This window comes from Ruditapes philippinarum, unplaced genomic scaffold (assembly GCF_026571515.1).
Source record: "Ruditapes philippinarum isolate M1 unplaced genomic scaffold, ASM2657151v2 ctg5982_1_1_1_1, whole genome shotgun sequence".
NCBI lineage: Eukaryota > Metazoa > Mollusca > Bivalvia > Venerida > Veneridae > Ruditapes > Ruditapes philippinarum.
The window spans coordinates 18,986-138,535 of NW_026860148.1; the positions used below are offsets into that span (position 1 = coordinate 18,986).

The window sequence follows — 119,550 nt, forward strand, 5'->3', positions numbered from 1 at the left end:
GTATAATTATGTTCTATGTAAATATTATGTATGTAGTAAATATTATGTATGTAGTAGTCATTATGTTTTAAGATGTATTTTGATGGAATTAGTTTAAGTGCATTCAATTTTTACCACTCCCCACCCACTTTTTATATAAGTTAATTAATGACCCCCGTATATTTTGTGTACATGCATATTTTTATCAATATGATACAGAATACGATTCTGTTATTACTGTTGAATTGTTTTCTGTCATTGTTTTTACATTATATAACTTTAATAACATATGGGCATTGTATTCACATTAATATTTGTGTAAATATATTTTTCTTGTCAGTGAATTTATTATTTCAGGGACAGATATTTCACTTATTATATGCTTTCGTGTTTAAAATATCATATATATATATATCAATATACTTACCTTGGATGCTTGAATTTCCATCACTGTAATTCTTCAAGATGTTTTTCAGATGATGTTATTAATGAAATAATAATAATTTTTCATTTACTTCCGTGTTTTGGCAGCCATTTTGGCGCATCATCTACTTAGAATTGTGACGTCATCGCTGACGTAATCTTTTCGCGAGATATTGTTTTTATCTGCACTGTATTCATTTGGTGAAGGGCTAGCACCCAGAACAGTACTTTAAAATGATTTAAAGTCAATCTAACTTAATATTTGCCAAGATATCCCAACCAGAGGTAATAAAAAGTACCTAAATATTGTGTTTGGGTGTTAAAATTAGCCCATCTCCAGTGTTACGAAATGTGTATCTAAAGTTTAAAGCAGTATGCCTCCAGATTCATGCTAAGTTTCATGAAAATTTTGAAAATGTATTTAAAAGTAAACTATTGTAAAGTGAACAAAGAAAGTAATTTACACATTGCAAAGGGCACTTACAATCCACGTAAATTACCAAAAAGTGGTCAAAATATACATAAATACCTCTTACTGCATCAGTAACGCAGTAGAATTATAGTGATTGGCACGACAAAATCTGTCACTCATCGCACATATAGTGTAAATAATGAATTAAAAATCGAACTTTTTTAATTTTCGCATTTTTCTAAAGATTGAAATTTATGAAATATTTTGCCTCATCTGAAGGTGTGCAGCTTTAAGTTTAACTCGGTAGTGTAAGAGTGTGAAATGCTCTAAGAACCTAAAGGTAGTTTAACCGTGAAAACTTTCTAAGTTCCTAAACTTTAATATTTCTGATGTGGGTGAAAATGATGTTTATCGCGAGGAAGTGTCCAAGTTTACCAATGTAATTGTTCATGTGTTAATTTAAGTAAATACCTAGATCCGATTAAATTATCCAAATGTATGCAAGTGTTAAAGCTGCTTGAATCTCTATAGGTTAACCGCGTATACTGTACATGTTTAAATAATGTGCCTTCCCGGAACTATACTGTTTATACTATATAACGCTTTTAAGTGATGTTAAATTATCGTAAGCTTTGTAAATAAATTAATGAGTGCCTTGGAGTGTGACTGTATTATTGTTTAATGTAGCTTGTGTTTTTAAGTGCCTTAATTTCCTTGTGATGTGTTAAAACGTATGATTTGTAAAAACGTATATCTGATGAAACAGTGCGTGTGAGATGAACAATTAAATTTTTTAAATATTACGTTGATTAATAAACTCAGTAAAGTAAGAGATATAGCTCTATAGAACAGCTCTGTGAATCTAAGTGTTTAAGAACGTTAATTATTATACTTCAGTTTACAGTGATATTTACTGACAATTTATATTAAATCTACGTAATACATGTTTTTGTAATGTTATATTTTGCTAAATGTTAGTTACTTAAATCTTCTTGTCTTGTATATATTACTCTATGTGGTTATAAACAGTTAATTGTAATTTAACCCTAGCCAAAGCCGGGCCCAGACGAACTCGCGTAGAAAACAGGCCAACATTACACAAGAAGGACGTCACATTGGCTATGTTAAAGGATCGAGACCCCAGACGCTTGAAAAGAATTGTCACACGGGTTAAAACGTAGCATTATTTCTTTTAGCCCGGCAACAAATTTCTAGTTGTTGCTCGACGTAGCTGAAAGCGCTAATAGACTCATATACCCTTTTTTAATTATTAGGTAATTGCTGATACCGAATCTAATTGTTATCTTTCAGCCTTGCTTCAGAAACCATTTAAGATTAGTAGTCATGCCAGTCATCAATTAAATTTCTACTGGTATTTCTAGTATGTTATACTGGAAAGCCAATGCAAACACAAAAAAGTAAACAAGAACCGGTTGAACCGCGTGATGCTCTCCGAATAGGTTAGACACAAGCAAGTATACCTCTTGCAGTGTTAGAATTATGTCACAATGAAAAACTGAACAAAGGGCAATAACTGCAAAATTTAGCAAGGCAGACTTAAGGTTCTTTAGCACTGCACTTCTATTTAAAGAGATCAATCTACCTACAAAGGTCATGATGATACCTCTTATGGATTCAGAGTTATGTCCCTTACAAAGTTCAAAGTGTAAAAATGAACGGAGTGCAATAACTCCAAAATTAGGCTAGATCAAGTTATGGTTCTTTTTCAATGCAATTTTACACTATGAGATCTATCTACCTACAAAGTTTCATGTTGATATCTCTTATACTTTTTGAGTTATGTCCCTGACAAAGTTCAAAGTGTAAAACACGAGCAAAGGACAATAACTCCGAAATTAGGCAAGACCGAACTATGGTTTTTTTACACTGCACTGCTACTAAATGAGATCTATCTACCTACAAAGTTTCATGTTAATATCTCTTATAATTTAAGAGTAATGTCCCTGACAAAGTTCAAAGTGTAAAAACTAACAAAGGGCAAGACTGAGTTATATTTTTTGCACTGTACTTGTACTCAATGACATCTATCTTCCTACAAAGTTTCATGTTGATACCTCTTGTTGTTTAAGAGTTATGTCCCGGACAAGAATAGCGGACGAACGGACGAACAAAGAAGCGACTATATGCTCACCCTTCGGGGCCCATACTTAAGAAAATATCCAAATTTATTGTCATATATTGCTTCAAAAATGGTGCAAACTGGATGATAGGCGATCTTAATATTGCCTGGTAAAATATGCCATGCATCTGTTTGCAATAACATTTGTAAAATAAAAATATAGGATAACAAGATATGTTTGTAAAACATGTATGCCCCCTATCAGCAGCCAATTAGTCATGTGATAATGTTATTATGCATGACTTCTGACCCAGTGATCAAACAATAAATAAGGGTTATCAAGTATCTACTGGTCATGACCTTAACTTTTGACCCCTTGACCCAAAACTCAATAGGGGTCATTTGCTGGTCACGACCAATCATCATACAAAGTTTGAAGTTCCTAGGCCTAAGCGTTTTTAGTTAATTGATCGGAAAACGTTTTTACCTACAAGTTCAATGTTATCTTGACCTTTGACCCCTTGACCCCAAAATCAATAGGTCATATGCTGGTCATGACCAAACACCATACCAAGTTTGAAGCTCCTAGGCCTAAGGGTTCTTAAGTTATTGATTGGAAAACATTTTTACCTACAAGGTCAATGTGACCTTGCCCTTTGACCCCTTAACCCCAATATCAATAGGGGTCATCTGCTGGTCATGACCAATCACCATACCAAGTTTGAAGTTCCTAGGCCTAAGGGTTCTTTAGTTATTGATCGGAAAACCGTTTTTACCTAAGAGCCCAATGTGACCTTGACCTTTGACCTCTTGACCCCAAAATCAATAGGGGTCATCTACTGATCATGACCAATCACCATATCAAGTTTGAAGTCCCTAGGCCTAAGGGTTCTTTCGTTTTTGATCGGAAACCGTTTTTACCTAAAAGGTCAATGTGACCTTGACTTTTGATCCCTTAACCCAAAAATCAATAGGGGTCATCTGCTGGTCATAACCAATCACCATACCAAGTTTGAAGTTCCTAGGCCTAAGGGTTCTTTTGTTATTGATCAGAAACCGTTTTTACCCAAGAGGTCAATGTGACATTGACCTTTGACCCCTTGACCCCAAAATCAATAGGGGTTATCTACTGAGCATGACCAATCACCATACCAAGTTTAAAGTTCCTAGGCCTTAAATTTCTTTCGTTATTGATCAGAAACCGTTTTTGCTAACAGGGTCAATGTGACCTTGACCTTTGACCCCCTTGACCCCAAAATCATTAGGGGTCATCTACTGATCATGACCAATCACCATACCACGTTTGAAGTTCCTAGGCCTTAAATTTCTTTAGTTATTGATCGGAAACCGTTTTTGCTTACAAGGTCAATGTGACCTTGACGTTTGACCCGTTGACCCCAAAATCAATAGGGGTCATCTACTGGTCATGACCAATCACCATACCAAGTTTGAAGTTCCTAGGCCTTAGGGTTCTTTAGTTATCACTCGGAAACCATTTGGTCTACGGACCGACGGACCGACGGACCGACATGTGCAAAGCAATATACCCCCTTTTCTTCGAAATGGGGGCATAATTATGGTAAAAAACAAGAACACAAGTTGAATCCTAAACCAAGTTTATTACACATAAATGCAAAAATTAAGAATAACATTCCTTAACAAAAACAGCAAGGACAAATCTGAAGTGTTTATTTTCATTAATAGTAAAAAAGCACACCATATCGATAATTAAAAAGGAAAGAAAGAGAAGTAATAAAAACATTATGGTGATTAAATGGAAAAAAAATATATAGAAGGTTTGCATGGTTTTTTCAATTTTAAGGGCATTAATCGTGAACTCTTGGTATTAAGTGGAGCTCCTATAAGCACTTAACAGATATGGGTATGGTCATAAGAGTTATATTGTCCATTCTCAAATAAAAATATTGATTTTTTAAAAAGCAAACTCTTATATGATGAAAATCAAAAATCTAGTTTTGAACTTAAATAACTTAGATCAATGAATGTATGTTAAATGAAGTTAAAATCTTATGTAGTAAACATATATCAAATTATTATGACCTACCTAAACTCGTGGCCAATTATTATATCATATTTTGTCTTTATATATCTTATAATTGTTAGTTATATACACTAATAGCTAAATATAACATCATAGCATGGACCATTCTGTGGAAGAAAAGATCAATGTTGGTGTTAATGGTAAAATGGTCTTTGCTGTAAAATCTATTTATTCCAATGCAACAGCTTGTGTACGGGTAAACAATTTACATACAAACTGGTTTAATGTAAACAACGGCCTTCAATTTCTATGTTAACGATCTTGCTGTGAGACTAAAGGCATTAGACTTAGGTGTTGACATTGGAAATGAAGAAAAGATATGAAATCTTCTTTATGATCATGACATTATTTGCATTGCTGAAACTGAGGAAGATTTATAAAATATGTTGAATGTTCTGTTCGAATGGGCATGCGCCTCTCATATGAAAATAATCAGACAAAGAGCAATGTAATGCTTTGAGACCAAACATTGAAAATAGAACCAATTTTATCTTTAAATGTGGACCAGATAATCTTGAATGTGTTGCAAAATATGTATACTTAGGTTAAACACCCCAAGCCTATTTGTACTACTCTGTCACAGCAAAGTTACTTGCTCAGTCACCCAACCGAGCTTTAGGTCTCTTAATAGCTAAATACAAGTCTCTAGGGGAATGCCTTACAATGTCTTTACTAAGTTATTTGACTCGTTGTTTTGGTCTGTGGTAGCATATGGAGCAGCTATACGTGGAAACAAATCGTTTTCCTGTATTCACTCAATTCAACACCATGCTAAATGTCTTTTCCTAGGGACATCCCGATTCTCGCAACGGTGATAGGCGATATGGACTGGCAACCAACTTTAGGTAGACAGATGATAAATGTTTCTAATTTTTGGCATAGACTGTGTATGATACCTAGGTCCAGAACAAATTACTTTTTTGTATGCTAATTCAGGTGGTAATACAAGATGTAAAAACTGATGTTTCTGAACAAAACAATTTTTTCATAATCTTTAATGACTGTACAGAATTTTGTAACGTTGATAATGTGGTATCAAAAAAGCTATGTTAGAAAAGATAAATCTAGAAAACGCAAAGTTTTATCGCAAAGTGGAATGTTAATGTTACATATGAAAGAAGCAGAAGCTGCCACAGGTCCGCTTTTGCTAAGTTCATATGTGGAACTGCACTTTCAAGCATAGAGACAGGCAGATATGAACGCCTATCAGTTAATGAAAGGCTTTGTCATTTTTTGTAATGACAAGGTAAACGTGAATTTAACGCTGTAATGGAAAGTTTTTGTATGAAGATATTTGTGTAGATTTATGTCAAAAACCAACAATTTCACACAATGACAACTATGAAGAAGTTTATTTTTATATTCTCAAAAACGAGTTGCGTACGGTATATATTCAAAACCTACTTTGATACACTTAAGTGAAGGGTAACTTTTCTATACCAATAAATTACACAAACTGCTACTTTTTACGGTTTGTCTTATGTCTATAATATATAAATATATTTTATCTTACTTTAAAATATGTACATTGTATATAAAAGAATAAAAGATAAATGTTTTTACTGGAATAAAGGTTTTAAGATAAATGTTTTATCTACAATAAGACTGTGGTCTCTAGCATATATCAAACATTGTTATTAATGTTTCAAATAGAGAATATTATTTTTTATACTTTATTCAGTCTTAAAAAATTTAATTGCACAGTAAATAAAACTATAATGAAAACAGTTTTAGGAAATTTTATTTGACAGAATGTGGCATTATAAATGTAATTTATTTGCAATCTCCTTTCCATTTGCACTTAAACATTTTAGTATTGTTTTATTCATTGTGTCCCATTTTATACCACAATGTAAACTTCTGTAAGAAAAACATGCAATCTGGTGAATTTATCGTTGTTATGTTTTTAAAATATAAAATTACCTTTGATGAATAATAATGCTCATTATGAAATCTGTGTAGCTAGGGGGACAATTCCTAATTGTATAAAACAGTGTAAAACTGTTGTGATATGGTTTGTGGATATGTCTCCCTGACAGGCAAAATAAAAATAAAATATAGTCTCTTGTAATTCTGTTTAGAATGGCTTCCCATGTATTTTATGTTTGTGTTTTATGATTTATATATAATTTTATGTATACATGTAAAGATGAGACTAAAATTAAAAAACTTTGTAGTTGTGAAATATCTACATGTGTATTTATTTATACCTACCTACTTACACTGGTCACCCATACTACCTATAATTGCATACTATCTAGTCTTGAAATATCTAATAATTAGAACCTAGAAACCTACACAGGTGGTTCACTATTAGATCCTATTTAGTATTAATATATCTTATTATTATTACCTACCTACACTGGTGGGCGTTTATTATATCTTATAATGTCTTAATATATCCAATTAACAAGAGCCACCGCCGGGCTGGGGGCAACGCTCGACATTTTACTTTTTCTAAAAGCAAAGGAACGTTTGAACAAATCTTAACGTTTCCTTTTTATAACTTTAAAAGGTCTGTCTTATCACACTATTTTTGTCAAAGTATGACTCTTTTCCTTAAATAAATGACAATAGAAGAAAATATAGCAAAATTCAGAAGAAAATATATATACATATAATATTACAATTGAAACGTTGGGATTAGCATTTGCTTAAACACAGTTTTCTTATCTAAAAATTGGAATAATTTATATTTTTCAAAAGTCAATTTTAGAAATAGACGATCAGGCTATTTTGTTTAACATGTGTGCGTGTGCGTGTTTTAAGGACAGCTGATGCTTAATATGATTTTTATGTGATTTTTATTCGTGTTTTCTTTCTATATAATTTTCTTTTTATGTTTGATAAGACCACAAGTGGGCATGTGGTGCAGAACGGGCCATGGGGTCGTAAGCGCAAGTCTTATTTGCAAAGAACAGTTCTGGTATTATACATCATCCAATTGTTATGCATTTCTTAACAATTTTGAAAACAAATACGCCTTATACTACAAACAAACTACACTGTCCCTGAAAGTAATGTTTTGGGATAGTAATCTGAAGAAAATTATACTTTGATTCAATATGCATTAATCATCGCTGTTTATAACCAATAATGCAGGTTTGTTAAACTGTGCAAAATGTTGGGTAGAATTGTGCAAATTTATGACGAAAACTTGTATTATAATTATGAAGCTATAGTATTTTAAAAAAAATAAGGTTACCAGTATTATGAAGAAACCCTATTATAACATGTGCGCCGTTGTACTTATTCAAATTGGCGAAATACAACATTCTACTCGAGGACGGGAAACAGGTGGTTTTTGTCACAAATAATCTAAAAAAACTAATACTTTTATGAAAATATTCATGAGAGTTAAAATTTAATGTCCAAACAGCCGTATGCCTAACTCATTTCTTTTAATATGATGAGCATGCACTTGAAGATATATATCGTTTTGTTTTTTTGCTTTTTTTATTGTTTTTTTGGTTTGTCAGCTCACCTAACCACGAAGTATAGTGATGGGGTTATGTCCGGCGTCCATCGTCGTGCGTCGTTCGTCGACAACAATTGTGTTGTTAACATTCTAGCAGTCACAGTTTTGATTGGATAATTGTCAAACTTTGTCAGAATGTTTGTCTCAATGAAATACAGATAGAGTTTGAAGATGGGTTATCTCGAGTCAAAAACTAGGTCACAGGAGCTAAAAATAGAGAAAGCTTGTTAACATTCTAGTGGCTGCAGTTTTGATCCAAATGATCTGGAAATTTGTCAGGAAGGTAATTTTTATGATTTCTAGGTCAAGTTCGAAGATGGGTCATCTCCGGTCAAAAACTAGGTCACAGGAGCTAAAAATAGAAAAAAAACTCGTTAACACACTAGTGGCTGCTGTTTTGATACAAATATTCTGGAAATTTGTCAGGAAGGTTGTTTTGATGATTTCTAGGTCAAGTTTGAAGATGGATCATCTCCAGTCAAAAACTAGGTCATAGGAGTTAAAAATAGAAAAAGCTTATAAACACTCTAGTGGCTGCAGTTTTGTTCCAAATATTCTGGAAATTTGTCAGGAAGGTTGTTTTCATGAGTTCTAGGTAAGGTTCGAAGATGGGTCAAAAACTAGGTCACAGAACCTTAAAATAGAAAAATCTTTTTAACACTCTAGTGGCTGCAGTTTTGATCAGAAAATCCTGGAAATTTGTCAGGAAGGTTGTTTTGATGATTTCTAGGTCAAGTTTGAATATGGGTTGTCTCCAGTCAAAAATTAAGTCACATTGCTCAAATATAGAAAACCTTTTTGACACACTAGAGGTCACATTTTTGACTCAATTTTCATCAAACTTGGCCAGGATGCTTGTCTAAGACATTGCATGGATGCGGTTGATGGTTTAGGGGAGCGATCCAGGGCCATCATGGCCCTCTTGTTTTTTTACTATTAATTGTAGTCGGTTTCTTCATTAATTCAACATTCCTGCGTAACGAGATATATATGGATATCACTTTGTAATGCTTATCTTATGCGTTTCACAACTTTGTAGAAAGAACAATAAAACAAAAACATGTCGGTCTGTTAAGCCGTCGGTATTGTCCAACAACATTGACCTGGCACTTTTGCATTGACCTTGTAGTCGATATATTCCGTAAACTTTACGATCTACTTGTAAATCGTTTTTAATTTAAATATCCAATTGTCAAAATAATGTAAATTAAAAATTCATATAAGCGCAATTGGCAAAGTGGTTTCACTTGCGGTACACGTGGTACACGTAAACTGGTAGGTTCGAAACGTTTATATGAGCGGGGTTTTTTTCTTTTGTTTTTTTTTAATTTTGAAATTGCCATTCTCTTAAAACTATTGCAAATCTTTTTGTTGTGTATACTATCAGTGTAATAAAAACAGTTATTTAATAACTGCCTTTATAGCGTGTATGCGCTTATGCAAATACGATTGCATAATGTCGCAAAGAGATCCGCTGAAAGATACTGTAACGAAATAAAAATATAAATGTGTATGAAAACCACTTCATTAAAAGGTTTTCTAAAACCAGGTGAAGTAAAACGATTTCAAATTAATTCTTGCATGTTAATTAAAAAGTCACAATGTTGTTGGTAAAGAATCGAACCAGAGACCTCCATATCGGTAGTCCGACAACTATACCAATGCACAACACCTCACTGACTAGTGAAGTTAGCAAATCTATAGATATTCGATAGATACTGGACTATGTTTATTCAAATGACCTTTACGAAAGTTAATGAAGTGCCAGGCCAATATTGTTGGACAATAAGTGATTTATTAGACAACTTTTAACAAAAAGTCGGTTGGAAAATGAAGGTTATCAGGTATAAATACATATTAGCTCTATATTTATACCACATGACAATCCGTTATCTTTAAATGTTTGTATGGACTCTTATAAATTGTCTTATCGTATACTGTAATAGTGTTTGGAGGGTCAGAGTATGCCATTGATTTACTATCTTATATTTATAGTCGTCTCTTGATGTGTGAAGATTTGTTTTTATGAAATCTTCTGTATATAGACAAAATTAAATGCTTTTTATCAGTTATTCGTTGGTTTAATAAAAGCAAACAAAAAAGTAGTAAAAATAAATTTATCTATATTATTATAAGTAAGCTGTTTTCAAATTTTAGAAATGGGTGAATAGAAAAAGGAGAGTAACGTTGGTGCATAGCAAAAAATTAATTTTACTCTATTATTATGGACTTTAATAGCTTGTTTTAACAAGATTGTGTCAGACGCACTATTTTTTATTATTGGAATGGATGTTTCGGGGTATAAACAATCTTCAGATGCTACATGTATTTCATTATGCCAGCCATGCAAAGGTGACGATGATACTGTACAAGCAGAGGGTTATTGTGAAAACTGTAATGAGTTTATATGTTGTATCAAGGCACACCAGAAGTTGGCCGTAACAATGAATCACGTGGTCAAACCTAAAAAATGAAATGCCGACAGCCATGTCCACTCAAAGTGCTCCGTGCACTGAACTATGTGATGTTCATAAAAACGAAATAGTAAAGTTTTATTGCCAGAAGCACAATAGCGTTGGATGTGGAAAATGTATGATACATGAACATAACTCCTGCAAGATTCAACTTGTTTTAGACGTATCCCGTGACTATGACGACAGTGACGAATTTGTCCGAATCAAACATAGAATTGATCACCTTAAGAAATACCTGAATTCTTGTAAACAAGAAATAAAATTCAGTCTTATAGCAGCGGATGAAATTTAGATCAATATCTTGAGACAAATCAAGACATTTCGTAAAAAGATGGACAATTATCTCGATAAGGTAGAAAATGACCTTATACAAGAAGTTGAAAAGATCAGTGCAGACGACATTGCATAACAACAAAAACTTCAATGTCGATGCGAGGCTTTAAGCAATGAAATAGAACGATTTCAAAATAAACAAGAACAGTGTAAAGATAATATCAATATGTTATTTGTTACATCAAAACAAATACAAAAGAAACTGCAAATATGTCATGAAATAAATGAGGAAATTTCATCTCAAAGTCAAATTAACACTTTAAAATATACTCCTTCTGAAGAACTGAAGGATATGAAAATGCACAACATATGCCTAGGAAACCTAGATAGACAAGTGAAGAAATTCTCGGGACGATTCATTAAATGTATCATTGACATGAAGTCTAATTTTGTGAAGAAAATCGACGTACATACAAAAGCAGAAAAAGGTTGTTATATAACGGGAATGGCAATCATTTCTGAAGCTGAAATTCTATTCGCAGATAACTTTAATGTATCATTAAAAGTATTAAATCATAAAGAGTGTAAAATCACATCTTTTTTGAAAACGTCAAGTCCTCCTGCTGATGTTTCTACAATAAATTACTCGTCTGCTGCAACAACTTTGCCTGTTGAGGGCAAAATCATGTTTATAAATACTCAAAATGGATTGTCGGTAAGTCACAGTCTGCAAGTCGGGAAAAGATGCTATGGCATAGATCATCAAAACGGTATAATGTCAGTGGTGTTTGCTTATCCTCCTGCTGTCCAAGTATTAGATATGGAAGGTCATATTCTTCATCAAGTCAGTGATACAAGCATACTGAAGGATCCAATATATGTTTCATTGGGTAACGATAATGAGAGTATGTACGTGTCTGACTGGAAGAACAATGCCGTGTATGAATTTACGCTGACAGGACATCTGAAAACAACAATTACAAATAAGAGGATGAACTGTCCTGTTGGCCTGACAGTCACCAACTGCGAAAATGTTTCTGTTTGTGATCCAAATAAAAGTGACTATGTTAGTGTTATTTTACTTGATACAAGAGAATGTTTTCCTCTCTGTGTGCAAAATGTGCTGACGTCATGTACTCTTCTCCGAACATTTAAAATCAAAAGATCGCAACTACATTAAAGAATACGACTTAATAATGCAGTAGCGACTACCATTGGGACAATTTTATATATCTTAGCATGGATTTTTTTCTCCTTATTTTGTAAACGTTACTGCTGGTAGCAGCTAAAGACGCGTGTTGTTTACAAAATATTTGAAGTTCCTTTGCAGCAATCAAGGAGAATAGTTGTAATATGTATTCAGATTTTTGCATATATTAATGAAAAACAAAATTGCAATTTATAAAAAACAATTTATAAGCAGCAATGTTTTTTGTCTGTTTGTTTGTTTATTTTTCTTCTACGTATTTTTTTCCTGTGAATGTGTTTGATTGTATTCGAAATTGCATGTATGTTTTAATTTTAAGACGTTTTCAATATACAGTAGCACATGATGATATGTACAATTTTATTTACAGAAATATTTATTTTATATCCAAAACTGTACTTTGTATGGAGGTAGAAACTTGTTTTGTTTTCGGCAGTGTGGTGCGTCCAAGATTTATTCTTGATTTAATGTTCATTGTTTTGACAATAGCTTTAAAATAGTGTTGCATTGCTTTGAGGAAATTTTTAGGAAATTTACTTCGTGCTAAACGCCACACTCAAATATTTCATGAATGTAAGTCTTTATCAACTCAAGCAATTATGTCTATTTATGAAAATTCTAAATCGACACTAATTGACGTTTGTTTTGGCTCCATTACATTTGCTAAGGTTCTTTCACATTACCGATGGCGCAAGCACCTTGTCGATGGCTCGATCACATTTGAATAAATGCAAGTATTTTTTTAACAAGCTCTTTGCAATATTTTTTGTTGAGCCAAAGGTGAGTCACAATTAACTTTATGGTAGAGAAATCACCCAAGATGTGCCTCCTTACGAAAGAAAACACACGAGTTGATATTTGGTAAAAGCTCTAGCAACGTCATTTTGGGATATTTAGTATCAAAATTGTATCCCAACTGATGAGAAAAAATGTTCTACATGGCATAGCATTCTTCGAGTTTTAAAAAACAAGCTTGTTCTTTTAAATCGAATATTTTTAGAAACTATGTTTAGTTTTTTTCAGCAGCTTTTTTTTGGTCGATGACTCTACATCAAAAGTGTAGAGGGCACTAATTAAAACAGATCACCAAAACGTGATAGTAGGCGTAAAATGCTGGAGACATATATTAACTGGGAAAGATGATGGCTTGTAAGCAACTACATTGTGACATGTGAGCTGCTATTCCGAGGACTTCAATACCAGTCTTTAAAGTCATAAGTTCTATATCTATTGCTCTCTATGCATACTGCATAACAAATCAAAGGCCATAACTCTGTTGAAGGGTCTGACCGGAACAAGGCGACGATATGCGCATCTCCTCTTCGTGAAAATCTAGTTAGTAATCGCAGAGAAGTAGCACGGAAACGCATATGCATACAGCATAAATAGTCAAGGACCATTTCCTGCCCGAACAAGGCGACGATGGTCGTATCTCCTCTTGGTATTGAGGGTTTCCATAAAGTTTCGCTGAACTGACATTACGCCAGAGAAGGGATCGCTCAGCCCACCTACCCCGTGAACCGATCAGTAAGAACCTTAGACAAAATACGGTACCAATGTGTTCGCAAAACTGTTATGCCATTAATGTAACCAATGAATTTACCTTATGTAATTGTTGTATACTGATCCTTTTAATGGATTTATTGAATAGTATTATTTAATTTATAAATGTATTATGGTATTTTTTAAATAGATATACATCTGCGATGTTAATGTACGAGAAATAGTGAAACAAGAATAGTAAAATCATATAATTTAGTGACTATTAAATCTAAAATCATTTTTTCGGGTTTTATGTGCGAAATTCAGTGTTAGATAATACATTAATTTGCTCATGAATTGTTAAAATTGATTGAGAAAATTGCATGGCTTTACGTTACTTTTTATGTTTGTTTTGTTTGTTTGTTTCATTTTACGCCTTTTCCAAACAGTATTTCAGTCATATAGGCGGGTAGTTTCCTAACCATCGTTCCTGGAGAGTTACACAAGTACTAGACTACCTTACTCCGCGCTAAACTACCAAAGCATCTCCCGGGGATCGAACCCACGCCAGAGAGGTTACTGTGATATGAGATGTATTGTTTGATATGATTCACGACAAAACACAACGTTATTTTCTTCAAAATAAGCTTTACATACATCAAACATGATGTTATTGGTATAAGTGTCGTATTAAACAGATATATTTGAATATTTAATTATTAAGGTAAGTTTCATCCATATATATTGTATTTACTCATTACATTTGCATTTTACGGCTGCGTTTTTATTGACGCTATACGTTGTAAACGAACAAAATGTCATGTCTTCTAAATATTCTCGAACCTTATTATATATAATGAGATTATAAATAGATAAAATGGTAATGAAAAAAGTGGATTAGTTTAAACCCTTTTTCTCTCTCGATGCATTGTGCTATAACTATTATGAATGTTTCGTACCTGCTACATAACTACATTATTTCCATATGTAGAAATTTATTGACTTTTGTATAATAAACTAACTTGTTAATATATCAGTATATTTGGTACCTTAATTAATATACGATTAAATAGCTTTAAATTGACAGAAAATTTAAAAAGAAAATCAATCTTTATTACTTCAGCGCATTTGTCTTAGACAAGTAGCTGGTCTAAGGAAAATGGTGGACTTCTAAGGCATCTAAGCGTGAAAATGATAACGATCGCTGTCTGGCTTATCTCTGTGACACCTGCCAGCTTGAGTGACAGGCGGCATAATGTCAATTCCAGCCAGTAGTTGCAGAGAAATAGCGGGTCGGATGGACGGACGGACAACGCCAAATCGTTATTCCCTTCCCAATTTCATCGGCGGGCGATAATTATAACTTAGATATGTTAAATATTTACATATGTATGTGCGTTAAGAATGATACTTTTATCAAAAATATTCGCTTCTTCATAAGTCAGTGTGAGATCATTCAAAAAGATTTAAATGGATGTTTCGTTAATAATAAATGGCACGTTTGTAACGTCGCTTAACGTTCTTTCATCTGATAATCGTGACGTTTATATTATTAGTAATAAAGGTTTTGACAGGTTATATGGCCCTATATAAACGGTTGTTTGTAAATATAACCCGAGCCGCAAGTCGAAGGTTATATTGCAAACAGCCGTTTATATACATGATATACGGCAATATAACCTATCAACAATCTTTATAACGAATTTATAATACAGCAAACATCATTTTAGAGAAAAAAGTAAAATTTCTTCATAAATCGACAACAGCCGTGTATATAAAACTATATAGACGTCACTATTATCCAATGAAAAGCGACGTTACAAACGTGCAGTATTATAAAGTTTTATATACATGGCTGCTCAAGGTATGAAGAAATCTCACTATTTTCTCCAGCAAAGGAATTTTGATGTATCATGAATTTGTTATAAACCTTCCTAAAACGTTATATGGCCATATATAAACGGTTGTTTGTAAGATAACAATAGCAATGGTTATATATCCAAACACACGTATAGGGTTCTATAACCTGTCAAAGATCTGTATAACTTATAATATGCAGGTCTTAGGTCATTTTCTAGGGCAAACTATAATATCTTTGACGTAACAGTGTTCGCAAAGTAGTTTTAGACAGGTTTTTCTGTTTTCATTTTTGCTTTTATTGCTTTTATTGCTTCCAAGGGATCAGTCTTTTTTCAGGTTTTAGTACATAAAGATAAAAAAAAACAGTAACCTCTTTTATAAGTGTTATGAACTATTCACTTTTATTTTAAACAAATATATCTTTACCTAAACAATATACATGTATATCAGTATCAAAAAGTCGATGTCTGTTGCGATATCTTATATTTGATATCGTACATTCGTATTTTGTCAATAAAATAATTTTCTACAGCATCATGAATGATACCAATCGGAACATCCTCGTCTATTATTCATAATAACCTCGGACTTAATACGAATGGAAAGCAGTATTACCACGTGGTTTTAGATGTAAACAAAAACAGAGGTAATGTTTTACAATTGTATATACATTGTACATGTTTTTGACATCCAAAGACAAAATAAAGTCTATTTCGATAAACTCATGATTGGACACATGTCTGTAAATCATAATCAATTTAAAAATACTCACTGATGTTCATTTATAACCAAATTCGAATAAGAAGAAATTTTGTACTTTCGGTTTCTACAACCATTATAATAATTATAAATTGTGAACTAAATTTTGTGTTCAACTCCTAGCATTGAATGACTGTTTGTTTACATGTTTGGTTCCTTAACATGGGCAGGACCAAAATACCGTATCCAGTCTGTGTATTCTTACTGTTGTCTTCGATGTCCTTATCCGAAGACTGACGGAAAGGGCAGAAAAGTTGCGAGTGAAATGATACTAACGGAGTTTTGAAACTGTTGAAAGGATTACTAAGATTTTGCTCTGTGATTCTCTGCATTTTTTAAAGTTTTAATTGGTATGTCATCAACGTTTTGTAGAAAATATAGGGTACAATGTGCACCAAAATGATGATTATTTACTAACAGTTACTACATACATATTGTCTTAAGATCTATACATTCTATGTTCATTATTTGACATTATATATTTGTATCACTTTTACAGAAAAGTACACAAAAAGTATAAGAAAACTACAAGCAGCGAAAACCTTAGAAAGAAAACACAATACAATAGTATGATTATAGTGAAAACGAATGTTTAAAAAGGGCATCATCGTTGGAGTTTCAAGTCAATAAGCCTCTAATTAACAGTTAAACATTATATACACAACTTTTTTACGACTTTTTTTCTCTATTTTGGTGTCTCCTTTATCACATTTTCATACGAAGGTGGAGGCATAGGTGGAAACTGGACTTGTTGTTGATCGTACCCATAATGGTTCGGGTTCGTCTGCTGGGCTGCAGGCATTGTCCTTGCATTAGGATTTGGTTGGTGGATTGTTGGAATTCGTCGCTGATCGTATCCGGCATGGTTCGTATTTGTTGTTACCACAACACTTCCTGTAAATAACACAATAAATGTTATATACGTGGCAAGCATAGAATGACATGATTTATCTGAATAATTACACCAAAATATGAAGAAATAAAACAAGATCAACAAGGAAGGGCGCCGGACAATAAACGCAAATCCACCCACATTGGACCAATTTTAACATAGGAAAAAAACCTCAGTTTAGCTAAATAGCATTCAGCATTACAACAGTGAGAATTAACTAAATGCGATTATGTCTTCTGAGTACAACCGAGATACATTGCTACCCTTACGAACTAGTAGAGAATGTTTATCAGATGGTATTGAATACTTAAAATAACTTAGGGAATGTTTATAATTAGATATAGAATGTCAATAATAAAGTATAGAACGGTTGTAATAATAACAAATGTATATATTTAAATATATATATTAAAATGCATTATAAACTTACTTGGAACAGTAACAGTTCGTGTTACAACAGTTGTTCGTCTCCGTACCCTCGTGCAAATACAACATACTTTCAGAGCAAGTACTACTATTACTGCTATAACAATCCCGGCGACTGCACCTCCAGATCTGAAGTGTAAGAAATGTCATTATCACAATTGCTGCAACTGCAGTGTTGTCAATAGGAGCTGCAATCACAATGTATAAGAAAGGTAATGATCACGATTATTGCAACGACAATCATGGTTATTCACCCTGACATTGCGTGTCAAATTAAACAGAGGTGCCTTGCAATACTATTTAAAATGTTTCAAAATGCTAGATTTGAGTAACCCTGCCATTGCTTATTTTGTTTAAAGTGACATTATGCTCATATTTTCATAGTCAAGTTGAGTTGAACTGACTATATATTTCAAACCAACAGTTCATATTGGAAAATATTTAGGATAAAATTTTAATCTGCCTGAATTATAAAAAGACTGCCCACTCTTTTTATGAAGTGAACGTTACAGGTAATGGATATTTACAAAAAAATCATTTGAATCCATGCTTTGTTTATTGTTAATGTGAAATTAATGATAATAAATTTATATATTAAAAGGAATTATGGCAAAATGAAAACTTATTTTGACATTTACTTGTTCACTCATTTATACCCTTGGATGGACATAATGTCACTTAAACGGAGGTGTCTTGCCATGAACTTGATATTATTATCATTATCTTCATAATATCAAATTTTAGTATCGAACTGAAATCACCCGAATAGGTGGGGCAAGATGGTCCAATTTGATAAAGGTGGCTTTAGAAAGTCATTTTCACCTCTGGCATTCAAAATTTGAAACCAAAAGATCAACAAGGAAGGGTGGAATGCACTGAACGCAATATTTCAAATATTTGATGACGAATTGCAGTACCTGGGACAGAGGGGCCAAATAATGGGAAACTGAAGTCTTGTTATATAAAGGCGATTGCGACTAATTCAAAATTTCACAATTTTTTGTGTTTCAATGTTGAATTCTGCTTAAGCCGGTGTTAGGGGCGTGGACGGTAACTTGCACTTCCAGTACCGTCCATGAACAAACTCAATCAAACCGAGCCTGCAACATTTTCCATTTGGTCGTTTTGGGTGTTATTTAGGGATTCCTTTTTACAGTTTTCAAAAAGTAACTCGTTGACCATGTTCCTTTTTTGCATTTTGTCAGAAAGTACTGTAACTGTTAATGATTCAGCATTGTGTATGGAAGTCAAAATACTAATTTGTTGACAATTTTATACCTTTTTCACATTTTATCTTTATTTCACGTTCAACACTTTTTTCTCAAGATGATTATCATCTGCATTAAGTGTTTTAAATCCAAACTACAACAATATTATAAAATAAAAAGTTTGCCATTTCTACAGCAGGGAAAAAAATTATGTCTGAGGCGAGATGTGCCTTTATGTTTTGTTCATGAGATAGCAAAAACTAAAATGACAGTTAAAATATAAGTTAAATATTACATAGAAGCAAAAAATGAACATTAAATTTTGTATTAAATTTGACGAGGAAAGAAAAGGAAGGTGATAGTAGGCATTTTAAATAGACTGATTTGAATAAAACAGGTATAATGTGTGTAAAATTGTATTATTTTTATCTGAGGGAGGGTTGTATGAGGGACATGAGCTTTAAAGGAACATGTAATATATAATTCGTATACATTCGTCAAATATCGTGTACTTTAATGAAATACTGATAGAATGTGCTGAAGTGCGTGTATTTTTGAACCGATTGAACTTGAAATATTTATTTGCTTTTATTTCTCTCAATAAATAAAAATTTATGCTTTATTTGCCTTTTTCAAGTACTTGAACGCGTTGAGAGGTATAATGATAAAAAAGGTCGCTTCAATGTCGAAATGTACGAAAGTGCGATAAACTTCATAGGTTTATCAAGTGATCATCAACGAATACACGATTTAATCTTCATGAATTCGCGATTTCAATATTCTCAGTTTAGCATCACGAATTCACATGTCAAGCTTTATAATTCCGACTACACGAATTAAACATTTCAAATTCACGAACATGTCAATTCGTGAAGTTTGAATAGTGAATTCGAGAAGTAGAGATCGGTCTCGTTGTAAAATGTCAAAGTACATAATTATAGTCCGTCGCGAAATCATTTCGTATATAAAACGAAGTGCAATTATGAGGTGAAAGACGACTGATTTCTGTTCCATTTGATTAGATGTTTTAAATCGTTTCATTTTATTCATTTTATATTAATATATAATATTATATCAATCAAATCGCAGATAACATCGTATAATTGAAATCAAAGTTAAAACTCGCTTTTTAATGATAATTAAAAAATGTTGGAATTAAATTTGTACTTACAAGCCTGAACCGCCTGAACCGCCATAACCGCCTTCACAACATTCGTATTCACAACATGAGTCACAGTAAAGTGTTCTTCCGTCACTATAGTAACACTCATATTCCCTGAAATATAAAATGAGCCGCGTCACGACAAAACCAACATAGTGCGTTTGCGACCAGCATGGACCCAGACCAGCCTGCGCATCCGTGCAGTCAGATCAGGATCCATGCTGTTCGCTAACAGTCTCTCTACTTGTAATAGGGTTTGAAAGCGAACAGTATGGATCCTGATCAGACTGCGCGGATGCGCAGGCTGGTCTGGATCCATGCTGGTCGCAAACCAATTATGTTGGTTTTGTCGTGACGCGGCTCAAATAGCTTTTCTTGATAGTAAAACTGCCCATTTTGAGTAATGTTAGTTTTGTGAATTTTATGTTTTGTCATTTACTTACATAACAAGAGCTGTTGGTAGGACAGCAACGCTCGACTATTCTTAGTGCTTGATAGTAAAATAGCCTTGATAATGTTAATTTTTCTAAGTTAACAAAAGGGCAAAATGTTTCTTTAAATCCATGTTACAGTTATAGGCCTTGGAGAGATTCCTATTATATAGCCGTTTACTCATATAAAATCATACAACACATACAAACATATACATCAATAATGGATTTATTATTATAATTATTATTATTATTATTATTATTATTATTATTATTATTATTATTATTATTATTATTGTGTTTATTATTTTAGATGATTTACAGTGCAAATTAAGTTTTTGATTTATCAATCTGCAAGAAAGTTTTATATTTGTGTCTGTCACAAGCAGGCTGTTATCAGATATAAAGCCAAATTTGGATAATTGATAATTGATAAAATGGTGGCCCGGTGCAAAGCCGAGTAAACCCAGACACTAACTTGCACGATACACATTATAAAGATGACTCACTCATCTACACCGATCCCTCGAATACTTTTCAACCAATCCGAAGTGTTGTTTAATTTATCTATGGGATCATTGTTTTTTTACAAATTAAAATTGCTCAAGAATAAAGATTATAATATTATAAAAACATCCTTCTCGCTACACATCAAATTCATACAAGTTAACCAGGTTGTGATTTTTGTGATTTAATGGCTGTCTCTTGCCGTGCATTTACAGTTCGGGAACCGTGTACACCATATTGCATAATAAGATCCGGAAACAGAACGGCGTGCAACAGATATAGACCGTCTTGTAAAAACAGTGTCATCATCATCATGTAAACTCAATTGTACTTACGCATGACCTGAAAATAGATATACAAATATAATTAGTATAATAACTGCTCTGGTAATGTGTTGGTAGTTTTTCACACCGGATCAAGGCAGTAAGCCACATTGAATTTATCAGAGCACATTTCAGCCAACGCATCATTCCTTGGTAGTCATTCAGTATACCAGTACTAACTAGCTGCCTCCACTATCGCAATGTACTGTATTTTATGTACATTTCAGGACAGAGGTACAGTGCGAATGACCGTAGAAAGGATTTCATGATCAATCATAACGCAGTTGACCAGCACCGTCCTGGAATCGAACCCGGATCGCCTGATTCACTGTCCAACGCTCTACCTATTGAGCTCACAAGACAGTGCAGAAAAAGTTTAATTAAGTGAAAAAAATATATATAACTAAGTCTTTAGAAAACGTTTTATATTTTCGCAAGTTTTCAGTTTGAACTACACAAAATTTGAAATCAAATGACAAAAATTTAACGGCTCAATGCATGAGATTCACCTGCCGACATTTGATCTGCGGTGAAATGCAGTAGACCGTGACACTGTCGGTGGTATTTCACAAAACCGCAAAATGTTTACATCATAAAAATAAAAATACGTTGTTTCAAGGCTAACCAGCAATTTAAAGCGGCTACCTCTTGATCAGTATCATTAAAGTTACGAAAAGTATGGTCTGAGTTGAAGAAATGCATATTTATTCATAACTGGTTTAAAGTTTTGCATGTTTCACATATTATGACTGATTTCCAACTTATTTTTCACATTTATTTCACTGTCCCGAGCAAAAAAGAACTATTTTTAGTTAAGATACATTTTACTTAATTTGTATGACTTTTAATAGTCTTATTCCATATGTACAAATTGTACAACGATTTTATTGTTAAGAGCACTTCATCGGCATTGGGTTAAGGTCGTTGACTTTAAAGCCACTTGCCCTTTACCGATGTAGGTTCGAATCCCGCCAGACACTTTGGATTCCTTCTTGCGAGGTAGTTATTCATCTGTGTTATGGAACGTCGGTGGTTCTACTCAGGTGCCAATTCGTGCCTTTAATTATGCGCGGAGGGGCACCTGAAGTCTTCCTCCAAATTTAAAGCTGGAAAGTCGCTATTTGTTTTTAACAATGTTAGTGCGACGTAAATCGAACAAATAAAAAACAAACAAAAATAACTTCAGCAGCAAAAGTTTTCATAAAAATAGTAGGTATCTTGAGTTGTGCCGTTTTAAAGGAATAGAGATTCAGGGTTATAATCCGAAAAGGTAAAATGGCGGAGCGGATAGTTTACGGTGGGGTGGCGGATTTTGGCGATTTTTCCGTTAGTTGAAATTTCATGTAATTACATAGTGTAGTTACATAGTAACGGCGGAATGGTCCCATACTGCTTTTCATAACGCAACTTTCTGATCTCAAATTTTAAGACATTTTCACTCATTTAAAAACTAATTTAACGGGAGAAAATTGTAAAGTCAAAGTACTTAAACGTTTCTTTTTCTTTTTATATTTTTTTTCCCTGGTTATTCGCTTTTTTCTGCTTTACCGCCCATTTTCTGATTTCAACTGCCTATTAACTCGGATAAATTGTCAAAGAAAATATTACACATCCAAACATTATTTAACAATATAATAATTAGGTAAAATAAATGAACAAAACACTTACATGTCTTCAAAAGAAGAAGGAATAATCCTGTAAAAATTAACATTTTCAAAGCAGACGTGTTTAAATGTTATCAAAAGTAATATTTTCTTTCTCTCACTTATGCGCCTTCTTTGTTTAAAACTTCCTGTTTGTCACTCCTTTATTTATGGGTAACCAAGCGTTAAATCTCTCTAGATGATGGGATTGTACTGGGGATTTCCCTGTTTGTATATTCAACCTGAACATTTCGGCTATTACTCATCACAAATCTAATTAAAAGTTTGACGCAAAGGGCCGAGAAGATGCAATTTTTTTGCTTATTTTTCAGCATTGCATCATTAATCCGAATATTTGTTATACATCAGTCAACTGCATTCCCCATCCTCGTGGAATAGCGGGGTCTGAATTATATTTTAACAGGGCCCTTCCTGCCAGGATAGTCAGAAAAAACTACTTAATAACCCAGGGCTACAAGATGGACGTGATATTTTGTGCCAAAAGCCAAAACCATCGCAATGGCCCGTCACTGTGAAGACAGACTTAATGTTACAGTCTTAGCGAATTTCGTAAACTGTTGCTACAAATGATTGATCATGGTCAAAATGCACATTGTTTATTCAGTTACATCTGCAGAAGCACGAAGACGCATTCAAATCATGAGCCCGCAGGATGAGTTTTTTTAATAAGTACGACGGCTTCTGCAGGGTTTAATATATGAAAAAGGTGCATTATGAAAGTATATATAGGAAAATTTGATAATCATAAAGAAACCATGTTACCATACTTTCCACGAGCTAGTGCGATGTCATTTGACAGTTTATGTTTTGATAATAATACTTTCAGGGCCGCCATTTTACATTTGGCCCTGAGTTACGCAAATTAAAAACGTGCGGTCACGAGAATCTACCCGATTAATGCGGTAATGGATATCTGAGGGCGGAAGTTACATTATGGATTCATTTTTTTCACCTGTTTTTAGTCTCAAATATAAACATTAAACGTAACATAAGTTTGTTAATAACAGCACGATGATTAAGCAATAAGATTTTGCATGCATGCATAAAAAGTATGTAAAATATTAACTTCCTCCCGGTTTCGGCATTTAATAGATGAAGAGCTTATAAAAATATTGCCGGTTTTATTTACAATACAACTGAAGTGACAGTGAACTTTAAATAACTGATATGTTATCTATCATGATGTATAGCTGAATGATGTCATACAGTTTTATCCAATGAAATTGCAGGACGGTAGCTCGGACTTTACTTTAAATTCTGACTATTGGCGTTAAGATATACTACGTTCATGTCGACTGAATTTTTTTTTTTATTAATATCAATTCTTATTAATAAAAACCGCAATAAGTTGCAATAAATGCAATTAAATGTAATATTTAAAACAATTACGCCATCCCGGATCTTGATTTACAAGTTCAATGCCCACATCTTCCATTTTAAATTTATCACCTTGTTTACGTTAATCGTAATTAGCTGACATGTTCGAAGCCTTTGTATACTTTTACATTGCAGGAATCCGTGCTCTCATATATTGTAAGTGTTTTAGATTTTTCTTGCGGACGCTTTTTTTCAAGTCACAGTACTCCTTTTTTCGTCCGATCAGATGCTGCCTTTTGATGCTGTTTGTATTTTCCATGTATTCGTACAGTCGAAAAGGAATACAACAGTTACAGTTAAATGCGACGATGGCAGTATTACTTTATACAGTTACACGTTCATGTACATAGAGGGTCTGTATAAATAGATGGTGAATATTTTCTGTTTTTTTATTCGAATTATAAATAATAAAAAGCTTCCATAGTCGAACCGTACTTGCAATTTGCATCAATTGAAATAATGAACTCTAAATCTTGGAGTTGCATTAGTAAAAGATCGAGTAAGAAAGCCTTGAAACACCAGCAAACAGAAAATAGTTTATGAGTGTACAAACGATTCCACTGGAAGGAAACCTACTAATTGCCATAGGGTCATAAATATATTCTACCCAGGATATCTGGAAACAAACTCTGGGTGTAAGTTCGGTGATTTTTTCATTTAAAGTAAAATAATGTTAATGATACTATTTATTTCCACAGCGTCTTTACAACAATTAATATATGAATTGATATAAAGTAAAAAAAATTCTGAAAATGTCAATGTAGAAGAGTTAGATAGTATCTTACTAAGCGCCTGACTCATAAGCGAAGACAGTATAGAGTGAGCGAGACAACAGGAAAATCAACCGGAATGAGTTATAAATATTTAAAAGAACAATGCACAGCTTTCTCACATAGAAACATATACAACAGACAAAACAATTGGACAAATGTAGCACAAAAAGAGCAAGTCCCTTTGTTCACGATATTGCACGGCTGAGCTCGACAATGTACATCAATCATTGAAATTGTCGAGTTTGACCGATTCAATACCGGAAGTTAAAAAATACAGGGTAAAAACTAAACATATCCAAATAAATAACGCGCATGATCGTTCCCGTGACCTTGACCTCTGAAGTAAGGACATGGACTTTGAACGCGACATGTCGTCTTGGTGGGGTTGATATATATGCTAGGTTGTTTAAAATCCTTCTATGTATGACAAAGTTACAGTCCGGAAACGAATATGTGTTCCATTTAACACTAACTGTGAGAATGTGAACCTACAAACTGTCAATTTCACCTCGATGCTTGAGGTCTTAGACGCTATACATCTCCTTAATGTGGTAGATATTTTTGCTATTTTGAAATGCTTCAATGCATTGCAATATTACATTGGGAACGCATAAATAGACGGTGCATTTTAATATGCCGCCATTCAAGAACATAAAAACAATTAGACAATTAAATTTGATACCTGTGTAATTCTCTGGCAAGTGCTATAGTCTTTCAAACTCTCGTATTCTCAACCCTGGTGATCCAGCAAAGCAAAGAAGTGATTTTTTCAAAGATTTGTTGAACAGCTCAATATTCTAGGTCTGCGTTCTTTAATCTCTTCAGTACAAAATGGTCATCATCCATGTTTTTGTAGTGAATCTCAGTGTTATACGATATGATTGATCAAATATCGCTGTCACGTGATTCCTGCAATATGTTAATTAAATTTACTCGTTAACAAGTGTTAGTAAGTTACATAATACTAATTAAACTGAAACAATACAGGAAGTTTTACAAAAACAGTAAACACATGAAAGTAACCAGTAACTATGAAAGTAACCAGTAACTTAACATTAAAACATTTCCAAGTTCTTTTAGTTATAAATAATTGATGCTGAAACAAATAATTATAGTAGAAACCCAATACCAGTTAAAGTAAAAAATATAAACAGCAAAGACACACTATAAGTAAAGTAACTATAACTGTTTGACTACGAAAAAAACAAACACAAAAAACCAGTTAAGTGACAACAACAGTTTAATAACAGAACAGAAACTGTAAAAGAACAGTAACAGTAAATATCAGTGACAGAACAGAAACAGTAACTAACTGTAACAGAACAGAAACAGAACAGTAACAGTAAAAAGCTATAACGGAACAGGAACTGTAACATAACATGAACTGTTACAGAACAGAAACAGTAAATAACTATAACAAAACAGGAACAGTAACAGAACAGTAACAATAAATAACGATAACAAAACAGTAACAGAACAGTAACAGGAAAAAACTATAATAAAACAGGAACAGTAACAGAACAGTAACAGTAAATAGCTATAACATAACAGGAACAGTAACAAAACGGCAACTTAACAGAAAAGTAACAGTAAAAAACCAGTAACAGTAAATAAGTATAACAGAACAGGAACAGTAACAGAACAGTAACAGTTAATAACTATAACATTTACATTAAATAACTATAACAGAACAGGAACTGTAACAGAACAGTAACAGTAACTAAAATAACACAACAGGAACTGGAACAGAACAGTATCAGTAAATAACTATAACACAACAGGAACAGTAACAGAGCAGTAACAGTTAATAACTATAACAGAACAGGAACAGTAACAGAACAGTTACAGTAAATAACTATAACAGAACAGGAACTGTAACAGAACAGTAACATTAAATAACTATAACAGAACAGAAACTGTAACAGAACAGTTACAGTAAATAACAAAAATAAAACAGTCACGGTATCAGAAAAGTAACATTAAATAACTATAACACAACAGTAACAGTAAATAACTATAACAGAACAGGAACTGTAACAGAACAGTTACAGTAAATAACTATAACAGAACAGGAACTGTAACAGAACAGTAACATAAAGTATCTATAATAGAACAGAAACTGTTACAGAACAGTAACAGTAAATAACAAAAATAAAACAGTAACGGTAACAGAACAGTAACATTAAATGACTATAACAGAACAGTAACTGTAACAGAACAGTAACAGTAAATGACTATAACAGAACAGTAACAGTAAATAACTTTAACAGAACAGGAACTGTAACAGAACAGTAACAATTAATAACTATACAGACCAAGAACAGTAACAGAACAGTAACAGGTAATAACTATAACACAACAGTAACAGTTAATACCTATAACAGAGCAGGAACTGTTACAGAACATTAACAATAAATAACTATAATAGAACAAGTACAGTAACAGAACAGTAACAGTTAATTACTATAACAGAGCAGGAACTGTAACAGAACAGTAACATTAAATGACTGTAACAGAACAGTAACAATAAATAATTTTAACAGAACAGAAACAGTAACAGAACAGTAACAGTTAATAACTATAACAGAGCAGGAACTGTAACAGAATGGTAACAGTAAATAACTATAACAGAACAGTAACAGTTAATAACTATAACAGAACAGGAACAGTAACAGAACAGTAACAGTTAATAACTATAACAGAGCAGGGACTGTAACAGAACAGTAACAATGCATAACTATAACAGAACAGGAACAGTAACAGAACAGTACGATTAATAACTATAACACAACAGTAACAGTTAATAACTATAACAGAGCAGGAACTGTAACAGAACAGTAACAGTAAATAACTATAACAGAACAGGAACAGTAACAGAACAGGAACAGCTAATAACTATAACAGAGCAGGAACTGTAACAGAACAGTAACAGTAACAGTAAATAACTATAACAGAACAGTAACAGTCAATAACTATAACAGAACAGGAACAGTAACAGAACTGTAACAGTTAATAACTATAACAGAACAGGAACAGTAACAGAACTGTAACAGTTAATAACTATAACAGAACAGGAACAGTAACAGTAAATAACTATAACAGAACAGGTACAGGAACAGAACAGAAACAGGTAATAACTATAACACAACATTAACAGTTAATAACTATAACAGAACAGGAACTGTAACAGAACAGTAACAGTTAATAACTATAACAGAACAGTAACAGTAAATAACAAAAATAAAACAGTAACGGTAACAGAACAGTATATTAAATAACTATAACAGAATAGTAACAGTAAATAACTATAACACAACAGGAACTGAAACAGAACAGGAACAGTAAATAACTATAACAGAACAGGAACTGTAACAAAACAGGAACAATAAATAAGAAAACAGTAACAGAACAGTAACATTAAATAACTATAACAAAACAGGAACTGTAACAGAACAGTAACAGTAAATAACGTTAACAGAACAGTAACAGTAAATAGCTATAACAGAACAAGAATGATAACAGAACTGTAACATTCAATAACTATAACAGAACAGTAACAGTAAATAACAAAAATAACACAGTAACGGTAACAGAACAGTATATTAAATAACTATAACAGAATAGTAACAGTAAATAACTATAACACAACAGGAACTGAAACAGAACAGGAACAGTAAATAACTATAACAGAACAGGAACTGTAAAAAACAGGTACAGTATATAACAAAACAGTAACAGAAGAGTCATATTAGATAACTATAACAAAACAGGAACTGTAACAGATGAGTAACAGTAAATAACTTTAACAGAACAGTAACAGTAAATAGCTATAACAGAACAAGAATGATAACAGAACTGTAACATTTAATAACTATAACAGAACAGGAACAGAAACTATAACAAATGGTAACAGGAACAATAACAGAACGGTATCAGTGAAATAACTATAACAATTAACAGAACAGTAACAATAACAGGGCATTTAAGTCTACAAAGTCTTTTAATTTCAGTAAAATATTAACATTTAAAGAGTATAAATATTCTATTGCAAAACTTGTGTTAAAAATTATAGTTTTGTTCATATTTAACATTACTGTAAATTCATATAATATAAAGTATGAAACTTACATTGTATTGAGGATTTGGTAGAATCATACATTTCCAAGATTTTTTACGTTGTTGACATTTTAAGTTCAATTTTCATACACTACTGTCGAATGTCACTGATTGAATTTAACTGTACATAGTCATGATGTACTAACATAAATTTAAGCCAACTATGATAACAAATCAACTGGGTGAAAATTTGGATTAAGCAGTGTATGCACAAATAATACCATTTATTCGATCTTCTTTAAGGTGTGAAAGCTATTATCTACACTCTGTCTACACTGGTCCATTTAATGGTATACTCGTATATTTAGCCAGTTAAGTCCCAATTTAAAGTCTAATTATTTGTAAAAAGTATTATAAAGTTGATACTATTTCCCGGGAAATTCTTCTAATAATGTTAAATTATTATCTAACATGAAACAGTCTGGTCATTTTTAATTACAAATAAATTAAATATTGAAGTTGCAAATCATTTGTCTGTTTCGTAATTTTTCTATTATAAAGCTATATCTTACGAAATATTTTTTAGTCCCCTACCGGTTTACCGGAGGGGACTTTAGGTTTACCCTCCGTCCGTCTGTCCGTCTGTCTGTCCGTCCGTCAGTCCGTCCGTCCGTCTGTCCGTCCGTCAGTCCGTCCGTCCACAAAACTGGATCCCGCGATTACGCAAAAAGTACTGAAAATATTTTAATGAAACTTGATATATGGATAGATGGCAGTATGGAGATTATGCACGTCTTTTTCTTTTCTTCCTATGTTGAAAATTCTGGTTGCTATGGCAACAAATAGACTGAAAATATGGCAAATTTTACACATAACCTGGATCCCGCGATAACGCAAAAAGTACTGAAAATATTTTTATGAAACTTGATATATGGATAGATGGCAGTATGGAGATTATGCACGTCTTTTTCTTTTCTTCCTATGTTAAAAATTCTGGTTGCTATGGCAACAAATAGACTGAAAATATGGCAAATTTTACACATAACCTGGATCCAGTGATAACACAAAAAGTACTAAAAATATGTTTATGAAACTTGACATATGGGTAGATGGCAGTATGGAAATTATGCACATTCTTTTTTATCTTCCTATGTTGAAAATTCTGGTTGCTATGGCAACAAATAGACTGAATTTCAAGATTTCTGATTCTAGTTTTTAAGTTTTTTCACTATAAGTTCTTTATTTCTTAAGGTATTTTCTTCAAACTTTAAATATAAGTTGCTTGTCATCAACCACATCATATGTGACAAGGTTTACAACTCTAGCACAAAATTTATCAGAATTACCTCCCTTGAACTTAAAATTTTCATGAAAAAAACATTGTTTTTTTTTAATAACTTCTTTTTCTGAATGTATCTACTTCAAACTTCATATAAATGTTTCTTATTGTCACTCAACATTTGTGAGTGTTCAATACTCTAGCAAGACTATTTCCAGAATTATGCCCCTTTTGAACTTAGACTTTTTTTTGAGAAATTGGTAATTTTTACTCCAACTTCTTCAATCATGATAGGATTTTAAAAATGTTATATTTTGATAACAGGGATGTTTAAAAATAACTTTAGAGTGTCCTTCAGTCCGTCTGTCTGTACATAAAAACTGTTTCCTGTGATCACTTTTAAAGAACTTTTTCAACAAATTTACTTAAAATAGGAACCTAAGTGAATGGCCAATGGCCCTTCAGAATGTTGCTTGGGCTCTTACCGGTAGGGGACTTATGGATTGCTTGCAATACTATGAAAATTGCTTGTTTTTAAAGATTTATCAACAGTAAAATTATGTTGCTTCCATTATCTTAAGGTCGATTTTAAAAAGCGTTGTACACGTTGTTACATCGGATGACTCTATTATTAACGCACGAGTCTTGTGCGTAAAGAGAATAAAATGTTCCTGAACAAAATATTCTGCTATTTTAAGTTTAGCAATTATCTCGTGCATGCGCCATTCCGTTTTAAGGCAGTTCATAACCATATTTATTTCATACAAAAGAATGAAAAAAAATCTCTTTTTTTACACTCAAACAGTATGTTTTGTAGCGGATATATAGCTTTAGACACTTCAATAATTTGACAGTTTTGTTAAAGCCTTAAGATATTGATCATAAAATACATAACAAAACATTACAGAATTTCATATTTATGACCATTTATAACATATCCCTCAGTTTGTGTGTCCATAATACCATACACATTGTAAACATATGGTGTATAAGTATCAAATAAATAATGCTCAAAACTTCATTTAACCGCTGTGATTCACTAATCGAAATTTTGCAAGTTTTCTCTGCTTAGCATGTCCTGTCGTTTTGTATGTGGGTCTTGGTAAACTAAGTAAAACAAGCGAATTCGTTGAACTGATATTCCCTCCCCCCCCCCCCACCCCCGCCGCATGATTCTCATCACTTGACTGAAGTTTCTTTGTAGTATGTACCTCAGCTAAGCTATTGATGAAGATAATTTATTATCCTTACTTATGATACAAAACCTCCAGCAAAATTGATCAATCTCAAGCAAAAATGCCTTTTGATGGTTCTGAAATCCAGTGAGCCGATGACGAAAAATAGTACAAAAATGAATATAACTGTATACATACTGCATAACTAATGAGTGGTATTATCTAATACTTACAATTTACTTTCATAACATATTATATTCATAACATCACATGTGTATATTGTTTAGACACATCCTTAGCATGTTTTTTTTTCAGACTTTATTGCGATAGCTGCTAAGAAGTATGTAAATTTTAAGTGAAGCCGTCCATTAAATAACGGCAGCATAGTTTAAGATATAGTGGATATTTGTTCAATACAGTGAAAGATCGTTTGTTATTTCACTTGTGATCATAAAAATCAATATTTTCACTCGTGGCTACTGCTGCCATGAGTGAAATATTGTTTTTTATTATCACAAGTGAAATAACAAACGATCTTTCACTGTATTGAACAAATTTTCTGTTTCTTTTATGCTTTTATGGATGGTTATTGCGTCTTGTTATTTTCATTGTTATTTTCACGGTTGTTATTTCACAGTATAACGTCATATTTCACTTAAATCTAGCCAATAGTTTTTCAAGAAAAAGCCCGGAAACGAAAATACTTTATGTATATTGTTTAACTAATCAGGGGTAATAACTCTGGATTTAATGGTCGGACCCGGTAACCTCAACGATATTCTCATGAATTTTCATTGAAATCTAGCCATTAATTTTCAAGAACAAGCACGGAAACGAAACTCGGACACACAGATGGACGCACACACGGACAATGCCAAAACATTACCCCCTCACGATTTTATCGGCGGGGATAACAATCTACCAGCGATCTAACTTGGTAATATTAACTGTGAATGTGTGAAAAATTTCGTTTGACAATATCTTAACATGTCGCTTCTTATTTTTTCTTTTACGTGTGACGAATTCGTTTCTGCTCCCAGGATGGTAAAGGTGCTGAACGAATAATTCACAAGTGTGTGCCAAATTCGTACGAATTATGACGAGTTCGTTTTTGTGAATTGTTGAGGTTCAACAAACGTACTTATTGTCATATATTCTACCCAGGATATATGGAAACAAACCCTGGGTGTAAGTTTGGTGATTTTTCATTCAAAGTAAAGTAATGATACTATTTATTTCCACATCGTCTTTACAAAAATAATATATGAATTGATACAAAGTAAACTAAAAAATCTGAAAATATCAATGTACAAGAGTTAGATAGTATCTTACTAAGCGCCTGACTCATAAGCGTGAGCAAGACAACAGGAATATAAACCGGAAGCAGTTATAAATATTTAAAAGAACAATGGACATCTTTCTCACAAAGAAACATATACAATAGACAAAACAATTAAACAAATACAGCACAAAAAGAGCGAGTCCCATTGTTCACGATATTGCAAGGCTGAGCTCGACAATGTACATCAATCATTGAAATTGTCAAGTTGAACCGATTCAATACAGGAAGTTAAAAAAATATAGGTTAAAAACTAAATATATCCGAATAAATAACGCTTAAACAAAACTATGGAAAGCGCCAGCTGCCATTAATACCGAATATTTCAATCTGTGACACAATGATTCAATAAAATATAGTATCAGTCTTTCTATATGTTTTACAAAGATCCAGAACTAGATTTTGTCAACGAATTTATTGTGCAAAAATGAAACTCGTATATCTTTCGATTTTAACAGGAATTTAAGTTTCTAAGAGCGTCAAATTTCTTTATATTATTTATTTTATATCAACTTAAAAAGTTTCCATTAACATTCAGCTTAGAAAAAGTTCCATAAATTATTATGTATTTTAAATTAACATTTACTTTTCTTTTCTTATTGCTGCACAAAAACCTCATAAATGTTTTCATTTAACTGTTTTTCATGTTACGATCTGATTTCGTTGTTATCCTTAAATGGCTGTGGACTGTTGATAACGTTATTCAAATTTCGATGACATGCCAATTTAAACTCCAAATTACACTGACATGACAACTTGAACTTCCGAACGAAAGGCACTTTGGAAGCCAGGTTTGCTATATTTTATCTTAGCACTGCTGTTGTCCCATTTGTCTTCTATTTAACTGAACGGTATGATTTTGCGTTCTTTAGTATTACTGAAAATGTGTGGTTATTAACACATGTTGCTATTAAAGGGACGTGATAATATAGTTCACTGTTTTGTTAGTACATGTAGTATGTGTTACCTGTATATTAAAATAAATGAAATACTGTAGATATTTCAATAATATTTACATAATTAATGAGCCGCGTCACGACAAAACCAACATAGTGCGTTTGCGACCAGCATGGATCCAGACCAGCCTGCGCATCCGCGCAGTCTGATCAGGATCCATGCTGTTCGCTATCAGTTTCTCTACTTGTTATAGGGTATGTAAGCGAACAGCATGGATGCTGATCATACTGCGCGGATGCGCAGGCTGGTATGGATTCATGCTGGTCGCAAACCCATTTTGTTGGTTTTGTCATGACGCGGCTCAATTATCTGTCAAACCAGTAATGAAGACCTGCCTCAGTGGCGGTAGAACTGGACTCGGTCCCAATATACTTTCTAAATGCACGATCACAGACAGCAGTATACTTAGTGTGTATATGACAGTATATGCCGCAAATACAGTACTGTACACAACAACAGGAGTATTAAATGATTCAATAACTTACATTCACGGCCTTTAAGTTTGGTTTTATTTGTAAAACGCCTGTTTTATTTAGTTTTACCACTGGAATTAATTTACATGTAATTTAAGCCCGTGGTTTTACGGACTGGTTATTACAAATACTTCCGTAAGCAACTATATATAATGTTAATAAAATATGCACAATTCAGACTTTTCAATTAAATAAAGTCTGAATATGTTTATAGAATTTAGGCATTATATCTTTCTATAAATACCAGCAGATAAACTACAGTCATCAAAATCTAGTCTGTAGCTTTTCTAGGCTTTATTGGTATTACAAATTTGCGGCATTGCATGTAAGCCTTTTACTGGAGGACAGGTCTGAGTTTCCTTGTTCCTTGTGCTTCTACACAAAATTATTGTAAAGAGCCTTGTTGTTTTGGAAGAGAACTAACTATTCAGAAGTATGCGCTGTTTAATTTCAGAGTTACCTCCCGTTGTATCACAGGTCCTTTTTTGTTTTCGTTTGCAAGTAATTTGAAGTTTTTGTGTTTTTAATCAAAGGGTATATTTTTTGTTAAGTTAATTGTGGGAAATAATTTTAAACCAGAAAACGCTCTTTTTGAATGACATGTCTTATCTTATTTGAGGCAGACATAATAATACAAGTATAATATAATTTCATTCACACAAAATGCATTTTACATGGTGTAATGAAAACAGTGGAAATAGACTTTATAAAGCATTTATTTTACTTTTAATTTTAAACTTCACAGAAAAATATCCAGAGCAAATTTTCAAAAATATTCAAAACGATTTATAATTTAACAGTTCGTTTTGATTTTCAAGTTCAAGCTTTTAAAGGTAACAAAAATGAAAAAAACATTTCTATTTAGGTTACATGTTAAATATTCCAAAAAAAGGTCAAAACAAATCCAGGTTTATAGATGATATTTTATACATTTCTCGGACATCCGGGTTTTATTTATAGATGAAACATATCTGACTCCTCAAATTCAAAGACAGCAGGTATTACACGTCGGTTATCTAACGGCTGATCCGGGTCACTCCCGCTTCTGTGCACGCTCCGTGGTACAGTTGGGCGCCGTGGAAAATGCCTGTCTGTTTCTCTTTGGCTAACATCGTTTAGATTGTTCTAAAATATAAGAAGAGAAAGTGAAGGAAAAATTAGACGTAACAAGATCGTATATGTACTGTCAAAATACTGAAATATATACAACACACACCGTCGCACATCACTAATAATTGTTCTGTCATAAATTACTACACACTAAACTGTAAACACCACTAAACACACTGTCATACACTACCGAACACATTTTTAACACAAATGAACACCATGTCATGCACTACCAAAACACACTGTCATACACTACCGAACACATTTTTAACACAAATGAACACCATGTCATGCACTACCAAAACACAATGTCATACACTACCGAACATATTTTTAACACAAATGAACACCATGTCATGCACTACCAAAACATACTGTCATACACAACCGAACACATTTTTAACACAAATGAACACCATGTCATGCACTACTAAAACACACTGTCATACACTACCGAACACATTTTTAACACAAATGAACACCATGTCATGCACTACCAAAACACACTGTCATACACTACCGAACACATTTTTAACACAAATGAACACCATGTCATGCACTACCAAAACACACTGTCATACACTACCGAACACATTTTTAACACAAATGAACACCATGTCACGCACTACTAAAACACACTGTCATACACTACCGAACACATTTTTAACACAAATAAACACCATGTCATACACTACCAAAACACACTGTCATACACTACCGAACACATTTTTAACACAAATGAACACCATGTCATGCACGACCAAAACACACTGTCATACACTACCGAACATATTTTTAACACAAATGAACACCATGTCATACATTACCAAAACACACTGGCATACACTACCGAACACATTTTTAACACAAATGAACACCATGTCATGCACTACCAAAACACACTGTCATACACTACCGAACACAATTTAACACAAATGAACACCATGTCATACACTACCAAAACACAATGTCATACACTACCAAAACACACTGTCATACACTACCAAACACAATTTAACATAAATGAACACCATGTCATACACTACCAAAACACCATGTCATGCACTACCAAAACACACTGTCATACACTACCGAACACAATTTAACACAAATGAACACCATGTCATACACTACCAAAACACCATGTCATGCACTACCAAAACACACTGTCATACACTACCAAACACATTTTTAACACAAATGAACACCATGTCATGCACTACCAAAACACACTGTCATACACTACCGAACACAATTTAACACAAATGAACACCATGTCATGCACTACCAAAACACACTGTCATACACTACTGAACACATTTTTAACACAAATGAACACCATGTCATACATTACCAAAACACACTGTCATACACTACCGAACACAATTTAACACAAATGAACACCATGTCATACATTACCAAAACACACTGTCATACACTACCGAACACAATTTAACACAAATGAACACCATGTCATACATTACCAAAACACACTGTCATACACTACCGAACACAAATTAACACAAATGAACACCATGTCATGCACTACCAAAACACACTGTCAAACACTACCAAACACATTTTTAACACAAATGAACACCATGTCATGCACTACTAAAACACACTGTCATACACTACCGAACACAATTTAACACAAATGAACACCATGTCATACATCACCAAAACACACTGTCATACACTACTGAACACATTTTTAACACAAATGAACACCATGTCATACATTACCAAAACACACTGGCATACACTACCGAACACAATTTAACACAAATGAACACCATGTCATACATTACCAAAACACACTGTCATACACTACCGAACACAATTTAACACAAATGAACACCATGTCATGCATTACCAAAACACACTGTCATACACTACCGAACTCAATTTAACACAAATGAACACCATGTCATGCACTACTAAAACACACTGTCATACACTACCGAACACATTTTTTAACGCAAATAAACACCATGTCATACACTACCAAAACACACTGTCATACACTATCGAACACATTTTTAACACAACTGAACACCATATCATGCACTACCAAAACACACTGTCATACACTATCGAACATTGTTATGCCTAATCAAAAACAACGACAAACACCACCAAACACATTGACATATATCACCAAACACACTGTCATACAATATAAAAAAGTGTTATACACTACAAACACACTGTCATACACAAACAAACTGTTACACACATCCAACCAAACATATTGTTTGGTTTTCTTGTGATTAGGATTATTTCAATACATGTATTAAAATGTTTGTTTTTCTCTTGGTGGTTAGTTCTTTCCTAGATAACTGACCAGTAATTACCAGTTTCCTCGCAAGTGACATTTTAGTAATCCCACAAGACTTTGAATCACCGTTGAGAGACAAATGACAATTGGACTAAATAATCTAGGAAATATATTTCTGGCTTTTGACTAGTTATGGCTTATCTGAGCAACAAAAAAGCCACACCTGGATTACAAATCCGATGTTTGTTTTGTTTTGTTTTGTTTGTTTGTTCGTTTGATGGTTGGTTGTTTGGTTGGTTGGATGGATGGATGGATGGATGGATGGATGGATGGATGGATGGATGGATGATTGATTGATTCATTGATTCATTGGTTGATTCATTGATTGATTCATTGATTGATTCATTGATTGATTGGGTTTTACGTCGCTCTGGCGCCGTCCAGCTTTACTGGTGGGGGAAGACCTCAGGAGCACTTCTGTACATTATTTAAGGCAGGAACGGGCACCTGAGTAGAACCACCGACGTTCCGTAAGCTAGCTGGATAACTTCATCATATGGAAGAATCCAAAGTCCTTGTCGGGATTCGAACCCATAGCGGTTAGGGGAAAAGATTCGAAGTCAACGACCTTAACCACTGGGCAACGGACGCCCCACAAGTCCGATGCTAACGGAACTGCTTGCACAACCACATACTTTCGTACAACACAAAGCACACAGTCATGCATTACCAAATACATTTACATTGCTATCACACACACACTTTCATACAAATTACACCGTAATAATTAAAATAAAAACACCGTCTAACATAAAAACACACTACCTCCTCATTTACTGTCATAAATTTTCCAAACACGCCGTCAAACGAACCAAGTACACTGCCATACATACCAAACACTATCTTACACCCCCAATAACACTGTCATAATGTCATACACTACTAAAACAATGTCATTCACTGCAAAACACAATGCAATACATTTCCAAACACAATGGCATATACTACCAAGCAATACATGCTATGTACTACAAAACATACTCTAATACACCACAAAACTTAATTTCATATACTTCCAAACACCACAAAACACGCTGCCATACACAACAAAACACATTGCCATATAATAATACACATTGACATACATCACCAAACACATTGTCATACGCCACCAAACACATTGTCATTCGCCACCATACACAATGACATTCGCAATTAAACAAACTGTCTTACACCACAACACAGATTGTCATACACAAAAAACACATTTACATATACCGCTAAATACAATGTCATACACCACAAAACACATTGATATTACCACAATACACATTGTCATACACCACAAAACACATTGTCATACACCACAAAACGCATTGTCATACGTCACCAAACGCTATGACATTCGCCGTCAAAGACTGCCAACCACCACAACATACATTGTTATACACAACCAAACACACTGTCATATACCACCAAACACATACGCTACAAAATACACTGTCATATACCAAACACTCTCATACACCACCAAATACACTGTCACACATCACCAAACACCCAAAAACACATTGTCATACGCCACTAAATACATTCTCATAACAACAAAACGCATTGTCATACACAACAAAACATATTGACATACACCAGTACACATATTGTCATACACAGCAAACAAAATCATAAACACCACCAAATATACTGTCATACAGTACAAAAAATATACATAAAGCACCAAACACAATGTCATACACCACCAACACATTGTAATACACAACAAAACATATTTATATAATCACCAAACACATTGTCATATACCGAACACACGTTGTAACAGACCACCAAACACACTGTCGTACACAACAGGACACATTGACATACATCATCAAACACACTGTCTTACAGTATAAAAATTATTACTTACACCACGAAACCACAGAACCAAACATACTGTTAAACACCACAAAACACAGATATACACCACGGAATACAGGATTAACAATTATATGAACACATGTAACATACCGGTAACACATAGTCTGCCGGAACTGGCCCCTGTCGGTATCTGTAGAATCGTTGTTGCTCGCCCAGCTCCCCCATCCTATACGTCATAACATGCATCATGACTCGTAATTCCTCGGGTGTCTGATGTGGCATCATGAACCTTGGGTTTAACCTATTCTCGGCCGCCAAATTATCTCCAATCAAAACTGGTTTAGTTGGCGGTGGGCGGACTAGTCCGTGTTGTCTGTAAAATGAGATTTGAATTAAAACAAATATTTTCTGTGAAATGTTTCTGAATATACAAGTCCGCGTAAACAATAAACGAAATTTGTGGGTAAAGTTCCTTGATTATGATAATTATCTGTTCTCATTTTTTGTTTTTGTTGTTGTTGTTTTTTGTCAGCTAATTTGTCTATTTGCCATATAAAACTCGCATTTAAATATTTACAAAATTATTATTATTCAAAACTTTATTTAAATTACTGTTCTACAGAAATTCAGCATTTGTTTTATAAAATGTAAAATCATAAATAAAGAAGATTTTGATTCCATATATATCTTTTCAAGGTATGTTTATTTTATATGGATTATCAACATTTTCATTTTGATTAAGTCAACGTGAAATATTTACCCTTTTCGCGTAAAGATTGAGCGACGTCTCCTCCGACGTCTCCTAAACTTCTTAAGCAGATGATTTTCAACTTCCGGGTCATAGATATCGATCATCGTTGACACAATACGACTTTGCGATTTTCCACGATGTCTCCTGGGAAGCTCTTGTTTAATTTCGATGGAAACTCGACAGGTGCCGTCAATTTCCAATTCGTTGTTTGGCATGAAGCAGCGATATTTCTCGAATCTGTCTGTCATAGCAAGCTCTCTATTGGTAAATCCGAGGCCGATTTCGATAACCGGGTGATCAAATTTGACAAAGACGACCATCGTTTCTCGTTTGCGTTTCTTGCTGCCGTCTTTGATGATAAAGTTTGTTTTGAGAAGCCCCTCATCATAAAGTGCCATTAAAAACTTTTCTTCCATGTCATCTTTCGGAGGAGGAAATGTTTTCTTGCAGTTACTTCCGGAAGGAATGATGACATTCTCTTGTCGACGTCTTTTCTCTAAATCGTAGCTACCCCGACGATTGCTGTTGGGGAACAGCGAGTACAAGAAGGGGAAATAACTGAAGAGCTTTGCACGCCTTATTCTCCGTTTTTCATCCCGTAAAAGCCACATCTATAGAAGAAAATAACAGGCATAATCCCATGCTGTAGCACTTTTATAAAGGATTAAAGTGACATTAGGCTCATATTTTCATAGTAAAGTTGAGCTGAATTGACTTTATATTTCAAAAGATTGACCGTTAAAATGGTGTTTGACCAACAGAAAATATTGGAAAACATTTAGGATAAAATTATAAATATGTCTGAAATATAAAAAGACTGTCCCACTCTTTTTATAAACTCAGCGTTATAGGTAAATTCTAATAGATATTTACAGAAATTTCATTTGTATCTGCGCATTATTTATTGTTTATGGGAAACAATTTATTCAATTAAAAGTAATTATGGCAAAATGAAATCTTATTATGATATTCACCTGTTCACTCACTATATACCCTTTGATGGGCATAATGTCACTTTAAGTAAATTAACAAAAGATAATACAATGTATATACTTGAGTCACCATTCAGTGCACTATGACATATATGTGTGTAAAGATCTAGTTTGAAAGCTAAAGGTTCTGATAATAAATATTTGTTAACAAAGAAATTCGTGGTATTTGATTTCTGGATGGTGTTTGTTTTGTTCTGGGCTGATTTGGTTTGGTTTTGGTGGTGTTTTTTTTTTTGTTCGTCCGTTCGTTCATTTGTTAGTTCATTCCTTTTTCGGGGCACGATTTACTAAATATTAATCTCCGAACTTATAGATTTAGCATAGGTAAGTTGTAATCAACATTGGGCCATACAGAAATGTCGTTCGTATTGAATATGTATATGTTTTCTTTTTAAATTGTTTATTATAGCTCTGCAGTCAGGGACATTAATGAAAATGAAATTTAGCCAGAAACTATGTTTGATTAAACAGAATAAAAGAGGGACCAGCACATCTGAATATATTGGGAACATATTGATTGATATACAAGATGTTATTTATTGTCTGTGTCATCGGTAGAACTGATCTTTATGTAATAACTCTTAACATATGTGTGTAGTTTGTATTAAAATTTATCAGTGGTTTTCAAGTTAAATTGAGTGTAAAATTATAAATCTAAGTAACAGTTGAAGTTAAATTTAGTTCGTTTACATGTTTGTTTTGTTTTGATTGTCAAATTTTATAATTCATCAAGATAAAATAATTGCTTAATGAAACGACAGCCGTATTTTCAGACCACTTAGTCTAGCATTTCAGTGATAACTCTTACAAAGGACATTTGAAAATGTTATTTTTTACATGAAAATAAATCTGAATATTTAAAAAATAAAACTAAATGAATCTGAACAACTGGTGTTCACGAGTGGGATTCACGATAGTTTGATCTTAAAAAATTTGATCTGAAAATGTTAAAATAATGATCTGGTTCTACTGTTCGAACATGAAATAAATAGAGGATAAATAGAGGATATTCAAGTTTTTTCTATACACACAGTATTTATTTTCATCGAGTGGTATGAAATATGATAATTTTCATACCATACCACTCGATGAAAATAAATCCTTTATTTATAGAAAAAAAAACTTGATTTTTCTGTTTATTATATACATGTACATTTTTCTCTCAATTTTTGACATTACATTTTGAAAGGCTTTCCCTTAACTTTTGTATATTGGTTGAATTTAGAAGAAAGTTTTCCGGCAAGAGACCAGTGAAAATACGTTTCATTCATATGTTTCATTACAGTGAAACGTAAATTTTTACAGTGAAAGTACGGAAAATGCAAATACGCATTTAATTTCATCAATATTTATAAATTACGGAAGCACAGAGGGGACATTCCGATTTTATTTTATTTTCCTATCTCGTGGCCACGAGATATAACTCAAAAAAAAAAAAAAAAAAATTCCCTATCTCGTTCCCACAAGATATAAGTCAGAAAAAAACAAAAAACAAAAATTTGCTATCTCGTGACCACGAGTTATAACTCCGAATAAAACAAAAAAAAAAACAAAAATTCGCTATCTCGTGGCCGCGAGTTATAACTCAGAAAAAAAAATTGCTATCTCGTGGCCACGAGTTATAACTCAGAAAAAACAACAAAAAACAAAAATTGCTATCTCGTGGCCACGAGTTAGCAGACTAATCAGATAAACACATCTAGGTCGTGGTAACGAGTTAGCTGACCAATAAAATCGAAGATGCGCTCGTTGATTTCGGCGCGAGTAGACATACAAGATGGCGGCCTATAGAATGATTTTATTTTAACGAGATAGAATAAAAAGCTGACTGGTCGATTAACTCGCGATAACAAGATAGCGATTTTTTTTTATTTATAACTCGTGGCCACGAGATTGCAAATTTTGTTTTTTGTTGTTGTTTTTTTCTGAGTTATAACTCGTGACCACGAGATAAGGATTTTTTGTTTGTGTTTTTTTTCTTAGTTGTATCTCGTGGGAACGAGATAGCATTTTGTTTTTCGTTTTTTTTCTGAGTTACGTCTCGTGGCCACGAGATAGGGATTGTTTGTTTTTTGTTTTTTTTCTGAGAGATAACTCGTGGCCACGAGATAGGAAATAATATAAAATCGGAATGTCCCCTCTGTGCTTCCGTAATAAATACATAATAAATCAAAAATAATTATATTTTACCTAGCTAGGTAAATGTGCCCTTTACAAATCTCTTTTCTGAAAAATATTTCCCATACACTGCCTTTCTGCTTTCTCCTCAACTGAAACATAAACTTAAAAGTTCAAATCAAATCTGACTGTGTCATATGCACATGGTTACGACGTCAAACAATTACGTCATAATAACGTTACTTGAAACGAGAAAAGCCGCAAAAATCCTTAGTCTTACTCGGTGAGTTAGAAAAAAATTGCTGCAGGAAGTCTTTAATAATTCAAACATTTCACAATTTTCTTCTTTAATAAAATTTATAGAGGATATTGAATGAGTGTAGGTTTAATACTAAATTTATTGAACGAGTTGAATAAAATAATATTATGCGAGCCTCTGGCGAGCATAATATTGTTTTATTCAACGAGTTCAATAAATTTAGTATTGAATCTACACGAATATAATGTTCTATTTATCACATATATAAAATAAGAACGGTAAACTGTTAACAAGAATCATTTTTCTTTAACGCTATGTTTATAGCGCAAATTACGTGACGTCAAAGTGTTATTACACTAGTGTAATATTGACTAGTGTAATATCGTTTTTATTAAATGGCTTTATTACACTCCTGCGCCGCGGTTTATGTGATAAAATGATTTAAAGACGTCATTGCGTCAGAATTGAAAGTTGGAAGTTATAAAGATGTCACAAATTCAATTCAGCAGTCAATGATAGGGCCTATTACACTTTAAAGTAATAGACGTTTTATTTATAGGAACGTCTGTAGTTGTTTGACACTTTTCCATCACATACGTGACACATATATCATATATTAAAGATACTAGATAAAACATATATGCAACCATTCGATAAAAACTATTTGAGAGTATACAAAGTGGTTTGAAAACATACAGGATATTGAATAAGTGTAGGTTTAATACTAAATTTATTGAACGAGTTGCAAAAAAATCATTTTTATTTCATGCTTTCTAGTGTTTTATTGTAATATATCAGATGATTATATTCTGATAAACCACTAGTGAAATTTATAAAATATAATTTTCACTGTAGCCAAACTATATCTGAATGCGGATGAAAAGAAAAGCATAACTAAATGGAATAACAGGCAGAAATAAATGCCGTCATGCGTAAATTTTGCTTCTTTAGGAAAAGAAAGTCGACGTCACCATACATCATGTTAAAAATGTAACAAAATAAGAGAAATTTAACAGAACTATATTTCAAAATTGATGATGTGACGTCATGATGTGATGACGTCAAAAAGGAGAATGCGCGACATAATTATATATAATTATATATTATAAATATTTTCAATTAGGGTGGTATCCATGTGCCCCAGGGTGATATAAGAAATATATCCCGGGAAATATTTTCTATAAAAGTTATATAAGATCAGAATATTTAACAGATGTATTGGAGTTATATTTATAAATGCATAATGCTCATCTTTGAGTAAAATATTTAAATCGAAAAACTTCATTGAATTATATGAAATTGTAACTGAATATGTCAAGTTTGAAAAAATAAGAAAATTCAAACTATATATGGGAAGCCGCATTCCCAGTAAAGTTGGTTCTCTCTTTAAAAACTGCCAGGTTTTTTAAAGACACTATATATTCCAATAGTGTGTAAAGTTTAAAACATAATCAATAGTAAGTTAAGTTTAAAACATAACATATCTACTTTGTGTGAAGTTTAAGCATGTTTATTTTATATCTACAAAGACGCTGTGTAGCAATTATCAATATTTTCAAATATCAACTTTGAGCATAGTATAACTTTAAAGTGTATAAAGCTATGTTGGACGGTCCGACAAAGCTATATTTCTTCTGCAAATATTCATGTTTGATATTTTTTTATTAGATAAAAACTTTCAAAATCCTAATATGAAATAAATGGTAGTATGGTAGAAAAGTGCCTTAAGATCGAAAAGCGCGTACATAGAATTAAAATTATTGTTAAACAGATAAAAACATGACTTAAAGTGGCAGAATAATATTTTGTTCTGTTTACTACGGAAGAGTATACTGATCCCCCTTATATAATTTTATGCCTTCAAGAAAAAAAAAACTTTGTATAATACATATCTTTACAAAATTGACAAGTTATATGATATTTAAAATAGATCTTGCAGAGTTTTATCTGTTATTATACACCATAAATCACAAATATGCATTGTTTCTTCGATGATATTTGGAAATTTAAGAGAACAGAATGTTCTTCTTAACATACAGTAGTTGTGCACTTAAGCTTTTATCATATTAATCTCATAAAAAAAGATGTATGAATTTATAAATTAAATTAGATTCTCTTGGTATAATAAGTCGCATCTATTATTATAATATTAAATGGCCCTTTTCTCGTTTTGATATAAAAAGAATATATATATATTATATGAAAAAAAAAAAAAAAAAAAAAAAAAAAAAATATTTTTATGATTTGGAATGATTCTTTGGAAACGCTAAACTTTTTTATAGATTCCTTAAATAGTTTCCACCCGACTATTAAATTCACTTACAATATTTCTAAAAGTTCGGTACCTTTTCTTGATGTTTCTGTATCTAAAGACGTAACAGGAAAAATTGTTACCGATATATTTTGCAAACCTACAAATATGCATTTGTATTTAGATTTTACATCCTCTCATCCTTTATCATGTAAGCGTGGTATCCCGTTTAGTCAAGCTAAACGTTATAGACGTGTCATTTCCGATGACGGAACTTTTAAGCAGTCTTTAGATACGTTAAATAGATATTTTTCTGATAGAAATTATCCTAAATCTATTATTGAGAAAGCGTTTTCTAAAATTGAAGGCATGTCCCAAAATGATGCTCTAAGTCCTGTCGTTAAAAATACTAGTTCAATAATACCTTTTACTGTATGTTTTAATACATCTCTGCCTAATATTGGTGAAATCTTAAATAAATATTGGGATCTATTACTTTTGTCTGATAAGGTAAGCGTTAAAAATATACATACCAAGTTCAAACCTATTTTAGCATATAGACGTCCTAAAAACATTCGAGATTATCTTATGAGAAGTGCTTTACTTGACCGCACATTTTTATCTAGCCAATGTTTACGAAGTAGATGTTCACATTGTAACAATATAATTGTTGGTTCCCAATTTAATAGCAGCATAACAGGTAGTTCTTTTGATTTACACAATGATGTTAATTGTACTACGCGTAATGTAATTTACCTCATTACATGTAAAGGCTGTAAAAAGCAATACGTAGGTCAGACTAATCAAAATGTATCATGCAGAATGAATAAACATAGATTTGATATAAGAAATTGTGACGTTAATCCAGTTTCACATGTTGCGATCCATTTCGGATCAAACGATAATAAGTGTTCATTGTCAGATTTTTCATTTTTACCTATAGAAATTATAGACAACAACATGGACCGGTTATGTAAAGAATCTATTTGGATCCATAAATTAAATACTTTGATTCCAAATGGACTAAATAATAAAGTATTGTTTGATTTATAATAGGTTACATGAATATTAATATGTTTGTCTATTATCTTATTTTTATTAACACTGTCTAATAGACATAGATCTGTATCACTGTTGATCCATTTTAATTCATGTACCAGCTTTATTTATAGCATAAATATTTGTTTCTACATGTTATCATAGTTTTGCCGCTAAACGCCATAACGTTTTTCGCGCGTTTAACGCGTGTTCCGTTATGACGTCGCTTCCGGTAATTTTATTATGTTTTGCACTGATGAAGGCATATAGCCGAAACGTTTGCAATTAAATTAAATTACTAAATGTTCGTGTTTGTGTGGCTTGTCTGATTATTATATATTATATGATTATATCATCTCTATATCTGTCAAACAAATAGTGCCTCGAAAACATAGTTTTCAAATAAATAAAAGCGTTTACTCCAAGAAAACGTCTGCTTCTTGAGGTAGAATTTCAATGAAAAGAAGAAAAACATATTTATTATAAATAAAAGTAAGGTCTTAAGAAAGACTTAAGTTTATAATACGTATCTTTAACAGTATAGTAGCCAAAAACAGAAAAGTTCAATATGAAGTATATATATAATTTTTAAAAAACCATTACGAACTATGTTGTTATCATGTATCGTCGTATTTTAAACAGGCATATAAAATATATAAGGGGGGTCATTATACTCTTCCGTAGTTTACGTATAAACATATGCGTGTTAAATAACACAGACATTTTATGTTACAACTCTTTCGAGTAACGACAATAAGATTATGGAAACATAACAATTTTACTGTTGATAAATTTTATAAAAATTCATTTCATAAGATTTAAACCCTTTTATTAGAATTGTGGTATTCAAATGAATCATTACACATTTACTTTGATAAATCGGCTAAATTTATAATCAGTCTAGTAAATTGAAAGTTTTATAAAAAAAAAATAATAACAGCACACATCACATATATACCACAAAGAAAAAAGAGTGTTCTAGTTTGGTCTAAAATGTAATGAAGAACTTTCATTTATAAGATAAAGTTAATAACAATTCATACATTAATATAAAGTCTGATCCCCTAGTTTCAGTGTGTGAACCGCTTTTTATCTTACATATTTATCACAGCAGTAAACCGCGGTTTAAGTTCTTACATTTATATAACTTTTCTTCCATAAAAAAGTCTATTTCCGCTACACTTTATTATTATTTTGAATAAATCATTTTTTTTTCAATGAGTATAATGAAAATTTTATTTTTTTCTATGAACATTAAGATAAAAACCATTTAAAGATATGATATGATTTATTAATTATTAGTTTATAAAAGAAATATTTGTCTCATATTTTCATGACAAATTTGATATATTTGATAACATGACTGGCTATTACCTGTCTTTTAATGCCACGCGTTTTGGCTAAATGACTGCCCTGGTAACAGTTTTAATTTAGAAACACGCTGTATTACAGCCTACACGGAACTTAATACCAACATCGTCTGTATTCAGTGTTCCAAAGAGGAGGTTATTGAATTTATTTTAGAAAAAAAATGAAGAAATGACATTAACTTACTAAATAAAAAAAAATCATACCTTTACGGTCACGTTTTTTAACTCCTGCCCCTTAAATAAACAGTTTTTCAATGACTGTATAAAACAAAACAAAGTTCACTTGAGCGTTGCACTCAATGTCATCTTGGTAACGACGTCAATATATGACGTCACGCTATTATCAGTCTAGTCACGGTGACGTCAAATCATCCGACAAGTTAACGTTCAATGTTTTTTTTAATTATTTTATGTATGTTTGCATAATTATGTATCAATAATGTAGAATATCTATTTTAATTTCAGCATCCTTTTAGTTTATGGTTCGTAGAAATATTCTGCATTTATAATTAATGTAACATAGACACATTTTGAAAGCATTTTCAAAAGAAAACAGCGGAATATTTGTTGTGAAAATTTATATTCTGGATTTATATTTAAGATAACATAGACACATTTAAAAATCATTTTCAAAAGAAAACGGCGAAATGGTTGTTGTGAAAAATGTGTCAGAACTATATGACCTTTCGGAATGTCTGACTTTTTCCTTATTAACAGCCAGTTTTGCCTGATAGGTCTATATTTTATTCGCGCCATTAATCGATATTTAACCACCATCCGCGCATTAATTTCAGTCGCTGCGAGCCTAACACTCAATTTCTAATTAATACCTAATATGAATTATTAATCCAATTACCTGACAACATAGATAGTGTCGATAAAACAGTACCATGTAAAATTGCAGGGGGACCATAATAGTAACGGTCTTGTTAAATGTATCACTACGCAGATTCTCTTGTAACTTAAATGCTTTAACATGTGAAACATTATACATCTATACCAACCATTTACATAGGGGATACTTCATAATAAAATCTCTATCATTGAACTATGACAACAATACGAAAGCTGTATAAATAAAACGGCACGGGTTTCTCGAACAACTAACATAGCGTGGAAATTCGAGATTAAAAGCGAAAATAGATATATGATTCAATTAGTGAATTGTGTGAGCACAGTTTTAAATAAATATTATTACGACACAGTCAGTAGAATTATTCAGTAAATATAGGAGACACGCACTGTTACGATCTGTAATGATATTGTAAAAAAATATAAAGTTTAATAAAAAATAATAATCATAATTTGCAAAAAAAACACAGATATTTTGAGTAACATAAAAAACAACAACAACAGTGTTTTAGTGGGAAAACGCGACTTTTAATTTGATAAGATAGTGTTTTTTGAAAACAAGTTGACGTGGGGAGTGTGTTCATGTAATATTAAATGATTTTGAATGTCAAAAAATACTTCGGTTTTTAAGTACCGTATTAGTTATTCGTACTTTTAACTTTCAGGTTGTTAAAAATATATATACAAGGATTTAAAGCTGGATATTTAATTTTATGTTATACTTTAAGTCAAATAGGTTAAACCTTATTGTAGTGTGCCGGTCACTTCAATAGTTAATATCTTAAATAGAGTGGACATACGTGAAAATTAAAACAATATTTAAGTTTGTGGTGATGACAATGTTGAATATTTAATGGACTTTTATTGAATGGGAAATAATTCAACATGACATTGCCGATGAAAAACCTCCATGTGCCGGAACGGAGAAATTAAATGTGTGAACATTTTTGCGCGGTTACTTTTCATGAAAGGAATTTAAATTGTGATTTTAGGTAAAGTATGTACATGTACATGTTCATGTTTTTTATACATATTTTATATACATTGTAGTTTTATTAAAAGTGTATTTTTTTCTGAACCAGTATACACAAACGTAAGTAATGAGAATGTTTCATATAAACTGTAAACTTTCTAAAGTTAAAGGCCCATTATGCCTCAAAAATGCTATTATTTTTATTTCACAAAAACTTAAATCTTTGGTATCTTAATTCCAATAAAAAATACTTACTTGCCATATAGATGATCTATCTTTGATTCTTTTGCCTTGTTGGCAATTGGTATAATTATAGCGAATAAGTATTCTGTATGGAAGTCAAAATAACATTTTGTGTACAATATGCTACCTTTACGAAAAATTACTGCACATTCAATGCTACTTTCTTCAGTTGTTAAACATCTAACATGCTCTAAATTCATGATTATAAAAACATTATTAAACACATGTTTGACATGTTTAAAAAATTTCATAAAAAGCAATTTCTTTGACAAATTGTGTATTTAAAGTATTGTTTTTTTTGTACTGAAAACCTGGAAGAAGAAATAAATATTATTTAAACCAAACTTAAGTAAAAGTAAGTAAATATAGTCAAAGATTATGAAGACTCGTATATTTTTAATAAGCTTACTTTTACAAATTGTGTCAAAATATAGTAACTTGTGAATGATGCATGTACATGTACTTCGCTCTATTTTATGTTTATGCTACACTAACGGCGAACATAAATTTGTTTACCCTTTTTCGCTTCAACCCAAAATTATTTTTAATATTCTTAAAAGAAATTCTTTTTTTTAAGAGTTTTTAATTGTCTATATGAAGGTTCTTGTGTCTGAAGGTGGTAAATATACAGAACGTCATGTACGGGAGAACCGTTTTTATATACCAAACTTTTGTGGTCAAACCATCAAATTAATGTACATGTATACGTTTGACCCATTTTGGTAATATTAATATTATACAGGAAAGGTGACTTAATCATTTAGTTCTTTTCTTGGTTTGGTTATTTGATATAGATCTTGAATAGTAATTCACTAGTTAAATACAGATGACAAATGATTTCTCGCAGTGATTTTTAATTACAATTATCTCTATTGCGGGCGCACTTTATTCACATATTTGTGCAGTGTAAATAATTATTCGCCACACTGCCTCGAAACATTTTATGAGAAATCAGATTGATTCCGAGTTAACAATCAACAATGAAATGATGTTTCGTTGTAAAAGAATATACGAAAATTATGGCTCCATTGTTCCATTCCAGAACACACTATTTGCCAATAATTTTGCCTATTGTTATTTGACTACGCGAATATCGAATATTTTAGACGGAAAAGAGCGTAAATACTGCCTGAATGCATGTTTCAAGTTATTGATATGTACATATAGCGGACTATCTGCTTGAAATCTGAGACTTAAAAACATTGTTAAACAGGAGACTAATTGCTTTTTGTATAAATTATTGATATGATAATAATTACAAGTTTTTAGTTGCTAATGGAAAGCAAAAGTCAAACAAACAATGAGATCATTTCCCCGAATACAGACAAGTTTTGTAAACATGGCAACTTTTCTATTTCCCGCTGTCGGTCTTTTGCAAAAGATTTTACTATAGTTGCTTTCTGTTTCAGAAATACACGACGGAATGGAGCGTTATGTTCTAACCTTGCCCATGGCCGTCTGGTCGTTTGCATTATTTCAAGGAACAAAAGGTAAGTAATTCGCCATTAGCGTTACTTCGTTCTCTAGTAACGTGCTGTCGTTCTCTTAGAATATGTTTACGTTCTGTGTCAATGTGTGGGCGAAAATATTGGGTACGAAGACTAATCTTACATTTAATAACACATTGCTGAAACAAATAGCTACGTTTTGTCTAGAATGCCGACTTTGGAAGATGTTTGAATTGCCAAAGTTTTAAATTGCAAGGGGGAATATACGCTAAACTAATTTACTTATCTTTTCAACTGTGCATCGTGTCTAAAAAGCGTCTGATGGTATCTTTAAATGACACGTTTGCAGACATTTATTGCACATTTCCTTGACAGTACTGCAGCTTCAATTGTCTGCAAAATTCTACCTACCGGATAGTTACGAACTGTTTCAATAAAACAGATACTAGTATTCAATTTTCTGATGTACAAATTCATGCAAATGTGAGATGAAAACAAGTTTTTATAATGTATTAAAAGCCAATTTATATAAATTGTATAAAGCTATATATCTACTGCAAAAATCATTGTTTGAATTTAAAAAGAATACTTCCGAAATGGTTGTATGAAAGTAATATGGTTGTACGAGGGTTGTTTAAAAAGTAATAGGACTGCAGCTCTACTGTCCACATTTTTTTATTAACGTACATATAATTTTACAAGAAACAAACTTTGGAACATGTTCTCTTTACACAGTGAAAAAATCAATACAAAATGTTTACAAATAACAATTCTGTGAACTTTTCAAATGACAAGGGGTACGAAACCCGCAGCACGCTGACAATACAATAAATGACGTTCATGACGTCGATAACAAACTATAACAAGTGTTATCCATCCTGAAAGTATTCTCTCTAGTGCTCTAGCTGTCTGAATCATGTGACCATGATCAGGTCTTATATGCGGAGATTAAGCGAGAAAGACAGCGATCACAATTTCGTTGAACACTCCAAGAAAAAAGCCCGAAAGCCGGTCAGTCTCCACTTTTCTCGGATATTTTGAGTAAATTGGGAACTTAACAAGCATGGACTTATAATGCTAATGCAAAAGTGATTTATATTATTAATTTTCAAATGTAATGTCATCTTACGTTTTTAAAACAATATGATTATATAAAGTAAAATAACACTTGAAAATAGAAAAGTATCATTTATTAAAACAAAGTTGGGGGAAGATACCACTAATCATTACCGTGAATTATTATCATATTAATTAATTAAAACCAAATACATCTAATGAGATACAATAAAATAGTGTTTGATAGAAACGTCTGATATACAATTCTTTGGTAAGAACTGAATAAGTAGACCCGGGGCAGACAAAAAAAGTGTCAGACAGTCAGCGTATATTGCATTAAAAGTGAATGGCGCATAAATCATTGCTAAACGGTTAAGCAACAGATTATTTCGTTCAAGAATATTTTATTTTGTTTACACAAAGTGCATACAATATCCTTGTGTGTTATATATGGAATGGAGACATTCTTTGTAACAACTCTTTTCAAAATTCATCCATAAGATTTAAAGAAACAATAAAGTTTTACTGTTTATAAATTCTATAACAATATTTCATCAGGTATTTAAAGGTCCCTTATGCCCCAGAAATGCTGTTATTTTCAATATTCAACAGCTTTTCATTTTCTTGCACTTCTATAGTTTCCAAAGCCAATTACATGAACCATCTTTTTTCTTCTGATGCTTTTAGGCAATTAGTACAGGTACAGTGATTTAGTGTTTTGTATTAAAGTCAAAATACTACTTTGTTTACAAAATGCTATTTTTATGACAAATAACGCTGATTTCTCCTTGTTACAAGCATCTAACATGCTCAAAAACTATTATTTTAACTTTATAAAACTCATGCTTGTCCTTTTCAAAGAAGTAAAATTTATTTGTTTTTGAGGCATAATCTTTACCACGGAGTAATCGATATGTTTTGAACTTACACGCAAAAAAATCAAACATTCTCTTTATACAGCAATATTGCAATTATTTTCTTTAACATTCAACTTTATTCTAATTTCAGTGTTTTGTAATATATCTTTTTCTTCCTCGTCAACTCGTATGGAAAAAAAAACAACAGTAGATTCCAAGATTGATACCGGCTTCACATCATTATGGATAGCTTATAAATATAATCCCCACTTACAGCATCCGTGGTGGCGCCAATTACGATATATAAAACAGCTAATTAATGACTCAACGTTGATCGAAAACTTTCTATAAATGTAGATCTCGTATTGTTACTGGATAAGATGGCGTTCTCATGACTGGTATCCTGTATCAGAGTGAAGTTGCGAGGGGTCTTTTTATTTTAAGTGTTATTATGACTAAAATAAAATCAATGAACCTGTATCATGGACTCGTCCCTGAACTTGTATGATGGACTCGTCCTTGAAACTGTATAATGGACTCGTCCTTGAACTTTTATAATGGACTCGTATTTAAAACTTGTATGATGGACTCATCCTTGAACTTGTATGATGGACTCGTCTTTGAAACTGTATTATGGACTCTTCCTTGAACTTTAATATTGAACTCGTCCTTGAACTTGTATAATGTACTCGTTCTTAAACTTGTATAACGGCATTTTCCTTAAACCTGTATAATTGACTTGTTCTTGAACTAGTAAAATGGACGTGCTTAGAGACAGTCCATTTGGTAGATTTCTGTGTTTTACTTATTTTACCTTTTGTAACCATAAAAACTGATAGAATTTGGCGAGGATTCATTTTATTTACAATGTGTCGTTTTAAGGAACATTGTGGTTCGGTGCACCATTAACCGGTTTAAACTCCCCAGCAGTACTTATGCTGCTGACCGTTCCAAGGCGGCGCCCGTCTGTGCGCCTCAGATGTATGTCTTTGTTGTTTCATACTGTTTTGGTGACACTTTTATATATAACGTTAACATACGCTTTTACGCTGCTTGTATATAACGCAAATGCCGTCACGTTGCAATGTTCTCTAAGTAATGTAGTTTCCTTTCTATTGCACTACTGTTCTGTGGTTCATGTGATAAAATTCAAATCATTTCGAATATTTTTCAGTGTATACCATCATATTCTCAAAGATTGTTTTCTATAAACGATCGGTGATTATCTCCCCTGTACGTAGGAATACCATACTGACTGGCACGTGATTTGGTAATAAAAATAAATCTTCAAAATGGAGGTGTAAATATTTAAACAGAAGGAGTGTCTCTCAAAGATAAAGAGCGTTTAATGTACATTTACTGGTCTTCAAAGCAAATAACATACATCATTCTGATTGTATTTCATGGCATTACTTTAGTTTATATAGTAAGTTTATCGATTAGTGAACGTAGATTGTATTGATGAATTAGTGAACGTATATCAGTCATGTGAATTTTACTGTCATGGTACAATGATAGTCAATATAGCTTAAGAGTCAATAGCCATTGCATCAATTTTTTGTCCAAATCTGAAACTTACACCAGAGCAAGTATATAGTCTCTCTTTTACATAAAATTCAAAGCTTTCACAACGCTTCAGAATCCAAGATGGCGTCCAAGATGGCCGCCGATTTTATGCTCTCTAGGCTAAAACGCATATTATCTAAAATGTGTTATATTTAACAGCGGGTATGTTATGACTGCTCCTCGACACGTGGGTGAAAAATGACAGCTCCCCGACACGTGGGTGCATGTTCAAATACATTGATGATTTCTATAAATAGTAATATCGTTGTATAAAAAGCGTTGATATTCCAACAATGTTTTAGTCTGGTGAATGTATAAGGAAATAGGATATGATAGCAAAATTGAATAATTCATTTAATAATGCATAAAAACGGACCTTAAGCATGAGTTGGGAACGGCTGGTTTCCGATGATACTTAAACATGTATAGCTCTGTGAATCATAGGGCAGATTCAAAATACATCTACGTAAGAAATATTTATCGAGTGCTGTTGAAAATTCTTTTATATGCAATGTATATATTTTGTAATTATTAGGCGGGCATTTGACGATAGACGCGTTGTATGAACATAAATTCATAAGGGACAGTAAAAAGTCTATTCATTTTGACTCCAAAAATGCCTGTATTTCGGTGACAATCAATATATATATACATCTACTTTTCTTTTGTCAACTAAATGTATCTTTTTCTAAATAATTATATTATAGTATCAAAAAATGATAACTTTGAGTTTAACAGATAGTCATTTCAGCTCAATCGGGCAGACAACTTTTACCCTATTTGAAGTACTTTCGAGTACGTTTTCTTTAACTAACCAGCACTGTTATAATAATTATTAGGAATCATAGTCTTGAGTCGAGAAGGGCTCGAACCCACGATCACTTGGTTAAGAGGTAGAACAAAATAGTAACTAATGGTATTACATACACAGCAAGAAAAATAAAACAATATTACATAGTCTATTGAACATAAAACTTTTAATATACATGTATAATTGTAATATGTATGTTATGAAAAATAATTCAAGCTGTATACTTCGAGATGAGACAAAATATTTCAATAAGATCCAACTCAAGAAAAATGAACCGAGACTTTAGGAAAAGTAAAAAGATTCAATATTTAAATAATAATGTACATGCTTTGTGCAGTTAATGATTGTTGTTGTTTTGTTTTTTTTTCTCAGTATTTATAACCATATTTTTACTAGTAAAGGGGATTTGTGAATATGTTTACCTCATTTTGGTACTTTACGTGGGCTGTGAGTGCTGTTTGTAATGTGAAAATTGTTTCGTTTTGGTAAATTCAAAATATTTTACTTTTAAAGACATTTTCAAAATGTTCATGAAAATTAGCATAAATCTGGAGGCATTATTATATCATTTTTTCTATCGAATTATGTACTTTGCTCTTATGGTACAAAAAGAATGGAATGTGTTAGAGTGTCTGATGGTTTTTCTAATGAGTGGGAGGAAGTTTTCTGACACAAAAATCAATCTTACGTTGCCAAATTTAATTTAATAATATAGTTTAGAATAGTAGCTCTGGATTTTCTTCTTTTTTAGACTTTACATGACCTTCGGGAAGAAACATTTAAAGATAACTTTCTTATCTGTTCAGTTGTACAAAATATCTGATTTGCTTCTTCTTAATGGAAGTTTAATAAATTCTATTGACGAAAAAAGGCAATAAAAAAGTTTAAGTTTAAGTCGGAGAAAAGATGCATTATAGGAAGTCAATACTTATCTACAGTCAATACCTAGCTCGTACACAATTATAAAGTAGGCAATTCGATTTCATTACAATAAGAAATATATAGAACTTATTAAGAGTAATTCATAGATATCCTAAAATTTAGAAAATCCACTTTTACTAATTATGTTTAACATAATGCCAATACAAGATATAGCTTTGAGGAAGAACCCTAGATAATGTTGGTATTACTTTTGGTCCAACCCGTTTTTATATGCATTGTATTTATGCTTAGAGTAATACTGTTAAATTCTGTAAATTTATAATGTACAAATGATTTTTTTTTAAAAGACAATATGTGAGGAAAAGTGAATGGCAATTCATAGTTTTATATTTATAGATTGATAACATCATTAAATAAAGTGATTTAAGATTGTTACTAGAGGCGTTAAGATAACCATCCCGCTATAGGCATATATTCGCAAATAATATTCATTAAAAGAAAACGTTCCACGCTGCGTGTAAATCTATTTATCTAATTCGATACACTACCATTTGCCTACAAGTTTTCCCCCTCCACATTTGAAGAGTACGCGGACGTATATATTGAACAGCTTTTCATTCAGAGATTGATGTCCTCTCACATAGATGTAATTATGTAATCCCTGTGACGCCAATTATGTGATCTGAAACAGCCTAAAACAGCTAATTAATGAACTAATGTTGATGGAATACATTCTATAAATGAATTGTAACCGGATGAGAGTTGATGCATCATTGTGTTTATTCCCTGTTTAAAACTTCGATGGTGACAAGTTTTTGTTGTTGTTGTTGCTGTTGTTGTTGTTGTTGTTGTTGTTGTGCGGCTTCTTCTTCTGCTGCTGCTGCTGATGATGATGATGATTAAGTTAATTTTGTTGGTGTTGTTGTTGTTGTTGTTGTCGCTCTCGCTTTTGTTGTTGTTGTTTTTGTTGTTGTTTTGGCTGTTGGTGCTGTTGTTGTTGTCGCTGCATTTGCTGTTGTTGTTGTAGGTGTCGTTGTTGTTGACTTATGAGAAAGGTGTTGTTTTTTTTAATTATATATAATTTTAAGGTCTGGAATCGAACCCCTACCGATTTGTCGTAAACATAAAAATTTGAAACCGTAGTTAAAAAAAGTATTTTTGAGCGAGATTCGAAGTCCTAAGGATCAGTCCTTGAAGTCATGATTCTTATACCTTGTTTTTAGACTTCGAAAAAAAAAAGAGATACAAAATTACCCTAGAAGAAGCCTGGAACTACGAAAACATAAATTTATGTACAATTTCTTCTGTTTTGTCAAGTGAGAATGTTAACTTCTTAGAATGATTACTAAAATTATAATGAAGTAAAGTAAATTGCAATAAAATGGCGTATGATTATGCCTGATTTTAACTCAAAGTGTTGAGTTATCTGCTCTTGTATATGACCTAATAGAGTCATTTTCAGGTGCAGATAACTCAAAAAGTATAACAGCGAAGCCAGGCCATAATTTTTTCTATAAATTCGTTTCATTTAAATTTTCTTTGATCACTAAAAGTTTAAGACAATTTTGCTCACTTGATAACTTCCTAAAACGGAGCTACTGAAGGAAAAACGTCTTTAATATGTTAAGTTCAATATGAATATTAAAATTTGAGTGTCTTTAGTCTAGATAAAAGTTCATACGAATGCATATGACGTCATCGGGCCGACGAAAATGTATAATGACCGCCTGAGCGGGTACTGTTACGTTTTATTCGGACCGCTGATAAAATTTAGCGACGTGTAACTGCGAGGAATCTATATTACAAAACGTGCAATATCAACAGTTTTCAGTGCATTTTACTAGGAATTTGGTCATTTCAACAAAATGATTTCATTCCTCGTTTAACTTTTACCAAAATATTCTTGTAAAGTGCGGTATAATATAAGAAATAGCACATAGTACTTTGGATCTCTTAGCGTTATTACTATAATTTTATGAAGCTCTCGGCGCTGTTTACTATTTCTTCAATACACATTAATTTGAATTTATCTACATTACTATTGTCATAATCCTAAAAGTCATTTTATCTTTCGTCGATCACTGATAGCTAGATTTATTTCACTCAAGTTGCTATTTTACTTGAGATAGGCAGATTTTATCTGTATACATAATCAAAATAACTTTAAAAATTAGTAAATCTAAATCGTTTTGTGGTAACCTCGCATGTTACGTAGAAGTACATTTCTCCAAAGGACACTTAGTGTCACAAGTATGAAAGAATTGAATTAATCTTTGGAATGAATGCATTAATATTTAAACATTACGAGAGCAGCGATTTCCCCCGTTCCTGGAATAAACGCTTCGTGTAAAATTATTTCTTTCTCCCTTTTACACGAGATGATTGTCTTTTATGGCAAAGTTTCGTGACTTACAGTGGCATTGGTTTTATATCTGTAGGAAAAGCACATGTACATATTAATTATTTATACGTAAAATACTTGAAAGGTGAAAAGGGCCAGCCACGTGTTGGTAATAAAACAAAACTGAACTAAATATGTTTTTTTTGGAAAATTCATACATTCGTTTGCTGTACTGGGATTTCTTTAACACTATTTAAGGCAGTAAACGTTTAAAAACGATATTGTATCTTATAATACGTCACGGGACAGTTTGTATTCTTAAAGGCCCATAATGCCCCAGATATGCCATATACTTTTATCTTGCAAAATCTTTTTGTTTCAAGTGTCCTTTTTATAGTTCCCAAAAATTGGTCAATTACCTAAACCATCTTTAACTTATGTTGCCTTTTGGTAATTAATATTACAGTTATAAAGATTTAGTTACATTCAGCGCTATTTTCTGCAGGTGATAAGCATCTAACATGATCTTAACATAATGTTAAGATATTGTAAAACTCATGTTCCACTTTCTAAATTAGGAAAAAATTATTCGTTTCAGAGGCATAATTTACGAAACGTCCTGGTGTCAATTCATATTGTTCTATTAAAGAATATAAACCTTATTAGGAGTTTAAAACTCCTACGTATTTGATGATTTGACCGAATGATAGATGCTGTTTGTCGCTTAAAAACCTGATGCGATACCTACCTACCTACCTACCTACCTATCTGTCTAGAGTACATACAATACTTTCACTCAGAATCCATTAAAGGACGTTGACTTTAAAATGTGCTGCAAAATTAATTCAATGATGATATTCCTGTATCGTTTCTAATCTTAACTTTGATTGTTTTTATATAAATTGAATTAGAAAAAACATTCCTCATGATTTATTCCCAATTCCCTCATTCTTCCATTATAACATTGAATTAAATCATAAATCAGCTCGCTCGTGCTTAGAAATGTTTCTCAGGTGATGCGTGCCGATGTAATTGAGTATTGAAAAAATCATCTGTCATATGCTTTGCAAGTAACAGACAAATCTTGATAAAAGCATCGATATAAAAATAGTCTTAAAATTTCTTTTTGGACTTGCATTTTTTTGCACAATTATCAGTCAATCGTGTTTGTATCAAATAAGAATATATAAAGAGCTTGTATACATTCAATTTTTGATAGATCGTTTCATTGTTTCGAGAAGTTGTAGACATTGGTTTTGTTAATTCATTCTGATCACCAGAACCATTCTAGAACCATCAACGGTCCGTGAGCCAGCCGGATAGCTTCCTCTCAGAAATTTAGAATAAACATTGTATTAGAAAACATTTACATTGAATCTCATACAAATGGAAACGAAGACACACGCTTTGTTTCTCAATTCAGAAAACTTTTAACATCTTTGCTATTATTGGGTTGGTGGCAATGAGATATTTCATTCCATATTATGCAAAATAAAAAGAACATGCTTAAGATTAGAACGATAAAAATGATTGATAAAATGTTCCTTGATTTGAAATGTTCTATTTCAACCAAAACCTGATGATTTCAGGCTTTGTTGATCAATTAAGATTTAGCTTTGTTATTAAAGTGAAAGTGTATGCAATAAGCAGTCGAACGCTAATTAACCTGCATGATACTAGTTATTTAATAGTACAATTTCATGACAAGGTAGTGTCTGGTATGCTTCGCCTCGGTTACTTTTTTAGACATAAGAGAGTTAATGTATATGTTACTCTTAAAATTAACTGCCAGCATCCAATTAATGTTAACTCCCATCAATAGGTTATTAACCTTAAGCGCATGTTACTCTCTTTTATATAGTTCCTTATTTCAATTTAGATAAAGCTTCTTATATCATGCTTTATCTGTGATAACACACTTTCATATGTTTCTGTTGGGGGATTTTTACTGTCCGCTTTGACTCACGACTTTCTCTTCTACTAACATAAAGCATTCGTTTACAAAAGTAGTGTTACATGAGTTCGAACCACCAGGTTAAGTTCTTCAAAAGTTGTTTATTAGGATGTTTAATAATAAAACCTGAAAATGAATAGCCTTTTGTCTTGTATTTATGATGCAAGGGGGTGTTCAAAAAGTTTCCTGTCAAAAAAATCTTCGTTATCCTCGTAACGTTTTTTATTTAATTACTTATTTAAGCACTTCTCTTCCTTTATAAGTTTGTTGGTATAGCTGATTTGTATACATACATATCAGACTTAATGTTCCCCTCATCTCCCATGTGCGCCGTTTTTTTGTAGTTTTAGGACGTTTACATGTATTTACTAAGGGACTGTACGCTACTTTTCATGGAATGGCACGAGCCTTTTCAGAGAAAAATTCATGATGTACCACATTTTAGTGATTATACAATTTCAGTAGTATGCAAGAACTAGAGCGATTCATGAACAGGTTATATCAAATATGAAACCGAGTTTATGGGGAATTTCTGTTGACAGTATTGTACGACCTTCAATGTTTCCACTGTTCTAGGTTATAGATTATTTGCTCCTTTAATAATCTGTTAAATTTTGCTAACTGTCTGATAAATGTCTAGTGTAACTAATTAATGACAAATTCACAGACATTGATTACACCTTCCATTGATAAAAACTTATTTTCACTGCCTGAAAATCCTGGTTGCAAGAGATTTTTCTGCTTTCGAAGGAAAAAAATGTGACCTCCTAATCTTTAGTGCTCGCCAATTTTTTAAAGCCAATCACCGACGAGGATTTTTCAAATTTTCAGGTTACAAATCTTAATAGAACAGATTTTATATAAACTGGACGTTTTATATTATAAAACGCAAGTGGGCGGAGCTAAGTTTCGAAGAGCGCTAAAGTGAAATATACGCATGTGCAGAGATCTTGAAGTTCACTCCTACTAATCAATATTTATGCATCATGTTTTTTCCGTACACGCACATGTATATCGTCACTACGGCATAGAATTAAAAAAAAAGAGATTCATTGAAATGAAAACAGGCAAAATAACAGTAAAAATGTTTTATTACTTACGGAACCAGTATAATTTTATAATTTCCAAATAAAAAGTTCACTTATTCCAACAAAGTATGTATTTTTTATGTAAATATTACAGCCCGTGCCGCTGCAAAACCGAAAGTAGGGTGTTTTTATTAATTTTACATTTTTTTTGACATTATACTGCCATTTGTTCGAAGATGATATGCATATGAACATAATAAATATGTATGATGCATATATAACCAAGCTACAGGTTCATTTCAGCCCGAAAAATATGTCGAGGTGACGGGCGAGGCAAGACATGTCGACTTTTTGTAGCTTATTGTGAAGTTGCAGTACATGAAAATCGGACACATGACAAAACAGCACATAAATAAAACATTCTAGTCTTCCGTGGTATACATCTTTTCTACGTGTCATACCTCCTTTCCTTATTACAATGAATTTTTACTGCATTGTTATCCATCGCTGGTTTGTTTTTAGCAAAGAATGACCTGTGCATGTACAAAGAGGGTACCGTTTGAGAATATTTCGCAAAAAGAGTACCGATATGGATATGCACCGTGATATTGTCTGATTTACCTAGACAGAATGCGGAAATAAGCTATGCAAAACACGTGATCCGAAAATGTGTACCGCTACCTCTTCCAAATATGGTTATACACATTTAGGCTATCGTGTGACGTCACGCAGTGTGTTGGGCGGAAAAAAATGGGCGGAGCACTAAGCCGGTTAGAGTGCATATTGGATGTTCTTCGTAAATAAGTAAGCTATAGTCGCTTCGCAAGCTCCGCTCCTTTTTAGCTTTCTTATTTACGAAGAACACCCAATATGCACTCTAACCTATACTTAACTGCGTTTTATTTAAGTAAAGTATAGCTTAGTATTTGTAATTATGTTTTGTCCAATAGTATTGCTGTATTTGATATCTTAGTAATGTTTTGTCCAAAAGGATTGCCGTAATTAATATCTTAGTAAATTTCTGTCCAATAGGATTGCAGTATTTAAAATATCTTAGTAAAGTTTTGTCTAATAGGATTACAGTATTTCAAATAATTCGTGACACATTTACTATGATATATCAGCTTTTAAGATGTCTTCCCTTTCTATCGAGTATTCTAGTACATTAAGTAAAATACGAAATTGGTCAGTTTTCATTCCTTTAAAATATACAGAATTCAATTGGTTGATTGAAAACAATTTTATTTTGTGAAGGCTTACTAAAGAATACTTACTTATACTAAAGTAGATAAAAACTGAGATGAAATATAGAATCTATAATGGTTAAATAAGATATTGTTTACTTTACATCAGCAATAAATAAAACAATTATTTAAATAATCATATAAAAATATAAATGAGCTCCATATATAAAAACTATCAACGTACATGAAAACAATAACTTCAGAGATTGAAAACCCCTAACATTATTAAGGATAGCTTATATAATGCTTATTTAAAACGTTACATCCGCCTTGACGCCAAGTGACTTTCATAGAACAGCTTACTATTACTCAAAAACATTTCTTTAAAATGTGATTGTCTTTATATAAATTGAATTACAAAATAATTTCTCATGATTTATTTCCAATTCCTTCATTCTTCCATTATAACATTGAATTAAATCTCGTGCTTAGAAATGTTTCTCAGGTGATGCGTGCCGATGTAATTGAGTATTGAAATAAATCAACTGTCAACCTTGCAAGTAACAGACAAATCTTGATAAAAGCATCAATATAAAAATAGTTTTAAAAATTTCTTTCTTGACATGCAAAACCTATGGGATTTTGTTGTTGTTGTTGTTCTTGTTCTTGTTGTTTAGGGTTTTTTGTTGTTTTTTTATTATTTATTTTTTTTTATTTTTATTATTTTTTTTTTGGGGGGGGGGAGGGGAGGGGGGATTCACAATTATCAGTCAATCGTGTTTGTATTAATAAGATCATATAAAGAGCTTTTATACATTCAATTTTTGATAGATCGTTTCACTGTTTCGAGAAATTGTTGACATTAATTTTGTTTATTCATTCTGAACAGTTTTTAAAGCCTAGAATACATTTTACATTGTCATTCCTTTGTTATAGTCCAATATGAAGTAGCATTAATGTTTTCTATAATGTTATATGATAAAGATAGTCTGTAAGATATAATTGTCTTCAAATTTGATTTGCAGTAATATGATTTCTTGATGAAAATTTCAATTTTTGATCAGAATGGAAATAATGGTTTTGCCGGGTTATACAGATGATGTATTCGTGTGTTTACAATTAGTTCTATAGTACATTCAGAAGACAAGTATTAGACTTTAAAATTAACATTGTATTAGAAAACAAATACAAAAGTGAAAACGAGAAAACACGGTTTGTTACTCTATTTAAAAAACTTTTATCATCTTTCGCATTATTGGTTTGTTGGCAATGAGTTATTTCATTCCATATTATACAAAATTCAAAGAACATGCTCCGGATTAGAACTATAAGAATGATTGTTAAAATGATCCTTGATTTGAAATGTACTATGATTTTGAAATACTTTAACCAAAACCTGATGAGTTCAGGCTTTACTGGTCTTTGTTATTAAAGTGGAAGTGTATACAATAAGTCGTCGAGCGTTATTTAACCTGCATGAAAGTATAAAACCATAGTCACTGTAATTAAAAAGTACAATTTCATGACAAGGTAGTGTCTGGTATGCTTCGCCTCGGTTACTTTTTTAGACATAAGAGAGTTAATGTATATGTTACTCTTAAAATGAACTGCCAGCATCCAATTAATGTTAACTCCCATCAACAGGTTATTAACCTTAAGCGCATGTCACTCTCTTTTATGATGTCCCTCAATTCAATTTAGATGCAGCTTCCAATATCATGCTAAATCCGTGATAACACACTTTAATATGTTTCTGTTGGGGGAATTTTTCTGTCCGCTTTGACTCACGACTTTCTCTTCTATGTACATAAAGCATTCGTTTACAAAAGTAGTGTTACATGAGTTCGAATCACTAGGGTAAGTTCTCCAAAAGTTGTTTATTGGGATGTTTGATAATAAAACCTGAAAATGAATAGCCCTTTGTCTTAAATTTATGATGTAAAGTGGTGTTAAAAAGTTTCCTGTCAACAAATCTTCGTTATCCTCGTAACGTTTTTTATTTAATTATAATCAGGACACTTTGTAATTGTGTAAAAATACATATTTTAATTTTTTCTAACCATTAAATTGTGATAAAGGAGATGGTCTGTAGGAGACGATACTTGGTCTTTCCAAATTATTGCGTGGTTCTTTCTGCGGGTGGTTACAATATTCCTGCATCAAAATGTATGACCATTTTAAGCACTTCTCTTCCTATATATGTTTGTTGGTATAGCTGATTGTAATCATACATAACAGGCTTTATATTCCCCTCATCTCCCGTGTGCGCCGTTTTGTGTAGTATGTAGGACGTATACATATATTTACTAAGGGACCATACGCTACTTTTTATGGAATGGCACCAACCTTTTCAAAGAATTCATGATGTACCACATTTGTAAGTGATTAACCAATTTTATATATGGATATTGAATTCAACTAAAGATGGTGATAGCGAGTGAACAGTAGTATGAAAACTAGACCCATTCATATACAGGCTCTATCAAGAATTTCTGTTGGCCTTAATGGACGACCTTCAATGTTTCCACTGTTCTAAGCTATTAATTATTTGCTACTTTAATTATTTGTTAAAATTTGCCAAGTGTCTGATATATACAGTGTTCCGTTTGGACACGTTTGGACAATCGTGACATTCTATTTATTCTGTACCCGCGATGCACGATGGTACGATGGTGAAAACGCGATGGTACGATGGTGAAAACACGATGGTACGATGGTGAAATCACGATGGTACGATGGTGAAAACGCGATGGCGCGATAGTACGATGGTGAAAACGCGATGTTACATCGCGTTTTCACCATCGTACCATCGTGATTTCACCATCGTACCATCGCGTTTTCACCATCGTACCATCGCACCATCTCGCCATCGTGTTATCACCATCGTGCCATCGCGTTTTCACCATCGTACCATCGCGTTTTCACCATCGTACCATCGCGTTTTCACCATCGTGCCATCGCGTTTTCACCATCGTACCATCGCGTTTTCACCATCGTGCCATCGTGTTTTCACCATCGTACCATCGCGTTTTCACCATCGTACCATCGCGTTTTCACCATCGTACCATCGCGTTTTCACCATCGTACCATCGTGCATCGCGGGTACAGAATAAATAAAATGTCACGATTGTCCAAACGTGTCCAAACGGAACACCGTACTACGAAGAGGGCCATGATGGCCCTGAGGTCGCTCACCTGTATAAAGGCACGCGGAGCGGGGCCAGTTTAAACCCCAGGGCTTTTATTTGAACAAACTTGGAAGACACCCATTAGAAGATGTTTCACGAAGTTTTTACTACACACATATAATGAAAAACAACGATCTTTCCCTCTCCTTCTGCCCCCCCCCCCCCCCCCCAGGGCCAATTTTAACCCAAGGGCTTTTTATTTGAACAAACTTGGTAGACGATGTTTCATGCTAAACATCTAAGCTCTAGCTCATTGGGTTTTTTTAAAAGAAGATTTTTTAAGTTTTTACTATACACATATAGTTTAAACCAATGACACCCCTGGGGCGGGGCCAATTTTGACCCCAGGGCTTTTATTTGAACAAACTTTGTAGACAATTACTAGAAGATATTTCATCCTTAATATCTAAACTCTAGCTATTTGGGTTTTTTCAGAGAAGATTTTTAAGTTTTTGCTATACAAATATAAGGAAAATCAATAACACCCGGGGCGGGGCCAATTTTGACCCCAGGGCTTTTATTTGAACAAACTTTGTAGACAATTACTAGAAGATATTTCATCCTTAATATCTAAACTCTAGCTATTTGGGGTTTTTTAGAGAAGATTTTTAAAGTTTTTGCTATATACACATATAAGGAAAATCAATGACCCCCGGGGCGGGGCCAATATTGACCCCAGGGCTTTTATTTGAACAAACTTGGTAGACACCAATTAGAACATGTTTCATGCTAATTATCTTAGCTCTATCTCTTTGAGTTCTTTAAAAGAAGATTTTTTTAAGTTTTTACTATATGCATATTGGGAAAATCAATGACCCCCTGGGGCGAGACCAATAATGACCCCAGGGCTTTTATTTGGTCAAAACTTGGTAGATACTCATTAGAAGATGTTTCATGCCAAATATCTAAGCTCTAGCTCTTTGGGTTCTTTAAAAGAAGATTTTTTTAAGTTTTTACTATATGCATATAGGGAAATGGTTATAATCATGTAATATTAGAACCGGAAGGCGATGGTACGATGGTGAAAACGCGATGGTACGATGGTGAAAACGCAATGGTACGATGGTGAAAACACGATGGCACGGTGGTGAAAACGCGATGGTACGATGGTGAAAACGCGATGGTACGATGGTGAAAGTGCAATGGTGCGATGGTGAAAACGCGATGGCACGATGGTGAAAACACGATGGCGCGATGGTGCGATGGTACGATGGTGAAAACGCAATGGTACGATGGTGAAATCACGATGGTACGATGGTGAAAACGCGATGTAACATTGCGTTTTCACCATCGTACTATCGCGCCATCGCGATTTCACCATCGAACCATCGTGATTTCACCATCGTACCATCGTGTTTTCACCATCGTACCATCGTGCCATCGCGTTTTCACCATCGTACCATCGTGCATCGCGGGTACAGAATAAATAAAATGTCACGATTGTCCAAACGTGTCCAAACGGAACACCGTAGATATACGTCTAGTGTAACTACTTAATAACAACTTCACAGACATTGATTACACCTTCCATAGATAAAAACTGATTTTCGCTGCCTGCAAATTCCTGGCAAGAAGTTTTCCTACCTATACAGGAGAAAATGTGACCTCCTTATTTTAATCCTAAACTGCGTACTATTTTAATATAGTATACCTCAGTGTTAAAATTTATGGTCGCCGTATTTAATATCTAAGTAATGTTTTGTCCAATAGGATTGCAGTATTTCGATGGTAAACAATTTCATTTTGTTAAAGCTTACTAAATATGAAAAACTGAAGATTATCAAATGCCAATCATTTTTTTTATATAAAATCTCGCATATTGGAATGAATTTATTAAAGGTATAATAATGTCACATGTATTGGAAAAATGCAATGTATATTCAAAATGGAAGTATTACTGATTGTAAAGTCTACTTTTTTCATTATAAAATGTTTTTTGTGAATGTTTGGTTTCTTCTCTCTTTTACAACAAAAATGGTACCGTATATCATGTTTTACAATGCAGCAAAACAAAGTTATGTCACTGATACGAAGAAACAAGAACAATCCGAGCCTGCAACATTTTCAATGTTGTCGTAATGGACGTTGTCCTTTAGAGTTTCCATTCTTTCCATTTAAAACATTCTTTTTTCAATTGAAATTTATTACAAGATACTAGAATTGACCATATAATATTACGAAGACAACATTATTATTGTTAATTAATCTTATAAGAATAGATTATTAGCTGTAGCTTTATACCCTTTAAAACCGTGAAACATTTTGATAGTTTTTATCTTATTTATTTCAGTTCGATTGTGTTGGAAGCTATAAGCTTATTGAAAAACTCTCGAATCTGTTCCTGGAACCAACCAGTACTAAGCAATGTATGTTAAGTTTCTTGCACACGAACAACAGCTTGTCCCTGATATTGAAGTATGATACAAAGGTCATACATAATATGTTTCTGTCCTAATTGGCAAGGAGAAAGTTAACAAAATGGCTTTGTTGCTAAATGTCAGCCATGAGCATTTCAATACATAACGTTTAGCTGAATGAACATAATCTATGCTTTAGCAATCATTTTGCCAGGTCCAAAAAAGAAATGTTACATACTATGTCTTTCAAAAAGACACCATTAATTTATCTTTTAATTTGATTCTTTTCCAAGCTGTCTGCGGTCTTAAGCCACAAACAATGTAATCATGATAATATTGTTGTCCTCTTAATATATATTTTCAGTGTCAATCACCGCCAATGTCTAGAACACATACTGCACAAATTGTCTTTATGTATGTCAAACTATAATTGAAAAGTGCTAACTAAAATGGTTTATTGAACACTCTGCAGACATTTGTACCAGAATTTGTAGATAAAATATAGATGGGGACAGTATATGATATTCAGCAACTCATAACGTAATATGTATTAAAGTATTTTGAATCTATTAGTATATTGTTTAAAAAGGAATCGAGATAATCTTAAACTGTCTCATTGAAAGCAGTGTTTCGTTGTTGATATTTCTCTAAAAATTAACTGCCAGCATCTAATTAATATTAGTTCCCATTAACAGGTTAACGACCTTCAAGCAGATGCCACTGTGCTAAACGATTCAGGTTATTGGTAACATGCTTTATTAGTAATAATACGTTTAAAACATATTTCTGCATGGTCGAGAATCGTTTATGATCTTTAAATCATACGCTTATCTATTTATGCTTATCTATTTATCTTTGAAGGGGCGTCCGTGACCGAGTGGTTAAGGTCGTTGACTTCAAACCACTTGCCCCTCACCGCTGTGGGTTCGAATCCCGACAGGGACTTTGGATTCTTTCATGTGAGGAAGCTATCCAGCTAGCTTACGGAACGTCGGTGGTTCTACTCAGATGCCCGTTCGTGCGTGAAATAATGCACGGAAGGGCACCTGAGGTCTTCCTCCACACGTACAGCTGGAACGTCGCGATATGACCTATACTGTGTCGATGTGACGTAAAACTCAAAACAAACAAAAAAACAATTTATCTTTGATCTCTCAAATTTCGTTTTTAAACATTTCCGACCATTGGTTTCTTAGCGTCAACATTCAACACATGGAATGACAAGAAATTTTATGATCACAACCGTATTTACACATCTGCTGATGTTTCGAAATACAGAGAAATACAATTCCATGTGTAGATATATTTAATTTAATTTTATTTTAGACGGTGCTACAAAGCTGGAAATATTGCACTAACAACTTACTTTATCAAGCTGAGCGAACGAGGAATTCTGTTGACAGTGCTGAACGACCTTCAATATTTCGACTTTCTGGTTATAAATTATTTGCGTCTTTAATCATCTGTTTATTTGTGCTAAGTGTCTGATATACGTCTTGTGTAACTGATTAATGACACAATCACAGACATTGATTACACCTTCCATTGATAAAAACTTATTTTCACTGCCTGCAAAATCCTGGCACGAGGCTTTTTTTGTTGTTTATATCGGAGAACGTGTGACTTCAATATTTGATTCTAACGCGTACGTCCAAAAAGTTAAGTTAAGTTTAGTATAGCTTAGTGTTTGTTTTATGTTTTGTCCAATGATATTTGTCATTAGTAATTTCTCAGTGTTTGTATCTTTCGTATGATATGAAATATAGTATTTAACATATTTAGATATTATAATGGATACATTAGGTTTTTTTAAATGATCAATAACATTTTTTATTGAATTAAACATATCATAATGTTGACATCTTTATTTGGTTTAATGGAGCACCCCGGATTCAATTAGTAAATATAGTTTTGTATAGGAAACAAAATTTGGTGAAACTACAATGCCTAGAGTTTAAAAAATTGACATACAGATTGCCTTGCGGCCTGTACAAAAGTGATATTTATCATGCCACTGATAAGTTTTGGCCCGCCCAGGGTCACTTGATTTACAAATTTACACTTTCATATTACCCCGCCTCTGCGTTGCTCTTGTTTTGTTTATTATCTTACATGCGGGAATGAATTTCTCAAAGGTGCATTAAATGCCACATGTATCGGAAAGTTAGATGAAATCTTCAATATAAACGTATTAATTAGAACAATGATTCACGCCTTTCATAAGCGTTGTAAGTATGTGTTTTGCTCTTTTTTCCTTTCACAGTATTTTATGTACAGCCAAACACAGCTACATAACTGATATACGATAAAACAAGTTAACATTTATCTTCTGGCTGATAAAATAATGTTCAACAACGTGGAAAAAGAACCGAGACAACACTCAATTGCACACTGAATGGATATAAATAAATATAAGTGAACTAAATGGTGTTGACATGTAGAGAAATAAACATTACATACACATGTTTGCGTCTTGTTAATTTGCAAGATAATCCGATGGTGCAACCCTGTTATAGCTATCAATAATAAAATCGAGTCTGCAAGGATTTAAATGTTATCTCAATGGACGTTCATGAAAGTTTCTTTATATTTGAAACAATTTGAAATAGAAATTTATCCCAAGATCATGTTTAATCAAACATACATTGGAGATATGTTACAAATGTCGCGAACAACTTTTTTTCTTCTAATTTCAACCAAACGTATGGCAGGCAGAAAATGCAAAAATGGTTTTGTTGCTGAACATCAGCCATGATCGTTTCAAGACATAACTTTTATCTATGTTAGAACATATTCAATGCTTTCGCAATCGTTTCGTACTTATAAAAAATGTTACGTTCTATTTCTTTTCAGCAGACACCATTAACTTATCTTTTGATTGTTTTCTAAGCTACCTGCGATCTAGATCCATAAATAATGTAATCACGGTAACATTGGTGTCCACAAATTTTAGAAATTCGATGTCAAACACCGCTCAAAGTCTAGAACATACTGCACAAATGCCTTTATGTATGTCAAACTATGATAAAAAGTGCCAATTAAAATGGTTTATTGAACACTCTGCAGACATTTTCAACGGAATTTGCAGATAAAATACAGATGGGAACTGTATAGGATATTGTAAAAAATCCAATTTGCAATTCATTTTATAAATGACATTACAATGCCTTTAGAAATAATGCTCTTTGTCTAGTTTTTAGGTGCATTGTATAAGATAAATGAGTCATCAGACTCTTTATGCTTCTGTAGTCATTACATTAACTAGGTAGTTTTTGTCCGATAACATCTATATTAAAACGTTTTAATCTGTTAGCAGGTATTTTAAGAGAAAGAATGAAACGAAGTAATTTCAAACTGCCTCTTCAAAAGCAATGTTTTGTTTTGCATTCTGTTCCATACCATTTCTAAACAAATACTCCTAATCTTTCTGATATCTTTAGCTAGCACAAACCACTTTTTAAAACAGACTGATCAACGTAATTGGTCTTTTTGTAATTATTTATTTTAAAAATATAAAAAAAAACAAAAATCAGCACAAACGGCAGATTTCAATGATTTTTGTCGCCCTTAACAAACCCCAGCAACACAGAACCACCTTCACAATGCACTTTTCTTACAAGAGCAAAAAAGTATTTTAATGTAAATATAATTGATAAATAGTATCGAGAGGCATAATTCCTTCTTTTGTCAGAAAACCTTTAGGTAACCTTTCAGCCTTAAAAGTTTTGTCAGCAGCCTTAAAGGTTTTGTTAGAAAATATCTTTCTTCTGCAAGAGACTCAGTAACGTGAAAATGTAAAATAAAAGACATTTAAATGTTTCGTCAATGATCAATATTATATCTACGATAAATCAAACTTTGTTTTAATCTTGCTTGCAGTTTGTTATTAGATACATGGCATGCAACAGCCTAGTTAATGTGATTTATTGCATCTTAAAATTGTTTTATTTATTGAAATAGAATGCGCATATGAAAATAAACAGTACAAAAATTTCGGAGGACTGATCTAATTTAGCATAAATAACAAAGTATCTTCGTTTTCAATTTTCTATTTAACATCAACTTATATTCAGTGCCTTTTAGAAAGAACATATTTCTACAAAAAAAGATAATTGGAAATCAATTATATTATTTTAACGAAATAACATTTTTCTGGATTTGAAAACATAAAGCAATGATTTTTTTAAATGTAATTGCATACAACTATGTTGAATAATCATGACAAAAGAATTGTGCTACTTCCCCTAGCATCACTTCTTTTGATGTAACCATTTTGCCAATAAACACCACATGGAAATAAAGTCGCGTAAATACAACTTTTATAGGCTGACAATTAGACATTCAGCATAAAAGCCCTGATTATGCACCTGTTTACTATTCTATTGCGTATTTATTTTATTCTACAGTTGAAACTAAATAACTTTCTAAGAAGGGTTCACAGGTGATGCATGGCTATATCAAATAAATTGCCATGTACTTTAATAATGGTAACAGAGGAAATAACTTGATGTCATTATCAATGGTTGAAAATCAATTCTGTCTTTTAAATTATGCGCTTAAGTACTGCATTAAATATGTGTTTACCTGATCAGGCATGATCATTTCAATACATACCGTTTAGCTAAATGAACATAAGCAATGCTTTCACTATCATTTTGTGTTTGTGAAAACAAAAGTCATGTACTTCGTCTTGCTTATACACACCATTAACTTATCTTATAATTTGATTGTTTTCTAAGCTTTCTGCGATCTATGATGATGAACAATGTTCACGATAACATCAATGCCCTTATAATTGATATTTTCGCTGTAAAACACTGCCAAGGTCTAGAAAATACTGCACAAATAATCTTTATGTATGTCAGTCTATGATTGGGAAGTGCTAGTTGAAATGGTTTACTGAAAACTCACGAGACATTTCCATCACACTTTGCAGACATAATACAGACAGGAACTGTGTATAATATTGTTAACTTTCCAGTTTGCAATTCATTACATAAATGGAATTACAAGGCTTTGGGAAATGTTTCGCATTGTTACAAGTTTTTGAAATATGATTAATGACTCCTTTTACTTTCGTAATGTAAATGATTACAGTCATTAGGTAGTTCTGTCATGATGTATACACAGTAATATCTTTATAGAGAAGACATATGTTATAAAGGGTTTTTAATATGTCAAACATCCAAGTCGAAAGCACAAAACATTGAATTACCAGCACAAACTACTTTTAACGTTTACTGAAGACTTTTTTGAATTTCCTCAATGCACCTTTCGTACAAGAAAAAAGGTATATGTAAATGTAATTGAAAATCGGTCATGATAGACGTCATTCCTTCATTTTCCAGATTACTTAAGATTACCCATAGTCTCAGAGGTTCTGTCAGCAAACATTTTTATTTGTATGGGTCGTCAGACCAAACAAATAATGGTAGCGAAATTTCAGACTCTAATGCTGTTAATTGCAATTGCCGAAAGTAGTCCGCTTTTTTGAAGCGGTTACTTCCCTTAATATGTAACACAAAGGCCGAAAAATTCAGGAGAGATCACTGCGTAAATATGGTCACATGACAGGCGCATTAATTTTCAAGCAAAATAATTCCCGAATGGTCGAATATTTCTAATATTGTTTTATTCTTTATAGATATACATGCTTATAGTAAGCGCCATGGCTATTTACACAAGTGTTAAACAACAGTTAGCGTCGTTACAAACCCTAATTTAGAATAATATGTTTTTCTAAATAAATTCACCGTGGCCGAGGGGTTTGCGCGCTCGCTTAGGATGCAAGATGTCTGGAGTTCAAATCCCAGTTAAGGCTACTCATTTTTTTTCAAATTGTTTAAGTCAAATAAAGATTGGATTGAATATCAGTGTTGCAATTAGTCTTATAGCCAATCTACTACACTTAAAACGGTGGAAAGCATTGGTGGCACTATACAAAAACAAATTGTTTTATAATCTCACAACCTTCACCTTTCTGACATTATGAGACCCAAACAAATTCAGCTCCTTCTGTGCTTTGATTTCTTCTGCGACAGATTCAAAAAGTGTAAGATAAAATATATTTTGAAGGGTGTTGCCAGTGATCTTTTTCATAAATCAAACAATGCTATAAATCTTGCTTGTAGCATGTAATTAGATACACAGCATGCAGCTAAATAGATTATGTAATTTATAGTATCTGAAAATTATTTCAATTATTGAAACAATAATCATCAGTCAGTAATTGAAACATAAATTATTCAGAGTATATATCTGATAAAAAAATGAAAAATTATATACTGGGTAATTGGTTTTGTAATACTTAGGTTAAATTAACAACAACGTATGTAGATTAGATGATAATCATAGAGTTTGCGCCTTTTCTTGTTTCACTGGAAATCAAAAATGTTTCTGTGACGGAATTACAAACCGCTTCGTATGTAACTCAATAAACAATGTAGCGAATTGAGAACATCATTTTTTCCTTTTAACATGGAAACACGTACAACTTACGTTAAAATAATTTAATCAGTTTATTGTGATTTTATGTTTCTGTTCTGTGTTTTAAGTATCTCTACTTGCGAGTTGCTCTTCCAGAGTCATTAAGTTTGCCATGAAAGTAAAGTTGCGGTTATTAATATTGTAGGCTTACCATTTGTTGCTTTCAATAAAAATACCGATTGTTTATCTTTCCTACTATTTTATTGCATATTTCATTCTACTTTGAATCTAAAGAACTCGTTGTCCGTCCTTTTTTTCTTGCATTTAGCTTTACTTAATTTCAATATGGAATCTACAACAGTTTTACATTTACCACGAATGGAATCTTTTAACGTTAGGAACCTAAATAAATGTCTTTGTGTTCGGAATATAGACAGTGGAATATTTTGGCAACGAGTCGCCAATTACATCAAGATTGGTGTCCGTCTGATTGACTTGAAAATAACTGTGTTCTCGATTGTTTCTAAAAACTTTCTATTGAATGGAAATTTTGGAGGCAGAGAATGATTTGATTGACACAAAGACAAAAAAAATCATGAAGAACCAAACAACAGAAATGTTATAAAAATAGCAATAATTATGTGAAATTCTTTTTAATATAAAACAACATTCATTGTTTCTATTAACTAATTTTCTTTAATATAATAAATAAGATCTCCAAATAAATCATTCAGTGTTATTTGTTTAGAGATTTTTGTCACAACAGCGGGATGGAATCATCAATATTTAAACAGTTTGTATGAAAAATGTCCCTGTAAATTACGGAGGACGTTTTTTTTCGTGTTCACAATTATGACGAGTCATTTTTTACATTTTGCCTCGTGTTTACAATTACTGTAAGGTGAAATGAAATTGGTTATGGTGTTATTTAATGTATTTTGCTGATCCCATCCCTGAGTATCATTACTGTATTCACTTTTTGATTTATATATAATATATATAATATGTTCTAACGAATATTGTCTATGATATAGGCGATTCTAGTAATTGAGTTTACTGATTTCTACGTTCATTTTAATGTTATACAATACATGATGTATGTTTTATTCCTCTTCATGTCTGCGTGTGAAATGGTAATTTGTATGTAAAATAAATGTTACTGAAGAAGGCCGAAAGGCCGAAAGCTACGGCAAATTTAAATTAGAGTTTTCAATTTTGTTTTCTGTATTTAATGATGTCAAATGTTTTCATAAAATATTTACTCGTACCTCTGTTGTGTTGAAACAATTATAAATTTATGTCAACAATATATCCAATATTAATAAACTTGTACTAATAGATTTTACTTGATATTTATGAGCTTTTGTTGTTGTTCTTTGCCTTCTTCTTGTTTGTTTGGGGTTTTTTTTGGGGGGGGGTTTTGGTTTATCGTTGTTTTTGTTATTGTTTGTTTGTTTTTTTTTTTTGTTGGTTTTTTTATGGGGCGGGGGGTTGGAATGGGGTGTTATAATTCCATCGTCGTGCATTCTAGTGATTGTGAGATACTGTAATTTAAAGTCTCCGAAAAAAGGTGTTTATTTTAGTATGTATTGAAAATAAAAATACATCACCTCATACACATTATCTCTCTGCGTTAATTTTGCGTGTTGAAGAATGAAAGTGCTTTTTAATTTATTAAAGTCTACTTAACTTAGATATTGAATACATGAAATAAGGCAAAATGATTTTAAAACAGGAAAAAGGGGCTTCGTATTTATTTACGCTACGACATGATCTAAATATAATGTTAAAAAAATAACCTGAATCAGCCTTTTCTTCTGTTGCTTTTTGGCAATAAGTACAGTTATAGTGATAAAGTATTTTGTATAGAAGTCAAAATTACTACTTTGTTTACATTTTGATACTGTATGACCAATGATTTCACATTCAGCATTACTTTCTTAAGGTGATATGCATCTAACATGGTCTCAACCCATTACCTAAACGTTATAAAACTCATATTTGTCCTTTTAAGTGAAGAAAATATGAGCCGTGTCACGACAAAACCAACATAATGGGTTTGCGACCAGCATGGATCCAGACCAGCCTTCGCATCCGCGCAGTCTGATCAGGATCTATGCTGTTTGCTATCAGATTCTCTACTTGTAATAGAGTTGGTAAGCGAACAGCATGGATCCTGATCAGACTGCGCGGATGCGCAGGCTGGTCTGGATCCATGCTGGTCGCAAACCCACTATGTTGGTTTTGTCATGACACGGCTCATATTTATTCGTTTATAAGGCATAATGTGTTTTTAATGTTATAGTTATTATTAGTATTATTTCTTTACATTTGTGGCAACTATTTCATATTCTGTTACACAAACCGTATTTTCTGAAAAATGAAAGATGATGGTTCACATATCACTACATTGCCTTGTTTACCCGGGTTAAAAGCAAAATACTTTGTACAACGAGAATACTTTATATTGTCTATAAGGGAGTAAACTACATGCCACGTTTTTTACTACGTGTTCCGAGTGAATTATGTTTTATCGTGTCACTTATAACATGTCCCTCCTCTCCTTTTACCGCCCTTGTGTCCTCTACCGTTTTTAGTTCGTTGCCTTCTGGGTAACCTTTAAGTGCGTCTGGGTTGTGTCGGGTGCTGCGTTCGGTGATTGTTTCCCTCCCTTGTTAATCTTTGTTCTCATTTTTTAAATAGCATAGAATATAGTACATGAAACTAAAAGGTACAATGTCGTTATAGTTGGTGATGTCTAGTAGGTTTTATTACCATTTAACTGCCTTATTTTCTACTGTTAGGTTTTTAATGAACCTACAGGACGGGTATATATCCTTTGTCACGTGTAAATCCTATCTAAGCTAGAGATATGATCTCGTTAAACTTACCCCCATAGTATGTTGACAAGCCTAGCTTAGTATGTCATGAAAATTAATTTAATAAAATTATTACAAAGGTCAAAATGTAATGGTCATTTTGCCACTCATCTCACCGATTCAGATATTGTATGAGATTAGAAGTCGGTCACGTGTGAAAAACAAATTGGTATTTACTTGTAAATTATCCAGGAAAACCGGGTAGGTGGATCAGCCAAAACCATTTGTTAAAATTGCCGTAGAACCGAAAAAAAAAGTTTTCAATTCTTAGGGTTCAGAAACTGATTTCTGCAAAACATTCTCGGGGTCAGATCAGATAAGTCATGCTTCTATTAGCTCCATATAATTTTGGAATAAAGTTTATTGTTATTACAGGATTGATGCTAAGATTTATAGGTCTGGGCTTCCTTTCATAGAAAGTCCTAATTCTGAAATCATTGAGACCAAAACAGAGACATTTTTGCATTTCTCTAACTTATGACTCCTATGCAATTACTCTTTTAATTACTGAATAGCAATGCTGATTGCGAGTAAAAGTGTCTATCATTATATTTCTTAACTTTCCTCAGGAGAATGAATTTATTTATAGTCATTTGACAGAAATTTACTGAACATAAAGATATATTCAGCCAGGAAAATATCTTCTACTCTCATTGTATGCCTACATATGTTGTATCATTCCCTTTTTATTAATATGTTAGAATGGAAATATTATTATAGTATAATCTAATAATGCACTGTGTATCGATTATCATCTAATTCTAAATGTTATATTTTCGCAATAAAGACACGGTATTGTCAAAATCATGAAAGAAACTTAAATAAAAACTTTAATAAACTGAAAGAAAAACTGCAGTGGGGAATATTTTGCACCGATCTCAACTCGGCACGTGCGGGTCAACGAGTACAACAGTAGCTACAAAGTTGAACAAGTTCATGGAATAAATGTTTGTGCTTGGCACGCAACGTCACATATGGTTTCAGATAACATATGAAGTCTACATGATTTTATATGATGTTTTATTAATTAACTTTCTAATATCAAGCGAGAATCTGGCCTATTTGGTCGCTTTATACTATGTAGACCTCATTAATAAATTTTAAGACTAGGTCAGTACGGGTATTGAAATACGCGACCATTACGAGATTCGACCAATCAAACTTAAGAATTAGCTTGGCTTTATACAAGATGTGTTTTTTTTTAAAGTTTATAACGCCATTTTGAAAACTCTGAACTTTTTTGCACTTTGTATTCTTCACTAAAAGTGGCGGCTCTTTGAATATGAATGTGAACTATGGTAAACGTAACCGCATTGATCACGTGCGAAGTTTTTATAATCTGAGTAGAAGAACTTAAATATGACCAATATAGAAAATTAATCAAATACTTATTCAGGTTTTAGTATAATGTTAAGAAAGTAGTATACTGTTCCGCTGTAATATTTCGCAATTCACAGTTGAAAGAAAAAAGAAATAGGCTTTTTAAATTTCCTTTTGAACAAAAGTTATGATACGTCTTCTATTAAAACTGAAAAATGTTGCATATTTTGTCAATTAATATAGCTGTTATACACTGAAGGGAGAGTGTCATCGATTGAAAATACTAAAATTGTCTAATAATGGTCGTTGGTAGGGTTAAACCCACAATTCTTCGGAAGAGTGTCGAGTGTTGGTGAGCCATGCAGTTTAATGAGGATAATTTTAAGATAATCTTTTGATAGAAAAGGAAAATAAAAACGAATCATTGAATGAAAAAAAGCATGTTTTATATAATACAATAATGTTATTTTATTTAAGCTTGCAGTCAAAAAATGTGTTACTATTTTTATTTATTCATCTTCATTTTTCAGTCAGAAGAAAGCACGTTTCTTGTTGTTCTTTTCTTCTTATCTCTTTATCACAATATTGTCATCTTATTGAATGTTACATCTAATCAGTTGATCTAATTAGAAGTATGTAACGTAATACATTTTAGATAATCTCTAAAAGTGTTCAATTAACCCGATTCAATGAATAATTAACATGGAAAAGCGCATAAAATATCTGAATTGGGCTGTTTAGAATTATTTAGTAGAATGTATTTCGCACGATGTATTTACAATGTTCGTTTAATTTTGCTATTATTTATTTCAGCAACCTGTTCAAGACCTGCATTAAATACCAACTCCTACACATTAACGGAAGAAAAATCGTCTTACCAGGTCAACGAAACCTACGAAATTTACTGTGTTCCTGGTTACGTCAGTTCCGGCGGAAGTGATCTGATTTGTGGTACTTCCGGTTCATGGTCAATACCTTCGCCAGAATGCACTCCTTCCGGTAAATATGTTACATGCAATTAAAATCCAACAGAATTGTTTTGTTGTTACAGATTAGATACCATTCGTTCGTTTAATAATTAACCGATATCTGAAATATCGAACGTTCATAAATTATGCGCAATCAAGTCATGGACAAAAAGGAAATCTGTCGGCCGTACTTTTCAAAAAAAGCAATCGTTTTCCATGCTCCTTTTTTCAAGTTACATAAAATGATTATTATGGAAATTATATCATTCACTTATAATGGCATTAATAAATATAGATTACTACATAATAACTTGTTTATTTTAGAGGGCACTTATCCGTGGTGGATGTTGTTGGTCGCTGTACTACTGGTAATACTTTTGGTTTCATGTATTCTGCCGAGATTTTTGCAGTGTTGCTTGTAAGTTTTGTCATTTATTTCCTGTTCTATATTTTATTGATCTTCCCCATATGATTAAAGATTTAAAGTTAAGATTGGTTAAGTATTTCTCAGAATGCATTCTTGGTAAGCGGCTATCGGCTTTGTTCTTCCATTTATCTACACAAAATGTTCATGAAAGCAATGTCAGTCATTAAATTTATTCTCTTATGTAAGGTTTTAAGTATGTAAGAAGACAACTTCCGTGTAGCTATTGACACCTGAAATAGTTTTATTATGATAAACTGCGTAATATTTTACAGGTATTTCATTATAATAGTAGAGGTACAGAATAGATTTGATTTATAAATGATGTTTGAAAATATTATATTGACATTTAGATCAAAGGGTAAAAAGAAACAGGGAGGTGAGTCCAGGGACTTGGAGCAAAACAACGACAACTATGACGATTATGATGACGACGATGACGATGATAGAGGGGATTCGCCCGTACCCAATTTCGGAAAACACAAGAAAATGACTAATATTGAATATATGTCCAAGCTTCACGAAGACGCAGATCGAAAGACGCTTAAACGCGCGGCTAAAAATTCAACATTTTAACAGAACGCTTAAGAACGCTTGTTTATACCAAAGAAAGTATTCATATAGGATTGTAGAGTACTTAGGGTGCTAAAGTGAGATGTCGACTATATTCTCGAGAAATCTTCGAAACCATTCCTGAAATTATTTTCTAAAAATTTCAGTTTATTCCAAATAGTGTCTTTTGTTATTAGACAGTGCATTGGTCATCAGATCACCACAGTTCATTAATTCTATAAAAAAAAACTTTGTAAATTGACACTAAATTCAACTCAAATACATTAGAATGTTGCTGTACAATTAAGCTTGTATAATGTTTGTATTGGGTTTTGTAAATCTTGGATATTTAAAGTTCTAACAATCACTTTATCTCACTTACTTAAGTCTCATTACTGTTTTAGCTGAAACTTTAATGAAGTTCAGTTTAACCTAGAAAGTATGTTGAAAATAGCTAATTGATCGCTGGAAAAGGTAAGCATCTAGCGACCGCTATCTGATTTATACGGAAGAAATAGGAGAATAACAAGAATTAGGTACACTGTAAATCTATGATCTATTCTTCCTAAATGAATTCCATGGCAACATCTCGAGATATTTGTCCAAAATGTAAAACATGTACTTATATAAATGGTATGGGAACATAATTTCATAGTTTTACATTAGGACTATCTAATATTAAAAATAACATCATGTCATTATGTAAAGGTGAGGTTCTAAAGAGAATTCTTTTACTTTGTATGACAAGGATTAAATTGAAAAATTGAAAAATAAAAATTGATATTCATCCTGTATCCGAGAAAATGTAACATTTCATTACGTTCATTTATTGTTAGGTTTAGATTCACTAACTTCTTAGTTTCTATATGTCAAGACAACGATTTCATTATGATCATATTGTATACATTTGTAAAGATGCACGGTATTCACGCACATTTTATTTGACGTATTATTTCTACTTTTCAGTATACGGTTGCACTAAATTGTTTCGTCGATAGTAACACTATCATTTTTTTACAAATGAAATGAAATAATGCAGGTGCGATAGCAGGATTATCTACCAGAGGGGATCTCAAAATTTTGACAAGGGGTAATGCTCATTCAAGAGAGAATTTGGCATTTTACTAGTTTCCAGGGTGGCGGGTCACGAGTCAAAAATTTGCTTGATCACTATGTCAATAATCGAACCTTGATGTTATATAACATATACATATATAAGCCTCTTAAGACCGCGCATGTAATAGCAGGATAAAGCGTTTCATTAACTAAAATTTAATTTATCTGGGATCCTATTGCAGCGCGTAGGTGTATATGCCATTTTTGGTGGTGAAACTTTCTTGTCATGCCATAGTAAGCACCTTTTCCCTACGGAGTCAGCAGTAAATTAATGTCATATCTATCGCAATGATTGCCTTGTACCTATAAATGCTAACACATTATGCTGGATATAATGATGTTTTTGTTCTGTTATAACATGAGAACTACCCGATTTTTTATTTCTAGGGACTGCGATATCAACATGGGAATATCAAGCAGTAAAGTAAAGAGCCTTGGCCTAGCTAGCTCTATACTGTTGGCAGACACAAGATATTGTCGTAATTACGCGTTTAAGAATTAACCAGACATTGTTCTAAATATATTATTAACCCTATCTTTTTATATATTGTATAGTATTTCAACTTCGACTATTGTTTTCCTCAACGTACATGTATAATTATGATCATAATTGAGCCGCGTCACGACAAAACCAACATAATGAGTTTGCGACCAGCATGGATCCAGACCAGCCTGCGCCTCCGCGCATTCTGATCAGGATCCATGCTTCACTACTAACGTCTTGTTATAGGGTTTGTAAGCGAACAGCATGGATCCTGATCAGACTGCGCGGATGCGCAGGATGGTCTGGATCCATGCTGGTCGCAAACGCATTATGTTGGTTTTGTCGTGACGCGGCTCAATTATAAGTATATGCTTAAATATGCTGAAAAGGGGAATTATTTGAATTTAACTAAAATTCACGCATATACAATGATGCGAATTACATTTTATTAAAAGGTAATAACATTACATAAAACCAGTCAAATCCAGTGTTTGTACTAATCTTGATTAAAATACAATGATATTCAGTTATAGCATTTACATTATTGTAAATGTCCTCGTAAAAACACGTTTTTGTTGTTTATGTGATTATCCTTGAATATTTGAAAAAAAAAGAAGTTACATTTAAAACTTGATGATATTTCATGTGTAATAATTAGATGTATTTTAATACTGTTTTTAAAATAAAACATCGTAGATATGCAGTCAAGTGGTTTTTGTTTTCTTTCGAGCTTCAAATATGTCCTCGGATTCTCTAATAACCGTATGTCCGTGATTCATACAAATTTAATTTTTATACATTATCATGTTATATATAAATAGCTTTGAAATGCCTTTCCCTGATTGGCTTAGAAGCAACTTTTTGTTAACAATAACATGTCAATATCAGAATATATATTTACGCAAACTCTCTTGACAACAGTGGTATGATATTGACAAAATGGCTGCGCCATATGAGCCGTGTCACGACAAAACCAACATAGTGCGTTTGCGACCAGCATAGATCCAGACCAGCCTGCGCAACCGCGCAGTCTGATCATCCATGCTGTTCGCTATCAATTACTTCTAAAAGAGTTGGTAAGCGAACAGCATGGATCCTGATCAGACTGCGCGGATGCGCAGGCTGGTCTGGATCCATGCTGGTCGCAAACCCATTATGTTGGTTTTGTCATGACACGGCTCAATTGTTACTCTGACGCCCACGGCAATACAATGTAGAGACAAAATGGAAACAAAACCATTACAGACAAAAATACAATGTGTGCCTCCTCGTGAATAATTTACAATAATATTCAGCTAAATAGATTAGCACATTCAATCGCATATCGCCTTAGAATTCTTAGATCCATTGAAATACTTAAGCTTACTAGTATTTATTTTGCATGATAGACGTTTTATTCATCTGATCATCCTTTAAAGGCCCAGTATGCCCCAGAAATGATTTTATTTCAATTTCTAAAAATAAAATTTGGTGTACTTTCGTAGTTTCCAAATGGATACTCATTGACCAAGTACCTGAAAAATCTCTTTCTTCTGTTGCATTTTTGCAATAAGTTCAGTCATAGTGATTTTATATTTTGTATGTTCAGTCAAAACACTATTTTGTATACATCTTGCTACTTCTTGACAAAGTATATCACACTAAGCGCTACTTTCTCCAGGTAACAAGCAGCTAATATGCTTTATAAATATGTCATCGTAAGCTGCGGTCTCACTCCCGGCAGAGCCCAGGACCATCCCGGTAAGTTACCGGGATGATCCGGGGTGAAATTCTTGTTGCAGTCACACGAACCCCGGCAGCAAAACGGTAATTCCCAACTAACCACCCAGGATGCGCTCCAGATTATCAAGGAAGAGCCCATGTGAAGCTACAGTTTTATGCCGGTGCTTCCCTGTTCGTTCCCGGATGACGCCGGAAGAGCTCCGGTAGATCCAGGCAGAGCCACGGTCGATCCAGGCAGATCCCCGGCAGAGCCCAGGACAATCCAGACAAAACCCCGGTGGAAAATGATTACATTGTAACATTATTTTATTAAATATAATAACTGTTGTTCCAGAATAGTAATTCATGATGATTTTCTGAAAAATCCTAATGCAAGACTGTATGGGAGGGAAATTGGAAGGGTTTTAATAATCATCGCAAATTGTCGTGATTCTTTAAAAATGAAACGGGCACTGCCAGGGCTCTACCGGGATCAACCGTAGCTCCATCGTCATCCTCCGAGCTCTGCCTGCATCCCCCGTGGCTCTGCCGGGATTCACCGGGGCTCTATCGTAGCTCTACCGCTTGTGACGACAGAGCTACGGTGCTTCTCCGGTGTAAACCCGGTCGTTCCCGGCAGAGCTAAGGATAAAGCCGGCAATGTTTAACTTCCTGGATCATCCCGGACCACCCCGGTAAAATTAAATATTTTATTCCATCCGGGATCGAATGCCGGGTGTTCACGGATCATCCCGGACGTTGCCGGCAAAGTTACGGATGTACCCCGGTTGTTCCCGGTCGTACAACTGTCGTTCACGGGTCACCCCGACCGTCTACTGTAGCTTACGGAACTTCATGTTAGCCCTTTCTAAAACAGTAAACATTTATTCGTATCTGTGGCGTAAGTGCCTTTAAAGTGCCATTATGCTCATTTTGTCTTAACTGTTATAATGGTGATTGACCAGCAATTGATTGTGGAAAATATTTAAAATTAAAAAAAAAACATCTGCCCCATTTTGTTTATAAACTGAACTTTACAGGTAAATTCCAAAAATGGATTTTTACAGAAATTCCCGTGGACTCTGTGGGTTATTTATCATTCATATGAAGTAAATTGTAAAATTAAAAGGAATCACGTCAAAATGTAAACTTACTTTGAATTTCACCTGTTCGCTCGCTGTAAGTCATTTGATGGATACAATGTCACTTTAATGTACTATATACAGATACATTGTATGATGTGAAAGTTTGGCAACATATTTAACATATTTAAGCGTTGTTTAATATCCACGGGCATATGAGCGGACAGGTGTTAACATTTTGCCGTAATTTCTTTTCAAACGACCATACCCGAAAAAAACTTACTAATTTATCTAATTAGCAAACCATATATTTTACCAAATTAATACACGTTTACGTTTACTAATTACTTATTAAATCTACATCTAGATTTTTACAGTCATCTGTCAGTATTGGATTTTATCAGAATGCTGAGTACAGTTCGCCATTTTTAATGTGTAAAGTACGCCATTTGTAATTGATAATTAGTGCCGACCTAATTGTGTCGTAGACAGAAATAAGGTGGACTTTTCACATTTATTATCAAACATCTTTATAGTGAACATCAAACGAATCGTATCCCTGTGGTGAGATACGGGTTACATATACTCTTTGATCTTTTTAGTCTTTTCAAGCTAAAAAAATGTGGAAACAAAGTGACCGCTCTCGTAAATCAGTTGTTACATAAAAGAACAGATAATAAAAAGTAGGATTTATTGTTATCAGCATGCTTATGTTGACTTACATGAACTTTCATAATTATAAACATGACATGTTTAAGCATCTAGCGAATTTTTGATTTATTGAAGTACATGTACATGCATTTGATAAGCAAGTAGAAGCTGTTTTGTATAGGAGAGATTTACAGCTACGTCACTGTTATCTGCTATGTGTACCACGTGATACACATTTTCCCAGAAGGTCGTACAAACAGTTGTAAACAATGGCAGCTTCTGATAAGATGTATGCGGTAAAATTGACAGAAAATGATGTACCTGGAGCTAAATTTCGCTCATGTGATATATCTGAGCATTCAGTTGTTGAATTACAGAGATGGTTACAATGTCGAGGATTAAAATTGTCCGGAAATAAACCAGAACTAATTGACAGGTAAGATATAGATCTACACTAGAGTATATAAAGGTCATGTAGATCTACTCTGTATATAATACTTTCTTAATTAATAAACATAAAGGGCATGTTGAAAATAAATACTGTATGATATTTTTATTTATATATAGATAATAAAATTTGTCCTGAAATAGGTTTATCCAAATTCATTTAGTGTTATTTAACAACTCTCATAAGTGTAATAGTTTGACTCCTATAAGTTACAGGGATAAACCATAAATAATCAGACACAGGTGCAGGTCATAGATTTTATCTCATCTTTATAAATCTTATGCACATTTTACCTCTGGTGAGAGGGATATTGATTATTTTTGTTTCTTATTTGCCAGTATAACAATGTTAATGGGTCATTTACTTATTTTTTTTTCAGATGCAAAGCCTGTCTTGAAGCTTGGGGCAAGAATGACATTGTGGTTTCAATTGATGAGGGCAAATGGTTTCAAAAAAAAAAGTCCAGGAAGTATTAGCCAATGTCCAAAGCACAGACACATCAACAGTTCCTGTTCTGCCAGTGACTGGCTGGAAAGACTTCCCTTCTGCAAGTCTTCCAGAAGGATATTGCTATGGCACTATATATTATCATTCATTACAACAGCTAAGGTTGACTACGGCAAAAATGAGAGTGAAGATTTAACAGATTTTAACACATCAAAACCATTAATGAAAGGAAGACAATACTTTCGTAGTGGACATGTTAAAGATATAAAACACATATCAAAAGATGGCATTCAATTCATTAAATGCATAGTGCAAGCTTCATATTCTGTTAAACAACACTACAATGTGTCCATCACCCTACATGGAAATTCCGGGAAAGTGCTTGATGCCTCATGTGACTGTAAGGCTTCTGCTATGAGTAGATGTAATCATATTGCAGCTTTATTATTTGCCGTTGATGACTACATTTTGGAATATGGTCATCACATAGCTTCAACATCTAAACTGTGTAGTTGGAACAAGGGGAGGAAGAACAAGTGGAAAGTGTCACTTATTAAGGCGATTACTCTGGGGTAATACTCTTCCGGACCTGAAAGCATTGAAATATGGAAGATCAAATGAGCCAAAAGCGTTGCATCAGTACAGGGCAAGTCTAGATAAGAATAAAACTGTGGCAGCTACAGGACTCTGGATTAACCCGAAATATCCAGAGCTTGGATGTAGCCCTGATGGCATTGTCACAACAGATGGAAAGCTTACCAGTGTTGTTAAAATAAAACGTCCTCTGGTACTTGAAAACACCCACCCATATGATGTAGATGAATTGCAACCAAAACAGAGATATGCTCTCTGCTATACTGTTACAGATGGGAAAATGAGTGTCAAGAAGACTCATGCTTATTTTTATCAGGCACAAATGCAAATGGCAATTTGTGAGACTGATACATGTGATTTTATCGTTTGGTCACCGAAAGGCATAATTGTTGAAACAATCAAACGAGATGTTGAATTTTGGGAAAAAATACTTCCTAAAATGTTTGCTTTCCATAACAACATCCTTTTACCAGAATATTTGGAAATGAGGGTACCCCGTCGTCTTATGCCATGTGAACTAGCTTTAGTGTAAAAACTGAGAACAGACATTGTATAAATAGGTTTACAATGTTTTTTTTAGTATATAGCATTCACTTTTTGTAAGATGTACACAATATATACATAAACATATATACAAAAGTAACTTGATCAAGTAGTATAAAACTTTGTATTATATAATATTCAAGGTTTAAATGAATTATACAATCATACACTATTTGTAATTTTAATTAGTACTTTTTCATTTTATATTGAAAATATTCTATTTATGATTAATAAATATGTACATGTTCCAGAAACACTTTGTTTTTTCCCTTTATTTTACTTCACTAATGATTCCTGATAGTTAACAAGAAAGCCTATTATTTTTACAATCTGTGTAGCCATTGGTTTGAAGCATAATGGCAAAGTTGTGCCAATTATCTTAAATTTTTTCATGCGTTCAATCGCACGTTCCACGTGTATTCTCACACGTGCAATTCTTTTTGTCAGTATTTCTTCTTGTGGAGTTAATCTATCTCTACCACCTAAAAATGGAGGGATGTTCAATTCGACTTTGTTTTTCTGCAAAATGTCTTTAATAAGGAATCCCCTGTCAGCTATTACTAAATCCCCTGGTTCCAGAATTTCAGCAAACTTTGAGGAGATTACAATATCCCTGTCACTTTTGCTCCCTTCGTATACATCCGATAAAAACGTAATTGCACCAGTGGGGGCAATGCCGACCAAACATTTTAAAGTTGTATGGTTTTTATATGATGAATACATATTTCCTTGTTCTGCGAAGTCACTTGAAGATTGCACAAATATCTCAAAACAGTCGATAATTACCCGCACATTTTTGAATGATCTAAATGTGGCAGGTAAATGTTCACGTATCAGGCTTTTTGATGGGAACATCCTTTTCCATAATGGTTCTATAGTCTTGTACAAAAACTGAATCCATGTGATAAAAATTCTGGAAACCATACTTGCACTTATCCCAAACCTGTAGGCCAAATCTTTGTTAGGAAATGTGTGTCGTAATTTCATCAAAGTAAGTAGAAATTGATTGTCAGCGGTAATTTTTTTATTGTTTTTCCTTTTCTTTTTAATCCACCCCAAAATTTTAATTTATGAACAGATTCACCAAGAGACTTGTATAAATGATTGAATTGTTGAGGGGTAACTCCCGTGTAGAATTTAAATAACTTTGCATCAGTCTGAAGCTGATAGCAGGTGATTTTAAATTAAAGTTTTGTTGGTTTATCAGAATGCTTTTTCTGTTTTTTACTCAAAGCTATTGATGATTTATTGCTCTTAATGCGCCTTTCTATTTTATTAAAAAGCTGGTCACTGCATGTGAATTGAGTTTGGGTTTCCTTATCATCTGTAGATTTAATCTTTGTGGCAAAGTATATGTCTTGGTCCTCAAACACATCTGGCTGAAATTATATAACGTGTGACATTATGGAGGCATTTAAATGAGATTTTTATCTGCAACAACAAATTAGATACACCCCCCCCCCTATTGACCCAATATCAACTTTATCAAAGAATAAATACAATAAATTCGGACAAATATTTTGAAATATATTTAGCAATTAAGGCATTTACCTGTATTAAGTTTGATCTTTTTGTTATTCCCCATCTGAGTTTGCATTCTGCACTAAGTTGTATTTTGTATCCTGTAACTGAAGAAGAGCCTCTGAAACCTCAAACAAAGTTTTTTTAGATACAGGTGCTGCCCTTGGAGTTGGTGCCTTTCTTTTACGTGAATACTTTTCTACCTGTAATAAATGTGTGGTTTTAAAAGTTCATATAAAAACACAGAATGAAATTGTAAAAGACAGATTTATTTAGAACAATTTCTTATCACAATAAAAGCATTTACTACAACATGAGCATTTATTTATAATTTATATGGTCAGTTCCCAATTTTATATACAACAAATAATTATTATGATAATGTTCATACCTGAAGTGGTGTATATGTGGCAGGAACAGGATCTGGATGATTTTCTGTAGGTCCTTTACCTCCAACAAAATGTTTGCTGCATATGTAAGTCCACTTTTTAATGTGGTTAACAGTAAAGTCTTTTCGACCACATGCATTTATCCACTTATTACACTTTAATTCGTTTGATTTTGGTTTTGGAAATGGTATGAAAAAACATCTTGCATATGTTCTCTGTCATTGTACCTTGAGTCACTATTACATACACCATAACAACAATGTTTTGTTGTATCAGAGCTTATTTTTGAAGATGTACTGGGTAAATCCATACTCAAGCATGTACAAATCTATAGTGTATCAGTGGGTAGTACAAACACAGTTTGTACGACCTGCAACAGTTGCTATGGTCAGTGCTTATCAGTAAATCTATTTTTAGCATATTGACTACCTGGTAAATCTCTCCTTATATCAGCCATACAAAATGCACGTGTAATCTTGAAATTAATTCGTTACATACGCGTTATTTTTTTTTAACAATTTCACCATGTGTTTAAGAAATTCAATCTAGATTTATGTTCTTTAATTGGGTTAAATACATGTACATCTATGCACATAACAATTGATAAATGAACGCTAAACTGCAGTTTATGCGATAAAATATTGATTTATACCAAAGTTTGCTCGAGTTCATAGATTGGTCAACACGGACGGTGAAACATGCTTTCACATTTTATATTGACCACAGTCTGATCTCCTCATCTAGATAATGCAGATTTTTTTTCTACTAAAATCCAGCTAAAATTTTGAGGTTAACATTCAGAATAATTTTTTTTTTCTTATTTCATTTTTTTTTTGTTTCAATAGTACATGCATTATTGTTCTATAAAAGACCTTTTTTCTCTTAAACATATTTGCATGGAATAAAACGTTTATGTTTAAACAAAATATACCTTAGCAATTACACTTAGGTGAGTTATTAAGTGCAATCGAGGCCCTTTCGTTTAAGGTATGTATTTTTCTCATTTTCTCTGTTAACGTTTTGTTCAGTCAAGGGTTCCTGTAGTTCAAATATTGTTGTAGTTTTACCAAGGCACCTGGTTAAGGTTTGATTTAATGATTGAGATTGTATGAGAATTGAGACCTCATTTGTTGTCATTATTTATTACTATAAATCTTTTGGGGCTAGACTGTGCATCAGTCTGTGAGATTTTAGTGTGGTAACTCTGTCAACAGGTACCTGCATAAATTATGGATAAGAGGCCTGCAAATGTTGTGTTTAGGGAACTCAATCATTGGTTACCATCATAAATATTCCAGGAATCAGTCCGTTTGTTTCTGGTACAGTTACTTGATCATAAATATAGAAGGCTTAAATTTGTCAATTAACACTTTGGTAACCTCCAAATATGGAGAGTCAAGGTATTTCATATAAATACTGGGACAAGATTTTCTAGGGGCAGTCTAGATTGAAGATTGAAGAACAAGATTCAAAATGCAAGAGTAAGATTGTAAGAGCTAGAGTCAAGATTCAGGATTCTAGATTGAAGTTTCAAGAACGAGATCTTAAGAGCTAAATAGTAAAAATTTAGTGACTTATCAACCATGTGTGAGGAAGAAAAACTGTAACTTTAAATATTAATTGTAGATTAGAAATTTAGGACACTTTCGAATAAATAAATGGTGAAATGAAACGGAAAACAGTTATTGTTTATTTTATGCAAATATGTGAAATTATGGAAGTAGTAGAAATTATAAATTACAAGAGAGAAGAATTTATAACAATATGTCGTTTCTGAACTGATTTTAGGGAACATTACAAGACATTTATCAAATACATATATTATAGATTAAATACACATTTAGAGTAAAATGCTATCGCTTTATTTTATTTTTTCAAAAAATAGATAAATACAGAATCCCTAAAGAAAGCCCAACACAGCAAAATTGAAAATGTTGCAGGCTCGGTTTGATTGAGCCTGTTCATGGACGGTACTGGAAAGTGCAAGTTACCGTCCACGCCCCCTAGCACCGGCTTAAGCAGAATTCAACATTTAACATGAACTGGTAAAATTTAGAATTTTGAAACATCCGCAGATGTGTTCATATGACGGTTATCATGGAACCTTCAATGTGACACGTTAGTACCATTCCATGAAAAGCGGCATATGGTCCCCAAGTAAAACAATGCGTGTGCCCTAAACGAGGAAACAATGGGCGGAACTAAATAAAATGGAATTTTGAAAGGGGATCTGAGGTTATGAAGCCTGCGTATCACAGATAAGACGTCAAAAGACACATTTAAAAAGCAGGCAACATATCCTAAGGGTGATTCAACATTATTCAAGTAGGAATATTGGAACCACCCAATTAGAAAATGCCAAAAAGTTGAAGCTAAAAATACCACAAGCACAACAATTGTTTTTTTTTTAGCTCACCATAACCGAAGGTTCAAAGTGAGCTATTAGTATCAAAGGGGGTTGCCTCGGCGTCCGTCGTCCGTTGTTATGCATTAACAATTGTCTTCTTCTCTCAAATTTACTTCAAATTTTTCTCTCAAATTTACTTCAAATTTGGTCTGTTACATCCTTGTGACAGTCACACTTGAATTTGCTCATGTCATTCCATTTGGCCACTTTTAGGGGTCAACAGAGCGAAAAATAGAAAAACCTTTAAACATCTTCCAACACAGAACTAATAGATGGATGATCACCAAACTTTGTCAGTAGCATTCTTGGGTAGCCTTTCATCAAATGCTCATATTAATTTGATTAGCCCCTTTTATGGGTCTCTAGGGCTTGAAATAGAAAAATCTTTAAACATCTTATTCTACAGAACTAATGGACGGATGATCACCATACTTGTCTGTAGCATTCTTTGGTAGTATTTTATATATATTATATATCATATTAATTTGATTAGCCCCTTTAGGGGCCACTTAAGCTAAAAATAGAAATACCTTTAAGCGTCTATTTCTATAGAACTAATTGACGGATGATCACCAGACTTTGTCTGTAGCATTCTTAGGTACTCTTTTATCAAGTTTGGTCATATTAATTTGATAAGCCCCTTTAAGGGCCACTAAAGGTGAAAATATAAAAACCTTTGAACATCATTTCCTACTGAAATAATTGATAAATGATCACCAAACTTTGTAGCATTCTTAGGTAGTGTTTTAACAAGTTTGCTCATATTAATTTGATTGGACCCATTTAAACTAAAGCTTGAATGACCAACGTCATGGCATTTCTTCAAATTATTGTTTAAACATATCCTATGCTCAAATTTAAAATTAGACAATATTGACAATGGATAATTTCCAACACTGAAATACAGTTGTTTCTGGTGAGCGACTCAGTAACCATCATGGCCCTCTTGTTTTATTTTTTGTGTGCTTATTTCAGTTTCCAAAATGATATTCATGAGTCATATTCTTTAGCCATCTTTTGTTTCATTTGCGCTTTTTGTTTGGAGGTCAAACAACATCTCTGTTAACATTTTTTTTAACTTTATCACAAATGATTTTATATTGAACATTATTTCTATCAGGTGATGAGCACATCACATGTAATAAATCCATTATTAGATCATTTTAAATTCATTTTTGCACATTCGACAGAATGAAAAATTTACTAATTTCTGTGCCTTTAAATAAACTTAAAACCATTATTTCTTCCTTTTCAGAATTGTAAAATGGAGGACAAAGGAACTGCAGATAAATCAGTATATGAGTAAGTTTATTTTACCATATTGTATGAAGGTCGACTAAAATATGAAGTAAATTTAAAGGTATAAAAAGTATGATGTTCACTTCTTGGCTTTTAATTATTATGTCTTTAGAAGCAGAAAGTACAAGTAACATACCTGTTGACAATATTTTGGACTTTATTGCATGTCAATATATACATGTATTATTAAATTTAATCATAATATCACCGAAATAGACTTTATTTTACTAAAATGTAAAAATACATTCGATAATCACGACAGACCCTGTCCCTGTCTGTTTTTAGTTTGCACGGAAGATCACGTGGTAAGAACAATGCTCAATATGTATCATGTCCGAGATGATTATTGATTATCGGCATGATGTTCCAAACGTTATATTTTGTAAACATAATAGTACAAGTACAAATGTTGCTGCAATGCAGCAATTGAAAAGCTCCGCGCAAAAAAATGCGCTCATTACAGATACCTTACCAAATTATTCCTACGCACAGATCATGTTATATTCAGATTAAGTACTATTGTAGATTTTTTCCGAATGTTTTGTAAACCATTTTTTGCATAATTATACTTATCTTATGCACTGTCAATAACTGTCCATCGTTAAAAAGAGGGGAAAATATTTAATATAAAAATGCTTTCACTGATGCCTACCTGGTAAAGAAAGTAATTCCATTGAATACAAACAAGACTTACAAGACTTGTAAATGCTATATGAGATGACTGTACTGTGTTCTGTTTCAGTAACAGAAGATAGATGATAGAAATATCAAAGTCTGTTATAATTGTAACAAATATACAAATAGTATTAAAAGGGACTAATATTATAATATAGTAGTATTACATATATATTTTTCATGTCAAATTAAAAAACGGTTTCTTTCAATACTGAAAGTAGAACACACTCTGGAATGAAAAAATGGGATGAATTTCCAAAAGACCAAATTCAGGATTTTTTGTTTGTTATACGCGCGTTACATGGTGATACAGTATTTATCAATATAATAGAAGACTGTTACCTGAACCTAAGGTAGGTATGAGGAAATTCACTTATATCGTATTCGTGCGAGACAAATATAAGAAAGCTATTGGACATTGGTAATATATATAAAAAACTTTTGTTAGGAGATCAATATATATTTTATGTTGAATTGCTTTAAAACCATTCATAAAAAAACATTACACTTCATGTTCAAACTGCAGATCAATGTTTCTGTTGTTGTCGTGATATCTATCTATAGCCTATGATAAAGGTGATTCCGCTTAAATTGTCAGTAATTTTTGTTTTAACTTAAGTCTGTCCAAAGTGAAAGTAGGCCACAATGCATATAACAACAAAGCTCTTATTGTAAACTGATGAACCATTTGAAAATACACTTCCAGGTTTATATTTTAAGGAGAATTATAAACAAAAATAAAAATGATAACAATTAGAACATTTACCTTGAATGTGTTACATTTCTGAAGACCAAAACCATTCTGTTGCAAAGTTTTATGCACATTTCATGTATTGCAAAATCCTTTTAAAAGTTTGTTTTAGTGCCAACAAAAGCTATTGTTTTTTGCAGCAAAAACAAAAATCTTTCAAAACTTAACTCCAAATAAATCAGTATCTCATGTCCTTCTAAGCACATGGCCTCCATCATTTTTTTGTAAAAAAGTGGTGCAAGAAAACAATCATCATTTATAGCCTTATGAACTACAATTAAAATGGAAACACAATCAAACTTTAAAATCTAACCTTTTTATGTGCAACAGTGAAGTGCGTCTGTTTGTCATGTACAGAAGAAATAGGTAAATGATGTCTATTTTCATGGTACTACTTTTTTACACATGCCATGGAGGCCATGTTTTTTTTCTAGGTCAGATAAACTACTTTCCTAAGATTTATGTTTTTAAAAGCTTTTGTTTGTGTTTTCTGCAAAAAGTACCATTTGTTTGCACTAAAAAAGACTTTAAACTGAATTTTGCCATTCATGAAATGTGCATAAAGATTTGCAACAGAATGTTTTTGGTCTTCAGAAATGTAGCCCATTCAAGGTTAAATTCTTATTGTTTTTATTTTTATTTTTGTTTAAAATAGTCTTTAAAACGTAGAATTGGAAGTGTACTTGCAAATAGCTCATCATTTAACAATGTCAGCTTTGTTGATATATGAAAATTGGCCTACTCTCACTTTGCTCAAACTTTGTGTAAACAAACTTGGCTGATAGAGCGAATAACCTTAAGGAGGGCTACAAAATGCATCGATTTCGAGTACTGAAATCTTCTTTATATTGACAAATTCAATCACTAATAGTATACTTGATATGCTGTGTGTAAATGTATTTCAAAATGTAACAAATTATACTTGCATGTACTCCTAAAAAAGGGAAATAACAAATGTATAACATTTATAGCTATTTATAGCTTTCGAATTTATGGAACAGCAGAACTGCTTTCCGGTTCTCATTCATTAATATGACATGCTGCGAATCATCGACGGGGAAACCAATATAGAAATCGAAAGGAGTTCATGAATGCGGATTTACTTTTAGCTGTTAATCGAAAGGATTTATTGCTCAAATCCGGGCCCATGGACAAAAAATTAGTAAACACAAAAAGCTCCGCGCCTGTGGGCGCGGAGCAATGATGTTATCACAGTATTATTTTATTTTGGTTCATATACGTAAAATAAGAGTGTTTTAGTTGGATTTATTTTCTCAAGAAATCTCAAAATTTATGCCATGTTATTTATATTCTCATTATTCTTGTTTGTTGTTGTTGCTGTTGTTATGTTGTTCACATATAAATGTTTACTTTGTAAATTTGAATTAGATTTTCAGCATCTTACAGAACGGATTTATCAAAAGTGTACATGAATTGTTTTATAGTACATGTAATTTTAGACAGTTTGTTGTTCTTTTTTTCAGTCTTAGTGGAATTGGAAATGTCACTCGCCTGATCTTCCTCTCTTTCTAGTCCAAACTCAGCCTCCTCATATGCAACATCTTCATAATCTTGTACTTCCTTAGGTCTGAAATATAGGAATTTATAAAATGAATAAATATTATCTGAACACACAATTTCAACTTTAATTAAATATAAAATTATTTTAAAACATAAACATGATGTTAAAAATTTAAAAAAGAAAAGAAAAAACCCAGTTAAAAATGCATATGTTTGTAAAACATGTATGCCTCCTATTGGACCTATCAGCAGCTAATTAGTGGCCAGGTGATCTAATAACCAAGAAATCAATAGGGGTTATGTACTGGTCATAACTAGTCACTAGGTCATTGTGACCGTAATTTTACTAAAGGTCATGTGCAGCAATTTTATTACAAAGTTTGCACAAATCTTACCAAATAAGTTCTGCATAAATTTTATGACTTATGTAGGCCTCCTATTGGCAGCCAACCGACAAATACAAAGCAATATACCCCCACTTCTTTGAAGGGGGGCATAATTATTCCAAACCAAAGAACAAATACTCACAAAATTTGCTCTATGACAAAGCTTGGCTCATATAGTGGGTCATCTTCATCATCACCTTCATCAATCTCTTCTTCCTGGGCTTCACATGTACAATCCAGGGTTATCCTGCAAAATAATAGTTTGTACTTTTTTTATTTACAATAGCTAAATTTCCTAATCTTTTTTTGCTCAAATAATAAAAGTACAATTATGTATTTCTAAAATTGAACAATATGTTTCATTTGATTTTCCACTATAAATCTAAAAGTTGCCATGACATAATTATATATGAGCCGCGTCATGACAAAACCAACATAATGGATTTGCGACCAGCATCTGCGCAGTCTGATCAGGATCCATGCTGTTCGCTATCAGTTTCTCTACTTGTACTAGAGTTGGTAAGCAAACAGCATGGATCCTGATCAGACTGCGCGGATGCGCAGGCTGGTCTGGATGCATGCTGGTCGCAAACCCATTATGTTAGTTTTGTCGTGACGCGGCTCATATATCTAAAATTGAACAAAACATTTCATTTGCTTTTCTACTATAATACTAAAACTTGCTATGAACAGTAATGAAAGAAATAGCTCTATGAATAGCATTAATTGCACTGCAAAATATTTTTATTGACTTAACTATATTACAAATTTTTCAAATAAAAATCAAAAAAATTTCTTACTCAAATGGGTCAAGAAATGACCTAGATAGTTTCTTCTCTTCTACCTTTCTTCGCCTGCTTGTATATCTAGAGAAAGTAATTGAAATTGTTCATTGCATACTCAGAAATGATTTTACTTCTGAAGTCTTGGAAATTTTTCCCTTGAAATAATTGGTCAATACTGAATTTGAAATAAGGTCAGGGTTACAATTCTGAAGCATATCAAATGAATAAAATGTGTTCATAATCATCATTTCTATATCAGTAACAAAGTTATGAGAAGATGTTTAAAAGTTTAAACTATGACCTAGTAGAAGTTTGAACTTTGATCTCATGGTTAAAGATGTTTCATGTTGCCCTCAAGTCATATTCTTGAAGTGAAGACATATATAAGAGTTCAATTGTTTCTTTATTATTGTTGTTACATACATGTATGCAAAACTTAAAATTTAAAAAGAAAATGTCTAAGTTCCAAATGAGCCATAATTCAGTCAGCTATGGGCATTGAATAGTGACCGTCAATTACATTACTTTGTCATGAATCAAGGTTAAACTGAATATCTCTTTTAGTTTTGAAGAATTATGTTGCATGTAAGACATAACCCAAAATTAATTTTGTTAAAATACATATCAGAGTTAAAGGCCAAAAATTATGCCCAGAAAAAATTCAGTAGCTTGAAGATTGATGTTGCATGGAAAACTATAAAAGGGCATAATTCAGTAAAAATCCAAGTCAGAGCTATCTGGCAGCAGGAAAGTGACCTCTGGTTTAAAACTTTTAACATATTCATTTAAGCTTGATAGTGAAACAAGTTCTTGTAACTTCTATAATCACTTTCAAGTCCGCTTCCTGGAACCCACCAGTTCTTGACTTCTGGTGTCATATGAAGAAACATGGTAGTGACCAGATTAGGGCTACAACCCATGATCCACAGGTTGAGAGTTACTAAGCAACCACTTCCCCTACTGAAGATTATAACTTGGCAAATTGACCATAGCTAGTAGGCATTAAGTTCTTTCATGCTAAACGAGCATTGAAATAGTAAATACATATTGCAAAAACATTATACTGTAATAGTATGTACCTGAAAAGCCTTGGTACAAGTAGTAAATTACAATAGATTTACTTTGCAAAAATGTTATCACATTGGAATGTTTACAGGCTATATAACAATAAAAGAAATAAAACATACATTGGTGGAATATCTTCCACAGGGATATCATCTTCTTCTGAAGTGGTAGACCTTACTTCCTCCACTCCAGACATTGCTGTGACTCCTGTGATATCTCTGGAAAAAAATAAAACATGTGTTTTGCAGTTCACTAGAACATGGCATCTTATTTAGCTCTTTAAACCATACAGTACAGTATACCTTAAGTAACATTTTAAACTTACAATACATGTAATGATGTTGAAAACTATAGGTGATTATGTTATGTTAGAGAAGATTAGCAAAATGAGCCAAAAGAAACACACCTCTAAATTTCTGCAAGTAAACAAGTTCCAATTTTTTTGGAGAAAGAAAAGAATTTTTGGAGAAAGAAAGATAAAAAATACTCTTCTTTGCAATGGTATATTCAATTTTAAGAAATAAAGACATGATTATGAGCGTTTAGGGATCTTTAAAAAAAGCTTCATTAGAACTTTAATTGAATTGAAACGTTTGGAATAGTTTCATATAATGGTTGTTTTTATGGTTCTATGTTTACGTGTAGATTTTATATGAACAGTTCTTTGTAATATGAAATAATGTGATTTATATATCATGCCGTTCTAAAGGTTTTATGTACAACGGAACATGCATAACCCCCGGTGATGCTGCAACCAGTTTGGCAATAATATTTGAAATTTTTTGAATTGTTATTATCCGGCATATCAACAACAATGCGTTCATACGACGGACAGTGGTCATAAAGACTACAACGTGAAACTTAATTGCAATTTTTTCATTACAAGTTGAGTAACAGAATATCGAAAGAATGGGCGAAGCTAAATAGAAATGAAAATTCGAGGGTGTAACAGAATGTACATTTTCAGGTTGCCAAACTCAGTATACATTTTCATATCTATAAATAATACAAAAAGATAGATAAACCAATCTTAAACAAGTATATTTAATCTTTATATCTAACTGTGTTTTGTTTTATACCACACGAATACAAACTATATAACAACATCATATACATATTCCTGCTAGCGTCAGGACATCAATTTATGTAATTAATAGGGCACCACATTTTCATTATTTCGTGCAACACTAAATTTTAAGTGAATTGCCAGTGAATTCTCTTCGATGGAAAATACGCTGCTTATGATTTACTGCAGTCTGTATTGGTTTTTATCCGCTCACTTTCAAGACTGGATTACAATCCGTAGCTCAGTACACGCCATTTGTAATGGATAATTAGTGTCGACCTACTTGTTTTAAATTGCATTCGTAGCGAAAATAGTGAAGGTTATTAGTAGCTGTTGTTGTTTTTGTTTTCACTTCCATAAGAAATAAATACATGTAAAAGACTGGGCTATACAGGTAAGATTCTTTTGCAGTTAAAACAGGCATCATAGAGCTATTTAGAAAGCAAGTGACTCACGCTCTGGCATAAACATGTAATATGTAAGTACGTTTGGCGCTGATTCAAACAAACTCATTATTGAAAATAACATTAACTGTCTAGTCATTCTAATTGAAATAATTTCCTATATAACGCCTCAGTAGGTATGAATTTTTGTCGGATTGCTGTTAAGTCATAATTTCTTAACGTTTTATACCATAAGCATCTACTACTTATTGTATAGGATATATAGCTAAACGTGTAATTTTCAAAAATGCAATCGCCGTTCAGCCGGGTATTCGAAAAATATTTATATTTTTTTGTGAAATAGAATCCTTCCTGAAAACTAGAGCAGTTTCTTCTTTTTAAGGAAACCATAATTATGTTGTTTACCTCGTTTTCGAGCTTCGAACACGAAAAAAAGTATTTAAAGGTAACCCGACAAAAAAATGGCAGAAGGCGTGTCCCGTAGGCGCCCCTTTTGAGGTCTTTTGTCGTCCATTTTGTTATCATGTGGTATTTAATTCTCCATTTTGATTGGCTGAGGACAGGCGATGTACGGGTAGAATGGTCAAATTTTGTTAATTGTATTATATTTTCTTGTAATCGGGCGCATAATGTTTGTTCACTTAAGGGTAAAATTATAAAACTGTGGGTTATCATTACATGATTATAAACTGGTTTATTACATGCAAACCTAACAGCAATCTAAAACTTATCGCATTTATTATAACTGTAGTTTGTTGCATATTGCATTTTAAGTTACTTAGTCATACATTTTATATAATTCAAAAGAATGACAACAAAGATTTTAGTATAAGTGCATGTGTTTATTTCATAATGTGAACTGTAAAATATGACATTGATTTATATATATTATATTACGATATACATGCAAACTGGACTGGGTGGTGATAATATGTCAAAAATGATTAATGAGAGTTCTACATGTAACTCTAAACGCGTGCATGTATATGCATTATAAGTTGTCATTATTACAAGCTGTCATTTTAAATAGTAGTCTCAACGCCCAGTCTAGTGGGGGGAGTTCGAATTTGGTACTTGACTTGTACAGGCACTATTAAAATGTAAAACATCTGTGAGTTCTCTTTCCGTAATACGACAAGTTCATAGTCGGTGAAAAAATACCTTGGGCCTATGTAGCAGAACTGACTTCTCGCAATAACTCTTGTAATGTAATAACCTAATTAATGCAGTAACTTGTTAGACTGGAAGATGAAAATCGTTTAAGTTTATTTATTTATTTATTGTTTCTATTTCTAGTACCGTACATGAAAGAGTAGCTATTTTTTATTTATTTATTTTTTTGTTAAATGCATTAATTCTTCGTTTTCAGAATTGAAAAATGGAGGACAAAGGGGCTGCCGATAAATTCGTGTATCCACCTTTACCAGCAGAGCAAAATCCCGAAGAAACTCACGAGATGGTAACTAACGAAAATCAAGAATCACCGACAGAAGATGTTGTGAAGTTCACCCCGACGGTTCAACAGGGTGAAGTTCAAAAAGTTAATGTATTATTTTGGTGTAACTTTGTAGGTGTCCTTCTGTTGCTGGTTGGATTTGTCGCCCCTGGTTGGTTGACAGTAACAGCTGAGCATAAATTAACATATAGCAGTTGGTCTGGGAGAACTCAGCATATACAAGATGTATACCAGGATTATGCACTCTGGTATGTCATTCAGTGTTACCCGCATGATGGAACCAACATTGAATGCGAGACTATGACGTACAGATCTATAAATGGCATCTACGCAGACGAAGTTACCAGTTACGAAAAGCTAGAAATAGCTGAGCTGAAAAATGAGGGTGGTGACAAATTCATGTTTCATGGAGTAGCTCTGGGTGAGTGGAAATGTTTTATAATCTGGTTTATTTCAGAAGAAAATAAAGAGGACCAGGAATATATAGGATAAGTTTTTAGCTCACCTGTCACAAAGTGACAGGGTGAGCTTTTGTGATCGCTTTTCGTCCGGCGTCCCTCCATCCGTCGTCCGTCGTCCGTCCGTAAACTTTTACTTTAAATGACATCTCCTCATAAACCACTTGGCCAATTTCATCCAAACTTCACAGGAATGTTCCTTTGGTGGTCACCTTTAAAAATTGTTCAAAGAATTTAATTCCATGCAGAACTCTGGTTGCCATGGCAACCGAAAGAAAAAACTTTAAATATCTTCTTTTAAAAAACCATAAGAGCTAGAGCTTAGATATTTGGCATGAAACATCTTCTAGTGAGTGTCTACCAAGTTTGTTCAAATAAAAGCCCTGGGATCAAAATTGGCCCCGCCCTGGGGGGTCATTGATTTTCCCTATATGCATATAGTAAAAACTTAAAAAATCTTCTTTTAAAGAACCCAAAGAGCTAGAGCTAAGATATTTGGCATGAAACATGTTCTAATGGATGTCTACCAAGTTTGTTCAAATAAAAGCCCTGGGGGTCAAAATTGGCCCCGTCCCGGGGGGTCATTGATTTTCCCTATATGCATATAGTTAAAACTTAAAAGACTTCTTTTAAAGAACCCAAAGAGCTAGAGCTAAGATATTTAGCATGAAACATGTTCTAATGGATGTCTACCAAGTTTGTTCAAATAAAAGCCCTGGGGTCAAAATTGGCCCCGCCCCGGGGGGTCAAAATTGGCCCCGCCCCGGGGGGTCATTGATTTTCCCTATATGCATATAGTAAAAACTTTAAAAAATCTTCTTTAAAAGAACCAAAAGAGTTAGAGCTAAGATATTTAGCATGAAACATGTTCTAATAGGTGTCTACCAAGTTTGTTCAAATAAAAGCCCTGGGGTCAAAATTGGCCCCGCCCCGGGGGTCATTGATTTTCCCTATATGCATATAGTTAAAACTTAAAAATCTTCTTTTAAAGAACTCAAAGAGCTATGGCTAAGATATTTAGCATCAAATATGTTCTAATATGTGTCTACCAAGTTTGTTCAAATAAAAGCCCTGGGGTCAAAATTGGCACCGCCTAGGGGGTCATTGATTTTCCTTATATGTGTATAGCAAAAACTTAAAAAATCTTCTTTGAAAAAACCCAAATAGCTAGAGTTAAGATATTAAGCATGAAACACCTTTTAGTGAGTGTCTACAAAGTTTGTTCAAATAAAAGCCCTGGGGTTAAAATTGGCCCCGCCCCGGGGGTCATTGATTTTCTTTATATGTGTATAGCAAAAACTTAAAATCTTCTTTGAAAAAAACCAAATAGCTAGAGTTAAGATATTAAGCATGAATCATCTTCTAGTAAGTGTCTACAAAGTTTGTTCAAATAAAAGCCCTGGGGTCAAAACTGGCCCGGCCCCAGGGGTGTCATTGTTTTTAACTATATGTATATAGTAAAAACTTAAAAAAATCTTTTTAAAAGCCCAATGAGCTAGAGCTTAGATGTTTAGCATGAAACATTTTCTTATGGGTGTCTACCAAGTTTGTGCAAATAGCTTGGGTTAAATTGACCCTGCAACATTGGGGGGGGGTTGGGGGGACTATATACAGGTGAGCGACCTCAGGGCCATCATGGCCCTCTTGTTTCTTTAAACACAGGATTTATTTTCATTGAGTTCTATAAAAATAAATGTTTCATGGAATATGATAATTTTCACATTATAAGATGAAAATGAATCCTGTATTTATAGAATAAAACTTAAATTTTCTATTTATTATATACATTTTTTCTTTTTTTACATTACTGACAGTACAATTTGAAAGATTTCCCCTTTTGTTTTGTTTATTATCTGAATTTAGAAGAAAGTTGTCAGGCAAGACACCAGTGAAAATAAGGAAATTGTGTTTCACTGCAATGAAAATACAGTTTTACAGTGAAAATACGGAAAATAAAATACGCATTTTATTTCATCAATATTTCATTTATGAGTATATAATTAAACCTGACAATAACCTAGTTACTAGTAAAAATATTTAAATTTATATATCTAACTTTACTAGATTTATTAGATTTATTTTTCTTATGAATCTTAACACAAATATTCTATGATATTTTGTTTCAGTTTTTGGCTTTTCCAAGTTTGTTCAGATTCAAGCACTGTACACAATGGCTTTACTGATATCGTTCGCATTGCTCTATGCATGGTATGACCTTAGGAAAAAGGTTGTAAAGGGCACAAGTAATGGTCATAGCAAATGGATGTGGATCTTTCTGATACTTCTGACAATTCTAGCCAGTGGGTATACTTTGCATGTAAAATTAATTAAATACATAGATTTAACACAAATATTCAGTAGAAGATAAAGAAAAACATGCTTTATGTTTTGATCCTAAAATTGCTTCCAGAAATTCAGAATGCATGTGAAGAAAAGTTATGTTTTATATATTATAAGAGCCAATGATGGCCAATTTAGCAGGTTTATTTAGGGGTGATGGATATGTAAATCAACTGTATCGATATTTGAGTGTTTTTTGTAATGATGAGAATATACGAATTACTCATCAATAATAGGCAAAAAAAGCGCCTTTTTAATTAAAGGACCATAAGTCAGCCAAAATTCATTCAACCTTGGAAAAAACGTTTAAATATGCGCAAGTGATCGAGGTACCCATCAATCGTCGATCATCATTCAAATTTCATAAGTTGAAGAAAAGAAAAGTTGGAAAATAAAAATCATTAAAGGGCCATAACTCTGACAAAAATCATTAAATTGGGTATTGTCAATGATATGCACAAAAAACTTGGTACTGACCATTCCTAAAATTTTGGATGAACTTTAGGTTTTTGAGGATAAGACCGCACAAGTTTTGCCGCGGTAGGACAGTCATACAGACGACCGAGACGTTATCCAGGCTACTATGTAGGAAGACGGCACAAAAATTGACCTTAATACAATGAAAATTGTAGTTTTGAACGACTGATTGTGTTGCACCTATGATAAGGGCACTTAGTATCTACATTATATATCCTCATTCTTACACCTTGTAGTATGAACATGTAACCTTATAATCCATTAAAGTAAAAACCGACAGAACCAAAATCAATGAAAGCCAATATAATCAGGCAGGGATGCAGTTAATCGGTTAGTCCTTTGGTGTGAATATTGTTAGCTGTGATCTCCTGTTAATAATTTTCCAGACGCGTTCTGTGCTATATTCTTGTCGCATTTGGCAATAAGACAATGACGCAAGGCGTTCGTATTCCTGCGCTCTTTTAAGGAATACTTACTGCAGACTATTTTGTACTTTGCAACCGTTTTGTACTTTCCAAGCAATTGCAGAGGAATGTCTTTTTTTGTACTTAGTGACTCCATAGAACTGATCAGATTATTATCTCTTGGTAAGGAAATTGGATATTCACGTGCAATGTCATGCACAAATACTTCAATTGTTGAAATGATCATGTCACCAACTTTCCAGATTTATTTATTATCATATTCACAGTGTTCAAATTGTATTTATAGATTTAATGTATAGTTTGCTTAACACTTACATTTCTATTTACAGTCGTTCTTATTTTCATTGGCGTGTTCATATTTGTTGCGGTTCTTGGTGAATTTGGACCTGCTGTGGAACTTGGCACAGCATTCGGGCTGTTGTTTGCCGTATTTGGAGGATGTTTCCTGGGCGTGGTCTTCGTGGCGGAGCTTGTACAAGTATTATGTTGTAGTAATTTTGGTGCCTAGTTATTATCCAGTACAATAAACTTCATTGAAGATCTATTGTAACAAAGATACTATTTTAGTAAAACTTCTTTTCACAGTGATCAACTAGAAGAAAAAGATTTCTAGTAACTAAAACAGCATTCCTTAAACTTCTAAGTGTTTACTTTTACATTGACTCAAAAGAAAGCGAAAATGTAAATTGCCAATAGTTTTTTAGCTTACCTGTCACAAAGTGACAGGATGAGCTTTTGTGATCGCTTTTCGTCCGGCGTCCGTCCGTCCGTCCGGCGTCCGTCTGTCCGTCCGTAAACTTTCACTTTGAATGACATCTCCTCATAAACCACTAAGCCAATTTCATCCAAACTTCCCAGGAATGTTCCTTTGGTGGTCACCTTTAAAAATTGTTCAAAGAATTTATTCCATGCAGGATGAAAACTTTAAATATCATCTTTTAAAGAACCAAAAGAGCTAGAGCTTAGATATTTGGCATAAAACATCTTCTAGTGAGTGTCTACCAAGTTTGTTCAAATAAAAGCCATGGGGTCAAAATTGGCCCCGCCCCAGGAGGTCATTGATTTTCCCTATTTGCATATTGTAAAAACTTTAAAAATCTTCTTTTAAAGAACCCAAAGAGCTAGAGCTATGATATTTTGCATGAAACATGTTCTAATGAGTGTCTACCAATTTGTTCAAATAAAAGCCCTGGGGTCAAAATTGACCCCGCCCCAGGGGGTCATTGATTTTCCCTATATGCATATAGTAAAAACTTAAAAAGCCTTCTTTTAAAGAACTCAAAGAGCTAGAGCTAAGATATTTAGCATGAAACATGTTCTAATGGGTGTCTACCAAGTTTGTTAAAATAAAAGCCCTGGGGTCAAAATTGGCCCCGCCCCGGGGGGTCATTGATTTTCCTTACATGTGTATATCGAAAACTTAAAAAATCTTCTTTGAAAAAACCCAAATAGCTAGGGTTTAGATATTAAGCAAGAAACATCTTCTAGTGTGTGTCTACAAAGTTTGTTCAAATAAAAGCCCTGGGGTCAAAACTGGTCCCGCCCCAGGGGTGTCATTGTTTCTAACTATATGTGTATAATAAAAACTTTAAAAATCTTCTTTTAAAAAACCCAATGAGCTACAGCTTAGATGTTTAGCATGAAACATCTTCTAATGGGTGTTCTAAGTTTGTTCAAATGAAAGTCCTGGGGTTTAAACTGGCCCCGCTGTGGGGGCCTATATACAGATGCGACCTCAGGGCCATCATGGCCCTCTTATTATGTTTGCCATTCCAAAAAAATACAGAAACGATAATTACGAATAAAATGAATATATTTTAAAATGAATAAGATCAATATGTAACCTGCTGAGGATTATTTTGAACCCAAATTTCAGTCATGAGTTAATCAATGAGAAAGTTAGGCATTAAAGGGACTCCACCGAGGTTTTTTGACATGATGGGACAGAAAATAATTTTTGCAGAAAAATGTACCATTTGATTAAGGTATAAAACTCTAATCTATGTGCAAAATTTCAGATCATTCGCGCACTTCGTCTTTCCAGAATAATTATTCAAATTGTAAAAAAATGACCTAAAATGAAAAGCGTTTAAACGCATTTCACTCAAATCGGGCTAAGAAAAGCATAAACATACGATTTTTAATTTTTTTCAAAGTATATTCCTTAACTATCTTTGCATTTATTTCTGTTTAAAGTGCCCAAGCTCATTGGTGTAAGGAATTGAAATGTTATGTTTTTTAGAATTTTTAACCTCAGTGGAGTCCCTTTAAAAGTATATACTGAAATTATATTATGAAATACGGTATGTATGTTTTCAAGCAGTTATATTCTTTTAAAATATGATAAAGAAGATCGTCAAGGAAAGGCGGCGTTCAATGAAAAGAAGGAAAGGCGGCGTTGTAAAGTAATTTCAATTTTTGCCAGACATTTTATTTCGGTCCATCTTTTTTTTAATTGCCTGACAGCAATATTTGTATCCCTTTGAGATAAGAATTGTCACGTGGTTGATATCTATTTACTATAGTTGTGACTGTATAGATTTTAGAAGATGGATTACATCATTGATCTACTCAAAATATTTGTAATATCATAACACATGAAGAGAGAGATATAGTTAAATAGTGCCCAGCTTTATTTGTCATCCACTTAAAACGCTGTATTTCTTAAAAATTTTGTTTGTTAATTCTCATAGAAGAACAAAAGTCGAAACTGTGTCATAGTGCTTTTATATAACCGCCTTCGAAAATATTGACAGGTAGTGACGTAATAAAGTGAATATTAATGAAGCCAAATAAATACTTGACATTAAGTGTGTTAGTATTCATCACATTCATATATATTTTAAAGTTTATATGCATGTTAAAAGTAATCATTGTTGCCTTAAAGTATTTTCTTCTGTTATATTAATTTCAGGGACGGGCTTAATCTAATGTTGCAAGAACTTGTTGCCCAACCCATTTGCATTTTGATATATAATCATTATTTGTATGATATGTCTGTAAACATGTATTTAATGCAATAAAATATGTTTAAACTAGTATTCATCCGTAGCTGTACTACAGAAATTAGAAACATTCTCCTGTCGCTATCGCTCTCGTCGAAGTTTCTAATTTCTGTAGAACAACACAGGTGAACACTAACAAATACTTAGCTACATATCATGGTATTTGGTTTTATACGTGTCTTTTTAGTTTCTTTTTTTTATATTTACGATGCAATCTTGTCGTGGACGAACAATATATTACTATTTCTAAAACATTTATTTTCATGTATAATTTTCCCGTTAATTCTTTTAATTTTGTTTTAACGTTGTTAGAGTTGTTTTTTTGTTGTTGAAATATTTAAGTCCAAGTTGTAGAAGAAATTAAATTGATCTCTTTTTCTCTTCTTTAGTGTACTATTTGTATTTCATGCAGGTTTCTAGTTAAGTTTGTATTGAAGCTTCTTTCGTAATCTGTATATTTAGAACTGTTCTCTTTATTTCATTGATAGTATATTGCATTGCATGTCAATTTTATATTTAGTGATTTATATTTTTTACTTGGTATTATTGTTGTTTTATTTTTTTACTTTTAAACTTACATATTCTGTGCAACATATAAATCTACGTAACAATAAAACGTTTATGTGCTTTATCTTGTTCATGTATATTTATGCATTTAAAGACATTTATCTTGTACTAAAAACAATATCTATCTCCCGTTTGCTTCGTTATTATTATGTATATAAAAAGCAATTTACATTATTAAAGCATTTAAAAAGTTAATCGAGTTTATAAATTAGCGTTTAAGGTTGTTTTCGTTGTTACGACATTTCTGCTAGGTGTTATTTCTAAACTCACTCTATAAAAAAACAAGAGTATCAGATAAGCAAGATTTTCGTTTGAAAGAATTGTCAGTGTTACCGTTGTTAAGGATAATTCTAATCAATAAATTATCTTGCCGGATTTCCGAATTGTGGCCTTGTTAACACATGTGACAAAAAAAGAAAATAATTTACAACTTTAAAAATGAGACCTGTATTGATGCATACTATGTTATAGAGTTTTTTTAACCCGTCCGTTCTAGCTAATGGTAATGATATCAAAAATAGTATTATTGAAATAATGTTTACTCGTAATTAATTTTGGACGAACAAGAGGTGCTTAACTTATTTTTCAACAGAAGAAATATGTGCACTGTAAAACACATGCACGAGTTTATTGTGGCTTTTGTGTATTATCCATTTGGATAAATGTAGTTTAGCTCAATTGTGAATATGGTAGATAATAAATTAGTGACAAGTTGGAGGCTATAATTTAATGACTTTTGAAGACCAACCACAGCAACAGAAGTATTCAAAAGGATTTTAAATCTTTGAGTAATAACATTTCTTTCTATTCGCTACCAAACGGGGTTGCAATGCAATGTCACTTCTCAGTAGGGGAAAGATACAAAATGACCTATGGCGGTACCACCTGACGTGCGCCAGCTCTTCGAAACTTTATCTGAAACTGAAATACAACCAATGGAAAAACTTTGTCACTTCGGATGAGGCTATGATTTACTTAGGCGAAGTATGGGCGAAGAAAGGTATGTTATATCAGAAAGGGGAAATATCTTGGTGGAACACTGAAGTTTGTCAAACAAGATGTTTTTGCCAGCGGCTTCGTGACATATGCTGATGTTTCTTCTAGAGGGAAAACAGATATTCGAATCATCGATAAAGGAAAAAAGGTGACCTCTGAGTACTATATCAACAAAGTGCTAAAGCCTTTGTTGGAGATAATATATGATAAACAGGATCGACAAGGAAAGGCGGCGTTCAATGAACGCAACCCCCACAAGACCCAACAACTAGAACCAGCGGCAAGGAGACCAGGAGACCCCAAACAAAAACATTACAGGGCGCAAGACAGAAGACTTTTTCCTGAGAGTGGTGGGAGCATGGAAAAAGCCATGGCATTCCACCAGGACATTGCGTGTAGCCACACGTCTAAAAACGCTATCTTTTCTCAAAGACTGTCAAATTAACTTTGTAACCCCTGAAGAGTACATAATTGGACTTTGGTTTCTTGGGTATGCTTAAACGTCGTTTGCAGAAGCGGCAAATAAAAACGCTTGTCTGTCTCAAAAAGGCACTTAAGGTCGAGCGGTGCAAACTTTATCAGGAAAAACTAAAAATTGAGAAAACGTTGTAGGATGGTGTATAACTGCCATGAGTGGCCTATTGAACATTTAATACAATCAATGCTAAGAAGTGGTTGAAGTTTTCTTGTTGTTGAAAAGAAGTTTTTGTTGAAAAATAAGTCGGGCACCTCTTCTATATGTAATGTTCTGAAATAACTTAGATATTGTTTCTGTTACCCCATTTGCATTTTGTATGTTAGAAATTAATAATGTTTTCTTAAGATATGTGCTTTATAAAAATGTTCGAAATAGAATAGAAACAAATGTATGAAATAAATGTGTGTTGTAGTTCTATTGGTTTAATATTATACGTACAATTCTAAGATTTGTGAAATAAAGTATTTAAACGAATGTATTTTGATAAGATTATTATGTGCTGTTTTTATATCTGATTATGCATTTATAATTCGGGTTCAATTATATATGGTTTACAGTGATGATAATTTTATCAGAGCTGCCTTAGGTCAAAGTTTTATTTTATTCTTTATGTTTCAAGAAGTTAACGGACAATTCATACTTTGGAGAATATATTTTAAGTTGTGTTTTAAAAAATCGGTTGCACCTATTTTTCAATATTGGTTGTGCTACAAAATCACTAATATGCCTCTCGAAAATTAAAGGGGAGAAAGCAATGAATTTCTTTCCGGTATACATTTTATTTCATAGATACTTATATTGTATTGCCTGAAGTAACAATGGCCTTGGAAAGTAAATGAGGACTGTGTTACATTGTTAGCAATACTTCGTTTTAACCCCAGATATGGTGCTTACAAAGCGGCTTCCTAAACAAACTGTTCCAATTTACTGCGTGCGTGCGTGCATGTGTGTGTTTGTGTGCTTAATGAGGGTCCATCCGCCATTTTTGGCACTGAGAGTATGGATAAAGATATGTTCTTTTTGTCTCTTTTTATAGACATAATTTTCTATGATATATCATGCAGCAATCGATTGCAGGATAAAAAAACTTACCAAGGGCAGAATTATTGTATTCGCAACCTACTGATTTACTTGCAACCAGTTAATTGGTGTGTTTATAACTTAAGTAAAGTATAAAAACGTTGCAACGGTTTAAAATTACAGAAAATTACTTTGCAAATACTTTACTTAGATTTTTTTTTTCGTTTTGCAAGACATGTACTGATCATGTACTTCCTTATAAATGTACGAGCCTGTGATGAAATTTTATCTTTAGACGCCATTTTAATTCAAAAACTCCCAAACTGTAATGTGAGGTATAGTAGCTTTAAAGCGAACATTTGCGATTCAGTTCATTTGTATACTTTTGTACTTGTTTGTTTGTTTGTTTGATTGATTGGGTTTTACGTCACACCGACACAGTATATGTCATACGGCGAAGTTCCAGCTTTACTAGAAGAGGAAGACTTCATGTGCCCTTGGGTACAAACTGGCACCTGAGTAGAACCACCGGCGTTCCATTAGCAAGCTGGATAGCTTCCTCACATATTCCTCATATATAAGCATATTAACTTTGTATTTAAAAGAAACAAGTATATTTTGCATGAACCGATACTCAAATGACATAATCGTTCATTTCATTTTTCCACTTTGATTAATAAAGCGTGACGTCATTTGGCCAATGCCAATTTGAATATTCGGCATTACTTTCCATAGGTGTTTAATGTAGGCAATAACAAAAAATATCCGTACTATGTTATACTTTGCATTTTTAAAATATTAAATCAGTAAGTTATACAATCACAACAGACCGAGGAATGTGAACATATATGGAATGTATTGTATGTTCCGGGCAATCATGTAGTATGAAAGCTCGGGGGCGATTTTGCAAATTTCCTATGAAGAGTTACTGGTGTGGTCCATTTCACATAATAGCATATTCAAAAAAAGGACAAGTTAAAACAAACATTGTTCATATATTATAGATAGAAATTGTGCATAGATAATACTTAAAGTATGACTCACCTTGATACAAGAGACGGCTGAACATTAGATAATCATCATATGACCATTGGTGTGTAAATCATGGATGTCCTATCTGAAATTAAGTATTGATTTTATTTATGTACATTTACATGTTTAATAATGCAAAATATATATCTAAATATAAATTTATATATACGTACATGTAAATCTGAATATTGTTTTATTGTTTGACCACCAAAACCACACAACCATCAAACCCGGACGGCCCCGAAAATGCTTTATTTAGTATTTTCTTTGTTCAGTGGTTGTCAGTCAAATTAAGTAAATAAATTTATTTCAACCTACGTAAATGGTAATATTTTTGTTGTCTATTTCTAGAATGTTGACGTTGAAATTTGGGGGTCAAGAAAGCAATTCCTGACCTCATATACCAGCTATAATCATTTGCAGAGTAAACAATAGAATATCCAAAACTTCAGCATTTGTTGCTGAAATATTGTATATCATGTTAAAAATCTAAAATCAAAACACCCCACGTGATGTACATATCTGTCCGGACACATGATACTGTAGTGTAGACAAGTTAGGTAATTTTGATACCCTCCTTGTGGAGCCTCAGATAAAAGTGTCAATACAATCAGAAATAAACAAACTAGTTTGTTAGTTAAGAGAAGAATCTAGCTGAACTGTGTCAAATTTTAAGGTCTCTAGGTTAGAAATTATGAAATTTGTACGGAAAATTGTTCAAAAAGTGTTCGTTTGATGGTCCCCGACAGTACAATAAAAATACCTTGTTATAATAAAATAATGCTTATTCACGGCGTAAATTATGTCCCGTTTTGTCTTCCGTAGATTAAAAAATCGTGAAATTTGTTCATTTCAAAGTAACAATATAATGTCGAAAATACAAAGTTTTCATATTAAATATGTCTTATTAACATCGTTTTCTTATAAATATATATATATCGTTTATTTAAATCAAATCTACTAACATTTAGGTAAACGGTAAAAGGGACCGAGTAAGAGTACACTTTGCATATTTAGCCCCGCCTATAAATAAAGCACGAATTTCTTATAAAGCGTTATCATCATGATTAAAATAGACTATAAATCTGTGGAAATTATCAGTGTTACTGTATGTAAGTGCATATGCTTAATCCTCCTAATAAATTTATGCATATGTCTAGAAAATGGAAACAGGCTTTAAACTTCAGGACATACAACTGTAGAATAATGGTTTTTCATTCATATGCCTAATAATTTAATCAGCAGATGAACCTATGTTAGGATATCAAGTAAGATTATTATAGGATCATCTGAATGCACTTGTACACAATGTATACTTATGTTCATTAAAGATATATGAGTAATCACATTATAAGAGGACCAAGAGATCATCTGCATGAACATATACTAGTTTTTATAGAAGATGCATGAGAAGTTAATGTAAGATGAGCAGGGAATCATCTAGATGTTTGTTTGTTTGTTTGTTTGATTTTACGCCTTTCCCAACAGTATTTCAGTCATATAGGCGGGTAGTTTCCTAGCCATCGTTCCTGGAGAGATACACCAGTACTAGACTACCTTCCTCCGCGCTAAACTACCAAAGCATCTCCCGGGGTTCGAACCCACGCCAGAGAGGTAACTGGATTAGAAGTCGTCGACTCTAACCTCTCGACCACGGAGGCGGTTCATCATCTAGATGTAAATATACATTAGTAGTGATGGAATATATATGAAGAAGGGTCATCTGGTCTTTAAGGTGTATAAACACTGTAGTTCTTAAAGAACATATGTGAGGGAAATACATATAAACATTTTTATTATGGAACAGATATAAGGGTAACTCGTAAGATGCCCAGGGGATTATCTAGATGTACATATACTATAGTTTTCATGGAACAGAAATAAGGGGATCACGTACGATTACAAGATCATCTGGATGTACATAAACTTTTTTTCATTACATATCAGATGTAAGGGGATCAAAAAAATGACCAAGGGATCATCTAGATGTACATATACTATAGTTTTCATTGAACAGAAATAAGGGGATCACGTAAGATGACCAGGTGACATTTAGATGTATATACTCTTTTTCATTCTGGAACATATATGAGGGGATCAAATAAATGACAAGGGGATCATCTATATGTACATAAACTCTTTTTTTATTATGGAACAGATGTAAGGAGATCATGTAAGAATACAAGAGGAATATCTAGATGTACATATACTATAGTATTCATTGAAAATAAATAAAGGTATCATGTAAGATGATAAGGGGATCACGTAGATGACAAGGGGATCATGTAGATGTACATTTAATATAGTTTTAATTGAACAGAAAGAAATAAGGGGCTCACTTACGATGACCATGAGATCACATAGATGTACATACTCTTTTTCATTATGGAACAGCTATGAGGGTATTTCGTAAAATGACAAGGGGATCATGTAGATGTACATATACTATAGACTTCATTGAACAGAAATAAAGGGATCACATAAGATGACAATGGTATCATCTAGATGTACATATACTATAGTATTCATTGAAAAGAAATAAAGGGATCACGTAAGATGACAATGGTATCATCTAGATTTACATATACTATAGTATTCATTGAACAGAAATAAGGGGATCACGTAAGGTGACAAGGGGATCATCTAGATGTACATATACTATAGTATTCATTGAAAATAAATAAGGGGATCACGTAAGGTGACAAGGGGATCATCTACATGTACATATACTAACCAGGAGATCATATAGATGTACATACTCTTTTTCATTATGGAAACATATATGAGGGGATCGCGTAAAATGACAAGGGGATCATGTAGATGTACATATACTATAGACTTCATTGAACAGAAATAAAGGGATCACGTAAGATGACAATGGTATAATCTAGATGTACATATACTATAGTATTCATTGAAAAGAAATAAAGGGATCACGTAAGATGACAATGGTATCATCTAGATGTACATATACTATAGTATTCATTGAACAGAAATAAGGGGATCACGTAAGGTGACAAGGGGATCATCTAGATGTACATATTACTACCAGGAGATCATATAGATGTACATACTCTTTTTCATTATGGAACATATATGAGGGGATCGCGTAAAATGACAAGGGGATCATGTAGATGTACATATACTATAGACTTCATTGAACAGAAATAAAGGGATCACGTAAGATGACAATGGTATCATCTAGATGTACATATACTATAGTATTCATTGAAAAGAAATAAAGGGATCACGTAAGATGACAATGGTATAATCTAGATGTACATATACTATAGTATCCATTGAACAGAAATAAGGGGATCACGTAAGGTGACAAGGGGATCATCTAGATGTACATATACTACCACGAGATCATATAGATGTACATACTCTTTTTCATTATGGAACATATATGAAGGGATCGCGTAAAATGACAAGGGGATCATGTAGATGTACATATACTATAGACTTCATTGAACAGAAATAAAGGGATCACGTAAGATGACAATGGTATCATCTAGATGTACATATACTATAGTATTCATTGAACAGAAATAAGGGGATCACGTAAGGTGACAAGGGGATCACCTAGATGTACATATACTATAGTATTCATTGAACATAAATAAGGGGATCACGTAAGATGACAATGGTATCATCTAGATGTACATATACTATAGTATTCATTGAACAGAAATGAGGGGATCACGTAAGGTGACAAGGGGATCATCTTAATGTACATATACTATATTATTCATTGAACAGAAATAAGGGGATCACGTAAGGTGACAAGGGGATCATCTAGATGTACATATACTATAGTATTCATTGAACAGAAATAAGGGGATCACGTAAGATGACAATAGTATCATCTAGATGTACATATACAATAGTATTCATTGAAAAGAAATAAGGGGATCACGTAAGGTGACAAGGGGATCATCTACATGTACATATACTACCCGGAGATCATATAGATGTACATACTCTTTTTCATTATGGAACATATATGAGGGGATCGCGTAAAATGACAAGGGGATCATGTAGATGTACATATACTGTAGACTTCATTGGACAGAAATAAAGGGATCACGTAAGATGACAATGGTATCATCTAGATGTTCATATACTATAGTATTCATTGAAAAGAAATAAAGGGATCACGTAAGATGACAATGGTATCATCTAGATGTACATATACTATAGTATTCATTGAACAGAAATAAGGGGATCACGTAAGGTGACAAGGGGATCATCTAGATGTACATATACTATAGTATTCATTGAAAAGAAATAAGGGGATCACTGATGATGACCAGCGGATCATATATATGAACACATACTTTAGTTTTCATTAAACAGAAAGAAATAAGGAGATCAGATAAGACGACCAGGGGATCATCTATGTGTACATACTCTTTTTCATTCTGGAACAGATATGAGGGGATCGCGTAAAATGACATTTAATAAAGGGATCACGTTAGATGACAAGGGTATCATCTTGATGTACATATACTATAGTAGTCATTAAACAGAAATAAGGGGGTCACGTAAGATGACCAGCGGTGCATCTAAATAAACACATACTTTAGTTTTCATTAAAGAGAAAGAAATAAGGGGATCAGGTAAGACGACCACGAGAGCATATAGATGTACATACTCTTTTTCATTATGGAACATATATGAGGGGATCGCGTAAAATGACAAGGGGATCATGTAGATGTACATATACTATAGACTTCATTGAACAGAAATTAGGGATCACGTAACATTACAAGGGATTATCTAGATGAACATTGACACTTTTTTCATGATGGAACAAATATAAAGAGATCACATAAAATGACCAGGGGATTATCTAGATGGAAATATACAGTAACTATAGTTTTCATTGAACAGAAATAATGAAATCACTTAAGATTACTAGAATTTATCTAGATATACATAAACTCTTTTTTCATTATGGAACATATGTTAGTGGATCACGTAAAATGACCAGGGTATCGTCTAGATGTGCATATACTATAGTATTCATTGTACAGAAATAAGGGGATCACGTAAAATGACCAGGGGATCATTTAGATGTACATATACTATAGTTTTCATTGAACAGAAATAAGGGGGATCACGTTAGATTACATGAATATCATGTAGATGTACATTTTCTTTTTTCATTTTGGAACAGATATGATGGGATCGCGTAAAATGACCAGGGGATCATCTAGAGTAGATGTACAAATACTATAGTTTTCATTGAACAGAAATATAGGAATCACGTAAGATTACATGGGGATCATGTAGATGTTCATATACTCTTTTATATTAAGGAACATATATGAGGGGATCACGTAAAATGATGAGAGGATCATCTAAATGTACATATAAGTACTATAGTTTTCATTGAGCAGAAATAAGTGGATCACGTAAGATTATCGCGACGTTCCAGCTTTACTGGTGGAGGGCGACCTCAGGTACCCTTCTGTGCATTATTTCAGGCACGAACGGGCACCTGATAAGAACCACCGACGTTCCGTAAGCAAGCTGGATAGCTTCATCACATGGAAGAATCCAAAGTCCCTGTCGGGATTCGAACCCAAAGCGGTGAGGGGCAAGTAGTTTGAAGTCAACGACCTTAACCACTTGTCCACGGACGCAAATAGTATCTATACATCTAGATGATCACCTGGTTATCTTACGTGATCCCCTTACTTCTGTTCAATGAAAGCTATAGTATAATTATGCACATCAAGATGATAACCTGATCCTTTTACGCGATGCCCTCATATCTGTTCCATAATGAAAAAGAGTATGTACACATAGATGGCCGACTTACCTGATCTCCTTATTTCTTTCTGTTCAGTGAAAACTATATTATGTGTTCATCTATATGATCCGCTGGTCATCTTATGTGATCCCCTTATCTATGTTCAATGAACATTATAGTATATGTACATCTAGATGATACCTTGCCATCTTACGTGATCCCCTGATTTTCTTTTCAATGAATACTATAGTATATGTACATCTAGATGATCCCATTCTCATATTACGTGATCCCTTATTTCTGTTCAATGAATAC

General features: G+C 32.9%; 5 protein-coding genes across 6 annotated transcripts; 2 read left to right on the forward strand and 3 right to left on the reverse strand.

The window, feature by feature from the left end:
• Positions 1–35,229: 35,229 nt before the first annotated feature.
• Positions 35,230–48,910, reverse strand: LOC132759027 (uncharacterized). Of its 2 annotated transcripts, XM_060750752.1 has the most exons (6): positions 48,781–48,910; positions 43,731–43,810; positions 41,139–41,159; positions 40,558–41,099; positions 39,948–40,170; positions 35,230–35,656 (listed from the first exon to the last, which is right to left on the reverse strand). In XM_060750752.1, exons 3-6 carry the CDS (start codon positions 41,157–41,159, stop codon positions 35,486–35,488), a joined length of 957 nt encoding a protein of 318 aa, XP_060606735.1. In that variant the 5' UTR covers positions 43,731–43,810; positions 48,781–48,910; the 3' UTR covers positions 35,230–35,485. The 2 variants fall into 2 exon arrangements, with proteins under 2 accessions (XP_060606735.1, XP_060606734.1); XM_060750751.1 differs by having other exon boundaries at positions 40,558–41,159; positions 48,781–48,903.
• A 401-nt stretch (positions 48,911–49,311) lies between these two features.
• LOC132759028 (uncharacterized) lies at positions 49,312–82,591 on the forward strand. Its single transcript, XM_060750753.1, has 5 exons — positions 49,312–50,420; positions 52,054–52,134; positions 80,755–80,940; positions 81,234–81,327; positions 81,687–82,591. The coding sequence occupies exons 2-5, from the start codon at positions 52,068–52,070 to the stop codon at positions 81,907–81,909; spliced, it is 570 nt and encodes a 189-aa protein (XP_060606736.1). The 5' UTR covers positions 49,312–50,420; positions 52,054–52,067; the 3' UTR covers positions 81,910–82,591.
• Positions 82,592–89,227: 6,636 nt separating this feature from the next.
• On the reverse strand, positions 89,228–89,875 carry LOC132759034 (uncharacterized). The gene has a single exon (XM_060750758.1). It carries the CDS (start codon positions 89,873–89,875, stop codon positions 89,228–89,230), a length of 648 nt encoding a protein of 215 aa, XP_060606741.1.
• A 7,504-nt stretch (positions 89,876–97,379) lies between these two features.
• On the reverse strand, positions 97,380–100,147 carry LOC132759039 (uncharacterized). The gene is made up of 4 exons (XM_060750763.1): positions 99,873–100,147; positions 98,701–98,766; positions 98,043–98,147; positions 97,380–97,581 (listed from the first exon to the last, which is right to left on the reverse strand). The coding sequence occupies exons 1-4, from the start codon at positions 99,944–99,946 to the stop codon at positions 97,395–97,397; spliced, it is 432 nt and encodes a 143-aa protein (XP_060606746.1). The 5' UTR covers positions 99,947–100,147; the 3' UTR covers positions 97,380–97,394.
• An 861-nt stretch (positions 100,148–101,008) lies between these two features.
• Positions 101,009–112,322, forward strand: LOC132759029 (uncharacterized). Its single transcript, XM_060750754.1, has 4 exons — positions 101,009–101,210; positions 102,590–103,097; positions 105,261–105,434; positions 106,706–112,322. The coding sequence occupies exons 2-4, from the start codon at positions 102,599–102,601 to the stop codon at positions 106,882–106,884; spliced, it is 852 nt and encodes a 283-aa protein (XP_060606737.1). The 5' UTR covers positions 101,009–101,210; positions 102,590–102,598; the 3' UTR covers positions 106,885–112,322.
• The last annotated feature ends 7,228 nt before the right edge of the window (positions 112,323–119,550 follow it).

Coding starts and splice junctions, on each gene's coding strand:
- LOC132759027 (XM_060750751.1), bottom strand. CDS start 41,159: ATGTGGCTTTTACGGGATGAAAAACGGAGAATAAGGCGTGCAAAGCTC. Junction 40,171..40,557: donor TCAATCTTTACGCGAAAAGG/GTAAATATTTCA, acceptor CTCATTTTACAG/ACAACACGGACTAGTCCGCC. Junction 35,657..39,947: donor CGGCAGACTATGTGTTACCG/GTATGTTACATG, acceptor CTTATATTTTAG/AACAATCTAAACGATGTTAG.
- LOC132759028 (XM_060750753.1), top strand. CDS start 52,068: ATGGAGCGTTATGTTCTAACCTTGCCCATGGCCGTCTGGTCGTTTGCA. Junction 52,135..80,754: donor ATTATTTCAAGGAACAAAAG/GTAAGTAATTCG, acceptor TATTTATTTCAG/CAACCTGTTCAAGACCTGCA. Junction 81,328..81,686: donor AGATTTTTGCAGTGTTGCTT/GTAAGTTTTGTC, acceptor ATTGACATTTAG/ATCAAAGGGTAAAAAGAAAC.
- LOC132759034 (XM_060750758.1), bottom strand. CDS start 89,875: ATGGTTTCCAGAATTTTTATCACATGGATTCAGTTTTTGTACAAGACT.
- LOC132759039 (XM_060750763.1), bottom strand. CDS start 99,946: ATGTCTGGAGTGGAGGAAGTAAGGTCTACCACTTCAGAAGAAGATGAT. Junction 98,148..98,700: donor TCATTTCTTGACCCATTTGA/GTAAGAAATTTT, acceptor ATTATTTTGCAG/GATAACCCTGGATTGTACAT. Junction 97,582..98,042: donor TTTGTCATAGAGCAAATTTT/GTGAGTATTTGT, acceptor CCTATATTTCAG/ACCTAAGGAAGTACAAGATT.
- LOC132759029 (XM_060750754.1), top strand. CDS start 102,599: ATGGAGGACAAAGGGGCTGCCGATAAATTCGTGTATCCACCTTTACCA. Junction 103,098..105,260: donor GTTTCATGGAGTAGCTCTGG/GTGAGTGGAAAT, acceptor ATTTTGTTTCAG/TTTTTGGCTTTTCCAAGTTT. Junction 105,435..106,705: donor ACTTCTGACAATTCTAGCCA/GTGGGTATACTT, acceptor TTCTATTTACAG/TCGTTCTTATTTTCATTGGC.